Source organism: Grammomys surdaster, unplaced genomic scaffold (genome assembly GCF_004785775.1).
Source record: "Grammomys surdaster isolate TR1022 unplaced genomic scaffold, NIH_TR_1.0 166, whole genome shotgun sequence".
Classification (NCBI taxonomy): domain Eukaryota; kingdom Metazoa; phylum Chordata; class Mammalia; order Rodentia; family Muridae; genus Grammomys; species Grammomys surdaster.
The window spans coordinates 12,380,554-12,521,504 of record NW_021604614.1 but is presented as its reverse complement, the minus strand read 5'-3'; the positions used below and the strand labels follow the sequence as shown (position 1 = coordinate 12,521,504).

The 140,951-nt window shown below is 47.4% G+C and overlaps 4 protein-coding genes, 1 long non-coding RNA gene and 1 other non-coding gene across 8 annotated transcripts in view; 4 read left to right on the top strand and 2 right to left on the bottom strand.

Moving 5' to 3' along the window:
* Positions 1-17,888, top strand: part of Denr (density regulated re-initiation and release factor) — an 18,783-nt gene extending 895 nt beyond the window's left edge. Inside the window, exons 2-8 of the mRNA XM_028766258.1 lie at positions 1-29; positions 4,951-4,970; positions 6,433-6,517; positions 12,814-12,897; positions 15,101-15,217; positions 17,207-17,346; positions 17,458-17,888. The exon at positions 1-29 is cut by the window's left edge and continues 86 nt beyond it. Coding sequence (XP_028622091.1) covers positions 1-29; positions 4,951-4,970; positions 6,433-6,517; positions 12,814-12,897; positions 15,101-15,217; positions 17,207-17,346; positions 17,458-17,502 — 520 coding nt within the window. The 3' untranslated portion in view covers positions 17,503-17,888. The remainder of the gene's footprint in view (positions 30-4,950; positions 4,971-6,432; positions 6,518-12,813; positions 12,898-15,100; positions 15,218-17,206; positions 17,347-17,457) is intronic.
* A 2,713-nt stretch (positions 17,889-20,601) lies between these two features.
* On the top strand, positions 20,602-61,198 carry Ccdc62 (coiled-coil domain containing 62). 3 transcript variants are annotated; one of them, XM_028765984.1, is made up of 13 exons: positions 20,602-20,763; positions 24,166-24,358; positions 28,220-28,386; positions 30,028-30,129; positions 32,326-32,497; positions 34,603-34,704; positions 42,113-42,201; positions 42,688-42,803; positions 45,037-45,759; positions 48,979-49,087; positions 52,227-52,343; positions 58,859-58,951; positions 59,998-60,112. In XM_028765984.1, the coding sequence occupies exons 1-12, from the start codon at positions 20,602-20,604 to the stop codon at positions 58,910-58,912; spliced, it is 2,106 nt and encodes a 701-aa protein (XP_028621817.1). In that variant the 3' UTR covers positions 58,913-58,951; positions 59,998-60,112. The 3 variants fall into 3 exon arrangements, with proteins under 3 accessions (XP_028621817.1, XP_028621816.1, XP_028621819.1); XM_028765986.1 differs by having other exon boundaries at positions 20,631-20,763; positions 58,866-58,951; positions 59,998-61,198; XM_028765983.1 differs by having other exon boundaries at positions 58,859-60,098.
* LOC114620195 lies at positions 39,601-39,748 on the bottom strand. Its single transcript, XR_003711278.1, has one exon. It is a non-coding gene; the product is annotated as a U4 spliceosomal RNA (small nuclear RNA).
* A 3,825-nt stretch (positions 61,199-65,023) lies between the features above and the next one.
* Positions 65,024-93,689, top strand: Hip1r (huntingtin interacting protein 1 related). Its single transcript, XM_028765982.1, has 32 exons — positions 65,024-65,196; positions 79,833-79,896; positions 80,141-80,283; positions 80,474-80,530; positions 81,326-81,406; positions 81,858-81,934; positions 82,202-82,263; positions 85,496-85,636; positions 86,245-86,302; positions 86,388-86,463; positions 86,587-86,727; positions 86,879-86,940; positions 87,113-87,185; positions 87,258-87,441; positions 87,530-87,618; positions 87,690-87,806; positions 87,881-87,982; positions 88,236-88,430; positions 89,229-89,376; positions 89,497-89,583; positions 89,905-90,012; positions 90,190-90,326; positions 90,590-90,700; positions 90,800-90,858; positions 91,053-91,083; positions 91,161-91,223; positions 91,443-91,543; positions 91,656-91,761; positions 91,875-91,998; positions 92,083-92,144; positions 92,237-92,443; positions 92,547-93,689. Exons 1-32 carry the CDS (start codon positions 65,104-65,106, stop codon positions 92,592-92,594), a joined length of 3,207 nt encoding a protein of 1,068 aa, XP_028621815.1. The 5' UTR covers positions 65,024-65,103; the 3' UTR covers positions 92,595-93,689.
* A 1,365-nt stretch (positions 93,690-95,054) lies between these two features.
* Positions 95,055-122,659, bottom strand: Vps37b (VPS37B subunit of ESCRT-I). The gene is made up of 4 exons (XM_028766156.1): positions 122,511-122,659; positions 100,808-100,979; positions 98,067-98,149; positions 95,055-97,160 (listed from the first exon to the last, which is right to left on the bottom strand). The coding sequence occupies exons 1-4, from the start codon at positions 122,619-122,621 to the stop codon at positions 96,669-96,671; spliced, it is 858 nt and encodes a 285-aa protein (XP_028621989.1). The 5' UTR covers positions 122,622-122,659; the 3' UTR covers positions 95,055-96,668.
* A 17,637-nt stretch (positions 122,660-140,296) lies between these two features.
* Positions 140,297-140,951, top strand: part of LOC114620165 — a 16,495-nt gene continuing 15,840 nt past the window's right edge. Inside the window, exon 1 of the long non-coding RNA XR_003711275.1 lies at positions 140,297-140,404. This is a non-coding gene — a long non-coding RNA (uncharacterized LOC114620165). The remainder of the gene's footprint in view (positions 140,405-140,951) is intronic.

The window sequence follows — 140,951 nt, the reverse complement described above, 5'->3', positions numbered from 1 at the left end:
CTACCCTCTTCGAGTCCTCTATTGTGGAGGCAAGTGTCGGAACGACTTGCTCACTGATTTTTATACCGAATGTTGATAGTTTCACGTTTGGTCCTGTTATCTCCGCCAACCGTCTTTGTGGTTTGGTGGATTCTTAGTTGAAGAGGAGGGGGGTGCCTAGTGAGGACCCATGGGTTAATAGTTACTTCTTCTTTTCCTGTGTCATTTGGGTCTTGCTTCCTGGCCTGGAGGAGTTTACTATCCAGTTGGAATAGATATATACAAGTAGGTGATCCTATCCTGATGGGTGTTGCTTTGTTAAGAAGAGCTTCTTGGATGATACGGAGTATTAAGAGATGCTGAGGGGTGGAGGAAGGGAATCTTAAAGGAACTGAGATGTTAGGAGGAAGGGGCAGGGCCTGGAGATGATGCTTAGTGGCTCAGCGCTTGTCCAGAAAGTTCAGAGCCTCTAGGTTCAGTCCCAGTACTGGAATGAGGAAGGGTCTGAGGGGATCTTGACTGACTAGAATCTTGAGTGGGTTTTTCCCTCCAATTATATTTTAATTTCATTGGTGCTTGTGTTTGTACCTGTGCGTTAATCCATGTGTGGATGTCGAGGACCTCATGTGGGCATTAGTTCTGTCTACTGTGTGGATCCCGGGGATTGGACTGTGGTCCTCAGGCTTGGCATCAGATACCTTTTACTCCATGAGCCCCTTGAGCAGTGTTCAGTTCAGGGAGGTGGCTGGCTAAAGAGGAGATAGACAAGATGAGGTCAGAGTGACAGATAGTACGAAAGTCTGGTGTGAATAATATGATTGGGTTTTATGTGTATATACGTGCTGGTGTGTGCATGGGATGCCAGAGGTTAGTGTTGGCTCACTCTGTTGTGTCATTTCTTAGGAAAGCTCTCTCACTGCCTCTGGCACGCACTAAGGAGCTGGACTAGCTGGCTAGCAGGCCCTGTGGATTCTCGGCCTCCCCAGTGTTGAGACTGTGATCCTATACCTCTCTGCACAGGTTTTACGTGGATACTGAGGTTGCTGGGGGTCCTGACTCAGTCTTGATTTAGCCTTAAGTCCCAAGTACTTTATTGAATAAGACTAAAGCACCTCCAGATTTTTTTCCCCCCAAAGACAAAGCCTTTATATGCAGCCCTGGCTGTCCTGGAACTCACTCTGTAGACCAGGCTGGCCTCAAACTCAAAGCTGGCCTTGGTGAAGTTGATGGTGGCTGTGTACAGTGGTCATTATCAATGCTAGCCATTGGCACCAGGTTCCTGGACATAGGAGCCAAGATGGTGCCAGTGTCCTTCTTCGTGGAGATGAGATAAACCAGCACAGAGCTCCAGCAGCCTGCCTTACGTGAGGTGTGCAGCCCTTTAGTGACCTCTCTGTCAGCATGGTGGGAAGCTGAGCCAAGAGCGAGGCCAGCTTGGGCTACAGAGTCCAACCGTATCTTAAAAAAAAGCAGAGCACCCAAGAGGCAGAGGCAGGCAGATCTCCGAGTTTGAGGCCTTGCTCGCTCGCTGTTTCTTTATTTATGATTTTTTTAAATGTGTATAAATGGGTGTTTGCTTATGTATATGTCTGTGCACCACTTGAGAGTCTGGCAGACACAGAGCCAGAAGAAGGCATTGAATCCTTCAGAACTGAAGTTATAGATGGTTGTGAGCCATCATATCAGTTCTGGGAATCAAAACCCTGTCCTCTGGAAAAGGAGTTCTTAGCCACGAGTCGTGTCTCTAGCCCCCGGATTGACTGTATTTCTGTTTATGGTGTGTATTCCTCCTGTCTGCGTGAGTGGTGTCCACAGCCTGCTGTCTGTGCTCTTCTGCACTACACTGCTTTTCCAGCCCACTTGTGTCACCTGGAAAAAGGTATTCTTTTGTTTGTTTGTTTGCTTTTGTTTTTGAGCTAGGATTTACTATGGAACTTTGGCCAAGAACTCGGTGTACTCTAGGCTGTCCTCTGCGTCCCAGTTGTTGGTATTAAAGGTGAACCACCACCCTCTGCTAGATTTAAGGGGGGGAAAAAGGCATATAGCCCAGGCTATCCTTGAACTTCTGATCATCTTGTTCTGCCTACTGAGCACTGACTTTGTGCCGCTGTGTCCAGTTTATACAGTGTTAAGGGTCAAGCCTGAGGTTTCGTGGGTTAGAGAAACAATAAACTGATCTATGATCCTAGACCTTATGCTTGTCACCGCTAAGGTGACTTTTGATAGGGTGACACTATTGATTCTGTCCCGCTGATGAGCAGTTTCTAATCTTTTGTTGTTGCTTTTATTTTGTTATTTTGTGTCTGTGAGTGTAGAGCTCAGGACAGCCTTTGAGAGTTAATTCTCCCTCTGTTGAGGAGGTCAGTAATTGAACTCAGGTAATCAAGCTTAGACTGACTGCAAGTGTCTCTACCTGCCAAATCGTTCTGTTCCCAGTCCCTAGCCTTTTTGAGAAACGTTTGCTTTTTTCATTTCCCTCCCTAAGTTTTGTACTGGTATTAAAGATACTAAGGGAGGGGTGCTTCTGACTACCAGGGAGCGGGAGGTCTACACGTATAAGACACACTTGGGAGGAGTGGGCTCACTCGTAAAGGAGATTGCCACCAAGACTGGTGGCCTGCGTTCAGTCCTTGGAACCCACGTGGTGGAAGGAGAGCGTCACTTCGGGAATAGAACACAGTGAGTCAGTAATACTGATACAGCTGTAAATTAGGAGTCAAGGGTGGAGTGGAAACGTCTCCGTGAAGAGTGCATGAGGATGTGACGAGAGAATGGGGCTGCGTTCAGCCCTGGGTCATAGGTGTTACATGATAGTTCCCGGTGGAACAACAGTTCTTACTGATGGCCTGTGTGAGTCAATGGTAGGCTGTGTTTCCTGTGGCCCCAGGCTTAGTAACCCAGGCCTGTAGGGCAGAGGCGACCAAGAGGTACAGTTAGAGTTGCGCACTAGCGTGTTACCGTGATGGGCTTCAGCGGCCAGCTTGGTAGGAAAGCACAACAGCATTCCCAGTAGGATCCATAGCATAGTGAGCCAGTAATTGATATGGTGTATCTGGATATGGAGCCGTGCTAGATTCTGGGAAGGACTGGAAAACAGCCAGCCTCTGCCTGTCCTCTACGTGTAACGTACACTGAATGGCTGTTAGTATCGTGTGGGGTCGGGGTATACAGGTGTAATTGGTAGCAGAGGGAAACAAGAAGTACACATCTGGGACAGTCACAATGGTGGTGTGGAAGGGGAGAGGATCTCGCAGTTGTAGAGAGTTGGAGGAGACTGTAGGGGTGAGCGTAGTCGGTAGGAATTGGAGGGACGGTAGAAGTCAAGCAGGGACAGAAGAAAGCAGAGGGGCCACGCCAAAGAACAGGAAAAGATGGGGAATTTAGATTTGCGGGTATTGCAGTGTGCTTGATAATATGGATCTTCGAAGTAGGAGCAGGACATTGAGACAGTGGGGTCTGGGCCCAGAGTGTGGGGACTTGGTTCTGAGCTGCTGTAGGTCACTGAAGGTTTTTGAGCACAGAAGCTGTGTTCTCACATAGTTTCACATCTGGCAGAAGAGTAAAAATGGGAGGAGGCAAGCTTAGTGACCGAGCAGCCTGTGGTAGAAAGAGTTAGTCAGAGTTAAGTGGTGTTTAGGAGAATGGCATATGGTATTATGTACCTATAGTCCCAGCTGCTTGGGAGACTGAAGGAAGATCATTAGAGACCAGGAATTCCAGCCTAGCCTGAGCAGTAGTGTTATGTGGCCTTGTCTCTGTCTCGTCTGTCTCTCTGTCTCTCTGTCTCTGTCTCTCTTTTTTTTTTTTTTTTTTTTTTTGAGACAGGGTTTCTCTGTGTAGCTCTGGCTGTCTTGGAACTCACTCTGTAGACCAGGCTGGCCTTGAACTCAGAAATCTGCCTGCCTCTACAATTTCTCTATTTTTATTTATGAGTCTGTGTGTGTTCATGCCGAATTGTGGGTGCTCACAGATCCCAGAAGAGGGCATCAGGTCTCTTGGAGCTAGAGTTGCAGATGGTTGTGAGCCATTGATGTAGGTGCTGGGAACTAAACTCCCGTCTTTGCAAGAGCAGCAGGTGTGCTAAAGTGCTGTGCCACCTCTCCAGCCCCTGGAGAAAGATAGGAGTTAGGGGACACTGGTCTCATCTCTTAGCTAGAGTCTTAGCAGGGTTTAGCGAACAGCTTGTGCTTATTTAGGAAATGTGTTTATGCTTCTGCTCTGAGCCATGTGTTTCATTCAGAGAAATGAGTAATACGCAGTTGTTTTGAGGAAGCTCTCATCTTAACTAAAGACTGTACAGGGGGCTGGAGAGATGGCTCAGTGGTTAAGAGCACTGACTGCACTTCCAGAGGTCCTGAGTTCAAATCCCAGCAACCACATGGTGGCTCACAACCATCTGTAATGAGATCTGATGCCCTCTTCTGGTGTGTCTGAAGACAGCTACAGTGTATTCATATATAATAAAATAAATAAATCTTTAAAAAAAAAAAAAGACTGTACAGATGAGTTAGAACACTGTACAGATGAGTGAGAAAATACTAAGTTTGATATTGTCTTTAGATCAAAATGTCAGAATACTGTCATTTGAAATAATCGCGTACCTTTTACCTCGGAAACCTGCAGAGCAGTATTTGAAGAGTGGTCGAGGAAATCGTGAAGGCAGACAAGCTCGGGCATGCGTGTAAGCTCAGCACCCAAGAGCCGGAGGCAGCAAGGTCATGATGTTTGAAGCTAGCATGTGCTTCCGGCTGGTACTCGGTAGTCTTGGAGTGTTAAGAGAGGGAAAACCCTCGTGTAGAATATTTGATTGAGAAGTAGAAGAGGTGGTGACACACAGGTGACTTTAAATAAAAAAGGAGAAAGATGAAAAGCTCGAGGGGGAAGAAATGAAGCACTGTCGGCTAGAAGGTGGTTAGGAAGCCCATGCTCCCACGGTTCTAACCTCTCATATCTTTTTTTCTCCATCTCTAGTCTGCTCCTTACCAACAGAGGTAAGTCCTGCTCGGTGGGTTTGTTGTTACTGGTCTCTTTTTTCTGCATGAGGTCACTCTTGATGTTAGAGTTAATTCAACTTTTTATAGAGAACTTTGGATCAGAATACTTTGCGTGTATGTGTGCATGCGTGCGTGCAACATGTTTCACAGTGCACTTGTGCAGGTCAGAGGACAACGTGAAGGAGTCAGCTCTCCTTCCTATGGGTTCCTAGAATCAAAGTCAAACAAGCTTGGTGGCAAGCACATGAACTCACTGAGCCATCTTGCTGATCCTGGAAAAAAATTTTCTATCTTGTAAGTTAGACTTTTGAGTTGCACATGTACTCTGTTGCTTGCTTTTTTTTTTTTTTTTAAATTAGTTAGGGTTTTAGCCAGGTTTAATTGTGTGCACCTTTAAACCTTTAATCCCAGCACTCAGGAGGAAGAGGCAAGCGGATCTCTTGTTTGAGGCCAGCCTCAAGAACAGAGTGAGTTCAGGACAATCAGTACTACACAGAGAAACTATCTCAACCAAAAATGAGTGAATGTTGGAGGGTCTTACTGTGTCGCCCAGATTATCCTTGAACTCATGTGTTCAAACAATCCTCCTGCCTCAGCCTCGTGAGTAGCTGTGACTACAGATGTCCTTTTTTCTTAAAAGAGATTGAGTTACATATTTCTCTGTGTGTGTGTGTGTGCGCATGCGTGCGCACACGCTCACGCTCTTATATAGGTTATGTATATTGTGTGTGCCCAGTGCCCTTAGGTCAAGGAAGGCATTGGATTCACTGGAACTGGAGTTAGAGATGGCTGAGAGCTGACTTGTGTGTGCCAGGACCTACAAGTCTGCAAGAGCAGTAAACACCCTTAACTGCTGAGTATCTCTTGGCTAGGTTTTAGATTTCTGTGTGGAATTCATGAGTAGTCAGATGATGGAAGGAGAACGAGGAGTAGTGGCTGTGTAAGACTTTCCTTCAGTCGAGCTCTGTGGGCAAGTCAGGAAAAAAAATAATGAGGGCCAGTGCTTTTGTTTGTGACTCCCTGCCCTCCATCTTGTTCTCAGAGGAGGTGGCCTCACTGTGTGGTTTATGACTGACCTCGCAGTCCTTGGCCTGATCCTCCTGATATGCCTGTGCACCTGGCTGTCACTCTTTCCAGTGACCCTTCTGCTTGATGCAGAAGTGAACAGCTGCTCCTCCGAGCGGGCCTGGTCTGCGATTTTATTTCTTATGGGATATTTCCTACTTGAATTTTAGATTTTCTGAGGATGAGTCGGGTGAGGCTGAGTATGGTGACCTGTAATTCCAGCACTCCGCAAGCCAGAGGAGTTAGATTTATAGGCCTCCCTGGCTACATAGTGAGACAGAAAGAGTGTGTGTAGTTTTTCTTTGTGTAGGTAGTACATGGGATGGTGTGTGATGAAATTGTATTGATTGAAATGTGTGATTTCTCACCTAATTGTTCTTTCCTTCTCTTGTAGTACTGTGAATATATGCCTGATGTTGCCAAGTGTAGACAATGGCTAGAGAAGAACTTTCCAGATGAGTTTGCAAAGCTTACCGTAGGTATGGACTTGTTCTCTTTTTGAACATTGTTTTGTTTTTAAGTTAGAATTGTATTGAACAAATACACATGGGCATTTTAAACGTTAGAAAGTTTAGCTGAGGGGCTGAAGAGAGATGGCTCAGCAGTTAAGAGTACTGAGTTCAACTCCCAGCAACCACATGGTGGCTCACAACCTTCTGTAATGGGATACGATGCCCTCTTCTGGTGTGTCTGAAGACAGCTACAGTGTACTCACATACATAAAATAAATAAATCTTAAAAACAAAAACAAGGACTGGTGAGATGGCTCAGTGGTTAAGAGCACTGATTGCTCTTCCAGAGGTCATGAGTTCAAATCCCAACTGAAGACAGCTACAGTGTACTTACATATAATAAACAAATAAAAAAAATTAAAAAAACAAAAACAATAATAAAGTTTAGTTGGATCTAGTAGTGAAGGCCTCCTGCCCCCGTTGTATGGCAGGCTGTTGTTGGACGGTGATGTCAAGGCCAGCCAGGTAACAAGAGACCCTGTCCTTTAAAGGAAAAAGAGACTTGCAGATGTACCTTAGTGGTAGGATACCTACTTAGTATGTGCAGGGTCCTGGTTCAATTCTTAGTCCTAACAAGAATATAAGAAAGTCCTCTTACAGAATATTGTGAAATGTCACCAATCTCAGTTAACTTTAAAACTGTTTAAATTCTGAGATAAGGTAGATCTTCATATCAACTGATATAAGAGTGAATGATTTAGGGGCAAATAAATTCACATTTTTTGATTTTTTTTTTTTTTTTTTGAGACAGGGTTTCACTATGTAGCCTTAGCTGGCATTGAACTCAGAAATTCACCTGCCTCTTTCTGGAGTGCTAGGATTAAAGGCATATTCCATCAAAATTGGGTATATTTACATTTATTAAGTGTGTATATGTATGTGTATATGTGCATGCTGATATGCTGTATGCTATTTGAGGGTCTCAGGACAAATCAGTGGGAACGAGTTCTTGAAGGGGAAACAAGTCAGTAGTATACAGACAGTGGTAAGCAGGAATGGGGAAATGAGAATTGTTTCAGGCTGGCAAGATGGCCTGAGGGTAAAGGTGCTTGCTGCAGAAACCTGGGGAGTGGCGTTTTTCTGGAATCCACAGAGAGGTGAAAGGAGAGAACCAACTCTACAGTTGTTCTCTAATCTACACGCACACATGCATGTGCGCACACACATACATAAATAAGTCTAAAAGTATATTTGGGAAAGTTGGGCGTCGAGTACAGGCCTGTCATCTTAAGTGACTGAGGTAAGAAGATCACACCTGACATCCGTGCAGATTCATGGCCAGTCTCGATAACCAGAGTAGGGACCCAGGGTGATTTAGTGACACCTTGTTTCAGTGATGGTGACCACAGCTTGACTGAGAATGGCGTCAGTGGTGGAGGGCGTTAAGAACTGGTCAGAGAACTGTTTTGAACAGATGGTTGCTGTGAGGAAGGGGTCGTGTAGGGCTTAGTCAGGCATCTCAGAGTGGGATTGGTGCTGCTTGGGTGTCACAGACAGGACAGATCTCTTAGCTCCTTTGATGGCCTCTCATAAGATGGGTAAGATAAAGGTAGTAGCAGGAAGAAGAAAAAGTCTAGGCTGGAAACAGGCCTGTTGCATTCCAATTGGTCCCATGTTGCCCCTCTCTTTGCTGCTCAGTTTTCATATTATTTCCACGAAGCAAAAACCCTTTCCTTGGTAAGGCCTTTGGAATAATAGCCACTTATTTAGTCACTCTTCCTTGGAAAAGAACACTTGAGCCTGGTCTCGTAATTAGCCCTATCGCCTGCCTAGACCCTGATCGTGACTTGGAGAGGGATGCAGGAGAAGCGTGTCTCATCCAGGACCAGGTAGATGTTAACAAGAGCAGTGTGTTAGATTCTAAACTGACAATGAAACAGTTGGAATGGGCTCATTCTGTGAGTGCTCTCTTGTCTGGAGAGTAGATAAAACCAGTTTTACACGGAGTAGGAGAATGCTACCAGTGTGAGGGAGGATGACTGTCAACAGGCTGACAAAATAGAAGGGACTCCAGGGACTCCTTACCCCACAAGCAGAGGCGTCTCAGACTACAACTGCCTGTGAAGTTATGTCACCTTTACTCTGACCTTGCTGCAGAAGTGGCTACAAGATCTCTGTCCTGCACACCGTTTAGGAACAGACTTGGGCAGTGAGGAGGAGGAAGGAATAATTGAAGAGAATGAGGCAGAAGGAAAGAAGCAAGGTGAAGTGGGCTTAGCTGTTCCTTTACTAAAGTGCTTCTGCTCCAGCTGTGAAGGGGCGACGAGTGTGCATCTGCTGCACAGGAAGTTGAGATGCTCCATTACAGGATGAGTCCTGGGAAGCACTTGGTCTGAAATTAGGTGTCTGACTGGCAGATCTCTGAGGAAGATGAGGTCTCATGTAGCCCGTGAGTCACTGTATATCAAGGCTGGTCTCAAGCTCCTTAGCCTCCTGCTCCCACTTCCCAAATCGTGGGACACGTGGACATGCCGCCATGCTTCTGGCTAAATATGATTCCTTCCCAGTTGGCTGCAAGGCTGGTTTTCTTTCATGAACGTTAACATTTAGATTGAGTCCTTTCTGTTACATCCTTGCAGTTCTTAACTTCAGCTGTCTTGTTAATAACAAGTTGTTTATATTGTATTTTTGTTTCTATCTTAATGATACGGATTCTGTTTTTTGTTTTGGAGACAATCTCACCATAACCCTGGCTGGCCAGAACTTAATAAATGTTTAAAAAGAGAGAGAAAGAAAAGGAAAGGAAAGAAAGAAAGAAAAGAAAGTTTCCTTTTTTATTAATACTTTTAGATTTTATTTTGTGTGTATAGGTGTTTTGCTTGCATATATGTCTGTGTACAGCATGTACGCTTGGTGCCTGTGGTGGCCAGAAGAGGGCGTGGGAGCCCCTGTAGCTGGAGTTAGAGGTCACTGTGAGCGGGTAATCAAACTGAGCTCCTGCAAGAGCAGCAGATGCCCTTACTTGCTAAGCCACCTCTGTAGCCCTGTAAGAAATTGTCTTGATCTGACTGTTTTACTTCCCTTCCATGTGGCTAAAAAAGAATCATGATTTGTGAGCTAGGCATAGTGCTGCATCCTGTAATCCTACTACCTGAGTGGCTGAGGCAGAGGCTTGTGGAGTGTTTCGTGTTTTGTTTTTAGGTTTTTGAGACAAGGTTTCATTATGTAGCCCTGGCTGTCCTGAAACTTACAACAGAGACCAGGCTGTCCAGTAACTCAGATCTACCTGCCTCTGAGTGATGGGATTAAAGGCCTGAATCACCACGCTTTGGCTGTTTTTTTGTTTTGTTTTAAGCTATTATTTTTTTAAGTTAGGTGTGTGTACACTTATGTGCAGGAGTCTGAGGAGGCCAGAGATGTCAGGATCCCCTTGGAGCTGGAATTAACAGTTAGATGCCACCTGATGTGAGTGTTGGAAACTGAACTCTCTTCAAAAGCAGCAAATGCTCTTAACCTCTAAGCCATCTCTCTAACCCCTGTTTTATATTGAAACAGGTTTCACTAGGTAGTCCAGGCTAGCTTAATCTTCTGTACTATCTGGAAAAAAAAAATTCTAGCCCAGCTTGGTAGCACATGTCTTTAATCTCATCACTCCTGAGGCAGAGGCTGGCAGAGTTCTGAGTTTGAGGCCACCTGGTCTACAAAGTGAGTTTTGGGACAGCCAGGGCTACATAGAGAAATGCTGTCTAGAAAAACCAACAAACATCCTAAACCAAGTAAAGTGATACTCACCTTTAATTCCAGTACTCAGAGGCAAATAGATATGAGATTGGGGCCAGAATCAATTAATCAATAAATACATACGTATAATATCAAATTTTAATCATTTTGTTCTTTATTACCATTGTTATAGCAATACCTAAATTAACAAACTTATAAAGAGAAAAGGCTAATTTGGCCTGTGAAATCTTAAAAACCTCAGTCCTTTGCTGTGGCCCCGTTGCTCTGTGACTGTACTAAGGCAACGGGAGTCATTCTTGACTCGGAATTGAAGGAAGAGACTGGCTCCCATTGTCTCTTAGGTGAAGCCCCCATGATTGTCTCTTTCTAGACCCTGGTGCTTCTGACTTGATGAAACCCTTCTACTACTATGCCCCACCCCTTAAAGCAGGAGTACCTTCTTGAGGGCTAAGTCTTTAGCACCTGGGCCTTTGGAGGATAATTAACCAGACTACCGCTTACTGTAATACTTTAGAGTTCAGTTTCATGAGAGTGTAGTATAGCCCTCTGCATTGTAGATACTTTAATCAGCTAGTGGCTTTACTTATGAGGTTATTCAGAAGTGAATTTTAACAAACAGTGTTGTGTAGGAGTGTATTTGTGTGTCTGAATGTGTCTGTGTGTGTAGGTGAGAGGACAATTTGTGGAGGCTGTGCTGTCCACTATGCAGGTTTCAGGGTACAAATTCACCTTGTTAAGCTTTGAAGCAAGTCCCTTATCCATTGAGCCATCTCAACAGCCCTGTTTTGTTTTATTTCAAGACAGATTTCATGTAGACCAGGTTGGCCTCAAACTTGCTATGCAGCTGAGGGTGTCCTTGAACTTTGTATTTGTATGTGGTTTTTTTTTTTTTCCTTCTGACAGTTGAAAAAAAGGGGAGATGGGAGGAAACCCACAGATGCAATAGACACACACACACACACCCTCATACACCCTCAGCAATACAGAGCAGGGACTGCTCACTTGCCTAATTTTGGGTGGGTCAGTTTGAGGAAAGCACGGATGGTTGATTGGCCCAGAACTGTTGTGAGCTATGTCCTGAGCAGGCCTTGAACTTACTGAGCCAGTCCATCAGTAGCCGGCTGCTAGTGGGAGACAAAGCCTATAAAGCCTTTGTGTTAAGTTGCTGGGCTTTTGACTCAAGTCTGGAGGGTGAGGAGGAAGCTGGATGTCTTGGAGATATGCCACCTTTTATTACCCAGCCCATGGCATCTTTTCCCTTTCTGTCTTCCCACCACGGAGTCGGCCCAACTCCTAATTTCTCCTTCCCTTCCCTTCTCTCAGCGGTCACCCTAACTGCTCTTAGGGACTCATGGGGAGGATGTGGGTAGCAGTCCCAGTGCCTTAGAGGGGAGTCTAAGGTGCCACAATAAAGCTTCACCAGTGGCAACCCTGTCTTGAAAAACCAAAAAGAAAAAAAAACTTTCCAGTGGCAGTCATCTAGGGCATAAGACCCCCATTTGGTGATGGTGTGTATCTTTGGAGCTTGCCATGTGAGTGAGGTAGCATCGTAACATAAAACGTGAGGCTGTGAGTAGTGCTGTAATTCCTGCTGAGAGTGTAGTTGGGAAAATAGCTGGGGCGGTTTTCCCCTTATTAGAGGAAGAGAACCATCTAAGGAGTCCCTGGCAGGCTTTGTATCAATTTGAGACTGATGGTTTTTCTGCCACCATTGTCTACCATAAGACGTACACCATGGAGGCAGCCATTTGTCAGCTTTAAGAATTCAAGGAATAAACTCTGCACGGTGGTGCACACCTTTAATCCCATCTCTTGGGAGGCAGAAGGCAGTGGATCCCTGAGTTTGAGGCCAGCCATATCTGCAATGTGAGTTGAAAAAAAATCCAAGGCTACACAGAGAAACCTTGTCTCAAAAACTATAAAAAGCAAACAAGAAAAAAACCAATTTATGCTTATGTTGTTCATTGAGTTTTTTTTATTGTAATCTAATGCGGAACATTAAGATACAAGGTTAATGAGGAAAAGTTTTTGACAAATTTTTGACAAAAAGTTTATTTAATAAAATGAGGTATAACTTTGTAGCTGGCAGAACTGTGTAACAGAAACATTAGAATCCTGTAGAAGGCCTGTTGGCAGCATTTTACTAGTAAGAGATGCCTCTGTTAGTAGTCCTTAAAAAAAATATCCGAGACAAGCCCCCCCCCCCCCCAATGATATAGTCTAGAGGTTGTGATCTGTTTTCTTTTATCTGTCAGTTAAATAATTTAAAAAATAAGAAAAATCTGGTAGCGGTAGAGAAATCTCAAGCACTACAGACAGTCAGTTGTCGAATGGCATTTATTGGGGGTAAGGAAACACCAGCCAGCAGACACACTTGGAAAGCCAAAACACCCAAGCCTTGCACTTCTGATCTTCCTGCCTCTACCTCAGTGCTGGAATTAAAGTGCGTGCAGAACCCTGGGCTTTGTGCATTCAAGCCTGAGCCACGTCCTCAGCGAGTGATTGCTTTTTTTTTTTTTTTTTTTTTTAAAATATTAGTATAAAATGATGTTCATGCTCTTGCATTTCATTATTCTATCCAGAAAATTCACCCAAACAAGAAACTGGAATTAGTGAAGGCCAAGGACCAGTAGGGGAAGAGGAGGAGAAGAAAAAACAAAAAAGAGGTAAGGCCTAAACCCCGTTTTGATTTATGCAAACATCCCTTCCCTTTATAGAAGACAGGCGGAGTGCAGAGAGGAGGCCTGTGAGCTGAGGCCATCTGCTGCTGACGGGAGCCAGGCATGGCGGCTCACGCTGGTAATGCTAGTACTTGAGAGACTAAGGCCTGCCTCAGCTGCATAATGAGATTCTTGTCTATTTAAAATAATAATAAACTAGCTAGTCATGGTGGGACACCTCTAATCTCAACACTTGAGAGATGGAGGTGAATGGATCTCAGTGAGTTCTAGGACAGCCAGGGGTATGTAGAGAGTACCTGTCTCAAAAGGAGACAAAAAGCTTATTCAGAATACATGCGAGTTTGCCCTATGTGTATTTATAGTGCAACCAGCTTTCTGTTGAAATGAAATGTTACTTACACTAAGCTCTCTCCGCACTAATTCCGTCTTAATGCTGGAGTACCCATCACCTGTCCACCTCTTCCTCACTGTTTTATCACTAAAATCAGCTCATACTTTTTTTTCCCACGATTTATTTTTATAAAATATGTATGGGTGTTTTGTCTGTGTGTATATGCAAAGCATGCCCATGGCAGATAGACAGTAGGAGTCACATCTCTGGAGCTGGAGTCACAGGGGGTTGTTGGGAGTCATGTGGGCACTGGGAACCAAACTTGGGGTCATCTTAGAAGCATCAAGTGTGCTTAACCGCTGAGCCCTTTTTCCAGCCTCTTTTAAAGATTTTGCTCTTCCCTATTTTCCCCCAGTGCTAGGCATTGAATCTCAGGCCTTCTACATGCTACTTCAAGAGAGATCTCTGCCAAGAGTCTATTGTTCCTTTTCTTCACTGTTTTCATATGTTCTCAGTCAGATGTCTAAACTGACTCTCCTAAAGTGGACTCTACTCCCACCCTCACACCTGTCACTCACTCCTATTCCAGTCTGTCTTAACCTGACTTTAAAACCTTACTGAAACTGTTGTAAAAGTCAGCAGTGTCTTGGTATTTGCTAAGTAGGGAAAACACATGAACCTTTCTGAAATGTGAATTTCTCTGGTTTGTATGTTTGTGTAGACTTCTTTTCTTCCAGGTGTCCCTTACAAATGACTTCTCAGGCCCTGTCCTAGGTCCTCTTACCGTCTTATTCTGCTTATTCTCCCAGGATATATCTGTCATATATCTAACTTCTGCTACAGTATAAACCTGTCATTCATCTGTACCTTGCCCATATCAAGCTGGAGATGTGCATTGTCCCCCCCCACAGATACCACAAATGAAGCACTTCCAAAGTTAAACTAACTGAGTCTTGAATTGTTTGTTTGTTTCCCCCTTTTTGGCAATGGTAGCACAATTATCCTATCATCTAATCTAGAAACCCAAGAGCTGTGCTGTGTGCTCTGCTCTCTTTAATAGTCCTAAAACCTGCCCTTTCTCTTTCTCCTGCTCTTTACTCTGTGACTAGCAGCTGTTGTGGATGCCATAGTGGGTTTCTATCTTGATGAGTTTCTGCTGGAGTGAATGTAGGACCTGCATTTGCCTCTCTTTCCACCTTTACTCTCATAGAGGCACCCTTCACAGTACAGCTGACACGATCCCCACAACTGTGTGTGGTCACACCTGAGCTTGGCTCACACTTTTAATCCCAGCACTCAGGAGACAGAGGCAGGTAGATTTCTTGAGTTCCAGGACAGCTTGGGTTATACAGAAAAACTGTCTTTTTCAAAGCTGTATATATTTATTGTATCCATGTGTGGGGGTCAGAGGACGATTTGCAGGAGGCAGTTCTTTCCTTGTATCACACGGGTTCTAGGGTTTGAACTCAGGTCATCAGTCTTAGCAGTAAGCACCTTTACATGATAACAAATCCACAGGCCCATAAGACGTGGTCTTACTACTAAATAGGCCAGGCTAGACTTGAACTTAGTGCTGATACTATAGGCCTGCACCACCAGGTCTCGTTTAACACTTAACCCCACCACCTCTCATTTTAATAGACTGTGAGTCTGGGGGATGGTAACTGTGTCCTGTTTATCCTTGCACCCTGTGTCCTTAATGCAGTGCCCAGCACATCCTAGGGAGCAGTTGTTAAATGTTTACTGGATAAGTAGCCGGGGTAATTTTGTACTAGAAAAGAGCTTAAAGCAGAAGACTCGGTATTGTGTAGTGTTTTATAACTGAGGAAGGAAGCAATTAATTCTTTCTTAATGAAGGTGGACGAGGTCAAATAAAACAGAAGAAGAAGACAGTACCACAGAAGGTCACGATAGCCAAAATTCCCAGAGCAAAGAAGAAATACGTGACGAGAGTATGTGGCCTTGCAACTTTTGGTGAGTTGAGGTTTAGTTTGTTTCTTTGTTTTCAGCCTCAGAATAGAGCGGCTTAGATGTATAAACTGGAGTCTGTATCATGATACATCACAGCTCTGCTGTCTGCTTGTTTTTGTGGTTTTGGGGAAGCTGTATCCCCAGCTTCCGAATATCTGTATATGCCAAAAATTACTAAAGGAGGTTTTGCATTTCTTTCCATTTTTGTTTTATTTGTTTGTTTGTTTGTTTTTATATGTATGGGTGTTTCATCTCCATGCATGTCTGTGCACCGTATGTCTGCCTGGTGCAAGAGGGTGCTGGATTCTGTGGAACTGGAGTTACAAACAGTTGTGAGCTGCCATGTGGATGCTTTGAATTGGACCCAGTGCTTCTACAAGAGCAGCCAATGCTCTTAACCACTGAGCAATCTGTCTCTCTGGCCCTTGTTCTAAAAAATTTTTTTAGACAAGATCTTGCTCTGTAGCCCAGGCTAGCCTGAAACTTTCTGTCTAGTTCAGACAGTCCACCCACCTTATTTTCTAGGGGATTATACACACGTGCCATGTTCAGCATGTTTGATTTTGTTTTCTGTTTTTGTTGCTTTAAGATTCTGTTGTACCTTAAAGGTAGAGTTGCCAGGTATGGTAGTATACCCCTTTAATTCCAGTACTCAGGAGGCAGAAGCAGGCATATGCCAGTCTGGTCTATATAGGGAGTTCTAGAGCAGCCAGGGCTTCATAGAAAACTTTGCCTCAAAAACAAACAAACAAACAGAAAAAAAAAAAAAAAAGATAAAAAGACTGAGTGAAACTCTTAATGTCTCAGGCTGGCTCTGCTAGTAATGAAGGATGGCCTTGAACTTCTGGTCCTCCTGCTTCCAACCCCAAGTTCTGGTTTCTAGGAGTGTACCCCAGCCTAGCTTATGTAGTCCACTGTTGGAGATTGAAGTGAGGCCTCCTAAAGAGTGCTAGTCAGGGACTCTCTGTTTCATCTGATATCCAGCCCTGGGTCTTGCATTTCTAGCTAATTTTAGAATTAACATTAAAATCTTTTGTAGAGCACACTAGCACATCTCCCCTCCCCCCTTTTTGGTATTTTCACTTAGTTTTTGTTTTTGAGATGCTATCTTGCTATGTTGCCTTGGCTGACCTCAAACTACTTCTTAGTTTCTTGAGTATCTGGGGTTGCAGGTATGTACCAGTGCCCAGCTCTTAAGGGATTATTGCTTGGGTATTTGCATAGAGTGCGGAGGTGTAAATAGAATTTAATACTGCCCGGGACTGTTCCTATTTCTCTACCAGTCTTTTTTGAGAGGTTTGAAAAATAGCCCGTTTCTAGGAATTGACAGTAGAGGTGAGGGAAGGTGGGTAATGGGGCAAAGGTTTGTTAAAGCTCTTCAGTTGCTAGATTTAAACTGTTTACATGGCACACACCTGTAATCCTGCCGTGTGGGAAGCTTAAGACAGGATGGAGGGTGCAGGTTCAAGGCAGCTGGACTTAAATAAAAGGCTTGGGTCTCTGGTTTCAGTCTTTCTACTGTAAAGAGCTTAATTAAGTATGATGGATGTGATGCCTGGAAGTAATATGTTCCTGGATTTTTTTTATTTTTTACTTTTTGAGACATGGTCTTTCTGTGTGGCACTGGATATTCTGGAACTCACACTCACTGTGTAGACCAGGCTGTCCTGTAACCCAGAGATTCTTCTGCCTCTGCCTGCTAGGATTAAAGAGTTACCATACCCAGCCATTTTGGTTTTACTGTGTGGTAGAACAGAGTGGAGGATGCTGTTTTATGTACTGAGACTGTATGATCTTGAAAATACGTGTTACGAGCTCTACCTACGGCAGTTTTAGTTAATTCAGGGTGGGAGGTGGTATTAATATCATCGGTTAAATGGTCTTAAAATATAGATGAAATTTTAAAATGAAGAAATACCTTTGATGTTACAATTCCAATTATGCTCTCACGCTTTCTTTTTCTAAAACAAAAAACCAAACAAACCAAAACAGAAATTGATCTCAAAGAAGCACAAAGATTTTTTGCTCAAAAATTCTCCTGCGGTGCCTCAGTAACAGGGGAGGATGAGATCATCATTCAGGGAGACTTCACAGATGACATAATCGACGTCATTCAGGAGAAGTGGCCAGAGGTAAGTGCACAGGATACTTGTACCCAGAGATGCAAGTTTTTAAAGCAAGTTACCTCTTTCCTTCTTAATTTCTGCCACAATTCATGAAGTTCTTTTACCTGTGTCTTACAGGTAGATGATGACAGCATTGAAGACCTTGGAGAAGTGAAGAAGTGATTCTGAAGTCATGTTTCTGACTGTGACCTGAGAGTTGACACGGCCAAGCAGAGGAGAGGCCTTTCAGAAATATATACATATGTACATATGTGTGTATATATATATCCTACAGTAAAGCTGTAGACTCCTCGTCCTCGGCGTCCTCACTGTTCTGTACACGGCTGCGTGGTTGGTTGCTTGGTTTTGTTTTTTAATTGCCAAAGTCTGGGGGGAGAGAGAGAGAGAGAGAGAAAGAGAGAGAGAGAGAGAGAGAGAGAGAGAGAGAGAGAGAGAGAGAGACTGAGAGAGACTGAGAGAGACTGAGAGAGACTGAGAGAGACTGACTCTGACTGTCATGCTTATGCATGAATCTGAATTTAGTCAAATAAAACATTTTGGTCATTTGGTACTGATTTTTTTCTCTTTTTAACTTTTTATTTTAGAAAAGCACTATAGATTGTCCCTCAACTTGGTGCTGTCAGTGGGACCCAGGGCCTTGTGCATGCTGGGCAAGCCCTGCCACTTGTTTTTGTGGGAGGTGTTTCTGTTGGTCAGCTTACTGGCAGAAAGCTGAGCAAACTTCAAAAGAATTTGTATTTCATTTTCTTACTAGAAGTATGTCTCCTTGGTTGGTGAGAATCTAATGGACTTTGGTTGGATTAGTTCCTTCATTAACAAAAGTCCACTTGATTGATACAGCAACACAGGATGGGTAGGTTTGCTCAAATCATTCTGGAGATTACTTGAAGTGTGTTAAAAGCCTTAGAACCTTGTGTAGTCAGTGTTGCTCGTGATGTTGGAGTTTATACCTCATACAGAAGAGTTACAGAAACAGTGCAGCTTGTGGTAGGATACAAGAATTTTAGGAACCTGCCTGGTGATGTTGACTAGAGTCAGACTGCAAATTTGCTTTAGACACTCATTCTTACTGTTAGGAGTGCAAGATGCTCTGCAAAGCTAGGAATTCTTATTCTAGCTATAGACTGTGGGGCTAAAATTCTGACCAATTGAAAACGGCATGTATCTGTTTTCAGTCTATAGTTTGGGGAGTCTCGATCAAACTAACTTACAGAGAAACTAGGTTCCCCCCCCCACACACACACACCCCTCCAGACAGGATTTCTCTGTGTAGCCCTGGCTGTCCTGGAACTCACTCTGTAGACCAAGCTGGCCACCCGCCTCTGCCTCCCAAGTGCTGGGATTAAATCCACCCGCCTCTGCCTCCCAAGTGCTGGGATTAAAGGCGTGCACCACCACCGCCCGGCTGAGAAACTAGTTTTAATGAATGAATTGAGTGAACTTAAATATTGAAAACCAGATGTTACATGTGAAAGTCTTTTATCTATTAAATTGCCTTAGGTGTGGGAACATACAAATCCAGGCAGTAGAAGCAGTAGCGTCATGAACACTAGTCGTTAAAGAGTCCTTTAAGAATGTAGAGTCCATGAAGTCATTATCATGCAAAAACATCCTTCCTTGAATGAAAGGGTGCTTTTGTTTGTTCTAAAGTCTTAGAAAAAAAATGTGCAATAAAGATGTGAAGTTAAAAATGAAATTCTTCACTAACTGAATTTTGCTAAGTAAGAACATTTGGCAAAGCAAGTGCACCAGTCATGGATATTCTAGCATGTGTTCTGATGGTATTTTCTTGGTGCTGTAAGATTCCCCATGGAGGTACTACACCCTAGGTGTTCATGGAAAAGACACTTCAGTGTCCACAGACTATGCCTCCTTTGGGGGTATGATATCTACAGAAGCCAGAAGAACCTGTAGGGCCTCTGGAGCTGGAGTTAAAGGTGGCTGTGAATTGCCCCTTTGCATGCTGGGAGTGGCACTTGGGCCCTCTGCTAGAGGAGCATCATAACCCACTGAGTCTATTTCTCCAATCCCGAAACAGTTCTTGAAAAATGCACTTTCAACCCTTATTGTCAGCAGATGTTACTGCTAGAAAATGAAGGTTTAAAATTGCCCTTATTGATAATGTGGCTTTTTCCCTTTCACTTGAAATTTAAAAATACCCCATAGTTTAAAGATTGATTTTAATTCTAATTGTCTAATTGTCACAATCGAGTTTTGGTTTTGTATTTTGTTTTTTATTTTTTTGAAGCAGGATTTCTCAGTGTGTCCCTGGCTATCTTGGAACTTGCTCTGTAGACTAGGCTGGCCCTGAACTAGAAACTCTTGACTCCCAAGTGTTGGGATTAAAGGTGTAACCAACGCCTGGTTAGTTTTTGTTTATTTTTACTTTCTAATTTGTTACATTTTTACTAGGTGTGTACACATGTAGTAAAGCGTTTGCTTCATGATGCTGACAGGGATTTGATCCCTAGCTCATGTATAATTTGAAATTTATTCATTTATTGTTTTGGTGTGAATGTGTGTTCGTGTGCAGAAAGAGAAAACAATTTAGGATTCTCTCCTTCCACTGTGGATTCTCAGGTGGTCAGGCTCGGGTGGAAATCTCTCCCAGGGTCCAGGGCCATTCTGCTTGCTGTCCTCTGACCCCTAATAGCCATAAAAAACGTGCGCTGGGAACCAGGCAGGAGGATGGCTGAATGTACGTGGTGAAGGCCTTCCTGCGGAGACTCTAGAAGTTGCCCTCTCAACTGAGCACAGATGCAGGACTGCACAAACATATGGAAATAGTGAGACCCAGAGTCCCCCTGGGTGTCGGTCTTTCCACCTCAGCCGCGGGATCCAGCAGTAATATGGTAAATGTGTTAATAGGATGTCACGGTTGTCAGCACTATTAAGAGCAGATAGATGATTGACTGGTCGACCCTTCCGTCGTGAGCTAGCTTGGTTTAGACCAGGATTTCTGAGAGCCCAGCCCGGTTCTTCAGACTAAATATCCACAGGGAGGCAAACAGAAGACCTTCTAGTTGAGTTAAGGGAAGCCAGAAACCAAGAGAACCAGGGTCACTGGGTCCTCGAAGCGGCTTTCAATTCGCTCGGCTTTTCCCGCTGCGACGCTCCGGAGACATTTGACGCGCCGAAGCCTTCCAGCGTGGGAATGTAGATTCGGGTTCTCTAGCCGCGTGCACGGGGCGCAAGTCTCGCGAGACTCGGAGCGTTCCCTCCTGCGCGACGCCCTAGCGCGGCCGGGCGGTTTGGGTGCGCATGCGTGGCTTTGAGGTAGCGGCGTCCTGGGCTGTGGCCTTGCCCCCGCCGCTGCGGCCATGCACCTATGGCGTTTCTGAGGTGACCGGCTGCTGGCACCAACTCTCTCTGAGGGCGGGGGCATCATCCATGAACCCTTCGGCGACCTTATACCGGCGCCAGGTGAGCGCCGCTGCCCCGGGAGAGGGAGCGGAGAGACCGTTTCCTCAGCCCAACAAAACCCGGGACCTAGCTGGGACCCAGCGACGGGGCGCGAGCACCAGGGCATTGCTGGTGAACGTTGGCAGGGACATGGCCCTCCCTCGTTTATTTAACAGCTGTCTAGCGAGTGGACGGACTTCTTACTTCACTTTGACAGTCTTGAAAGTGAATTTGCCCAGGGTTTGCATTTCTGTATCAGTGTAGGGTGACGTGAACGCTTTTTGAACGCTTGGTTTAGTGCCTGGTTACGCTCCACTGAGCGCCATGCCCCCTGCTGCCGTTTCTATAGACTGGAATTCAGGTATTGTGACTTGGAATTCCAAGTTCTTTTGTGTGTGTGTGTGTTTAGGTACCAGTAAGTAACTGTAAGTCATTATTTGTAAATCTTTTTCAAGATGCTGTCATCATATACATGACTGTCCTGTACACTTGTACTACCCTCTACATGGTCCTGGGTAGACCATGCTGGCATGTCGCCTCCCCTTTCTGCCCCGCCTCCTGAGTTCTGAGAATATAGGTGTGAGCCGTCACATCCCAACTTTAAATATTGTCTTTAAGTTGGGGCTAGGCTTAGCTTAGTGGTAGAGTTGTCTAGCATCCATGAGGCAAAGTCAGTCCCTACCTTTCCTACACAAAACCAGAACATAATTCTGTACCATATGGATTATAGTAAAACTTAATAGTGAGATGGCTCAGCGGGTTCATGAAGCTGGCCTGATTTGCGTTCTACCCCTGGAATCCATATGGTAGAAGGAAAGAAACCAACTCCTGAAAGTTCTCTTACCTACACACAAACACATGAATTAAGCTAGTTGTGGTGGTGCACGCACGCCTTTAATCTCAGAAGGTGCTTGGGAAGTAAAGGCATATTGACTTCGGTGAGTTCAAGGCCAGCTTGCAGAACTGACAGGGATGCATAGCAAGACCCTGTCTAATTGTAATTAATAATAATAATAGCTAATGTTGAGTGATTATTATATGCCAGGCACTTACAATACTATTGGTCTGTAATCTCAGCTACTTTGGAGGCTGGAAATTTCAAGGCCTCAGAGCAAGGCCGGGGGCAAGGCAATTTAGTGAGACTAAGCCTCAAAAGGCATTTTTTTAAAAGGCTGTGGAGGTTAGGAAGATGGTTCAGTAGTTGGTTAAGAGAATTTGTTGCTCTTCCGAAAGACCTAGGTTTGATTCCCAGTGCCCATATAGTGACTCGTAAATGTCAGCAGCTCTGAGAGCACCTTCTGACCTCCACAGGCACCAAGCATGCAAGTGATACACAAATATACATACAGTAAAACACCCATACACAAAAGTAATAATAATTAAAAAACACTGTAGATATTCCTCAGTGATAGAACATTTGTCTAAGAGTATTGCTGTTGCCATTTTACAGGTAAAGAAACTGAGTAAGAGATGCTAAGTAACTTGATTAAGTTTATATAACCACTAAGTGGCCAACTCCAGCATCAGGTTGCTAGGATCTGACATACACCAGACTTTAAAATGGTCAGTCACAGCCAGGTGGCAGTGGTACATGCCTTTAATCTCAGTCCTTGGGAGACAAAGGCAGGCGGACCTCTTTGAGTTCAAGGCCAGCTTGGTCAACAGAAGAAGTTCTAGGACAGCTAGGGTTTCAAGAACAAAACAAAAACAAAGTGATAATAATAACCAAAAGATTATAGGTAATTTTTGTCTTGCTAAGCAACACCATGAAGTTATGTGTGTGCATATGACGTGTATATGTGGATGTAGCACGTGTACATGTGGAAACCAGAGGACAGCTTTGTGGAGTGGGTAAGTTCTTTCAGCTTTTAGTGGGTTCTGGGCATTGACCTCATGTTGCCAGGCTGTAGGGCAAGCACTTCTGTCTCCTGAACTATCCCACCCTTTTCAAGATTTAGTTTTTCTTTTATATGTGTAGGTGTTTTTGCCTGCATGTATATCTGTCTGTACACCATTTGTGTGCCTGGTGCTCAAAGAGGCTAAAAGAGGGTGTCTGATCCCCTGGAACTAGAAGTACACACAGTTTTGAGCTGCTATGTGGGTACTAAGAATCAAACCTGTGTTCTCTGGATTCTCTTTGCCCTTGTTTTTAATTATACATGTTGAGTATGACAAGCCACAATATTAAATATATGGGCTGGATGCCTCAGAGGTTAAGGGCACTGCTCTTCCAGAAGTCCTGAGTTCAATTCCTCAAACCACATGGTGGCTCACCACCATCTATAATGAGTTCTGGTACCTTTTCTGGCCTGTGGGCATACATGCAGTCGGAACACTATATGCATAATAAATAGATAGATAGATAGATAGATAGATAGATAGATCTTTAAAAAATTCTAAATTACCCTTGACAGATTGAATGTATTTCAGTAAGGCATATGTTAATATTTAGAATTTAATTTGTTTGTTTGTTTATATTTTTGTTGTTGTTGCTGCCACAGGGTCTAACTCTGTAGTTCTGGCTGGCTTGGAAGTTGATGTATAGACTAAACTGGCCTTGAACTCGTAAGGAAAGATCCACCTACCTCCACCTCTGGAGTGCTAGGACTAAAGAGTTGTGCCACCACATCTAGCTTCATTATTTTCTTACAGATTAAAATTCCCGTTCTTTGATAAGAATTGACTATAATATTGTTAAAAACAATTATTTCATGTTTATCTTTCCTTGATTTCTCCAAAATTTCTACGCCAAGGGTTGGGAATATAACTCAATAGTTAGATCACATGTTCATTAATGCTCCAGGTTTGAGCTCCAGCACCACACACACACAAAGGCCACAGGAGGTATGTGCACAGGAGTGCATGTGCACATGTCTCTGTGCACGCGTGGGTGTCCTGGAGCACACAGAAGGGCAGAGCGTTGTTGACCAGAACAGGAAGATTGACAGCAAAGGGCAGGGAAAGCTGAGTGTGTTGGGGTTAGCTAGAAACTTTGGAAATGGTCATACTCTTTAAAAACTGTGTATTGTATGATGGACGATGATAGAGACAGACTGTGTGATGATAGGCTTGAACTCGTTTTAAACAGATATAACTTGATACATTGTTTTCTTTTTCCTTTTGTGTGTGTGTGTGTGTGTGTGTTTGAGGCAGGATTTCTCTGTGTAGCCCTGGCTGTCCTGGAACTCACTCTGTAGACCAGGCTGGCCTCGAACTCAGAAATCTGCCTGCCTCTGCCTCCCAAGTGCTGGGATTAAAGGCGTGTGCCACCACTGCCCGGTGATACATTGTTCTTAAAAGAGGATAAAACTCAATTTAACAATTCAGAGATGGCCACAAAAGAGTGTAATTGTTTGCAAAGTATATTGTGGCTGATGTGTGGGGTTGGGTTTATCTTGATTCAAAACCACCCTCCATGTTTAGAACATCGGATCAGAAGTTGAGAATTCCACTATTGAGAAACAGCGGAAGGAGCTTCAGTTGCTCATTGGAGAATTGAAAGATCGAGATAAAGAGCTCAATGACATGGTTGCCGTGCATCAGAGACAGCTCCTTTCATGGGAAGAGGATCGGCAGAAAGTGTTGACTTTGGAGGAACGCTGCAGCAAATTAGAAGGTCAGAAACGTGTGGCTCCCGTGCTTATGCCTGTGTGCTGACACATTAAGAGGGCTCATAAGAAAGCACATAAGGAAGAGGTAAAGAATACAGGTCCTGATGTCCTGGAGTTCTGTCCTGTTGAAGATGGGAGGACTTTATAAGCAGTCACCTTGAGTGTACAGACACAAGAGAGGCAGAGTACTCAAATGTAGGAAAGTGCTGGCCAGAGCTATAGTTAAACACAGTGTTAACATGCAGTGACAGCTGTGGGTGTAGTTCAGTCGCAGGAAATGCTCAGAGCCCTGAGTCACCTTGATCATATTTTAAAACAGAGGAGGGTGGCACAATAATGCTTGCTGCTAAGCCTAACAGCCTGAGTCTAGTCCCTGGTACCTACAGAGTGGGGAGAGAGAGTTGACTCTCACATACAGCCTTATAAATATAAATAAATAACTAATTTTAAAAACTATTTCATGTGTATGAGCGTATGTATGTCTGTGCACCACATGCTTTCAGTGACAGAGGAGCCCAGAAAAGGGTGATGAATCTCCTGAGATGGAGTTACAAATGCTTAGGAACCATTATGTTGGGAATTGGGCCTCTAGAAGAGCAGCAATGGTCTTAACTCCTGAGCCATTCCTCCATCCCCTAAATACAATTTCAAAAAATGTAAAATAGTGCTTAGAATGTAGCTCTGTCGGTAAACTGCTTGCTTAGTGTGACTGAAGCACTGAGTACTATCCCAGCACCATATACAGCTAGTCTGTTCAGGAGAGGTCAGATGACCAGAAGTTCAAGACCATCCTTGGCTGTACCGTAAATTGAAGCCAGCCTGGGGCTCATAAAGCCTTGTCCCAGAATTCCAGATAAGATAAAACAAAATTCAAATATAAATGGAAAGATTGCTCATTGACAGTGATATAAATAGAGTCTATAAGATGGCTTAATGGTGAAGATACTTGCTGCGAGTCCTGAGGACCTTACTTCAGTCCCCAAGAGCCTCATGGTGGAAGGAGAGAACCAGGTCTTGCAAGTTGTCCCCTGACCTCCTCATGCACTGGGAGGTCACATGCACAAACACAATAAATGTAATTTAAATTTTTTAAAGTTGTATAAACAGCTAGATGTGGTGGCACACGCCTTAACTTCTAGCACTGGGGAGGTAGGGGCAGATGGATCTGTGTTGGATCTGTATGAGTTTGAGGCCAGGTCTACATAGTGAGTTCCAGGACAGCTAGGGGTACATAGTGAGACCCTGCCTTTTTTTTTTTTTTTTCCCTCTGGGTTTTTAGTTTTTGGTTTTTTGAGACAGGGTTTCTCTGTGTAAAAGACCTGAATGTCCTGGAACTTGTTTGTAGACCAGGCTGGCCTTGAACTCAGAGATCCACCTGCCTCTGCCTCCAGAGTGCTAGGATTAAAGTTATGCACCACTATATCTTGCTGAGACTCTGTCTTTTAAAAAAAAAAAAAAAGTAGTATAAAGATACTTAAATAACACAAATTGTATCTAACCACCAGTATCTAGTTTTTGAGGTAAGGAAGATTTGGCCTCAGGTGTGTATTATCAGTGGAGGAGCTTGCTTCAGAGGGCCTTGTTAATCTTTTCTACCATGTACAAGAGAATTAATAAAGTTTTCATGGAAAGAGGAACATTTAATGACCAGTAAATATATAAATCGGTTCTCATTTTCATTAGTCATTAGGCAAACAAAAATTAAACCATAAGGATAGATCATTTTATGTTTGCTAGACTGGCAAAAGATAGCAGGTGTTGATAAAGGGAGCCAGCTATATCATTCTGCCTTGGTATAGTTGGTATCTGACCTTGGAAGCCATGGAGGCTGGAGTAGGTTGCCGCAATTACTTTGGGAAATCATTTTACAGTACCTAGTGAAGTTGGAGACATACATATTCTATAAAGAAAGGGTCTAAAGGCTGGAAGATATTTTAATCTGGTCAAGCCATTCCACCTTCAGGAATTTTCACTTCAGTTGCCTAAAGAATTTACTAAATGCAAATTGTGGGCTGGAGGAACTATCTTACTGGGAAAGCGTCTTAATATTCTCGAGGTTCTGGGTTTCATCCCTAGGCTTCCCAGTGCTTCCCCAACTATAAGCTTACTTAGGTAACTTCTGATGTAATAGATTTAGGATTAAAAGTCTGCATTCTTTGTTTTTGTTTTTTCGAGACAGGGTTTCTCTGTTGTAGCCCAGGCTGTCCTGGAACTCACTCTGTAGACCAGGCTGGCCTCGAACTCAGAAATCCGCCTGCTTCTGTCTCCCAAGTGCTGGGATTAAAGGCGTGCGCCACCACTGCCCGGCTGTTTTTGTTTGTTACTTGGCTATTTTATTTGTTTGTTGGTTTAGTTTGTTTTTTTTCCAAACAGGGTTTTACGATGTAGCCCTGGCTGTCTTAGAACTCACTCTATAGACCAGACTGTCCTGGAACTTACAGAGATCTGCCTGCCTTTGCATCATGAGTGCTGGGATTAAAGGTGTACAACACCACTACCTTTTTAATTTAAAAACGAAATAGAACAAAACATTTTATAAAAAATTTTTATGCTGGGCGGTGGTGGCGCACACCTGTAATCCCTGCACTTGGGAAGCAGAGGCAGGCAGATTTCTGAGTTCGAGGACAACCTGGTCTACAGAGTGAGTTCCAGGACAGCCAGGGCTACACAGAGAAACCCTGTCTTGAAAAACCAAAAAAATGTGTATGGGGGGTTTTGCCTTCATTGTTTTGTCTATACACCACATACATGCAATGTATTCAGATGCCAGAAGAGGGCACTGGATTCCCTGGGACTGGAGTTAAGATTGAAAACAACCATGTAGCTAATGGAACTCAAATTTGGGTCTCAGGAAGAGCAGCCAGTGCTTTGAATCCCATATCCCTATCCTCTTTTTTTGGGGGAAGGGGTAGGCAGGAGACAAGAGTTCTCTGTGTAGCCCTGGCTGTCCTGGAACTCACTTTGTAGCGTGAGTGCTTTGCCTAGATTTATGTATGTGCACCATATATGTGCCTGGTGCCCTCAAAGACAAGGAGAACACTTTGTCTTTCATTTATTTTTAATTTTGAGATAGAGTATTCTGCCATTTAGGCCAGTTTTAGACTTTCTTTGTAGCAAAGGATGATCTTGAACCCCTAATCTTACTGTTTTCACCGACCTAGTGCTGGGAGATATGCGCGCTGCCATGCCTGGATCAGAGCTCTGCATTTCTAGCAGTATCCTTAATGATACTAGTGCTGCAGGTTTAAGGACCACATTTTGAGCAGCAAAGCAGAAATACCCCAAGTTACACGTAAGAGGATATTCAGAGCAGCACTATTTAAAAGCTGCAAAGTGGGCACAGCCTAGATAATCACCAAGAGGAGAGCAGATACATACATGCTGCTGTTATAATTTAATAGACTGTCATGTAGCAGTGTTAGTGATAAACACAAGTTACAACTTTGGTGGCTCTCAGGATCTTACAAGTGACAAGACCTACTCCTGAGTATAATTCCACTTGTATATGGGTCAGATTATACTTTAGGGGTAGACACAGAGATAAGTGGGAGAACAGTGATAGTAAAATGCAACGATGGTGGGCAGGTGCCTGGCCTACCATCCTTAGCATGGGGAGTGGGTGGGCAACAGGAAGTGATTATTCTAAGATCCAAGCAGTGGCTTGGAAAGTGGAAATTAACAGTTTATGTTTCGGAAGGTGACTTCTGGTTGGTGCCAGTGTTTATTTCTGGAATACATATGGTATTGTACATTTCACAGTAAAATGTTTTTAAAATATTCATCAGACCTTTGTTTCATAATCACTGATCTTGAAAATGCTGCTTATTGCGTCTCAGTACAGACACAGTGACTGAAATTTCCCTCAGGTGAGCTGCATAAAAGAACTGACATAATCAAGTCACTCATGAAGAAGGTCAAAACCCTTGAATCTAATCAAACAGAATGTCAGACAGCTCTTCAGAAGACTCAGCATCAGCTTCAGGAAATGGCTCAAAAGGCTACACATTCTGCCCTCCTCTCAGAAGACCTTGAGGTTGGTTTTAATTTTTGATGAACTTTATTAGTCCAAGTTCTGGGTTTCAGTTACAGAAAAATTAACTTCAAATGTCATCATTAAAAGCAGATGTGTGCGTATGGAGCCTGAAGTGTGGGTGTCTGCCCATCTTAGTTCTGAGTTCTCCCTGCTTCCTGCACAGCTGCACTGTGTTGTTCTGTGCTGTGATGAAGTGTCATCACAGTCCATGAACGTAAAGAGGTTTGCTGTTTGGTTTAGAAGCATTGCCCATTTTAACAACTTGGATTATTTCAGAAAACCTTTTTCTTTCTGAAATAAGAACCTTCATGTTTTGGTAGCTTCAAATATGGCTTTCCAGATTCTGAATCCCTCCAATTCCCTTTGCCTGTCTCATCCCTCCTCTGGTCCCATCGCCCCTCCCTTCCCCTCTTCTCCTGTAGTGGAGATTAAACCCAGGGCCTTGATGATACAAATGGTTTACATTCTCAGAACTTTTTTAAAAAATTTTTTATTTTGAAACATGCCTCCCTAAGTGTCCTCTAGCTAGTGCTGAAGCTGCAGTCCTCCAGTCTCAGCCTCTGAGGTACTGAGATTAACCTAAGGTCTTGTCTGATATGATCAACATACCCATACCAAAGCTAGGAACACATCTGCGATAAAATTGGCAAAGTTGGGTTTTCAGGTTTTTCCTTTCTTTTTTCTTTCTTTCTTCCTTCCTTTCTTTCTTTCTTTCTTTCTTTCTTTCTTTCTTTCTTTCTTTCTTTCTTTCTTCCTCCTTCCTTCCTTTCTCCTTCCTTCCTTCCATTCTTCCTTCCTTCTTATAGACTATGCAGCCTAGGCAGTTCTCAAAACTTTTAATCCTTCTGCCTTAGCCTTCTGAATGTGATAGTTACAGTGTGTGCCATTCTGCTCAGCTAAGAGCAGTTTTAGGAAAAATGAGTGGGAAGTACAGAGTTCCAGTGCCTGCTGTATCCACACACACGGCACCCCCACTTCTGAGGCACTGCATCATGGTGGTCTATTCATTGTAACTGGCGAATGCATGTGGGCTCATCCTTATCACCCCAAGTCCAGTTTTTGTAATGGCTCATGTTTTGTGTTTTACTTTCTATAAGATTTGGGCAAATGTATAGTGGCATATTGAGCCAAACCCAGTGTAAAGATTTTTAGCCTAGATGTTAAAAAAGATGTGCAGCCAGGTGTGGTGGTGCATGCTTCTAACATCAGTACCCGGGAGGCAGAGGCAGACGGAGCTCTGTGAATTAGAAGCCAGCCTAGTCTACAGTGTGAGTTCCAGGATAGACAGGACTGCCCAGACGAACTCTGTCTGGAAATGAGTAACTTCTTCTTTAAGAAGCTGTGTGATGTTTTATTTGTGTATTAATTAAAACAAAATGATTTTACTTAAAAAGAAATGTTTATAAATATAACCTATATAAATCAGTACAAGTTAGAACAACTGCTAAGTATTGAGAGGAAGCTAGAACTAATAGAGGAATAGGCATTTGCATTCCTTTTTGATGATTGTTATTTCACCTATATTGTTCCTGAAAAATGTTAAATTAAAAAAAACAAAACCAGAAAATGAGTGTTGACTGTGGTTGGTAGCCCAATGGAAGTGTTAACAGACTCAGTGTTTTCTGTGTTGTTCTCTTGTAGGCTAGAAATGAAAATCTCAGCAGCACGTTAGTGGACCTTTCTGCTCAGGTAGGACAATTGCAAGCTAGAGAACAGGCTCTCACTACCATGATAAAGCTAAAGGTAATTGAAATGGCATACATCCACCTCAGAGCACTCTGCAGCCTGCGGAGCTCACCCACACACGCCATCCTCCCCTGAGTCCTTAGCAGCCCAGAACACAGAGATGAAAGGAACAGCCTTACACAGTGTTCCCAGAGCCTCTGGACTGTTTCAGTGAACCGTTCCCGGGTATCTGTGGCAGTTCTCCTGAAGATACTGGCCATCAGGTGCTTGTTAGTCTGTTATTAAAACAGGAGGAAGCTGGGTAGTGGTAATGCACACCTTTAATGCCAGCACTCTGGAGGCAGAGGCAGGAGGATGTGTGTGAGTTTGAGGCCAGCCTGGTCTACAGATGGAGTTCCAGAATAGCCAGGACTACACAGAGAAAACTCTGTCTTGAAAAACCAAATGAAAAAAGAGGAAAACTGGAAGCTGTCAAACACTGGTAGAGTGTGAAGTGTGGACTCCTCAGAGAGAGAGAAAGAGAGAGAGAGAGAGAGAGAGAGAGAGAAAGAGAGAGAGAGAGAGAGAGAGAGAGAGAGAGAGAGAGAGAGAGAGAATGAATGAGAATGCTCCTCTGCCTCATGCGCCTTTGGTAGTTGCTAAGCAGGGGGAGATGTTGGTGAAGTTGCAGATGCGTGCCATTGACTTCCTGACATTAACATTGGGATATGATCATAAGTAAGGATTCTGAAAATTAAAGAGAAAATGCTAAAATGTGTAGAGTTAGCTTTAGTTAAAATAGTTGTCACCACAGCACTGGCAGAGCTTGCTCTGATGAAGATGCTTCCTCTATGTTAGGACAGTGCATTCATAGAGGCAGAATTCCCATCGTCAGAGTTCTGTTTTGAGGAAAATGGTCTTTGCTAAAAGCACATGCTTATTAGGATATACTTAGAAAGACAGAGTAAGGAACTCCTAAGCTCTTTGTTTAAGGCTGACATCAATTGAAGAAATTATCTCTTGTAATTGGCTTAACTGCTCATTATTTTTAAACTGGTCTAGTCACCAGTTTTTGCTGTTTGGCTTATTGTTTTCTTTAATAAAACAAATTTGCTTATTTGTGGTGCTGGGGGCTGAACCCAGGGCCTTTTGCATGCTAAGTAAACACTTTACCACTGAGATACATCCTTAGCCCTTCCCCAGGTTTTGCTTTTGTTTTATTTTGTCTGCTAGCCTGAAACTTGTAATGTAGTCCAGGCTAGCCTAGGACTCATTGATTCTCTCAGCCTCCAGAATGCTGAGATTCATTGCCCAGACTTCCAGTGGCTACTACGTGGTTTTCCCCAACCCTTTAACTCCCCATAAGCCCACTGAGTTCGTAAGGGGTTTTTGTTTGTTTGGTTTTTTTCCCCAAAATGCATGTTTGGTGCTGCTATAGTGATGGGGGTGCTCAGGAAGGTACACCTGTTTATCATGGTATGTCAGCTAGTGTCCCTGAGACTAAGGATTGAGCCTGGGACCACACACATGCTAGGCAAGTGCTCTTCCACTAAGCTTCTTCGCCAGCCACTTATTGTTGTGTCTAGTTATGGTTAGAATTGCTTTTCAGCAGATGCTGTTTTTATACTTTGAAACAGTTTCAACCACAGAAGCTTTTAACTCAGCATGTTGGTTGAACGAGGTCCTAAGAATCTGTTTATCCTTTTAACAAGTGAAAGTAGGTAGGAAGTATGGGCCCTGCAGACTTACCTGAGATCCAGGGAGTAATATCCCCATCTAAGAGCTGCTGACTTATTTGCTGAACAATGTAGCCTGGCCATCAAGTTATCTGATTCTTACTGGATGTGGTGGTGCATGCCTTTAATCTCAGCACTAGGAAGCAGAGGCAGGTGGATCTTTGAGTTTGAGGCTAGCCCAGTCTTTATATCGAGTTCCAGGATATCTAGGGCTATGTAAAGAGAGCTTGTCTAAAAAAAAAAAAAATTACCTGATTTTCAACTTTTTAAGAAAAAGTAAGGTGTTGACAAGCACATAGGTTCACAAGCCAGCCAACTAAACTGTGAAATGGCTGTTTGAGTGCCATGGTTAGAGAAGAATTCCTTCTGTGTCTGCTAACTCCTTTGTCACTTGGTGCTAGCATAAAGTTACAGCAACTGAGTTAACCTGAAAGGTGTTAAGAAATGAACTCACTGCACAGTGCACTCTAAGCATAACGACCTTACTGATTAGTTGGAATTTAAAATATGGCCTAACTGTTTTTCCCTTGGTTTTTAGGACAAAGATATTATTGAGGCAGTCAATCACATCTCAGACTGTTCGGGTAAATTTAAATTGTTAGAGCATGCTTTACGTGATGCTAAGATGACAGAGACTTGTGTTGTGAAAGAAAAGCAAGATTATAAGCAGAAATTGAAAGCACTTAGGATTGAAGTCAATAAACTGAAAGGTAAGGACATGACAATTGAAGATAGTAGTGCATTGTCTGCAATTGAGTTCTGTATCTGAGTTCCCTTAGTCTTAGACTGCCTGTAGGTCCTGACATCCGATGTCTGTCTCATTTATATAGAGTGAATGTCACACATGTTGTGATATAAGATAACAAAATTGTGGATAGAGCTGAGGACTGAACCTGGGGCCTTATACTTATAAAATCTCTAACCCTGGATCATATGTTTATTAGAATCCTGGCTTAGTTCACTTGTCTGTATCAGGTAGCTGCTGCTGATACATGCTGTGTAATGAACAGCAGCAGTGTAAGTCACTGGGGTTGGTCCAGATAAGTTGGTTGTTTTAGCCTAGGCCCAGCCAGGTTCTCGTCAGACCAGTTCTGCTTCAAGCATGAGCAGAATGTGGAGAGGATTGTCGTCTATTCCCAACTGCCTTAACTAAGAGGCTCTGAGATTGAGCCTGGCATAGTAGTACAGGTGCCAGCACATACAGGGTAGATAGAGGGTCATTAGTTCAAAGTCATCCTCCACTACACAAAGATTTTAAAGCCCAACCTCGGCTATATGTGACTCTGTCTCAACCATACCCCCTAGATCTGAAATTTTTATCTTGATCAATTTAATGTAAATGACGAAGCATTTTTACAACCTTGGGCTTACTATGCCTTCACTAATGGTCTCAAGTCCTGTCTCCATTTATGTCAGCTAAAGCCATCATTTCATAAGCCTCATGACAGTAGTGGGGCAAATTGTGTCTCTTTGTCTTTGGGTCAGCATGGCAACAACAGTAGGTCAGACACTGGTTCATTAGTGTTCATTGAGTGTGTGTGTGGGCCAAGTAAGATGTTCAAGTATAAGTCTGTTGTGTCAGTACTTAACCCAGTATTTATTTTTTTTTTAAAAAAAGATATATTTTATGTATTCCATCTTCAGACACACCAGAAGAGGGCATCACATCCAATTACAGATGGTTGTGCGCTACACTGTGGGTGCTGGGAATTGAAGTCAGGACCTCTGGAAGAGCAGTCAGTTCTCCTAACTGCGGGGCCACCCTTCCAGCCTTATTTAAGACATTTTAAAAGTAGAGTAATGGGAAATAGAACAGAGAACAAGGGAGAGAAACTTGTTTAGTTCAGGTTGACTGAGAAAGTAAATATGAAGAGTTAGCATTTGAGCTATGACTAGACTGTAGACAGAACTAGCCAGAACCTGACTGAGAACCTTCTAGGCAGAAAACAGGAAGAACAAATGCAGAAGGCCTAGACTGGACATTAAGTGGGGACATTCTGGGTTTGTTTGTTTCCTTCTTGGAAATTCTTCTATGAATTAGGTGCACAGACAATTCAGTTTGATGCTTTTGATACAATCTATGTACAATGAGTTAGTGACAGATCCTACAGGTTCATGTCCCATGAGACTATTCCCATTAAGACACCAGTCTGAAATCCAGGGGAGCCTCACAGACTTCTCACTAACCAACTGGACTGGCGCTAAGTTAGGGTTTTCACAACCTCCTGAACAGCCTCTGTCATTTGCTGGAAGATTCTGGAAGCTCAGGGAAGCACTTTGCTGTTTCTTCAGAAACTCAAGCTGCCGGTGGAAGTGCTCCATGTGTAGAGCTAGGTCCTCTCCAAAGTGAATGCCGGTGGAAGTGCTCCATGTGTAGAGCTAGGTCCTCTCCAAAGCGAAGCCTGAGTTCTAAGAGATGCAGAAGCTCGTCCCCAAGAATGGAAAACAAAACCCAAATCATGTCTTCTTTATCCCAGAGGCAGTCAAGGAACTAAGAGAAAAAGGGGGCAATGGAAGGGAGCAGGGAGGGTGATGTCACTGTGGGCCTTGCTGTTTGCAGTAAAGAATTTGGGGTTCATCCTGAGAAGAGCAAGGAGGGCTCCTTGCCAAGAGTTGACACAAGGCGTTTTTATTTTAAGGATTGCTCTGTGTCCCTTGGGTTATAGCAGAGATGGTGAATGGCCCAGCATGTATTGACTGTAGACCTGGCAGGGTCCTCAGAAGCTGCCGAGGACATGGATTGTTTTGTGTAGTGTCTGTGTTTCCTAGGAGGCTGGTATTTACTTGAGGATTTTTCTTCCTTCTGTCTGTGAAGAGGATCTAAATGAGAAGACAACAGAAAACAACGAACAACGAGAGGAGATCATTCGGCTCAAGCAAGAGAAAAGTTGTCTGCACGATGAATTAATTTTTACTGGTAAAAGAATTAGATTGAAGTATTTGAATAGTTGCATGTTTGTAACTTTATCTTTTTGTTATAGGCTAAAAGATGTACACCCCCTTCAAAATAGACTTTTGAGTATTTTGCCCCTGTCTTTTGAAGAATTGGTAAGGGACTGGGTCTGAGTTTTAATATTTTTATTCTCTTCCAAGTAGATACTTTTTCTTTTTCCTGTGAAGTGGAACTACATTCTTATACAGCTTGAATGGATCATTATCCTTCTCAATAAAAAAAACAAAATATTCCTGCTGGAAAGTTAATGTTAGGGTAGGAGTGTAGCTCAGCTGGTGAAGTGCCTACCCAACAAGCTAAGCCCTGGGTTCAATCCCCAGCAGCAGCCGTTGGACCTGGTGGTATATAATTTTTAATCCCAGAATTTGGGAGGCAGAGGCAGAAGGATCAGAAGTAATGTTATTTTAAAAGAATCTTATGGATTGATGAGGGGAGAGCATTTATAATTTCACAGATACTAAGTGAACAACTAGGAGTTCAAAGGGCCAGAGCATAACCTAAAGTGTATAATACTTACCTAGCACTAGACTTGGGCTCTGGCACTTAAAACTTTAGGAATTCAGCATCCAGTTTTGCAAATTAATTACCTATGGTCAGTAAGTTAGGAAAACACTTGTGTATGGTTGTACTGGTGTAACCAGAGTAAGAAGCTAGGTATGAATTTTCCTTATTAGTGTCATGTGCAGTCGTCCCAAGCCTTCCCATCTCACAGCACATTCCCCGGCACTGCCCCTGCCTCTCCCACCTCAGACGTTGACTGATGAAGCCCTCCCCTCCTCACTGTGGACACTCCTCCCCTCCTCACTGTGGACACTCCTCCCCTCCTCACTGTGGACACTCCTCCCCTCCTCACTGTGGACACTGTTTACCCTCCTCACTGTGGACACTGTTTACCCTCCTCACTGTGGACACTCCTCCCCTCCTCACTGTGGACACTGTTTACCCTCCTCACTGTGGACACTTCTCCTCCTCACTGTAGACACTATTTACCCCCCTGCTTGCCAAGACTTCCCTAGGCTCTCATGTCAGCCACGGTGTTAGGAAAATCATAGATTTAGAGGGAAATTTTCAAAGAGAAAATTAGCTGAACATTTTTTGGTTCAGTCCTTCATCTCTTCAATCCCCTTCATTTTAAGAAGAGAATAAATTCCTACAGAGTAAGAGTTAAGGAAAATACAGTGTTATCTTTAGAAGTTTTAAATACAGTAGAATCCTTCATTTTAGTCTCCCGTTTAAGGATTACCAGTTTCACCACGAGAGGTCACTGTGTTCGTTATTTCTAGGATTTCTGTCTTCCGTGTAACTACATGTACAGTGTGCTTGCAGCTTTACGGTTGCATATATGTGAGTCCACTAAAGCCTAGACACTTACAGGCCACAGAGAGTTAGGACTAAGCAAAGCTATGAAAACATTGATTGATTTTCCTCTAGTGTGTTCTGAGGTATATTGCCAAAGGTCAGTGTCATGTAAGTCTTCAACTACCTGCATAGTACAGTAAGATACATGCACACAACATGCATACACACGACACTGCATGGGAAGTCAGAAGACATGGTCTAGTGGACAGGCTACTTTATACCATCAGCTTCCAATTTGGTCTTGAACTGAGACTTAGAGATGTGGACCGTCACACCAGCCCACCCTTGATTCATAGATATAAAAGTCTCCTTGGTTTGTAAAATATGAGACTTGCTAAATAAAACTGTAACCCATTTTAGAAATAACTTTTAAAGACATTTCCTCAACTAATCGTCTTTCTGTTGAAGACAGTCATACATCATTGTTTCAAAAACAATTTTTTGGTTTGGTTTTTGTTGTTGTTTTTTGTTTATTTTTTGTTTTGTTTTGCTTTTTGAGACAGAGTTTTTCTGTGTAGCCTTAATTGGCCTGGAATTTACTTTGTAGACCAACCTGGCCTCAAACTCACAGCGATCCTCCTGCCTCTGCCTCCTGAGTGCTGGGGTTGAAGGCATGTGCTACCACTGCCTGGCCAGTTTTTATATGTTTTAATTATAAAAGTGAGTCAAAGGGGTGAGGATGTAGTTCATTTGGTAGAGGGTTTGCCTGTTGTACTTTGGGTTTATTCCTCAGCACCACAGAACCAAGGTGTAGCTGCTGTAGTGCATACACATTTAATCCTAGCAGGCAGAGGCAGGTGGAGCTATGTGAATTTGGGGCCAGCCTAGTCTAGATAATGAGTTCCAGGAAACCAGAGCTATATAATGAGACCCAGTCTCAAAAAACAACAATAAAACAATGAAAAACCAAGTTGTGTGTGTGGTGATATAGGTAGATACCTGCAATCCCAGAAGGATCAAGATGGCAAGGTCAGCCTCAGTTGTTAGAGTCAGTTCGAGGCCAGCCTGGATTATGTAAGACCCTAAATTAAAAAGAGAAGAAAAAAAGTGAGGGCCAGGGATGTAGTTCAGTGGGAAAGCCCTAGCCTAGCATGCTCAAGGCTCTGAGTACGTATAAAATAAATACAGAATTAAGTAAATGAATACGAATTGAAGGTATGTATGTGGCTCTGTGGCTGAGTGCCTGCTTGCCTAGAATACACTAGACCCTAGATTCAGTATTCAGTGAAACAAAAGTGAATGGAGTAAGAAAGTATTGGGAAAGGCTTAATGTGTAACAATGCTATCATGTTCTATTGAGGAACTATGGCAGAAACTTGACATGTTTTATTCCAAATTGGAAGTTGTTCTAAAGTTTTACTTTCAAGTTCAAAAATTTATTTTTTCTTGTTGAAGATAAAGTTCTTCACATAGGCTTAGAGACAGTGTTTCATTTCTGTGTACCATATGGTCATTAGGAGTTTGCAAAGATGATTTTAGTGTGCCTTGACTGCTGGGAATGGAGGCTAGTCCCATTAAATCCTACCTCAGCCTACAGTCCATAAAAGGCGGAGCCTCAGCCAGACTCAGACACCCCAGAGTACCTTCCTCCATGCTGTCTTGTGTTCAGGAAGAGCTAATAGCACAACTTTACAGAAACTCTTTGGATTCTGGAACCAACCTGTAGAAATAGACAGACCCACTCCACTCTGATCCCTCCTCTGTGCAGCTTTGCATACCACTGCTAAAGAAACATGGCTATTTATGTTAGAATTGCTTTTGATGCAACAGGAGGTTATCCTAAAATGCAGCATTAAGCTGGGTATAGTGGCATTTGCCTGTAATCTCAGCCATCGAGATATAGAGGTGGAAGGATCAGGAGCTCAAGGCCTACATAAGGCCCATGAGGTAGTCAAGGCCAGCCTGAATTATGCAGGAACCTGTTTCAAACAGTGGAGATGGGGAGGTAGCTCAGTGGTTAAGAATATTTGCTTTGTAATCCAGAGGACCAGATGGATCCCAGCACCTAGCACCAACCCAGGTATCCCTGAAATTACCCAGCTCTAAGGGTAACAGACAGGAAGATCCTTCAAGCTTACTGGGTTTTAGCCTGGCTAGACAGATTAAACGAGATTCAGGGAGAGACTTTGTCTTACAGAAGTAGATGAAGAGTAGGCTTTAGAGATGGTTCATCCAGGAAAAGCATGTGCTGCCAAGCCTGAGGCTCTGAGTTCAGTCCTTGAGACCTATGTGGTAGAAGGAGAGAACTGACTCTTGAAGTTGCTCTCTGACTTCCACATGCATAACACTGTGTGTAAAGAAAGAAATATAGGCTGGCAAGATGGTTCAGCGAGTGAAATGTTTGCTGTCAAGGCTGATGAACTGAGTTTAATTCCTTAGGCCCACATTGTGGAAGAAGAGACCTAAGTCTCAAATCTTCTGTCTTCTGTAAGTATACCATAGTACATGTGTGCCTGCAATTACATTAAAAATAAATAAACACAATAAGTCAGAAAATTATTTGCTACTTAAAAAAGTTCAGGTGGACCCCTGGGAAGAGACCCCAGTTGGCTATCCAACATCAAGTGGTCAGCCTTGAAATCATATATGGCCAAGTCACAGTCTATTGACTGAGCAGGTTGTACACACACACACACACACACACACACACATTGAAAGAGAGCAAGAGGGATATATGGGAGGGATTGGAGGGAGGAAAGGGAAAGGGGGAAAGGATGTAATTTTATTTTCCCTTGAAAAGAATCATTAGGAAGTAGGTGGGAAGTGCTGGAGGAGGACGGCCCTGCTGCCTGCTGTGCTGTCCAAGCATCGCGTGCACACTCACACACTGATAGACAAATAGGAGTAAGTCCCAACCACCAATGACACAAAGATCAAAACCAATGGTAAATTTGGGTCTTTGCTTGATAATTGTGTCTTTTTTGTTTGTTTTGAGTCAGGGTCTTATGTGGCCAGGGGAAGCTTTGAACTCCTGATCCTCTTACTTCTACCTCCCAAGTGTTGGGAATATAGGTATACACTAGCACACCAGCTTCTAAAGTTTGTAATTTTATCTTTTTAAAAAATGTGTGAGTGTTTGCCTACTTGTATATCTGTGCTCTGTGTGCCCAGTGACTAAGGAGACCAGAATCGGAATCAGATCCCTGGACCTGGAGTCACAGATGATTATAGTCTCTCATGTGGGTGCTACAAACGAACGAGGTCCTCTTTTAAGAGTAGCCAGGACCCTTAACCACTGAGCCATCTCGTCAGCCTCCAAAGATTTATTTTAATTGAGTTATAATTTAGCTTATTGCCTAGAAATGTAGCTCAGTATTAGACCACTTTGCTAGCATTCTGCAGGCCTAGATGTGATAGCTTAGCACCACTGATAACAGGAATAGGAAAGCTATATATTCATGAAGCACAATGTCTTAATTTAACACACACATACAATGTTCACTAGTATTGTAGTTTAAGTGAGAATATGCCCATAGGCCTGTATGTTCTTATACTTGGTGCCCAGTTGGTGGAACTGTTTAGAAAAGATTAGAATATACGGCCTTGTTGGAGGAAATGTGTCATTGGGGATAGGCTTTGAGGTTTCAATTAGCAATAATCACACCTAGGGTAAACCTCATTGGGTACGATACTGCCACTGCACAAAGCTGGCTTTGAGGTTTGAAAAGCTCATGTCATTCCTAGTGAACTCTCTGTGTGCTGCTTCTGCTGCTGCTGTTTCCTTCTTTCCTCCCTCCCTCCTTCCTTCCTTCCTTCTCTCCCTTCCTCCTTCCCTCTCTCCTTCCTTCTTTCTGCCTTCCTTCCTCCTTCCTTCTTCCTTCTTTCCTTTATTTATTTTGCTTTTTCAAAACAAGAATTTTCTTTCTTTTTTTTTAAAGATTTATTTATTTATTTCATGTGAGTACACTGTAGCTGTCTTAGACACACCAAAAGAAGGCATCGGATCCCATTACAGATGGTTGTGAACCACCATGTGGTTGCTGGGAATTGAACTCAGGACCTCCAGAAGAGCAGTCAGTGTTCTTAACTGCTGAGCCATCTCTCCAGCCTAAGACAAGAGTCTTTCTGTGTAGCCCTGGCTCTTCTGGGACTTGCTCTGTAGACCAGGCTGACCCTGAACTCAGCGATCTACCTGCATCTGCCTTCTGAGTGCCTGGACTAAAGATGTGTGCTACCACTGACCAGGTGCCTTTTAAGATTCTATTTTTAATTTTAAATTGTGTGTGTGTGTGTGTGTGTGTGTGTGTGTGTGTGTGTGTGTGTGTGATTGCAGTTCTCTGGAGTCCAGAAGATGAAGAACAGTAAGCACCCTTAACCACTGGCCCAGCCCTTTCTCTACCTCTTACTTGTGGATAAAAATATGTGTTCTCAGCTGCTGCCATGCTCCCCACCATGATAGACCCTAGCTCTCTGGAATTGTAAGACCCTAATAAACTTTCTTCTAAAAGTTGACTCTTCACAGCAACAGAAAATAACTGACTAACTACTAATTATTAAGTAACTAAGACAAATACCAAATAATAATTTCATTTCTTGGTATTGATTTTTTTAAGTGAAACATTTATTGCTGATGGAGCTGTGGTAATAAAATCAGTTCTTGTTTGTTTGTTTTTGAGAAACAGGGTTTCTCTGTATGTCCTGGCTGTCCTGCAACCCACTCAGTAGGCCTCAAACACACAGAGATCCCCTTGCCTCTGCCTACGAAGTGCTGGGATTAAAGGTGTGTGCCACCACTGTCCAGTTCAGATCAGTTCTTACGTACACTGCTAATGTGTGAGATAGTACCTTGCTTTATACCTGTATAGACCTTCTTTGTCTGTACTGCTTTTTCTTATAGTGCTGGTGCTAGGGATCACACCTAAGACCTTCCGTGTGCTGATTAAGCACGCTCTACCTCTGAGCCATGTCCCCATCTCCTAAAAATAACTTTTTTTTTTTTTTTGAGACAGGGTTTCTCTGTGCAGTCCTGGCTGTCCTGGAACTCACTCTGTAGACCAGGCTGGCCTCGAACTCAGAAATCTGCTTGCCTCTGCCTCCCAAGTGCTGGGATTAAAGGCGTGTGCCACCACTGCTTGGCCTAAAATTAACTTCTTTTTATATATTTGTAATGTATTAAGTAAGGTCCTTCTATGTTGCCAAGGCTGTTCTCTAACTCTTGACTTCAAATGATTTTCCAGTGTCAGACTCTAGAGTAGCTAGGATCACAAGTACATGTGACCAAACTCAACTTGTTTAAAACAAAATTCATAGGACTGGAGAGATGGCTCAGCAGTTAGGGGCACTGACTATACTTCCAGAGAATCTGGATTCAATTACAAGCACTCATGTGGTTGCTGACAGCTTGCAAATGTCCAAGGGGTCTGGTGATCTCTTTTGAGGGCAGGTGTGTAGTGCACGCGCGCGCGCACACACACACACACACACATATATATATATGCAGGCACTCACATATATATAATTGAAATGGTTAAATCTTTAAAAATAAAAATGAATCCTTAGCCAGGGGAGATAGTATACCACAATCCCAACATCTAGAGGCTTCAAGAGGATCATAAGTTCAAGGCTAACCTAATAGAGGGACCCTTCTCAGTGAGTTGCAACTATTTCTCAATACTTGCTTTCAGGCTTTGGTTTTGATTGTTGTTGTTGTTTTGAGTTAGGATCTCATGTAACCCAGGCTACCCTTGAACTCTTGAGTTTCTCACCTCCAACTCCCAAGTGATGGATTTACAGATGTGTGCCCCTGTGCCTGGCTTGCTTTTATGTTTATTGTATGCATTTTTTCTTATAAGCACATGCATATACTTTAAATCCTTTTGACTTAACATTAGTTTATATTGTGCATTTTCTTGTTTTATGAAGGATCCAGTCAGAGTCACAGATTAAAGCTTTTACCAGTCATTCTGCAGTTTTAAGAATGACAACAAAAGTATTAGTTGTTAAGTTGTTAGAACTTGAAAGACGTGTTGATATTGCGGATTAAAAAAAGCCAATCATTTTTTTTCTTATACAGTAGAGAGAGAAAAGAGGAAAGATGAATTACTTGATATTGCAAAGTCAAAGCAAGATCGTACAAATTCAGAGCTGCACAATCTGAGACAGGTATGTCCCAGCTGTACACTGTAACTGCAGGTAGAAAATATTTGGGAATTAGGAAGCCATCTGCTTGTGGATTTTGTGGGGGTTTCATGTTTGTGTTTGTGTGTGTGTGTTTGAGTCAGAGTTTCCCTGGAAACTGCTTTGTAGATGTGCTGGCCTGGACCTCAGAGAATCTCCTGCCTCTGCCCTGCCTCTGCCTCCCCAGTGCTGAGACTAAAGGTATGCACCACTACTGCCCAATACCTGTTGGTTTTGTTAATGGTGCCTTCTAGATGTTCACTACATCAACCAGATGTCGTATTTAAGCACAGCAGATAGTCTTGGCTGTGGGAATTAGTGGTTAGGAGATGAGATGTATGGAAATATCCTGTTGGAACCATAGGAAACAGCAAAGCAAACTGTCTGGTCTGTTTTAGGATTTCAAAGTGCCGACTATTGATTCAGTTTGGTTTGGTTTTTATTGTATTGATTTGTTGATATCTCTGGCAGATTTATGTAAAACAGCAGAGTGACCTGCAGTTTCTTAATTTCAATGTAGAAAATTCTCAGGAATTAATGCAGATACATGGCTTAAGGATGGAGGAACCAAAGGCCCTGGAGTGCAGGTAAACTTAGCCCATGCGGTTGGTGTTGATTTCTGCTCCTCATTGGGTCAGTTTTACTCTGTACTCTCGGTACCTACTGCTGCATCTTGAACAGTAGGCTATAAGTCTGGGCGCACTAATGATTACAATGATCTTAGTCCTATAGGAGACATGATGTAAGAATTTTAGATATGATCTATAGGTGACAACTAGTTACCTAACAAAAATAAAATCATGGACCAGGTTTGTGTGTCTGTGGGTAGAAGGCTCTGAGCTGGAGTAGACACTACAAAGATAGCCAGGCCTTCATTAAAGCTGCACTTTCAGTGTTTAGGTGCTAGGCTTACCACAGGGAATAAGGTCTATGGAACCTGATACCTGCCTTAGAAAAATAATGCAAAGACTAGTGTTAGTGGCTGCAGCAGGAGCTGAGGCCTTCTGGTTTGTTTGCCTGTTAATAGGAGGCATCCTTCCCTCACTGTGACAAGAATTGTGGGGATGATGGTAAAACTGAAACACTTAAAGAGTTGTTTGCTAGCGCAAAGAAACTACCACAACTGAAGACCATAGCCTTGCCCTTGCTTGCTTGCTTTCTCTCTTTATTTTCTCTTCTTTTTTTTTTCTTTGTTTTTGTTTTTTTGAGACAGAGTTTCTCTGTGTAATCCTGACTGTTTTGGAACTCACTCACTCTGCAAACCAGGCTGGCATCGACGTCACAGGGATCCGCCTACCTTTGCTTCCCAAGTGCTGGGATTAAAGGTGTGCACCCACATCCAGCCTCCCTCCCTCCCTCCCTTCCTTCCTTCCTTTCTTTCTTTTCTTCTTCCTTTTTAATGTTTTTGTGACATGTTCTCATAAGTCATCCTGGCTGGTCTTAAAATTAATGGCAATCTTCCCTTTTACTGGGATTACAGGCCTATGCTGGCATGCTCAACTAAAGCCAATGTACTTTTCCAGAAGAGAGAATGGGGAGTTCCCAATCTGCAGGGGACTATGAAGTCTGAACTAGATTGGCAATGACTGGTGTTGCCAGTTCCTTTCCCTGGGAAAACTGGAGTTAGTAGCTTTAGGGGCAGGGTGTTAAGAGGCTGTTGCAGGTGGCAGTAGGATTCCCTGTGCTATGCTGTACTTCTGTCTTGATGTCCTCTGCAGGGGGTTGCCAGTCACTTGCTCTTGGTCTAATCTGTTGTTGCCACCTGTAGACCCAAGACCCACTCAGTGTTCTCTTTCAAATGTTTGACAGATGTCTTTTTCCTCTTTGAATTTCATTGCTACTGGGAAGCACTGGATGAGTTAAGGTTGCTCCCTAGAAATGGTTCAAGCCAGCCGGGCGGTGGTGGCACACGCCTTTAATCCCAGCACTTGGGAGGCAGAGGCAGGCAGATTTCCGAGTTCGAGGCCAGCCTGTTCTACAGAGTGAGTTCCAGGACAGCCAGGACTACACAGAAAAACCCTGTCTCGAAAAACCAAAAAAAAAAAAAAAAGAAAGAAAAGAAATGGTTCAAGCCTACCTGGTGAGATGGCTCCAGAGTTAATGGCGCTTACCACAGGCCTGGAGACCTGAGTTCAATTCCTAGACCTCATAGGGTAGAAGGAGAGAAGCAACTGTCATAAATTGTCCTCTAACTTCTATATGTGCGCGCGCTCTCTCTCTCTCTCTCTCTCTCTCTCTCTCTCTCTCTCTCTCTCTCTCTCTCTCACACACACACACACACACACACAATATCAATAAATGTATAAATTAAAAAAAAAACAAAACAGAAAAGTGGTTCATGCCATCATAGAAAGAAAGAGCTGTTGAGCTGTGCTTTCTAAGGGATCAGAATTGGTGAATACAAACCAGGCATGGTGTGTACACCTGTATTCCTCGTACTCAGAAAGATCACAATTTCTAGACCAGGCTAGGCTACAATGTGAGAACCTATCTTAAATCAAATTGATGGACTCTCTGATAGGAACACCTTAGAGGAAGGCATAGCAAAAAGTCTAGTTGCATTTGTGTGGTAGTCTTGACTTTGTTGCTGTTGTTTTGATGGTAAACCCAATGAGTGAGGGATGGAAGGGGAGGGGCAAGTAGGCTTGGTGTTCAGAAAGGCTTCCAATAGGAGGCAGGGCTGGAATTGGGCTCCGAAAGTCAGACTAATGGGCTTTATTGGGATTTAGGTCTACTCATGAGGTTTCGGGGAGGTAATGCTAGTAGATGGTGGTGTCAAGTCTATCTTATAACTCCTATTTTTTTGTAATGCCACTGTAGCAGAGACATGTGTTTATCAGACCTTGACAATAACTACCCAAAAATCGATATTAAAAGAGAGAGAAATCAGAAGTCATTGGTTAAGGATCAAAAGTTTGAGGTCACGTTGGCTCAGCACAATAGGTCAGACAAGAGCTCTTGTGATGCATGCAGAGAGAAGAAGCTACAGGTTAATACTGCATTCGGGGAAAAAAGTGTAATTGGTCTCTCATCTCTATTTACCAAAGACTTACTGGAGAAACAAAAGTCTTGGTCTCTGGGTGGAAAAATCCAGACTGAACCGGAAAACAAAGTTACACTATGCAAGGTTCATGCAAAATCACCAAAATGCAATGGAGTGGACCTTCAGATGGAAGAGAAGCAGCTCTCAGAGACCTCCGCCTCCCTGTCTGATGAGAAGCAGTGGCATGACATCAACGTCTACCTGGGCCTCTCCAACTGCTCAAAACAGCCAGACAAGCTGGACGGGGACTGCCACGACCCCACAGAAACATCTGAAGTCTCATACTGCACCCAAAATGAAGTCTGTATAGGTGACAGTGACCCGTCTGAGTCCAAGTGCTGCCACCCAAGTAACATCATCATTGAAGCCCCAGGACATATGACCGATACAGAGTGGATGAATATTTTCAAGCCTTCCAAAGCGCAAAGGATTGTTCGCCACAAAACCTTGTGTACCTGTTCAAGAAGTGTCAGCGCAATGAAGTATAATTTCCCAGCAAGGTTAGTGATGTTCACATCTGTAAACAGAGGTACATACACGGCAGCAGGGACAGAAAGGCTGCAGTAGACATTCATGCTTATGGCTAGCAAGAAAGCACTGGCAACTACATCCTACTTCAGACAAACCTTTTGCTCTTTCCTCAGGGCATAGACACTGGGGTCTTTGTGCAAGGAGACATTATAGGCTCCAGTGGAGACTTCGCACTGAGGGCAGCTTCTAAGGCAAAGGTTTTGCTTAAAAGCAGAACCAGTTATGAGCTGGGCAAAGATGTTTTATTAGAAAACAAGCAAGTAGGTCACGCTACAGAGTGGAATGCTGTTCTGGAGCGTTCCTTCAGGATGCTTTCTGGTTGACAGGCTGACCCTTTGAGGCCCAGACTACAGTACCTTTCAAGTCATAGTTTTCAATTTTTTATTGCCCAGCATTTCTTAGTTTCTAAATATGATGTGAAAGACAGAAAATTTGTGTTTAACAAGCTGATAAGAGTAACTGGCTTCGGGCTGGTGAGATGGCTCAGTGGTTAAGAGCACTGACTGCTCTTCCAGAGGTCATGAGTTCAAATCCCAGCAACCACATGGTGGCTCACAACCATCTATAATGATATCTGATGCCCTCTTGTGGGGTGTCTGAAGACAACTACAGTGTACTTACATATAATAAATAAATTAAAAAAAAAAAAAAGAAACACCATCTTAAAAAAAAAAAAAAAAAAAAAAGAGTAACTGGCTTCTTTTTTCTTAAGACAATTAGTATATGCTAAATTATTCAAGCTTGTCTTATTGTTAGAGGTGGTGAGTCTTGTGGCTGAGTGGCTCTGTAATAATGCCTGCTATTTTTAAGTAAAGCATAGCTCGTCAGAGCACAGAAAGGATGACGTTTCTATATTGAGAGCCTTATTTTAGTCACTGCATTGACTTTCACAGGACTTTAAGATTAAAATTTCTAGTACTTACATTATGTAGGGTATTCTTTGAACCTTTTAAAAAGCTTGGGTCATTAAGAACCATATAGATATTCTGTTAAGTGCAAATTTAAAAATCGCTTGCCATACTAAATGTCATTAAGTTATTTGATTTTTAAAAATCTTTGGAAAGCTGAAAGTATCAGGAAATAACTATCTGTACCTAGATCTTCAAGATCTTCTGTGTGTTTGTGTGTTGCTGGGAATTGAAACATAGGCTGGTCCAGGGTTCAACCACTGAGAGCTTCATGTGTGCCCTCCCCAATATGTATGTATGTATGTATGTATGTATGTATGTATGTATGTATGTATATGAGCACACTGCTGTCTCTTCAGACAAACCAGAAGAGGGTAACGGGTCCCATTACAGATGGTTGTGAGCCACCATGTGGTTGTTGGGAATTGAACTCAGGACCTCTGGAAGAACAGTCAGTGCTCTTAACTGCTGAGCCATCTCTCCAGCTCTCAAATATTCTGTACTTATAAGGGGAAAGCCTGCATTGGGTACTTTTAAGAGGATTGCGTGTATGATGTACAAATGAATTCAAGCTTACCTTCTGTGTTTTTTTTCAAGGTTTCTAAGACCTCACTAACTTCTATAATTTAAATGTCAGCTTGTTCTGCCAAGTGAGCCTCAAACACAAGTTCATGATAAGTAGAAAAGATTGTGGTGTTTTTCTGTTTATCTCAAGTTACAAGAACCTGTGAACTCACTTTATTATCTGAGTAAATGTTCTGATTTGTGCCCCAGCCCACTTAACAAGCAAGGTCTGTTTGTGAGGGGGACCCACAGGTACCTGCTCTCCTGTGTGGTTCCTGAGACTCCGTGCCTGCAGGGAAGCGGTCAGCAGCTCAGGTGCTGCTCCAGTTTCACCAAGGCAGGGACACTTGTCAGGTTCATAAGCTGAAGCCTAGCTTTTCACAGCTAAACACTAGTACCTACCCTGCCTTCTATGGGATCCTGTCCCTAGAACCTTCTTTACTTTTTCACTAAAACTTAGTTTTTTTTATTTCAGGGTTTGAACCTAGAGCTGAGAATGCTAATCAAGTGCCTTACTAGTGAGCTTGCACCCCTAGCCTCTGTACTTAAAACCAAAACCGATTTAACTGCATGCATTTATGCATGTATGTATGTATGTATGTATATGTGCGTGCGTGCGTGCGTGCGTGCGTGCCGCAACATTTGTGTGGAGGTCAGAGGACAACTTGTGGAAGTTGATTCTCTCCTTCTACCCTGTGGGTCCTAGAGATTGAATTCTGGTCCCTCAGCTTGGTGGCAAGCAGCTTTACCCATTGAGCTATCTTGGTGGCCCTTCTTTACTTTTAAAGTTTCATTTATTGATTTCTTTGTTCATTTATTGATTTTTTTTTGAAACAGAGTCTCACATTATAGATATGGCTCACCTTGAATGCACAGAGATCCAGTTGTCTCTGCTGAGTTCTGGGATTAAAGGTGTGCTCAGTATGCTGGCTTTTTTAAAAAGGTTTTTGTTTCTTTTACTCCCCACAACCCCACATCCCACTTCCAGACAGGGTTTCTTTGTGTGGTCCTGGCTGTTCTGGAACTTGCTCTTTACGCCAGACTGGGCTCACACTCAGATAACCACTTGTCTCTGCCTCCTAAGTGCTGGGATTAAAAGCATGTGTCACTACTACCTAGCTAAAGGTTTAAGAATATTTTTTAGTTGGTTTATTTTTTGTTATTTATTTAACTTGTGCATGTGTGCACTCATCCACACACATATAGATGTATAACTGCCTGTAAGGTCAGAAGAAAGTGTCAGATCTCTGGAAGCTGGAGTTGAACAACCTTGTGGGTGCTAGGAATGAACTTGAGTCCTCTGTAGGAAAAATACATGCCCTCAATCAGTGTGCCGTTTATCCAGCCCTACCTCTGTACTTTTTTTGAAGGAGGGAAATTCCTTATTCTTATAGTTGCCTTAAACTACTAATTTTAATTCTTACTTGCAAAATATGTATTAATATATAATAACTATCCAGATCTACATTACTCCAGCCTTGGCCTTCCTTGTTTCAAAAACATATTTAAGCTAGCGATGGTAATGTATGCTGGTTAGCCAGCCCTGCAGAGGCTGTGGTGGAGGCATGTGAGTTCTAGTCCAGCATGGGAGCCATAACAAGTTTGAGGCCTGGACTACATTGCAAGACCTTGTCGATTCTTTGTCCTCTTAACATACTTTCTAAGTGTGTGAGTAGCATGTGTGTGACACTTTCTCTTTGGTCTTATTTTCTGCAGTGAGCTCATTGGCATCCAACCTTCCCAATGTTTGGGTTCCTTAAAGTCTGCTGAAAGAGAAGATGAGTTAGAGGCCCTTCCTGACAAAAGACCCTCATCCAATGAAAAGGTTTATGTTTTGCATGAAAGTTCTCAATTTATTTAAGCAAAGTTTCTCCTTAACATGCTTTTATTCTTTGTAGCATTCATCATTGCTAGATCTTTATAAAGTTGAGGGCCTCCATCTTACATACTGGAGAGATGGTTCAGCTGGTAGTGCTTGCTGCTCTTGGACAGGACCAAGTTTGGTGGCTTACAACCATCTCTAGTTTCCATATGGGTATCAGGCACACACGTGCACATTCATGCAGGCAAAATGCTCATACACATAAAATCATCTAAATGGGCTTTTTTGTTTTTTGCTTTTTTAAAATTTTGGTTTTTTTTTTGAGACAAGATCTCTGTACATAGCCCTGGTTGTCCTGGAACTTACCCTGTAGACCATGTTGACCTCAAACTCCACCTGCCTCTGCATCCTGAGTGTTAGGACTAAAGATGTATACCACTTTATCTGGGGCCAAATTTGTTTTAAATCATAGACCTTTAAGGTTACTTGAAAATGTTTATTCTTTCACAATTTTACACACACACAGACACACACACACTTGAAAAATGTTTATTCTTTCACAATTTTATACACACACACACTGTGTGCTCCCCCTGTACTTTGTTCCTGTTCTTTCCCCATTGTCTTCTTGTCCCCTTTTAGGTTATTTTCTCCTTCCTTCCTTCCTTCCTTCCTTCCTTCCTTCCTTCCTTCCTTCCTTCCTTCCTCTCCTCCTTCCTTTCTCCCCTCCTTCCCTCCTTCCCTCCTTCCCTCCTTCCCTCCCCCCGCCCTCTCTCTCTTATTCTTTTCCAGAGACAACAGTTCTCTGAGTAGCCTGGCTGTTCTGGAACTCACTATGTAGACTGACCTTATACTCAGATCCACCTGCTTCTGCCTCCCTCCCGAGTGCTGGGGTTAAAGGTGTACACCACCACTGGCTGGCTTATTTTTCTTTTCTTAAGTGTTTATTATTATTGTCTATATGTGTGTGATGTGCATGTGTGTGTGCAGGTGTGTACCATAGCATTCATGGGGAAGTCTGAGGCTAGCTTTCTGGTATTGGTTTTATCTCTCCACTGTGGGTCGCAGAGATTGAACTATGGCATCTTGCTAGCCTTTGAAATTCTTATTAAACAATATTGTTTTTCTCTCAAAAATTGTTGTATTGATCTTTTTTCAACTTGAAACCAACAGCAGTACAAAAAGAATTGGCAGCAAATCCTACTCAGTTGCTTGTCCTTGGCCATGCCTCCTTCACACATACCCTGGTAACAGCAGTCTCCAGAGAGCCAAAGGCCACCAACTGGTGACCTTAGATGTGGCTGCAGAAATGACAAATGCGGCACTGGGATTCTACTATAAAAGAGACCCGCTCACCTTGTGAGCCCTCAAGGAGCTATGTACAGATTGAAGGCTCCGTTCCTTCCGCTGACGATAATGGGCAAGATGAGGCCTGGTGGTCGATCATAGGACCTAGCTGTCCATCCACTCTCCTGTCATGTGCAAGTGTGTATGTACGTACGTGTGCATACACATTGTGCTCCCTTTCACCATCTTACTGATTCAGATCTCTAATTAAAGAATGTTTTATAAATTTTTTTACCTCCTTTTCTGTTTTGTGTGTGTGTGTTTAGGGTTTTTTGTTTGTTTGGTTTTATTTTAAGACAAGGTCTCATGGAGCCCAGGATGGCCAACCATGTAGCTAAGGACAGACTTGAATTCTTCGTTGCCCAAATGCTGGGATAGGTGTGCACCACTCCCAGGTCTTCAGCATCCATCTCTTCCTCCTCTTCCTCTTTTCCTTTTTCTAACAGAGTCTCCCTATTCAGTGCTTGAATTACAGATATGAGCCACCACACCTACATTTTCCTCCTTTTTCTAAAGATTAAAGGAAAAAAAAAACTAGGTAAACCTAGCACTGGGAAGACAGAGACAGAGCAGACAGATCTCTGTGAGTTTGAGGCCAGCTTGGTCTACACAATAGAAAAGAAAAAAGAAAAGAAAAGATGATTTTAATAATAGGTGAGAACAATAAGCTTTGATCAAACAGTTTTTCAAAATTTTTATTTCCTTTTTTCCCTTGCACATATCTGGTAAAAAGGAAAGGAAAGGACAACAAGACAAAAGTTGTAATACACACCTGTAGTCCTCACACTCTGGAGACAGAGGCAGAGTCATTGTGAGTTCTAGGCCAGCCTGGGCTACAGAGTAAAATGCCAGTCTCAAGAAACCAAAACTGAGCTGGTGAGGGACTGCCTCCTTTTATATTGATTTATTTGATTGCAGGGTGTTTTGGTTTGGGGTAAAGTCAGTAAACGCAAGCCTGACGACGAACCGAATCCAATCATCTCAATCCTCTGGGTACACATGGAAAACTGACTTTGCAACGTTTTCTCTGACCTCTTGCCATGGAGCCTTCTCTCCACACACAAAGTAAACAAGTGTTCTGTGTTTACATTAGAGGCCATCGAGACCGCTCAGAGAGAGGGTAAAGGTGCTCGTCACCACGCCCAACAGCCTGAGCTTGGCTCCTAGAACTCATATGTTGGAAAGCGTACAGACTCTTACAATTTTCTGCTTAAGGATTGACTCTTTTGCCGGTTGTGGTGGCACACAACAGTAGGATTTGCTCAAGAAGACAGATTCAGGAGGATCATGAGTTCAAGGCCAGCTTGGGCTACACATTTAAAAAAGCATCTCCACATATTCTAAAAGCCCACATACCTTTAGTGTCAAGGTTTTGTTTCACAGTTACTTTGACCCGCTAATTATGACTTGACTTTAAAAAAAAAAAAAAAAGATAAGGTGTCATTATGTATTCCTGGCTGGCCTAGAACTCATTAGGTAGACTAGGCTAATCTTGAACTCAGAGATCTGCCTGCTTCTGCCTACTTAGTGCTGGAATTAAAGGTGTGTACCACCATACCCATCTGGCTTGAAGTTTGTAGGAACACCAAACAATGTCTAAGAATCTTATAATTAGTCATAGTAGGTTCTGTCAATGTTGCATTATTTCATTGAGTAAGTTGTAAGAAATGAAAGGAATTGGGTATATTTAATAATACTGATGTCTCCATTGACAGAGTTAATGTCTGTGTAAGTTGTGATTGTGCAAAACACTTAGAAATGTCCCTTACACTTGTGACCTGCATTGTTGTTTCAGGATGACTTTTCTCCTACAAGTAAGCTCCAGCGCCTGCTGGCTGAGTCTCGGCAGATGGTCACGGATCTGGAGCTGAGCACACTGCTGCCCATCAGCTGTGATAGTCTCAACAGAAGTGTGCGTTCCCTTTTCTTTCTTAAAACAATTGTGTAGTTATAGGTGTATCTGCAGGGAGGCGTGTGTGTGTGTGTGCGCGCACGCGTGCGTGTGCATGTGTGTGTGTGTTTGTGCGTGTGTGTGTGTGTTTTCTAGGCTAGAAGGCAACCTCAGTGTTGCTCAGGAGTTGTCTGCCTTATTGTTTGAGACAAGATCTGCTATCCCTGTGGGTACTGGGTTCAAGCTCAGGCCCTCATGCTTGTGTGGTAGCACATGCTGGCTGTTCTATGTCCCCAGCCTGGAGCCCCTTCTCTTGAGCCCTACAGCAATAGGGTCTGAATATGGGAGGTGACGTTCCGACAGAATGAAGGTTTCAGGAAGAGAGGCACAGTGCTCTGGAGTCTGAAATGGGACGCCTGTGCTGTGGGTCTAGAGAGACCAAACCAAAAATGGTCACTGTTCCAAATTGCTTCTTTCTCATTTGTGGGATATCTAAGGGCAGACACTTAATTTGCTGTTTTCTGCTACTGTAAATGGAACCTAGGGCCTTAAGTAGCAAGTACCTTACCCTCCACCCACATTTTTGGAGATCTTTTAAAACACACAGAGTTTCAAATGTATTTATGTTTTGTTTTGTGTGTTTGTTTTGAGACAGGGTCTCTGTATATAACTCTGGCTGTCCTGAACTATATAGATCAGGCTGGCCTTAAACTTGAAAAGATCCTTGTGCCTTCTGAGTGCTGGGGTTAAAAGTGTGCACTACCATGTAGGGCTCCAAAGTTTCAAATTTAAAGTGTACATAAGAGTTTAAGAACACTCAAAAGTAGAAAAAAAAATGCAGTTGTTCAGCTCTGACAACCACCAAACACTTGCCATTTTAATTTTATCTTCCTCCTCTATACTTTAAATTTTACATTTGATTTTACATTTGTTTATTTTTGTGTGTTTGTTTGTGATAGGATTTTATCCTTAACCCTGGCTAGCCTGGAATTAGTATGGAGAGCAGGCTGTCCTGTGCTCCTAACTCATGGAGATCTGCCTGCCTCTGCCTCCTTAATGCTGAGAATAAAGGCATATGCCAATATGTCTGGCACTTCTCTTCCTCCCTCCCTCCCTCCCTCCCTCCCTCCCTCCCTCCCTCCCACCCTGACTACATCCCACCCCCACCCACCCCCCCCCCCCCCTCTCTCTCTCTCTCTCTCTCTCTCTCTCCTTCCTTTTTGATGTGTGTTTGTTAGCTTAAACTCACAGATCCACGTGCCTCTGCACTAGAGCCAAAGGTGTGTACTACTCCCAACTCCCGTTTCATTCTTTAACATTTTTTGTTGCTTTGAAGCTGGGATAGAACTGCCTTCTGGATAGAAAACTCTTCCCTTGCCATGTTTGCGGCACTTTCCTTTTTTCTCTATAATTCCTTTACACTGGTGTTTAGATGTAGGGGTTTGAGTAGATTCATCTACTAAGCTATCTCTCTAGGCTGAAAGCTGTCATTCTTTCAGAATTTTACATATCAATTTTGGCTATTTCTTTTGGCCATAGTAAGATTTCAACAGTAGTTGTATAAGCTGCTGTATGGATTTTATTGCCTATTATCTAAACATTGTACAGAACATGCGACTTGACAGATAGTCCCTCATTGTGAAGTAAGAGTTCATGGCTTACACTTCCCATTTCAGACTTAAGGTATAGTCTTTGGACATGCTGTCTGCGTAATTAAAGATATTTGAAAGCCATTTAAGTTAGACTGATTTTGTTGACCAAGACTCCAAATAATAATAATGAAAAGTCTACAAGAATATTGCCCAATAAAAAAAAATTGTATCGATTGTGTGGATGTGGATGTGGATGTGCACAGGTGTGGAGGCCACAGGACAACTGCAAGAGGTGGGTCCCCTCTGCCTACCGTGTGGGTTCTGGGGATTAACTTAAATCATCAGGCTTGGCAGAAGCTCTTTACCTCTTGAGCCATCTCACCACCCCTTTTATTTCTTCGCTATTGTAATTAATGTTTCTGGGGATGTAGCTCAATAGTATATTGTGTTTTGGACATAAGCAAGGCACTGGATTCCATCTCTGTGAGTGAGAAATCCCCCACCCCCCAAGAAATCTCCCAAACAAAAATACCAGATTTTAATGAAATATAATTGACATACAATAAAGTGAAAAATGTCATTAAGAGTTATTTTAATGTAGGGCTGGGTAGATGGCTCAGTGCAAAGAGTGCTTGTTGTATAAGTGTGAGGACCTGAGTTCAAATCCCTAGCACCCACATAACAAGCCAAGTGTGGATGTATGCTCTGAACTCTAGAGCTGTGGAGTCAGAGACAGGAGGATCCTGAGGCTCGTCGGCTGCCAGCCTAGCTCTAGATTCCGTGAGGGACTCGGTCTCAAAGGAGTATATGGCAGAGTGAGAGCCGGACACCCATGTCCTCTGGCCGTTACTCACATGTATGGGTGTTCATACCTGTACACATAAGTACACACACACACAGACAGACAGACAGACACACACACACACACACACACACACACACACGAGATGTCTTCAGTGTCTTCCCTGCTGTTTTAATGAAAAAGTCGTCAAACTCATGCTGCTTCAGTAAGTGTGGTCGTGCATGTGAACCCATGCAGTGTTCACTGAGGAGAGAACCTCCATCAGAGGGAGTTCCCTGGGCGCCCTGTGCAGTGAGTGCCTCTGTACTCATCCCACATGCTGTGATCTCATCACTGCAGGCTATCACTGCCTGCTGCGGAGCATTGTGGAAACACAGTCACGCAGTAGATATAGTTTATTTTTTCCATATTGGTCCTCAGAACCAACATGGGTCTCCTAGAGCCTGTGTGTACTCTTCACCTTTTTCCTTGATATTTTGAGACTGATTTGTGTTGTTGGGACATTGGTACTGTGTTCTTAGTTGCCAATTGATATCTCATTGTATGACTATGTGCCTGCGGGAGTGCAAAGGCTGTGTGTAGACATGCTGCTGGTGGGGGTCAGCGGACAGTGTTGGATGGTGTCACCCACCAGTTTTTGAAACGGGATCTCCTACTGGAACTCACCAAGTAGACCACTGTAGCTGGTTAGTAATCTGCCTCTCTATGCCTCCACAGTTCTGAGATTACAAGGCAATTCTAACACGCTCGTATTTTTGTTGTTGTTATTGTTTTATTGACAGGATTTCTCTGTGTAGCCCTGACTATCCTGGAACTCACTCTGTAGACCAGGCTAGCCTGGAACTCAGAGCTCTCTGCCTGCCTTTGCCTCCTGAATGCTGTGATTAGAAGTGTGTGCAACCACTGCCTGGCTCACACTTGTATTGTTTAAAGGAATATTTTTATGTGTTGTGCCAGCCTATGTTATGTCTGTACAGTGCTGAAAGAGGCCAGAAGAGGGCGTTGGGTTTATGTGAGATCCTATCTGCTATCTCAGATACAACCCAGAGCGCCCTCACTTTGTCTCCGTGGTGTGAGCTGCATGTCTGTGCATCTCCATCATTTTCCATCGTGGTTCACACTGGTTGATCACCTGCTACAGAGGCTCCTTGGTCACGACCTTGAGTGGAATTGAGAGGAAAGTGCAGGAGAGTGGATCTCACGTCTGTACTGAAGCTCTGTGAGGCTGGGAAAAACTTGGGTTGAGAGAATTTTTGAGTTGGAAAGAAGAAGAAGTCTATGATCCCACCCTTCCCTTTATCGATGAGGGAAGGGATTAAATCCTTTGATCAGCATTCCACAGAATCAGAAAACCAGTTAATTGGAAAAGAAACAAACAAACAAATAGCACTGGCTCCAGACAGAATGTATTTGCAGATGGATTAACTGATTCTGGAGATACTGGAAACAGAATTTAAACAGCAGAAATGTACGTGGCAACAAGCTTCATACACTCCTTCCCCTGTGTATGAACTTGTTAAAGCTAAAAACAGGAAAAGCAAATGATTTTATGAAAAGATTCTTGTTTTTGCAACAAGGAAGGAGGGTAAAGTTTTGAGTATCCTGTCTGCCTTTCTGAGGTGTCATCATTGGGAGCTAAAGGGCAGTAGTAGTTCAGAGCCCTCTGTGGAAGAGATCCTCTTCTGCCACACTGGGGAGCTCCAGAGATCCATCCTCCTGCAGGGAACAGCGGGGCTTCTGACCCTTGGACAAGCAGTGTCATTTTGTGATTCTCCCAGACACTTCTGCATGGGTAGGAGATGGCATAATTCCAGGTTTTCCTTGGAACTTTTAGTTTGCATTGGACAGAGACTGTAACTGTTCCTAGCATGATGCAAAGGAAAGGTACAGACCATACTCTTTGTTATATTATACAGGTTTTAACACTGTTCTATTGAGTATATGTGGTGAGTGGGTGTGCATGTGCTGTAGTTCATGGGTGGAGGTCTGAGGACAGTTTGTAGAAGGACCATTCTCCTTCCACCATGGGGATCTCTTGTATCCAACTCAGGCTGTCGGGCTTGGTGGTAGGAACTTTTAACTGCTAAAGGCATCTCACTGGCCCAGTCTGTTTTTCGTTGTTGTTTTAAATATTATTTGGTCTTTTGAACTAGTGTAAATGTATTAACTGTTCAACAATAACAACAACAGAACTCCAATAATTTAAAACTTGACCAGGAAAAAAGGTGAGGGAATAAATTGCAGTCCTGCTGGCCACACTCAGGGCAGCCCCTTATTGCCAATGAGAATGGGGACACCTCAGCCCTAAATGGAGCTTGGTGCTGTGACTAATGCACAGGACTAGACATTTTATGTATGAGTTTAAGATTTGTGCCTGTAATCCCAAAACTTGGGAGGCCAAGGGGAGAGGTTCATGAGTTCAAGACCAGCCTGGGCTACATGGTGAGAGACTGTCTCAAAAAAAGAAAGAAAGAAAGAGAGAAAGAGAGAAAGAAAGAAAGAAAGAAAGAAAGAAAGAAAGAAAGGAAGGAAGGAAGGAAGGAAGGAAGGAAGGAAGGAAGGAAGGAAGGAAGGAAGGAAGAAAAGAAAGGAAAAAAGTGGTCAGGCAAGGGGCACATACCTTTAATCCTAGACCTCACCGAGTAGGCTAGTCTGTCTGATCAGTGATCTACTCCTCCCTGCCTCTCCAACTTGGAGACTACAAGCCCATCCACACTTGTAATTTTCTTCCCTTTGAGACAGGGTTTCTCTGTGTAACCCTGGCTGTCCTGGAACTAGCTGTGTAGTCCAATCTGGCCTTGAACTTACAGAGATGTGCCTGCCTCTGCCTCCTGAGTTCTGGGATTAAAGTCATGCACCACCATTGCCTGGCCCTACTTGTATCTTTTTAAAGATATATTGTTATTTTTGTTATTTTATGTGTATGAGTGTTTTGTATGCATGTATTCTACACCATATCTGTACAGTCCTGTCTTCATAGCAAGTTCTAGGCCAGCAAAGGCTGTATATCAAGACCCTCCTCAAAACAGTCATCCAAGCAAATAATGAAATAAATATTAAAAGTGATGGTGCACACCTCTAGTCCAGTGCTCTGGAGGCAGAAGCAGGAGAATCTCTATGGATTTGAGTCCAGCTTCGCCTACATAGTGAGTTCTAGGACAGCAAGAACTACATAGAGAAATCCTATCTCAAAAAGACAATAAGAAAGAAGAAGTGGGAGGGAGAGGAAGAGAGGAAAAAAAGAGCTATTAAGCCGGGCGGTGGTGGTGCACACATTTAATCCCAGCACTTGGGAGGCAGAGGCAGGCAGATTTCTGAGTTCGAGGCCAGCCTGGTCTACAGAGTGAGTTCCAGGACAGCCAAGGCTACACAGAGAAACCCTGTCTCGAAAAACCAAAAAAAAAAAAAAGCTATTAAGCTGGCTGTGTGGGTCTAGGTAGAGACTCTTGCTGCCTAAACTAACATTCTGAATTGAGCCCCATGCCACTTACATACGCACAAATAAGTATCATTAAAAAAAAAAACTTCTAAAAAATTACAACAAAATGATGGGCTGGTGAGATGGCTCAGACAGTAAAGACTCTTACCAGCAAGAGTGACAACCTAAGTTTCGTCCCTATCCCTGGATCCCACTAGTGGGAGGAAAGAACCAGCTCCCAAGAGTTGTCCTCCGACCAACAAATACATGCCATGATGTGTGTTTACACACACACACTACCATACAAATAAGTTGAGAAAGAATGACAACAAAAAGACTTTGTAAACCAGGCACAGTGCTGAGTACCTACAGTCCAGATACATGGAGACTGAGGTAGGAGATTCTGAATTAGGCTAGCCCAGCTACAAACAGCACACAGTGAAATGTTCCCCAAAGACAAGTACATTGTATTGTAATAGGGTTTTTAGTAGTGTGTGTGTGTGTGTTTGCATTTGTGCTGTGGCATCTATGGCAGTTGGTTTTCTCCTTCCACTCTAAGTTCCAGGTATCAAATTCAGGTTGTCAGGCTTGCTCAGCAAGTGCTTCTATTCTAAACCATCTCTCCAGTCCCCCCAAGGTCTTTGAAAGATATTTGTGTTTAGTTGTCTAAAGTATTTTTTAATTTCTCTAACTTAGATACTAATTTTGGAGTTGTTTTTTCTAGAAATTAGAAGTCTCAGAAGAGCCAAATGAAAAAACCACCTTTGTCAGTCATTGAAAGAGACAAAGTCAACTTGGACATTGACTGTGGTCATGCGTAGGTCACCTTTGCTTGTCTCACCCTGTATCACAATTGATATTAATAAGTAACCAGGAATGTCAATAGTGTAGAGTCAAAGCCACACATCTATCCGACCCAGTAATTCTTTCCCTTTTCCTGATTTGCTTTTACTATAATTAACCTGAGTAGAATGCCAATTACTTGTAAGTGAATTATAAATTGAAAAAATTTTTGTTCTTCTTACTGATAATTTTAAATCTAAGGAAGTTGGTGTATCCATCCAGTTTTGAAAATTGGCATCTTAGCTGAGCAGTGGTGGCATAATCCCTTAATCCCCACACTCGGGAGGCAGAGGCAGGCAGATCTTTGAGTTTTAGGCCAGCCTGGTCTACAGAGTGAGTTCCCGAACAGTCAGAGCTACACAGAGAAACCCTGTCTTGACCCTCCTCCCCCCCAAAAAAAATCTTATTTGGGTCATCTGGCACAGTGTGTAATTCCTAAGGAAAGACTGATGCAGGAGAATCACATGTTTGATCACAAGTAAGATCCTGCCTCAAAAAGTAATTGTAGCACCTGGGAACTTGGGAGACTAAGGCAAAAAGATGAGGAGTTAGAGATGAGCCTGGGCTACGTAAGTGATACCCTGACCCAGAAAATAGAATTTTTCAAGTGGCATCTAAGTTTATATCTCAGCATTGCTTCTGTCTGTCTGTCTAGACAGAGTCTTGTGTGACCTTGAGTTTGATGAGTCTGTCCCCCAGGAAGCACTTTGTTGTGTTGTCTGATTCTGTCAGATCTTCCTTCCAAGTCCATGAGTTCCATGGCGTAGGTGCTACAGGATTCTCCTGTTAAGCACCAGAGCCTTTCCGGTTGGAGGGCAAGACATGTCAGCTGCCCCTGCCTGCCTCCCCTCCTGCCCCTGCCTGCCTCCCCTCCTGCCCCTGCTCTCATCCTGACAAAACATCATCAGACCTTAGTGATGAAGAAAACCAGATCTGTGGTCAGGGTCTCAGAGCAGGAGCTCCCAGCACATTCAGTGCTGACCCATTTCCATTTTGTTGACTGTTTTTGTTTTCTCCCAGAAACAAGATTCTCTTTGGAAGGCAGAAAGTGGATACCATACAGTCACCTGACGATAAAGAGGACTGTGATCCCCACATAACCAGCCGTTAATGCGAAGGCGGGGAGACACTCAAGTTTACTTCTTAAAGCATCTATGTTTTGTTTTTGATGAATCATTTTTTTTTGTGTAAAAAGTAATTTTCATGCCTAAAAAAACGAGGCCTTACTCTACACACACTTTTGGAAATACGCTAAAAGGAAAAGGCAAAAACCAAACTGTCAAGATGCAGGAATCTTTTAACAGCATCCTGGGAGTATCCAACACCCTGTGTGTAAAACTCACTTCAGCTGTCAGCCTCCTTAAAGTCTGTGTGTATCCACGTTATAACTGTAATTTCCCGAGAGTCAGCTTCCTGTGTGTGTTCTTCTTCTCTTCTGGTTTTAGTGTTGGACTTTGCTGTAGTGATGGACATGAGATAAGGTGGTGTAAAGTTTGTAACAGGACACTATTAGCTTGGGTGCTAGCAGTTAAGGCCCGCCTGTCCTCAGGCGACAGCTGTATCTTGCCTGGCTCTGTAGAAGACAGTTCACTTACACAGGACAGCGCTTGCTGGAAGATCAAGTTTTGTATGGATTTTAAAGAAAATATTGAAGACTAAAAATTCTATTTTACTTGTAATTTAATTTTTTAAAAAGATTATACCATTTGCCTTTGTCCTTTCTACCAGAATTGACCAGCTTCATTCAATAAAAATATTTTTAATAATAAAAAATATTTTATTTGGTTTCCTTTTACTATACAGGACTAAAACAAGGTATGTATGTATGTATGTATGTATGTATGTATGTACATACGTACGTATTTAATCAATCTTTTTGACTTTCCAGACAGGGTTTCTCTGTGTAGCCCTGGCTGTCCTGGAACTAGCTCTGTAGACCAGGCTGGCCTGAAACTCACAGAAATCTGCTTGCTTCTGTCTCCTGAGTGAGTGCTGGGATCAAAGGCGTGTACCACCACCGCCAGGCTAAGAGGAACTTTAAGTGCAGCCTAGCAAGTGGACGTCTCTTAAGCACTGCAGATGAAGGTTGTATTGTGCTGGGTCAATGCCCCTTTGTTAGAGGCATCAGGGTTTATTCCCGGATGATTTTCATGATGGGGGTGGGGAAGGCTTTTGAGCTCTGAGCTCACCTGTGTAGTAAGGGTGCTGAAAAGAAACTGGGTGAGGCTGGCACCCTCTATACATACTTGGTTTCTCTTTAGACTCGTTGTGCTGAGCCAGACTAAGAATGAAGAACTGATTCTGAACCAGCGCTCGCCAAACGGGAAGCCCTTGGAGAGGCCAGGTTCCAAACTGAGGATCCACATAGTAAGCTTTTCCTGATCTGTGCTGTAGGCTCATGGCTGTGTCTCCACTTGCCTGCTGACAGGGAACACCAGCTCGATGCTCCATAGGAAAATGTATGGTAGAACAGGATTTGAAATACACTATTTTATAGCTGAGTATAATTTTATTTCATAGGCTTGAAATATCTATAGCACCTGTATATTCCAGACTGGCTCAAACTTGTGGTCCCCCGCCTCAGCTTCTCTGGTGCTGGGATGACAGGAGTCCCACCTGTATGTTACCATATCCAGTGTTACAAACCTCTTCTGACCTAACAAGATTGTTATGAGTTAACATGAAATTCAGAATGGCAAATTTTAACATGATCATCTTCTTTGTCTCGACATGTTATTTTTATATTGGAGCCATTTCTCATATGCGTCGCAAAGAGTTGCAAGATAAGCCAGCCTTTAGGATTTGCATTTTGTCATTGTCATTCCCTAAGACCAACATATTAGGAGGCAACTGAATTATAATTCTCCTGCCAAAAATGATCTCAGCATTGGAAAAGACCCATACAGGGTATTTTGGGAACTTGTGAACAGACCTTTTAGACAGAAATAGAAACACCCCCTCCAAAAGAAATTCTGAATCAAGATTGTACATAAACATTTAAAACAGTTTTACCCAGAAAGTGCCAAGGGAGTGCTTAGAATTGAGACTGTGGTATGAGCCCAAGGGTGGTAGCCCTGTCATGGAAGACATGTCACACTCTGAACAGTGACCCATATGTCCCTGGTTTGTATGCAAGCCTCTTGCTACTCTAGCCTGTAGCTTTCTTTCCCTTAAGACAGTTGGTGTGATTTTGGTTTCTGCACAGTGCAGGAAGGCCAGCCACTTAAGCCTCCAGGAGAATGATTCTAATCAGTAACCTCCATATTCTAAAGAACAGATTGAATTAAATCAACCAAGATGCCTGACACATGCGTCAGGGTTAAAATGGGGTGGCCTTCCAGAAGAGTCTATCGAGTGACAGTGCATGTTAATCAGCTCTGTTAGGAGGGCCTGTGGGTTCTCAGCCAGGTAATGCTTAAAACACTGAAAGGATCTGTAACCCCATCTACTGGGGAGGCCAGGCACAAGGATGGCAAGCTGAAGGTACAGAGTGAGTTCAGTTCCAACTCAAGCGACACTAGTGAGACCTGATTTCAAAACAAAATAGAGAGGGAGCTGGAGATAGAGTTCATGGTTAGAGTGTTTCCCCAGCATGCACCAGGCCCTGGATTCAATCCCTGGTACCTCACACATACAAATTCACAGTGAGCACACCATGCAGCTTTGGAGGCCATGGGAGATATCTGGGTAAGTCCTGCTTGCATTCTAGTAGGAAACACAGACCTTAAGTAATCACGTGGAAGACTGGTGTTATGAAATAGAATGTTGAGATACTGAGACATAGGTCAGGGTGGAGGAGTCAGGGAAGCTTCCCTAGAGAAATAGCATCTAAACCAAGAGCTGCAAGGTAAGCAGACACTCAACCAGGCAAACAGGAAGGGAATTCCAGGTATACTAACAGCATGTGCAAGGTCCCTGAGGCTCTGGAAGGAGCATGATGCGTGTGCAGACTTGAAAATCCAGGATGGCGCAAGACAGAACTGCAGAGGGGCTGGGTGGATCGTGCCGTGTGTCAGTGAGGTGTTAGCTACTACAGCACACAGTATTGTTCCGTGAGCCCCTCCAAACTTGGCTGTTTTCCTCAGTTCTCCTGGATGGAGTCTAATTTGTATTCCCCTGGAGGAGAATTAAACAACGGTTACAATTTACCAAAAGGGCATCCTTACTGTGATGTTGAGGGGGATGACAGCCAGTTAGTGACAGCCAGTCAACGACCAGGTCCCTCTGTTGATGATGTCTGGAGATGAACCTTAATAATCAAGGCAGTGGGGTTTCCACCGTTGTTACCTCAGAAATGCCAATTTATAACATACGTTAACAGTAAAGTCTTCACTCTGTTCTCCACTCTGTGGGGATGGTTTATTCTTTCAAAGGCTTCATTTTATATGACAACCCTTTTTTAGTCACTCATTCACACAGAGGCCACCTGCCTTGAAAATGCTAGAATTAAAGGTCTCACGATTACCCTCGCACTCATTTTTTAAAATTAAATTTTATTTGTGTGTTTATATTGTGTATGTGTACATGTGTATGCCACAGCTTGAAATTAAAGGTCAGAGGACAACACGCAGGAATCATTTCACTCCTTCCACCATGTGGGGCTCAGGAACATCAAGCTTGGCAGCAAGTACCTTTACTTACTTGTAAGAGCCATAGGGACTCCAGTATCATCAACAAGTGTGCATCTCAGAGCCCAGTGGCATGAAACCTGGGAGATTGGTGACCACATCCTGAAGGCATCATTTTGCAATTGTGTAAACCTGGGCTCTAAGCCTTTTGTCTGGGTCTGCAAAAATACCACCAAAACTTTAAGATCAAATGGAATCCTGCTGACCGAATGCTGAGCAGCATGGCCAGCACAGGAATAGCCTCTATTGACTAAAAGAATGGGGACTTTTGATAAGGACAGGCCACTGTAGTAGAAGTTCTATACCCAGTGGGGGATGGCCTTTTGTATGAAAATCACAGGATAACTGGTTTTTGTCTCATGTGAGAAAAAGAGTCTGAGAAACAGCTGGCATAGAGCAAAACGGCCCCTTTTGTTTTGTTTTGACCATGGGTATTTAGTGAATTGCCGAGGATTAGGGCAAGATAATACCTATAAGGGGTTTAGACCTATACCTGGCAAATAGGTTTTCAGTATCAGCTGTTGTTACTCTACTGTTATTTTGGCAAAGAAGCTTTTCATTGATTGGTATTAGATAAAGCATGGCTAATCTCTTAACATCGAAGACAGCCTTGTCCAACTCTGAAATGTTGAGTCAACACAGTGAGGAACAAGCAATAGGAAAGGTCCTCAGAGAGTTTCACCTGACCTGGGAGACAGACGGTCAGGTGTCTAACTCAAGACAGCATTTCCTATCTCAAAAAAAGCAAAGACTTGGAGGGAAGGCTGGGTTCCCAACAAAAAGACTGAAGAAACCTGCTATGTGGCTACTGACCACACTCAAGGAGACTAGACTCAATTTGCTCCAGTTTCCCCGCTACAGGTGTAGAGAAAGATCCAACCTGAGGAAGGGGAAGGGACAGCTGATCTTTTCTTTGTTTGGGGAGAAGGGGAGTAGATATGAAGCCAAGCTAAGTGGGTATTTGTCCTTGCATCTGATCTGTCAGAATTGGGGGGGACGGGGCGGGTGTGTTGGGGAGTCTTGGTGACAGGGACAGGTGTGCAAGGGGCACTCCCAGGAAGTCCCGCGGGAACGAAGCGGATGCAGGGTCTTGGAGTTCAGAGTCCCGGGGGACCAGAAGGGTGCCGGGTAAGACGTCCTGGGGGACTGGAAGGATGCAGGGCAGAGCGTCCTGGGTGACAGAGGGTTGCATGGCCAGGTGTCCTGGGAGTCCTAAGGGACCACGGTGGGGACAGCGCAGGGGCTACTGTGCTAGGGGTTGATCAAGGGATGCAGTGGGCGGGGCACGCCAGGAGTCCTGGGGACCCGGCGGGGGCGGGGGGCGGAGCGTTCGGAGCCGGGGAGGGCGGGGCGTCGGTTGGACAGCCGGAGTGACTGGCGGGAGGGGCGGCGGCTCCTCCCCGTGCGGCGCGGCGCGCGGCCTCCGGGTGCCTAGGCTCGAGCCGGGCGGTGACGCCTCATTCGCGCGGAGCCGGGCCGGGACACGGTCGGCGGCAGCATGAACAGCATCAAGAATGTGCCGGCGCGGGTGCTGAACCGCAGGCCGGGCCACAGCCTTGAGGCCGAGCGCGAGCAGTTCGACAAGACGCAGGCGAGCGCGGGCACGGGCTGGGCGGGCGGTGGTGGCGGCAGCGGCGGCCCTCGGTGCGCTCGGCCCTGCGCGGACGGTTGCGGGCTCCGCGGCCCGGGCGGCGCAGGTGACCGGAAGCCGCGCAACAGCCGGGCTGGGCTCGGGGATGCGGACGCGGCCCAGGTGCGCACGGCCGCGCGCGGCCCCGGGCGCCCTCAGCTCGCTGTCCTCTTCCCAGGGAAGCTCCTGCCTCCTTTCGCTCCCGAGCTGTTTCTCCGGCTCGCACAGTATCTTATTATCTGCTGGGTGAAAAGTTTCACGTATGTCGCCAGACTTGTTTGCCCGCGCGGGGGCCCACTTATAAATAGGCTGCCACCCCCTCGTTAAACACCGGCGCCTGACAGACGGAAACTTCCCAGGCTCCTTCCTGCGCTCCCACGCGCCGCTCTCCCAGGAGAGGGCCCGACCTGAGAAGGTGGCGTGGAAAATTAAATAATGGCCCTGATGCGCATTCATTCATGCATGGGTTCTGGGGACCCACGGTGCAGGTGTTGCTTTGTTTTTTGTGGGTTTTTTTTTTTTAGACAGGGTCTCATGTAGCTAGCCTCGAAATCCTCATCTTCCTGCTTCCAGACGACCACCAACACGTCTGCTTCCCTCCTTTTTGTTTTACAAACTCTGCCCTGATCTTGCGTGGACTCATAGGGATGGGGAGCGGGGGTGTCACTAATTATTTGCTAGACTTAAGTCAGCCCAGACCGAAATGGCTGCTTTTTTTTTTTTTAAAGTTTAGCAATAAAGGAAGCCAAAGACTCCTCCCACCTGTGTCTGAAGCAGGTTGGTGACATTTGCATTTGTGGGTGCCACTGGCGAGTTCCTTCCCTCTTGGTCAGAGCAGAGAACAAGGACTCCTGTGGCTGCTTTCAAAACAAGTTAGCACAAGCAGTCTACACTAGCTTTCGTTTTGAAATAACAAAACGTGAGGTCTAACCTTTGTGCTTCTGATGGACAGTGATAGTGGTAAACTTCAGGACGGAAGGGCTCCGAGCATGCCAAGTGCCAGTACCAACCTGGCTGCAAGTGATTAATTTATCCGTGTGATCTCCATCAGGTCCAGCCTGGATCACCCACCATAAAAATAAACATGGCGTTTGATGTGAAGTCATTAACACATAATTAATTGTGCTACTAGACTCACAGAGCCTAGAGAGAAATACTGTTGGCACCGAGAATCTGGGTGTTGTCAAGAGCTTGATTTATTCAATGAGTTTTAGAATTTCCCCCCCTGCTTTTAAGCAGGTGCAGAGACAGCTCTGATTGCTGCAGGAAGAGACGGGAGAGGAGATGGGGTTTTAAAGGTCAAGCTCATTGATCTTCTGCTTAAATGATTATGTCAAGGGTAACCTTCCTGAATGTCAGGGACAATCTCTGATACAGGACCACATGTGTTTGGTGGTTGGTCTGTAAAAAAAAAAAAAAAAAAAAAAAAAAGGTAGTTCTCTTGACTTGCTTTGCCCACTTTTAAAACTCTATGATTATTTATTGTGTGTATGTGTGGAAGTCAGAAGACAACTTCTCTCCTTTCCCCATATTGGTTCCAGGAATCAAACTCAGGTTGTCAGGTAAGTCAGCAAGTGCCTTTGCCTGCTGAGCTATTTCCCCCTGCCCTCCCTGAGTTTTTGAGGGATTAAGAGGGTTATACATAAAGCATAACTTTGTACTGAGGAGTCTCACAGGACTTACCCACTCCAGAGCAACTTTGTCGTAGGAGAGTTTGAGGCCAGCCTGTCTTCGAAGGGACTTAGTGAGGGACGTAAGAACATAGTTTTGCAAGTAGTTAATATTTAATTAGATCATTCCCAGAAATATCTAGCGAGCTGCCAGGCAGGCTCCTTGCAAGAAAGACCTAGAGAGCCCTGGTTTACTGCTTCCGTGTCTCCTTTGAGACAGAAAATAGCACATCTAGTCCTGGGACCTGCCTCCCTTTGGAACACACCTCCTGTCTTGACATTGATGCTTGGCAGGGTGGTGGCTGTGGAGTAGCCAGCTTAGATGTGAAGTCCTCAGCAGCCTGCTAGCCTCTCCTCTTGGGCTCCCGGGGCCAGGAGGAAGAGGAATGCTTACATGTTTGCTCTGTGGACAGGACACACCCTGTTTTGCAGAGAGCTCTGTGGTTACCTCAGGAGTGTGTAGGGAGGCAGTCAGTCTTCCTTCTGGCAGCTGGCGCTTCAGTTATGAGCTTCTGACCCCAGTGGTGTGTCTCAGAGGCAGCCCGTTTTGCCGCATTACTTTAGTCCCTTCGTTGATAAGACCCTTTTTCAAATTGATTATAAAATGCTCCACAACTCATTGTACCTGTGTTCTGAATAGTATACCTTTGAAAAAAAGACATTGTGACTTCTCGGAGCACACTCGTAGACAGGGTAGACCTGATCTCTCGTGTCTCGGTTCACCTTGTGGTGGGCAAGTTGCTTGACTGTAGAGCCTGCTTCTTCTGCAGAAAACAGGGATAGTTCTGTGTTTCTGGAAGAGTGTACTTTGAGATACTGTGAGGTAGGTTGAGTCATGTCCCTGCAAAGATGACCACAGCCTAACTAACTGTGTTATTTGCATAATTCAGATTGTAGATGGAATCAAGTGGCTCATCTGACCTTGAGGTGGAAGGTTTTATGAGTCACCAGGTGGGCCCTCCATAACAGGGTCCCTAAATGTGGATGAGGGAAGCAGAGAGGCAAGTGGCTACAGCTAAGGAATAATGTCATCCTTTATAAACTGAGAAAGGCAAGGAAACAGATTTCTGCCCTAGAACCTACACAAAGAAACCCAGCCCTACTGGTGCCAACTTTTAGCGCTTCAGTTCCCATTCCAGGGGCTGGGGATATAGTTCAGTGGATTCCTGAACCCACCAGTTTGATCCCCAGCACTGCATAAATCCATCATGGTGGCACAAGCCAGTCATCCTTAGCTACAAGGCCAGCATGGGTAATAAAAACATTCCAGACTTGTGGCTGGCTGGAAGAACTGTAAGATGTATCATGCTGTTTTAGGGCACTAAAACTGTAGCAATTTGTTACAGTAGCAAGAAGGGGATAATAAATCCAACACAGTAAACATTAGTAGTGTCTAGCACATAGTAGGGTCTCAGCAAATAGTTGGCCTACTGTTCTCCACTCCCTCCACCCCCAGAGTTCAAAATCTTGGACCTCTAATGAAAGGTAAATCATCTTTGAAGTACGAGATGCAGCTAGAAGCTGATTGTATTTTCCTTTCTGTGGGAAAACACAGTTGCCCTTTTTGTTGCTTCTCTGAGCCTCCAATTTACCCACAACATGCAGAGACAGAGGGAGGGACCTTTTCTCAGGTCAGGCTGAGAGAAACCCTTTAATCATAGAGCACAGTTAAACCCAGGGCAACATCAGCTTCAGAGGTGAAAGGTGAGAGATGAGGGGTGAGGCTGTCCCACTGGGAGCCAGCTGCTGAGGCAGCAGCAGATGGAGATACTTCTCACCTTCCGGTTTCCAGATCAGTGACAGATCTCCTCAGCAGCCCCCCCCCCCCCGCCCCCCCAGGGACCAAACTCTTGTAAAGATTAACCTTTATTGACAAGTCCTGACTTCTGGCTGCAGCCGCTTGACACTGTAGAGCTGGTGAATAGATGCAGAAGAGGGGCCACGGGTGCAATATTCAGATCATCTACTGTCGTCTAAAGGCAAACAGGCAGGTGAAGTTAATTTGGATTGTAACTTTGACTTTACCCAGCAAGTCCTTGAATAATCCCTCCTCCCACTGGAGCACTGTTAAGTATGAGTGGGGTGGTGCTCCTTTTGTTCCTCCGAGGAGTCTCAGCCTGGGGGGCATTCAGCAGCTGCCTGTGGACAGTGCAGGTGTGAGTAGCAGTAGACCACAGGCAAACGGGGCAAAATGATTTGGTTGGGGGCAGAGCCCCAGGCGTTGGTATTGTGTGGAATTTCCTCAGCCAGGTGATTCTGGACCTGCTTACCAGAGGCCACAGGAGCTAGCAGGTGTCTGGAACCTGCCCTGGTCTCTGGCTCCAAAGCAGTTCTCAAGTTCTGGGAGTCTTTCAGACCCCATGCTCAGTCCTGGTCTGCTTATAGCTTAGGGTGTGTCTCAGTGAAGGTTGGCCACAGAGTGCTTGCCTACAAGTAAGAAACCCCAGCTTGATTCCAAGTACTGCAGAAGGGGGAAAGAGTGTAATTATAGCATGTTACTACATGCCTGCACGATCAAAATATTTACAATAATAGGGAAAAAATCCCCAGCCCCAGGGTTGGAGAAGAGCCCTAACCCACATGGTGGATAGCCCAAACCCCCCAGCTCTGTCTAGCTGTTATCTCAGGACTGGATGAATTCTTGAGGGCTGATGTGGTCTGTCCTGCCTCCACTGTGTCCCCAGGAGTAGGCATAGGCCTTTGTCACAACAGCTGGCTGGATGAGAGGAGACAAAGCCAAGGCCCCTGTCAGAAAGCGAAGAGTAGGTTGGGCTCACACACTTCAGACGCTATCCTTAAGGTGGGTTGGGGCCTGATTCCCAGGATGACAGAATTCTGAAGTCTCCTTTTCCAGACCACTTGTCCAGGCTGGGGTGGGACTGGGCTGCCCATACTTCACCTCCTTCCTACTTTTGCTTTTGTGCACCCCCGGGGAACACTGACGACATCTCTTGACCTAGTCCTGCAGAATTGGGGTACACAGTAAAAGGGAAAAAGTCACCTTTGTGCCCCTCTAGGGAAGAGAAGTACCAGCTGTGGCAAAAGTACTGAGTAGTTAGGAACCTGGGTCAGGCCTGCGTCTGTCATTGCTAGGGTTTCTGTGTATTCCTGTCCTAGAACTCACCCTGTAGACCAGGCTGGCCTCAAACTCAGAGATCTGCCTGCCTCTGCCTCCCGAGTGCTGGAATTAAAGGCATATGCCACCACCACCTGGTCTAGTTTCCCCATTTTTAAGACAGTAATAATGACATGGCCCTGGCTCAGTGGGGTAGCTGTAGGTATTTGCAGGGGTGTAGCAAATGTGCTAGTGATTAGATTGTGTGCAGAAAAGCAGACAGGACTGAAGGAGATAGAAGGTGGTCCCTGTGTGAGAGGGACAACTGAGCCAGGATGCTGGGCAAAGGAGCAGAGCTGGGTAGAACATCTGGAGGGTGGCACTTTGTGCACCATCCCTTTAAGAATGAGTGTTAGGTGTGCACCTTCCATACTACCCAGCTCATGTCTGATGATGTGGTCTGCCGTAGGGATTCCAGGGAGTATGGGACAGAGGCATCTTAAGATGCCCTGCAGACCTGTCCCCTTTCTGAATGGGGAAGAAGCTCTTCTCTGACCCAGCTCTGAGACTGTTGTCCAGCCCCTGCTGTACAGGATCCTGTGAATGAAACCTAGCCGGCCACTTGATCCCAGCAGCTGGGTCCTGTCCGTGAGTGGACACCCTGTGGGGCAGAGTGAAGGCCTGATTGGCAAGGGACAGGGAAACTCAGCTGGCTCACCCGATGCCTGGCAGGCCTGGCTGTACTGGTCAGCCTTGCCTGGTGCCCTCTCCAGCTGGGAACCGCTGTTTATTTCAGGGCTGACTGGATCATCACCTTATACATGCCTCTGTCTTCCTCGACCCAAACTTTTCTTCCCTGTATTCCCTGATTCTGGCGGCATAATGCATGGTGTCTCTTAAGTGGCCTGGCAGAAATTCTAGATCCGTGGTTCTCAGCCTTCCTAATGCTGTGACTGTTTAATACAGTTCCTCATGTTGTGTTGACCCCCAACCATAACGTTATTTTCCTTGTTACTTTATAACTGTAATTTTGCTACTGCTATGAATTGTAATATAAGTATCTGATATGCAGACTATCTGATAGATGACCCCTGTGAGAGGGTTGTTTGACCCCCAAAAGGGGTTGGGGCTCACAAGTTGAGAACCAGTGTTTTCAGAGAGACACACCTCTCAGCTTGGACTATTAAAACAATGGACCCCAAGAGATTGGGAATTTCCCCAGGAATCTCACACTGGAAGAAGGAAAGACTGGGAGCAGGAAGGGGAACTTGTCGCCTGAAGAGATTTCATAGTTCCAAGAACTTGTCAGACCACCTTGCAAGAGGAGACTGGAACCCAGTCAGTGGGAATCAGTGGTGGGCATCCTCACAGGGTCTGCTTAGGTGTTCCTGGCCCTGGCCCTCTGTTTAAACTTAATCTGACTGCAGGACCCTGGAGGTAAATTTAAGGAGGTCACTAGATCTTTTCCCTTCTTTTCACTGTGGCCACATTGTGTTCTTTCCTGATCATTTGGCTGTTTGAATTGGCTTCCAGAGGAAGGGTGGCAGAGTTAAGCTACTCTGATATATGACAGCCAACCTGTAGGGCAGGAAGACGTGGGCAGCTGTGAGGTTGGGCATGAGTTTCTATTTAGGGCCCACTGCCATTCTGATATGCCCACCTACTGTCCCTGATGTCCTTAAGTGGGCTACACTGAAAGGCCCATAGTGAGGACTGCCTTGGGAACTGGCAAGCCTCAACCCACTTTGCATTCTCTGGCTGCCTCTCTTCCTGGCCTGGATGGCCCACAGCATCATACGGGACTGAAGGAGCCTGTGGAAGACATTAGGACTGGCGGGACCTTTCCTTCTCCTTGCTAAACATAAGCCTTGAACTGCAATAGGTTCATCTGCCTGGGTGTGACTCACTTCTCTGGCTTGTGGGACAGACAGGTCTGTGATGACATCACTAATACCTCAGAAACAAAACCACCCAGCTAACTCCCTGTCCATCCAGATTCTGGCACAGCAGAGGTGTGACTCAGGACCACGTCTTTCTGCTGGTATTCCACCCACAAAGTCTGGAACTGGGGTGGCAGTGGGTTGGGCCATGGGTTTATCAATAGTGGCCATAGGACAGGTTTTCTGACCCAGGGTTTTCATGCTGTCCTTGAGGTATGGACTATCACAGACTAATTCTTGCATTTCCTCAGTGGCGGAATGATGGGGAGGTCAGGACCAAAGGGACAGGAGACTCAGATGCAGAGGGATGCAGTTGGATGGACCAGGGCCAGTCGATTGCTGACTTCCTGTCTGTGAAATGATTCCGCCTTGGGCCTCTGTGCTGCTTTGCATATGGCCCCATCTTAGCCTCCTCAGCTACAGAACTCCTGTGTTTGTGGTCATCAATGGCCTTTGAGGTAGCAAAAGTGTTTGAATGAGAGCACTCTGTCCTCCAAGCCAGTCTTTGGAATCACAGAGCAAAATAACTCACCGCCCTGCCAACAGCTCTGAGCCTGGGCTCTTGGAGGAATCTGTCTGTCGCTGCCAACTGCTGCTGTACAGCCTCGTGATAACCACACAAGGAGGCTTAAGTTGATTCACTTCAGGGATGATTTTAAAAATAGAAATTATTTTATAGCTACTTTAATAAATATCTCTAGTGGCTCAGTTATTAGCTGAAGAAAGACATCGCCTTAAAGTTACCAGTGCTTACGTCTGAAAGAGCTCTTGTGCCTCAAGTGGCCCCTCTCACATGTGTCCAGTAAAGATTTATTGACTGTCCTGGAAGTGCCGCAGGAGGGGAAGATGTATGACCATTCCTCAGTGTCTAGGGGATTGAGTCCAGGACCTTGGAAAATACTGTGATCTAAGGATGTGGTGACATACAGTCCCTTTTTTTTTTTTAAGATTTATTTATTTTTATGTATGTGAGTACACTGTAACTGTCTTCAGACACACCAGAAGAGTGCATCAGATCCCATTATAGATGATTGTGAGCCACTCTGTGGTTTCTGGGAATTGAACTCAGGACTTCTGGAAAAGCAGTCAGTGCTCTTAACCGTTGAGCCATCTCTCCAGCCCGTGATGTACATCTTTAATACTAACACACAGGAGGCAGATCTCTGTGAGTTCTTGGCTTGCCAGGGCTACCCAGTGAGAGCCTGTCTTAAAACAAACAAATCAGAACTCACGGATGTTCAAGGCCCTTGTATAAACGGTACAGTATTCACATGTGGTTTATACACAGCCACTCATGTAATTTAATCCGTGTTCCCAATACATTATCGATTACACATACATGAACTGTTATCCTCTGTTGCTCAGGGAATAACAAGGAGGACAAAGCCTACATGTGGGCAGTCCAAATGCAGACTTTTCTCCTTGAATATTTTAATTGGCATTTGGTCAAATCTATGAGTCTGAAACTCACGGATGGGTAATGGGGTACCTTTTGTGTTTGAGGAGTTGGAGACAGTGTAAGTGATAAACTAACACTTTCAGATGACAAATGCTATAAATGAACGTCACCAGGACACAGCCAGGCACAGGGGCACATACATTTAGCCCCAGCGCTGGGAGGTAGAAGCTGGTAGATCTCTGTGAGTTCCAAACCAGTCATAGTCAGAGTCTGTCTCAAAAAACAAAAAAATCCAAGATGTCTTGTATCTAGAGGTAGCTGCTCTAATCAAGGCAGCGTGGGCAGGCCACTCAGAAGCTCGGAGCTGTGAGCAGAGGGCTGCCTCTGTAAGGACCATGAGGCAGGTCCTGGTGAGGGAGGATCACAGAGATGCATTGGACAGGGCTGTGTGTTGTTTTGGTTTTCTTTCCTTTTGCTGGGGATCGTGTGTGCTAGACAGGGGCCTGTCCCATACATCACCCAAGCCTGAGTGGGCAAGTCTGCATTTTCTAGGGGGCCCAGAGTTTTCTGCTTCACACCTGGGGAGTTCAGGTCAGAGTATGGGCAGTGTCTAAAGCAATGTCTCCCAGTGTGTGAGGGGCGCCCAGCTGTAGAGGCACTGTGGGAAAAGAGTCTCTTGTCTTGGGTGTGTGGGCTCTTGGAAAAGAGTGTGCTGACCCAAATCCACATTTATTCTGTGTCCATTGGGCTGTGGGTTGCAGAACATGGTGCTGACACTGTGAACGTTGTCTGAGGCGCCCCAGAGCCATCTTGCCAACCCAACTGTGGCTCCTCCACACCTCCGTGTGCTGAATGTCCACACTGTCTTGAGCCCCTTTTGCTAGGCCGCAGGTGCTGCTGTGTTCTGCCTGAGGCCTCGGAGCTGCTGGGACATGGCTGGATGCACAGCCAGCCTCTCAGAGCACCTTTACTCCCCGTGCTCCTTCCTTACCCAGGCCCTTCTGCTGAAACAGGACTCTCCAGGACGGCTGCTAGGGACCCGTGTAGGTCATGGGCCCCTCATTCGACTTGGTCCTGGTGTCTTTCCTGAACCTTTACCCCTGTCTCTTCATAGCATCATTTTTCCGCTGAAGAGAGAACGCAGTTGTCGTGGATAAGCAGGGCAGGTACACTCTGAGGACATAGGTTCCCCTGGGCTGTCATGAGGCCTTCTCAGAACTCCAACCTAGACCCAGGATGGAGGCTTCGATGGGGTCCAAGATGGGGAGGTGAAGGCCAGGTCCAGCGTTAGAGTACAACACCAAGGCAGGAGGCTGAGATGGGGGCTGGGGGAGGGCTCTGTCCTGGCTCCATCTCTCTACCCGCCCTCCCAGCTTCTCCAGCCCTGCCTACATCACCTATGACTTAAACCATTCTACAGTCCAGAGTCCGTGTCCTGGCTTGCAGTCAGGACAGGTCCACTGTGTCTGGGGCCCTGGGAAGCTTGGTTTTGGCCTAGGCTAGAAGGCTGCCTACATGGAAACGTTTTCCTGAACTGTCCCTAGAGAGAACCACAGCACAGAGAGTGAAGGTGCTCTGAGAGGCTGGCTGTGCATCCAGCCATGTCCCAGCAGCTCTGAGGCCTCAGGCAGAACACAGCAGCACCTGGGGCTCAGGACGGTGTGGAATCCAGCACATGGAGGTGTGGAGGAGCCATGGTTGGGTTGGCAAGATGGCTCTTGGGCGCCTCAGACGATGCTCACTGGCTCTAGAATAGGGGCCTGGGAATGAGTCCTGCCAACCCCCTGTAACCCTGGGACTGTGGGTAGATATTCTGCTGCTCCCTGTGAGAGTCACAGTACTAGGCCACAGGAGGGTCCTTTTGTGACATTGGATGCTTAGGGTGGGCCTGTTTACGTGACACACTTAGCATGTTTTGTTTTTATGACACTGGCCAACTCCTGAAGCATCTGTGTCCTTATCTGGAGGAACTCTTGGGGTTCCTCCTGAAGACCTGGTGAGATTCCCTGGCCAAGCACTTGGCACAAGGATGAACTCAGTAAAACCAATGGAGTCATTGTTACTGGGACCTGGCTGCTGGCCCTGTGGCACAGCGCTACGGGCATTTCAAGCCTGGCAGGTGTGGGGGAGTCTATCTCCTGATTGTATGATGTTATCCTTCCATGGCCCTGTGTGGCAGTCCTGTGCTTCCTCTCAGCCTCAGCCGCTCTGCTGCCCCTCTAAGGGTCAACCCCTCTTGGTGCTGACACTGTCCTGTCATAGACTGGTGGTTCCTGGGGCGTGGGTGTGGACTTACTACATTTTCCAGTGGTCCATATCGTAGGCGGTCGCCTGCCCATGCTCTGTTGTGTCTGCTGACCACCAGCAGACCACCTCTTGCAGGTCCCTAGCAGTCCAGGCATCTCACGGTTGCCGTGGAACCTGTTACCGCACTTGGCCCTATTTCCTTCAGAAATGTCCCCTTGCAGACTGAGAGGGTTTCTTCTGATTTATGAAGAAGTAGGGAGCTGGGGCCAAGCATGGTGGTCATGCCTTTAATTTCAGCACTTGAGAGGCAGAGACAGGTGAATCTCTGTGAGTTTAAAGCTAGCCTGCTCTATACAGTGACCAGACAGGGCTACATGCGAGACCCTTTTTCAAAGAAAAAAAAAAGGGGGGGGGGGTAAAGAGTGATCCGTTGTGGGGCTCCCCAAGCACCGTTCTTCACCTCTCAGTTGTATGGAAATGGCTCTGCTTGGCTTCCTGAGGAGTCAGACAGGATATAGGGTGTGATAAGCACCCAGACACCCCCATCCTTTAGTGTTCTGGGGTTCCTCCAGCTCTGGGTGTGCATCCTGATCTTGGGATTGTCCTTCCCTGAAGTCTCTACAGAATGATTGACCCTGAGAGCCAGGAGAGAGCTCCTTCGCCTTTGCCTGAGTAGAGCTGAGGCCCCTCCTGATGGACCAGGCTGATGAAAGGTTGTTTTCAGGGTTGGGGATTCCCTCTACCTCCCCCTTTACTGTGAGCGTGAGCGTGGTGGTGACATGGTTTCAGAACCCCAAATGTCACTGAGGTCAGACCATGTCACACTCTAGCCTCAGAACAGAGCTGTGTCGCAGGGTCTGTCAGACATCCACACACAGGGAGGTTCTGAAGTGCTCCTAACTCCACTCTCTGCTCAGATGTGACCTATAGCCACCTCCTCGAGGAAAATTCACATAGAAGCCCAGGGGAGATAGGCGGGTGTCACCCCTGCCTGCTGCTGCCGCCTGGGAGGATGAACAAGGGCCAGGAGTACCCACAGACGCCTACTGTGTGAGCACTGGGCCTCCTTGTGTGGTGCTGGCCACCCCACACATCTGCCCGCCCTGCATACAACGGGCCTGTGTTCCCCGGGAGCCAGCCTGCGCCTGCACAGGATGGCTAGCTGACAAGGTCCTATCCCTTGTGGCCAGCTCAGGGATGGGTGGCACCCAGGCCCTTCCCAGAAGACCCTGCCACATTCCCTCCCAGACCTCCTTACTGCTGCACTGTAAGGGCGGGGCAGCCACCACACACAGGCAAGACTCCGCACATACCAGTGACATGCCGTGAGGTGACATGAGAAAGTAACACTACCAGAAGGACATTTGGAAAGTCATAAAGCAGATTTGAAGAGGGCCAGGGATAACCCGTTGTGTGGCTCACACCTTTAATCCCAGCGCTTGGGAAGCAGAGGCAGGGAGATGTGTTTTCGAAGCTAACCTGGTTTATATAGTAAGTTCCAGAACAGACAGAACTAAGCCGAGAGACCCTGTCTACACTACAACAACAAAGGGGGTTGAGGAGCCTGGTGCTCTTATGGCTCAGGTCAGGATGGGAAGGACTAAGTGTGTTACACGTTGGGGGTTTGAGAAAGCAGGGGCTCTCTCAGGCATGGTAATGCACACTTGTAATTACCAGCTCTTGGATCACAAGTTCAAGTTCAGCCTCAGCTACATACACAGTGAGTTTGAACTAAGCCTCATGGAATGAATGTGTGTGTGTGTGTGTGTGTCTGTGTGTCTGTGTGTCTGTGTGTCTGTGTGTGTGTGTGTATTAAAGGGGTGGGTGGTGGGGGTTGAAGGTTACTGAAATAGCTCAGCTGGTAAGGGTAATGCCACCAAACCTGACAGCCTGACTTTGGGTCCTGGGACGCATGGTAGGAGGAGAGAACCGGGCACCCTCAGATTGTTCTCTGACTCTTACACACATGCACACGAATTAATGTGAAGAGATTTTCAGGGGTCAGACTCTCAAAGTTTGAACCGACACCAGCTACTGAGTCACGTTGAACCAAACTCCCTTCTTGCCTGCTTTGGATCATTACTCTGCTGGCAGAGGTGGCTGCACAGACCCCCTGCAGTTTTTAATTGTATGCATGTGTCTGTACATGTGATGGCGGGTGTCCGCAGAGACACTGGTCTGACCCTCCTGGAGCTGGAGTTACAGGTGGTTGTGAGCCTGACGTTGGTGCTGGGGATTGAATTGGGGATCTTTAAAAGTGCAGGCAGTGCTCTTAACCCATGAGCCATCTCTCCAGACTCGGGTTTTTTTGTTTGTTTCTGTTTTAAGTGAAGAAAAGCTGAGGCCCTGCTGCAGGCCAGGAGGCCTGGGTCTCAAAAGTTTCATCATGGCCTCTTGGTAACCTTTGTCCTTGGAGAAGGAGACTTCCTGCCTGCCCACTCCCAGACTCACTACTTCCAAGTGTCTCAGCCCCTCCCTGGTCTCTTCATCTGTGCCATGTGGGCAGCTCTGTCTCCTCCCTTCTTGCCAGGAATCTTTTAGGCCAGGTGGCATTCATCATCAGAGCAGCTCAGGTGTCAGGACAGCCCAGAGATGGGACGCTCCTTGCTGTGAGCGTGGCCCAGCCCACTTACCACTTGACCCTGCCAGGGAAAAGCTGTACCAGGAAGCTGCGTCACGGTCACTGTAAGAACACAGCATGGAGTCCAACAGACCCGGCTCTGCTCTTATTACCAGTGTACACAAGACACTGAATCTCTGAGCTTCAATTTCCTCCAAGAAATAAGAAAACAGCATAGTAATGGTCTCCCAGATGCCTCCCCACAGGAGAGGTGGAATGCCCTGGGTGTGCAGAGTGGCAGTCTCCCTACAGCTGCTGGTGGCTGCCCTGTGTTTGTGTGGAAGTGAGACCTGAGGAGGACTATGGGAAGCAGGCTCAGCACACATAAGAACAGGTGGTTGCCTGGCTGAGGCTTTGTGTACTTGGGAAGGCAGAGCTGGCCTGTGTTCTTTCAGGACCCTAGTCCAGTGAGGTGGGAGGGCTTAGCTATAGCCCCAGGTCCTCAAATTTCAGTGAGGCCCTGTGTGTGAACGGGGGTCAGTGTACTTCTCTGGGCTGTGGGAGGCAGGGTCCAGCTCAGGAGCAGCCCATGTCCAGCCCTGACAGTCCCCAGATCCATGCATCTGATCAGAAAGGGACTCTGCGCCCCACCAGGCCTGCTACTCTTTTAGGAAAATTGAGCCAGCGTTTTCAGTATGTGCTGAGGCCTCCACTGTTGAGAATCCACTGTCCTGACAAGCAGGGTATTACTGCTCAAATGCTGCAGCAGGAGTGCATGGCAGCCTTTGGGAGATGGAGCAAAAGAGAAGCTGCCACACTGTCTGGCACTGGCTAGTCTGTTGATTGTGTCCCTAGGTAGCATGCCCAGTGTAGCTCCTTGGCTCATCTCTGGGTGAGTATACTCAGGGTCAGTTTGCATGCCCCAGCCTATGGATCTGTGCCTGTCAGTCCGACATTCCACCCTCCTGTCTGGGGCCTGGGGAGCTCTTTCTAGTTCCTAAACACTAGCAACCTGTGAAGACTCATCTGAGCTCCCGCCCCTGTCCCTGCCAGTGGAGCCTCAGAGGAGTGGGTGCGGGATAGTATTTTGTGTCTGCCCTGGCTTCCTGCCTCTACGGAGCTGGACTGGAAGGCATTGAGCTGGGGAAATAAGATGTGTCCTTTGCCTTCCCCGTCCTCGGGGCCACAGTTGTTCCCAGTGGCATGAGCAGGTGGTTATGGAAGTGTAGCCAGTGGCAGGGCCTGGCTTTTGCGTGGTGCTGGCTGGAATGTCAACCAGCTCTTTGCTGTGGGCTCTGCTGGACAAGAAGAGGGGGTGACACTGAGGCTGAGGGGCTCAGTTGGGCCAAAGGGCAGATCTCTACTGTTCTCCCTGGTGGGAAACTTAGACAGAGGGTGCTATGTTGGGCCATGCCCTTAACCACTCTTCCTGGAGTCTGGGGACCTCTTCAAGGAGAACAGTGTGAGGTAGATCAGACATGCCTTTCTGAGTCACAGTGCAGTTTCCTCCCTGTCTCCTGGGTCTGGAGCTCTTGGTCACGTGTGACACTGGCACCAGCTACAGGTCGTGTAAGAGAAGTTTCTTCAGAGCGTGGATCAGGGAAAGTGTGTTCTTTTTTGCCCCTGCACTTGTCTTCCACCAGACTCGGTGGCCTGTTCTCCTTTGGGTTGTGTGTTCCAGACAGCCGCGGATGGCTGTCTAATCCTTCCTCTGTATTTCTCATAGGCCATCAGTATCAGCAAAGCCATCAACAGCCAGGAGGCCCCCGTGAAGGAGAAGCATGCCCGGCGTATCCTTGTGCCCCTTGGGTCTTAGGGAGCTGTCAGGAGACTGTGGGATGAGCATGGTCCTGACCCAGGGTGTGCTGAGTTGGGAGAGCATGACCTAAGGACTCCAATTGTTGTGACCTGGGGTGGATGGGAACTTGGGAAACCGCAGAAAGTGCCAGGGCCCACCCAGTGGGAGGGGCTGTCTGCAGAACACCTAACTGCCCACACTTCAATTTGTCCTCCACTTGGCCTTGACCGTCTCAGGTATCATTCTGGGCACTCACCATGAGAAAGGAGCCTTCACCTTCTGGTCCTATGCCATTGGTCTGCCGCTGTCCAGCAGCTCCATCCTCAGTTGGAAATTCTGCCACGTCCTTCACAAGGTCCTCCGAGACGGACACCCCAATGTGAGTAGTGACCACAGCCCTTGGTCTCACAGGCTCAGGAGAGCGAAGCCTCCATGCCAGCAGCTGACAGCATCCACAGTGTCCCCTGGAAATGACATGTATCTGTCCTGAGCTATGGACTGGACACCCTGCCCAGTGCTGGGAGGGACCTCTCAGGTTCTCTGTCCTCACCCCACTTCTCTGGCTGCAGGTGCTGCATGACTACCAGCGGTACCGGAGCAACATACGTGAGATTGGCGACTTGTGGGTAGGTGTGGGGACAGTGTCCAGGCAACGTGGCTGAGCTGAGGGCAGCATCTGGGGATTCTCTTTCCTCTTTGTCTTGGGGCTTTAGAAGCCATGTTATATACAGACTTGGATTTTCCATGCATTTGCCCGGCAGTTCTCAGAGTCAGTAGTCAGACCCCTGGGGAGCCTGTGTCTGGATTCGCTCTAACATCCTCAGAGGTCAGAAGCCTCAGTCCTCATTCTCTGAGCTCTCCTGGGGCGCTTAGCTGAGTGGATCTCCTAGAGCAGACCCAGAGGGAGAGCATTGCCTGTCCAGAGCCACTATGCTTTATTCATGCCCTTTGAAGTAAGGAAAACAGCATTTGTCACAGTGCCTGCTGCAGACACAGGCCCTGCTGGTGTGGCCACACACCATGGTGTTTTTTGCATGAGGGAGCTGAGAAGCTGTGTGTAGACCAGAATGCACTTCCCCTGTCTGCCACCAGCTCTGTAGTAACGTGCCCCTGCTCAGAATTGGCCTGTTGCCCTGGATAAAGGGCTCTCTTTGCTTCTCTAAAGACTCTTCTCTGGCAAGAGTGACAATGAATGAGATTAAGGAGGGAGAAAAGCAAGAGACAGAGTCATGAGATTGGTGAAGGCTAGCAGGAAATGTTTGTTGATTGAGAGAGTGAGTGACTGACTGATTTGTGGAAGAAAGGCGGCTTCTTCTCTTCTCGCCTCACCTCCTTTCTTCCTGTCTGGGCGCACACTCAGTCCCTGGGATTCCTAGGTGTGTTCTTGACAGTGACCTCACACAGGACTCCCGTCCCCACAGGGCCACCTTCGAGACCAGTATGGACACCTGGTGAATATCTATACCAAACTGTTGCTGACTAAAATCTCCTTTCACCTTAAGGTAGTCTCCCTGAGAAATCACGGGACTGAGGGGCTCTTCTTTCTGTGACATCCTGGGGCATAGAGGGTGTTGGGATGGCGGGCACCCATCTGTTCGTCCATGGTCTGTCCACTTGCCATGGAGACCAGAATGACTAACAGGAGATGGTTGACATGGAGACTAGGATGACTGACAGGAGATGGTTGGGTTATCTCAGTGTTTGCATAGATGCAGTGCAGATGTCAGCCCCGTCTGTGCTCCATGGCCTTGCCTGTCAGTCCTGCTCAGGGTGCCCCACCTCATCTCCAGGATTTCTGTCAGCTCCTTTGGCTTAACCAGAGAAGCTGGGGTCATGGAATGAAGGGCTTAGGAAACCTCCCTGGCGATTCCCCTTGTCATGGGAGCTGTCAGGAGAGGGGATGGGGCCAGTGTGTGTCTGCTCAGTGAGGCTGAGTTGAGGCTGTCTCTACAGCACCCCCAGTTTCCTGCAGGCCTGGAGGTAACAGATGAAGTGTTGGAGAAGGCAGCAGGAACTGATGTTAATAACATGTGAGTCTGTGTGGCCTCAGTTTCTCCCATGCCCCGGAGCTTTTCAGACCCAAGTGCCCACCAGGGACCATGTCAAATGAGACCACAGCCCGTTGGGTTGAAGGTCATGATCCCCAGTGGGTCCAGCTGTGGGTGAAGGGGTTTGTTGGGTGTGCCATGTTTCTGCCTGATGGAGTTCGCTTCCTGTTCCAAAGGGGTCTCAGGGATTATGTGGGTGTGCCCTGATGTCCTTTCCATCCCCCTCCCCACCCCCGTCTTTCCTCCTAGTTTTCAGCTCACCGTGGAGATGTTTGACTACATGGACTGTGAACTGAAGCTTTCCGAGTCAGGTGAGCAAGTCACACATGCTAGGCTGTGACGAGGTCCGTGAGCAGACTGGGTTTTTATTTGTCTTTCTACTTGTTGGGTGGAGCCTGGGCCCCACTCACGCTGGACACGTGATGCTCCGGACCCAGTGCCTTGGTCTTATGTGCACCCGTTCCTTGGGGTCCCTCTCCCCCCAGGTCAGAAAGGGCCCTCATGGCACCTCCAGAGCACAAGCAGAGACTTCCCTTCCTGGAGACCCTGCGCGTGTGTCCGGGACATGGCACGTGAACATTACTCTGTGGCCCTGGGTGTGGAGGGGTGGGGCTGCCCTGTGGAGGAGCTCTAGGCTCCTGCCTAGAGCCTCAGTGGCTGCACTACACTCCAGGAGAGCAAATATGGCTAACATTTCCTACTCCATGTTCTGAAATGCCTCTCAGTCCTGAAAATTGGCAGCCGTTGGACAGGAAATCTCTGAGGGCTCACCCTCCCAGCCTGGGAGGTGATTGTTCTGGGCTGTACCTTCAAAACAACTTGCTGGTGACTCAGTGTTGTCCATGGCGAAGCCCAAGGCAAATAAATGCCTTTTTAAGGAAAAACAGGGAATTGGGAAGAGGCAGGACAGCCACTCTGTACCCTGGGTCTGGGCCTGTGGCTCTGGTGGGTGAGAGGCCAGCGTGGAGCCTGACCAGGAGTAGGACAGTTCACCAGGGGTGTGGTCTGTAGTGCAGCTGGACCCAAGCCACTAGGAATTGTGTCCTGGCAGAACAGCTAAGCCCGAGCTCCTCAGAGCTCACAGGCCATGAGATTCAAGCCGTAGACCTATGTCCCTACCCTAGCTGCTCTTAGCCTAGGAGGAGGCCCAAGGGGGCAGACTGTGGTCCCTATAAGGCAAGCGGGAAGAACCTACAGGCCCCTAGCCTTGGTGACAGATGTTTTTGTGACTTACAAAGAGTAGGCACTGTTAACTGAGCTTCCAGAGACACGCGTAGGTGACAGGTGTAGGATCCCCTCACCTCAGCAACAGCACAGAAGACAGCAACCCCTGCACATTTCAGTGTAAAGCTGGCTGCAACATGCTGCCTTCAATGGGAGTGCAAGGCTGTGAGAGAGGTGCCTCAGAAGGCTGAGGCAGGAGAATCATTAATTTGAGGTTTGCCAGAGTGAGTTCAAGGTCAACCTGGGGAGCTTAATGAAACCCAGTCTCAAAAGTGAGAAGGAGCCGGGCAGTGGTGGCGCACACCTTTAATCCCAGCACGTGGGAGGCAGAGGCAGGCGGATTTCTGAGTTCGAGGCCAGCCTGGTTTACAGAGTGAGTTCCAGGACAGCCAGGACTACACAGAGAAACCCTGTCTCGAAAAACCAAAAAAAAAAAAAAAAAAAAAAAAAAGTGAGAAGGCCCTGTGGAGGACCCTGTAACTCCAGTTCTAGGGGATCCGATGCCCTCTTCTGGTGTCTGAGAGTACTGCAGGCATGTGGTACACAGGCAAAACACCTATACATATAAAATAAGGAAAGAAAAGTTTAAAAGAGGTCTGGGTGTGGTGGCACATGCCCTTGTCTTAGCGCTTAACAGACAAAAGCAATCATATCTGAGTTTGAGGCCAACCTGGTCTCCATTAGCCAGGGCTGTACCTAAATAATGAAGTGCTTGTCTAGCATGATTGGGGGGGGGGAGGAGACACTCTGGGAAGGAGGGAGGGGCAAAAGAAGGGAAAAACTAAGGACAGTCTACTCTGGCTGGAAAAATGTCCAGAGCATGAGAACGTTCTGCCTGAAATGAGACGTACAGCAAACCAGAGCTCACACTTGAAATCCAAAGCAGTCCTGTGTAGTGCACACACGTGCGCGCACACACACACATGCACACATGCACACACGCACAAAACCAAAACCAATCAAACAAAACCCTAGTGTGGCTTCCATCCCTGGCTCTTTCCTGTACTGCTAAGTCTTACAAACAGCTCCACCCCAGGCATGGCCAGACCAAGGGGCTGGAGGGTTTCTGGAACCGGCTCAGTCTGCCCAGCGTGGGGCCTGGCTGCTCTCCCAGTCGGGCTCACTGCCTGCTCTTTGTCATTCCTCTCTCTGCCCCAGAGAAGATGCTGGCCAGGGGAGGCAGCCTCGTGTTTGTCCTTTGTCCCTCTTTCTCTGGAGTTCTGATACAAGGCCTGATTGTCAGGGTCTCCAGGGCGAGCGAGGTATCAGGTCACTTGGGGCTTGCAGAGCTTGTGTTCAAGGCTGTGACCTGGAATAAACCCTAGCCAGTCTCCACAGCTATAGGCTGGGGTATTACAGTGGCAGTCTTTTTTTTTTTTTTAACTTGTATGGTGTTTTGCCTGCATGTATGTCTGTGTACCGTGTCTATGCCTGGTACCTGCAGAAGCCAGAAGAAGGCATCAGATCTTCTGGTACCAGAGTTACAGGTAGTTGTGAGGTTTCATGTGTGTGCTGGAAAATGGAACCTCATGAAGAGCAGCCAGCATGGCTTAACCCGAGTCACCTCTCCAGCCTCTATTGATGCTTTTGAGACAAAGTTGTGCATTGTAGTAGAAGATTGGCCTTGAACTCAGTCCTCCTGCCTCAGCTTCCTGAGCAGATTATAAATGTGCACTAATATGCTTGGCCAGAGCGATCATATTTTTTAAATAGATTTATTACATTTTAATTTAATTTATTGTATGTGTGTGTACATGCCTGTGGCATGGCTCATGTGTGGGGTCAGAGGTCAACTTGAAGGAGTCGGTCCCTCTCCATGTACCATATAGGTCATCGGATTTGGTGGTGAGCACTGAGCCATCTCTGTGGCCTTTGGTGACAATCCTAAGCCTGTATCTTCTCTGAGGTTCAGTGTGATTTTGCGGCCCTGGAGTATGGAGCCGCCATTTCTGTTCTTTAGTGCCTTGTCTCAGGCTTACCCTGGCCGAGGGTTCTGGAAAACCCTCCCTGAACTAGAGCTTATCAAGAGGATTGCCCAGCCTTGCTGTCCTGCTTGATGTCATTCCCGGGGGCTGTTGTCAGCATGGGACAGCCACCGGCCAAGGGGCACTAGTCGCAGCCTAGAACGTGCTGTTGAAGGCCCAGATTAGAGTCCCAGCCTTCGACGTGGTTTTGACGGCACAATAGAGGGTCACTCACTGACTCCAGAGCCCCAGGGCCTGAGCTGTCACTGAGGCAGACCTGGGGTGGGGCCGCTCACAAGCCCTGCTCCAGCCACCTCGCTCATGCTGCCGGCTTCTGCCTGCTCCCTTTCCTCAGTTTTCCGGCAGCTCAACACTGCCATTGCGGTGTCCCAGATGTCTTCTGGCCAGTGTCGCCTTGCCCCGCTCATCCAGGTCATCCAGGACTGCAGCCACCTGTACCACTACACGGTGAAGCTCATGTTCCAGCTGCACGCCTGTGAGTATGTGTGCAGCCCTGGCGGGGCCTGTGAGGCACTACATCCTGCAGTTACCGGAAGGAAGGCCTGAGAGAGTACTGGTTTAGAAAGAGAACCTGTAAACCCTTCCCTGTTAGCACCAATAATGTTTAATGGGGAAAAAAAATCACCATTTTCTAAAGCAGAGAGACTTCATGTGTAGAGCTGTCCGTTTTCATGACTTTCTGCACACCTGGTGTAGGAGAGGACAGTGGCCCCTCCCCGGGCTGCCTGTTTTCTGGGGAACAGTAGTGCAAAGGCTTTCACTAGTGTTTGGAAAAGGTACTTAGGTCCCGGGTGCAGGTTCAGGGCAACTTCCACAGTCCATGGGTCGTAAAGCCCCTCTCCACAGCCGGGTGCCAGTTCTGGCCATGCTAATAAATGTTTCTGTCTGCTCTGTTCCGCCTTCCCTGACGCTCATCAGAGCTAAAGTGACCCCATGGACTCTCATCTCCCTCCCCAATTAGAGTGGGCTGGCCAGGCCACAGTCACCCTTCTCCTCTCCAGTGGGTCCAGAATCTTGATGCTCAGAGAGGGAAAGCCTGCCTCCGAGCAGCATGCAGACAGGTTGACTTGTGCTGTCCCTCAGGTCTCCCAGCAGACACCTTGCAAGGACACAGGGATCGGTTCCATGAGCAGTTCCACAGGTACCCAGGGAGCGGTGCTAAAGCATGGCTGGAAGGAGGCCTGATGCTTCCCCATGACCGACGGGTCTCCCCTTTCCACCTGCAGCCTCAAAAACTTCTTCCGCCGAGCCTCGGACATGCTCTACTTCAAGAGACTCATCCAGATCCCGAGGCTGCCAGAGGTGCCCTCCCTGCCCCGCCCCTACCCCAGCCCCAGGCAACAGCTCCTGGCTCCTTGCAGGCTCTGGACGAGTTCCCGAAAGGCTTGTGGGGGGCTGAGCATCTCCCAAATGCTGCCCCCACAGGGACCTCCCAATTTCCTGCGGGCCTCAGCCCTGGCTGAGCACATCAAGCCGGTGGTGGTGATTCCAGAGGAGGCCCCAGAGGAGGAGGAGCCCGAGAACCTAATTGAGATCAGCAGTGGGCCCCTTGCTGTGGAGCCAGTGGTAAGACCCTCATCTGCTCGCTCCCCGTGTCTCACTGTCTGATCCAGAAGGGCTTCCAACACAAGGCAAAGTGTAGGGTGACTGGGCTGCCCTACCATGCCTGGAGGGCAAAGGCATCTGGATCAGAGGTCCATGTTGTCTGTTCTGACAGGTGGTGGCTGACCTCTTTGATCAGACCTTTGGACCCCCTAACGGTTCCATGAAGGATGACAGGTGAGTCCTCAGGGGCCAGCTGGGGTGGGGAGCCTAGAAAAGGCCTCTGTCTGGCAAGATCCTAGGTAGGAGCTACAGAGTAATGAAATACCCGGTCGTGACATCTGAGCTCCTGTGTTGGGCAGTCTGGAACCTTCTGGCTGGTGGACTTGACCAGGATCTCTGTCCCCAGGGATCTCCAGATCGAGAACTTGAAGAGAGAGGTGGAGACCCTCCGTGCTGAGCTGGAGAAGATTAAGATGGAGGTGAGGGGTATGGCCAAGGGTGGTCCCCATGTGGGTGGGCCAGGGATCCATACTCCCCTTCCTGCCCTGCAGGCCCAGCGGTACATCTCACAGCTTAAGGGCCAGGTGAACAGCCTGGAGGCAGAGCTGGAGGAGCAGCGGAAGCAGAAGCAGAAGGCCCTGGTGGACAATGAGCAGCTTCGTCACGAGCTGGCTCAACTCAAGGCCATGCAGCTGGAAGGCGCCCGCAACCAAGGCCTGCGAGAGGAGGCAGAGAGTGTGTACCTCTGGGGTGGCACCTAGCAACAGGGTGAGGAGTGGATTCTCCCTGCCTGCCCACTCCACTCAGCCACACCTCTCTGCAGGGAAGGCCAGCGCCACAGAGGCACGCTACAGCAGACTGAAGGAGAAACATAACGAACTCATTAACACGCATGCTGAGCTGCTCAGGAAGGTGGGTGCCCGGCCTCAGGAAGGGCAGTGTGGGCTGGGGTCCAGAGTCAGAACCTGTCCCCTGCCTTCTAGAATGCAGACACAGCCAAGCAGCTGACAGTGACACAGCAGAGTCAGGAGGAGGTGGCACGTGTAAAGGAGCAGCTGGCCTTCCAGATGGAGCAAGTGAAGCGTGAGTCTGAGATGAAGGTGTGTTCAGTGTGGGCCCCTCCTCTCACGTCCTCCCAGCCCTGCTGCCCTACTGACATGCTGTCCTGTCCTAGATGGAAGAGCAGAGTGACCAGTTGGAAAAGCTCAAGAGGGAGCTGGCGGCCAAGGCAGGAGAGCTGGCCCATGCACAGGAGGCCCTGAGCCGCACAGAACAGGTGCCTGCTAGCCAGGGCCACTCCAGTGTGCTGGCATCAGGCTGGGACTAGTCAGGTCCTCTTGCCTGTGAATTGGACCATACTCATGGTGGTGGGCCCTCGGGGAGGCCAGGGGTAGCCCTGACCCTTGCGGAGCTCTCAGGGTCTTGGGAGACAGTGTGGTAATAAGACACGGTCCTGAGTGGTAAGCTGCAGACCTGAGAGTAAGGCCAGGGAGGTTTGGCATGGCTGTTGACATGCTTCCTGTTCACAGAGTGGGTCAGAGCTGAGCTCACGGCTGGATACGCTGACCGCAGAGAAGGAAGCACTGAGCGGAGCCATTCGGCAGCGTGAAGTGGAGCTGCTGGCGGCTCAGAGCCTGGTGCGGGAGAAGGAAGAGGCTCTTAGCCAGGAGCAGCTGCGCAGCTCCCAGGAGAAGGGCGAGCTACAGGGGCAGCTGGCAGAAAAGGTACTTACAGCCTCCACAATGCCAGTGCCACTGTCTCCTTGTCAGGTAGCTCAACCCTTCGGTGTGGGCGAGTCAGTCTTCTGTCCGTGCTTTATTGCTGAGACAGACTCAGCTCTCCAAAAAGACGCCCCAGGCCACGACCAGGATTCCCAGTTCTCCACATCCTTGCCACCACGTTTTACCGTCTGCTCACTGTGGTCGGTTGCGTGGCCATGGCCAGCTCCAGGATGGCCTCAAACTCAGGGCAATCCTCCTGTCTCAGCCTTCTGAGTGCTGGGTGTGTTCTGTCACCCAGGGTTGTTTATGATTTTGGTTTGCATTTTCTAGTTGTCTGATGAGAGTGAATTCCCCCCCCCCCTTTAAGTTGTGTCTGTTGTGTTTGGGGGTGGGGGATATGTATGGAGGTCCGAGGACAACTTGCAGGAGTCAGTTCTTCCCTTCCACCTTCTGGGTCCCAGGGACTGAACTCAGGCTGTCAGGGTTGGCAGAAGACACCCTCACCCTCTGAGCCATCTTGACACCCCATTGAACATCTTGTGTGCTCAGTGGCCCTTTGAGATAAGTCTGTCGAAATCCTTGGTTGTTTCTCACTCTGTCTTGTTCTGTATCCCCACTGCCTGTCATTCGTCATCCAAGTCCTGGGAGGTAGACAGATGGTCTAGAAGTCTCTATCCTAGCTAGACTAGGGCATCCTTCCACAAAGGGAGTCAGCGAGACGGGGCCGATCCGCTGTCAACTGTTAGTCCTTGGAGCTAAGCCCTGGGCCTTGGGTCTGAAGGTCCCGCCCCCTCCCATCAGGAGTCTCAGGAGCAAGGGCTTCGGCAGAAGCTGCTGGATGAGCAGTTTGCGGTAGTGCGAAGTGCAGCCGCTGAGGCAGAGGCCATTCTGCAGGATGCAGTGAACAAGCTGGATGACCCCCTGCACCTCCGCTGCACCAGCTCCCCAGGTATGTCCTCAGGGCACCTCTACCCTTCCGTGTTCGGCCTCCAGCGATGTTTGTACCTCTCACCCAGTCCTGAGAAGCAGGTGGCAATGGGCTGAGGCCACACATTCTTTGTGCTTGCAGACTACTTGGTGAGCCGGGCTCAGGCAGCCCTGGACACTGTGAGTGGCCTGGAGAAGGGCCACACCCAGTACCTGGCTTCCTCGGAAGGTGAGTTTAGCTGGAGGTGGTGTGTGGGGTTCCTGCAGCTAGAGCTGCCTGGTGTGGGGCTCTCCTGGAGCCGTGTTGCTACTCAGAGCTGTGTGCCTATTAACTGGCTGACATTGGTTATCTGCAGGAAGTGGAGGAAGCAAGGGGCCTGGAGTCACCTGACTCTGCCTCCTGGCCATTCCAGCACCCTCTGTCTTCATATGCTGGGGTGCTGGAGCCCTAGCCCAGACTCACTGAGAAAATGTCCCCACACATTAAATAATGTCCCCACACAAATATCCCGGTGCTCCCACCCACAACCTCGGCCTTATCCACCTGCAGATGCTTCTGCCCTGGTGGCAGCGCTGACCCGATTCTCCCACCTGGCCGCAGACACCATTGTCAATGGTGGCGCCACCTCTCACCTGGCCCCCACTGACCCCGCCGACCGTAAGTAGATCCTGATGGCAGGGCCTGCCTGTTTCATCTTGACTCACACAAGAGTTTTCACAGTGAACGGGAAAGGAGGTCCTTCCTTTGGACAAGTCCTAGGCCAGAGTATGTGGCGACCTTATCCAGGACTCTTAAGCAAAGGTTCTCCCCATAGACCTTCCCTTCACCCCACAGGCCTGACTGACATGTGCAGGGAGTGCGGGGGCCGAGCGCTGGAGCTCATGGGACAGCTGCAGGACCAGACAGTGCTACCGAGGGCCCAGCCCAGCCTGATGCGGGCCCCCCTGCAGGGCATTCTTCAGTTGGGCCAGGTGAGGTGTGCAGCCAAGGCACCGAGCAGGGGCTTCGGGGGGGGGGGGCTGCGGGGGCTGCAGGGGCGCTAACTCCTCTGTACTCTGCATGAGGTAGGCTGAGCAGGTGTGCGTGCTCTCAGGCTGCAGCTTCAGTAAACAGCACTGGGCCTGCACACACAGCGCCCTTGCCACCCTTGCCGTCCCAGGCTGCCGCCTCCTATCCGTCTCTCTCTGGGCCTTGATGGGGTTGAATCTACACGTCTAACTCCTGATCGTTTCAGGACCTAAAGCCTAAGAGCCTGGATGTGCGGCAAGAGGAGCTCGGGGCCATGGTGGACAAGGAGATGGCGGCCACCTCTGCAGCCATTGAGGACGCTGTGCGGAGGATCGAGGTGCGGGCCGAGTGTCACTGAGGGGGAGAGGCTGTGTCTGAGCGGGGAAGGTAGTGTATTCTTAGAATCTGCTGGCTCATTGTCTGTCACTGGGTACAGGACATGATGGACCAGGCCCGCCACGAGAGCTCAGGGGTGAAACTGGAGGTGAATGAGAGGTAAGTACAACTTCCATCCCCAAAGCCCCAGCATGAAGCAGCTTCCGGATCCATGAGAGTCGACCGTCCTGACTGCTGAGCCGCCCAGAAAGGGGCTGGACATGAAATTGCATGTCCCTGCCCTGGTGTGGCCGAGCCTTGCGGGATGTCACAAGGCCACACTACAGAGCTGTGCTTTTTCTGCTTCTCCCCAGGATCCTCAACTCCTGCACAGAGCTGATGAAGGTGAGAGCGTGAGTGAGTGACCCCGGGCGGTTGTCTCAGGACCACTCAGAAAGTCATGCCTGTCTTGGTCTTGGCAGGCCATCCGGCTCCTGGTGATGACGTCCACCAGCCTGCAGAAGGAGATCGTGGAGAGCGGCAGGGTAAGCTGGAGAGGCTGTGGTCTGGCAGCCTTCCTGGGTGGCTCAGAAAGAGGAATAAACTCTGAGCCCCTGACCCCTTTGTGCATAACATCCCCCATACAGGGTCTGTTGCCACAGCTCAAAGTCCACACACCTCAGGGAGGTCTCAGGGATATACCTCTGCACTATCCAAAAAGTCCTTGATTGGACCGTCCTGTCTTGTCCTCCCATTGCCACTAGGGGGCAGCAACGCAGCAGGAATTTTATGCCAAGAATTCACGGTGGACTGAAGGCCTCATCTCAGCCTCTAAGGCAGTGGGCTGGGGAGCCACACAGCTGGTGTACGTGAACCCAGGTGTGGGTGGGGTGGGCAAGGTGCTGAGGTTGGGTGTGGGGGCTTGCCATACTGTTCATGACACAGAAACCCACTCTTGATTGGCCCCGGCCCCTCAGGGAGTCTGCTGACAAGGTTGTGCTTCACATGGGCAAATACGAGGAGCTCATCGTCTGCTCCCACGAGATTGCAGCCAGCACCGCCCAGCTGGTGGCAGCCTCGAAGGTGAGGCTGTGCTGACCTCTGCTGCCCCGGGTTTGACATGTGCCAGGCCTGGGCGTGGGGTCCTTACCTGCTGCCTGTGGCCAAACAACCCATGCCCGCCCTGCTCCCCGCAGGTAAAAGCCAACAAGAACAGCCCCCACTTGAGCCGCCTGCAGGAGTGTTCCCGCACTGTCAACGAGAGGGCTGCCAATGTGGTGGCCTCCACCAAATCTGGCCAGGAGCAGATCGAGGACAGAGGCAAGTTCTTGGGTATTCAAAGGGGCTTCCGAGAGCTGGTGGGAGGGGGTCACTCAGTTACTCACTTCTTCCCCCTGACCACAGACACCATGGATTTCTCTGGCCTGTCCCTCATCAAGCTGAAGAAGCAGGAGATGGAGACACAGGTTTGTACTCATGCCCACAGCTGCCAGGGTCTGATCTTGGAAAGACCCTGAGCCCCATGGGCAGTGCTGACTCATGGCTGTGTGGCCTGCAGGTGCGAGTCTTGGAGCTGGAGAAAACACTGGAGGCAGAGCGTGTACGGCTTGGGGAACTTCGGAAACAGCACTATGTGCTGGCTGGGGTGATGGGCACACCTGGCGAGGAAGAACCCAGCAGACCCAGCCCAGCTCCCCGAAGTGGGGCCACTAAGAAGCCACCCCTGGCTCAGAAACCCAGCATAGCCCCCAGGCCAGACAACCAGGTACCAGGCATTGATGCTGGGTTAGGGAGGAGAGCTTGCCAGGGGTGGAGTGGGGGGCTATACTTGAACTGTACACTGAGCCCCTCATCTTTGACCCCTGCAGCTCGACAAAAAGGATGGTGTCTACCCAGCTCACCTTGTGAACTACTAGGCCCCTAAGGTGTTCAGCAGGATGGCTGGTGATCATGCCTGGGCTTCCTCTGGCTGTCTGGCAATGGTCAAGGGGCCTCTGAGAGGCCTCCAACTCCTGCACCTGGAGCCCAAAGCAGTATCCCTAAGGCCCCAGCCTTCACCTGCCCAAGGGGCCTGCTCTCTGTGGAACAGTTCATCTGGATGAGAATCTATCTTCAGTAGGAACTGCCCAGAGCAGCTGGGACCCAGCAGGCCAGAGCCACAAATCTGCAGCGAACATCTGGGATAGTTTGAATGTTGGGAGTTATTTCTTTTTTGTGAGTTTAGTCAGCACACTGGGAAAAGGCCACATAAGCCAGGAGCCTCCTTGCCTCTGGACTCCAAAGACTGAGGCCATTAAGTGAAAGAGGGTCCCTGCTGGCTATCAGGGACAAGGGGATGACCTGTGACCCTTGAGCCAGGGAGAGCAGGTAGGCTGGGTGGTCATCATCTGGGGGCCTGGTGCTAGGGCATCCATCCTGGGAGCCCCAGGAGACCAGGCTTTGTGTGGGAGCCTGGCAACAGTGGCCGGGGCTGCTGCGGGCCCTGGCTGTGGGCGGCCCTGCTCAGGTGCTGTCTCTACCCTTGATCTCAGAGCCACCCCCCTCCTCGTAGTTTTCCATTCTCCTGGCTACTAGTACGGCTGCTCATTGCCCACCTTGAAGGGTAGATTTCAGCCCTCCAAAAAGCTGGGACCTTTCAGCCAGTCAGAAGCTAAAACAAGAAAAAAGCAGATACCATAGCCCATGTTTCTGGAGGTTCAGGAATTTCTGCTGAAGCAGCCCATACTTGGAGGCCTGGCCTTGCTTGCCCCTGACAGTTTGAATAAATTTGTGTTTCTTGAGCCTGAGAGGGAGTGGCTGGGGTGGGGACTATCCAGGCCACCAGTAAAGCCAGCAACTGGACTGGGACAGTGCCTAGCTTCCTCCAGCTGCCTGCCCCGTGCCCGGGGAAGATACCAACCACAGGCCAAGGTTCGGGGCTTTGGGAGGGAGCCAACTCCTTTGCCCTGTGTCTAGCATTCCCTGTGTTGAGTTCCATTGGCAATAAACCCTGACTGTTACCAGTGCCCTAGTGAGGGCCTCTGCCAGGCTTTTCATTTCTCCAGAGATGCACACACTTGTCTGGCCCTGTGTAGGTGTCTGCACTTGACACTGGAACCTGAGGATGCAGCTTGCTAGAGTGGCTGGCAGCTGTCATCAAGCACCAGTCTTTCTATAGATTGCTATAGCATGGGCCATCCTTAACTCCAGGCTGGACCGGCTATTACCCTCCTCTCCTCCCCCCAAGGCTTCTCTAATTGAGGCCCCTGCTGTTCCAGCCTGGAACTCCTGTGGTCTTAGGTGCACCACATCTGGGACCATGGGTTATCGTGGACAGTTTCCAGACTCATAGTGTCTGAGCTGGTGGGTTAGGACCTTGACCTGCCTGCCATACACACTCTATGCACGTTCTAGAGTTCTGCACTGCTCAACTTGCAGCCCCAACAGAGGTGACTGGCGGGTCCTCATCCCCACTCAACACTTACACGACACAGAAATGGTGCATACTGTTGGGACAGTCAAGTTCCCACTGTCAGGCCTTCCTCCTCCAGATGGAGCCAACTTACCAGGGAGGCTGGGCAAGTGCTTTGCAAATTGATCTCCAGCACATGAGGCTAATGGAGCCAGCTGCCAGGTCTGAATTGTGTTTTCACAGAACTTCAGAACACTTCTTAAGTGTTTTACTTACAGACCAGAGAATACTGGGCCAAGCTAAGTAGTAGTTTAAGGATCCATCTGACCTAGCATCCTGAGGGCTCAAACCTAGAGCTGGAGACTAGTCACCTCAAGGGTCCGATAGCGGAAGTAAGCCCCACCCCCATCATCCACCTGGCTCCACTCGTAAGTAAAAAGGGCCCAAGTGGGAGAAAATGACCCAGTAGACCTTGAGTTCATGAAGACTCATTCAGCCGAATGGGACTTCAGGGAAGTCCCAGGGAGTTGTCCTGATAAAGTCCATTTCTTGGTCAGAATTTAGTATTTAATTAGTTTGCTTTAAATAAACTACTAAAGTCCAATGTACTCACCAGGAGGGGCTGCAAGCTAGCAACTGCGGTGAAAGAGATGATCAGGTCCTTTTTCAAGGTGAATTATTTCTCAGGACAAGCTTCCCTCTTCCTAATCGGACCTAATGCATCTCCTGGGGTAGGCACAGGGCTGCACCAGAGGATGGGGGAGCTTGAATTGGGCTGCTCTTGGGTCAAGTCCATTGTAGGGGCCTTGTGGTTCAGAAACACAGCTCAGCCCAGAGTGCAGGTCACAGGATGCATGGCTCAATCGGGGACAGCGGGCACATGAGATCAGAAACATAGCTTAGGAGGGCAGTAGGCACAGTTACCTGAGATCAGGCATTCCCAGATAAAGCAGTGGCAGGATCAATGAAGAGAAACGCAACAAACTGAAATTAATAATTCTCAATTTATTAAAAGAGTTCTACAGCTTTACAGCCCCAGTGCCAACTACGGCCTGGCAAGGTTGGCCTGCCTGGTGGCCCCTGTGCTGCATCCCCCTGGAGCTCCCACGTGGCTGCAGCCCATGACTGGGCAGAGGGCATTCCTGGTGGCAGCTGGTGGCAGAGGTATTGAGGTGGCACATACAGCTTTGTCTCTTTACAGAATACTTCCAGTAGGGTATAGAGTCCAAATCCATGAAGAGGAATATAGGACGACTTGGGGACAAAGGCTGATGGCCCTGCCAGCTGGTGGCCCAGCTGGGACAGGCTCTCTAATCAGCACTGCCTTGACCCTGTTACCTTGGGCTGCAGCCAGCTGGCAGGGTGAAGGTGGGGTTCTGAGTACTACCAATAGGAACGCAGCCCTCTTCTGGGAACAGGTGTGGGGGCTACCCCTCCCCAGCGGGGCCCTGGGAACTCTGCACATGTGACACCTGCAGATGAGATCCCAGAGAGGAAGGAGCTGCCGCCACCAATCCTGTGGGGTGGGCTTTCCCCAAACCCCTTCCATGCCTTGGCCAACACTTGCAGCACTGCCAGCTGCCTAAGATTATCCTGGTTGAAGGAGGATGGACCTTTCCTGACCTATCACAAAGTAATGAGGCCGGCCAGGCCCTGCCAAACTGGGCTCAATGGGGCAGCCATGGCTGACACACTGCAGGCATCTGAGTCCTGGCACCAAGTGAAGCTAAGGCACAGCATGGGCACTGATGGATGTGACCATGCACTGCTTGCCTGATAGGAAGCGGCACTCAATAAATCTGCATTTTTAACCAGCTCAAAACAGTATCTGTATTTTAAAAAAAGTTTCCCTGAATGGCCTTAAGAGTGTCAAAAAAAGTTTTCTTTCGAAATATAAAACAGGAAAATTACAAGTGTAGTAAAAACACTGAGTTTTTTTTTTTTTCTTCACAGAAACCGTCATGCGGTTTGAGGTGTGCGGGGAGGGTCGAGGCCTGAGCTGTGCAAAGTCCAGCTCACACCGGCCTCTGCACACAACAGCCAAGTGCAAACTCTGCCTGTGGCTTTGAACCATGAGAGCATCCAGCTTGGTGGGAGCGGGAGGTTACTGCGATGACCTGCCCTGCACAGACTCAATGAACAGCACAGCTGCCCAGCATGGCCTGGCTGTGGGCACACATTCCAGGCTGGCCAGTGTAGACCAGCCTTTACTAGCGCCACAGCAGCTGGTGGGCCAAGATTTGAGAACAGAACATATAATTAATCATGCTTATTAAATAAAGCTGCAACAGGAGGGCCACGATTCTAAATGGGGGGGGAGGGTATCTTTCCAAATGCACGAGTCCATCAAAACTAGACACTCAGAAATCACACCCAGCACACAGACCGAGGTGATACAGACTGGCCTGGCACAAACAGAGCTCCCTTGGTGCACAAAACCTGCTATTACTTACCACGGACCTACAGTTCTAAAATCAGATGGACACAGCGGCCCAGGGCACCCTAGTCCTTGGGCCAGACGCTGAGCCTCACGGCCTCTGCAGAGCTTGCTCGGCACGGCAGGCAGAGGGAGTCTTGCTGGAAGAGCAGGAACCCGAGCTCACTGGAGGATGAAGCCTGGCTGGTGTGGAGCCATCCGTGGAGGGGGTCTCTGGGGCAGGGCTGGTGGGTATGGTGACACCAGCTGTGCTGAGAATCCTTGCTGAGAGGGGAGGCCCACTCTGGGAGGCAGAGGCGGACATTGTAATCCTGGGTACGCAGAAGCCTGTCCTGAGCCCATGGCGGCAGTGAACGGGGTGGGTACGTGTCCTGCAGGCACCGGGGGTGGGGGTGGGGGGATGCGCCGAGGCACCACAGAAGGGAGCCCAGTGGCCTCCAGAGGGGGATAGGGAAGGGCAGGGGCAGGTGATGGCTCGGGCACCCTGGGTGGTGGTGGGGCCCCGGCCTGTGGGAGTCTCTGTCCCTTCAGCACCAGCTCCTGGAGCTTCTCCACCTTGACACGTCGCATGTGTGCCAGCTTCCGCTTGCTCTGGTAGACATCAATAAAGGCATCTAGAGGAAGCTCTCCATCTAGAAACTTCTCTGCCATGTTCTACAAGAGGTAGGAGAAACCAGGTTATAAGACAGCCCAACTGTTAGGAAGAAGGCTCCCTTCACAGTCCGGGCAGAGGGAAAGAGGCTCTCAGCGCCCTGTAGTACCCCTCCTGGGAACACTCCTTGGTGCCCATCTTCTGCCACAGGCTCAGAGCTGCTGACCTGTGTGCCTGGGTGATGCTGGCAGGAGCCATCACCTAGCAGAGCACAGGGAGACGAGATAGGTGGTCCCATTCTTGGCTCTACTCTGCAGAACCACAGCAGACAGATGGCAGCCTGGGCAAGGCCTTGCCTTATTTATGGCAACGCAGTCCTGACCTGCCAGTTCTCTCACTCCTGAGAGAGGGCCACTGCGTGGGCCCTGCCCTCTGGTTTCCACCTGGCTGCAACCCGACCAGTGACTCACCCTGGACAGAGTATGCAGCCGAGAACCCTACTGTGCCTATCAGGGCCCGCCAAGGCCTAACAGGTTAGTCAGACAAGCACAGCCTGACCTGGCAATGTGTAGCCAGGCCTGACTTGCTAAGGCATACAGATGACCCTGACTCATTTCCTCCCCTCACAAGGCTCCAGCCATGTATTCAGCCAACCACGTGTGGAAGCAGCGACTAGCTGCCTTGGTGACCACAGCAGATGCCTCAGACTCCAGCACCTAAGAGACTGGCATTAGTTCAGAGCAGCACGTACATCCACACCCAGGCCTGCACTGAACCGCTTGATCCCTGCCCAGCACGTTCCCTAGCCAGAGGCCAAGATGCCCACTTGCATCCAGACCCGTTGTGTCTTGGAAGTGCCACTGGTTGGCTGTGGAGTTGTGTGGCTCCCATGTCCTAGGGGACAAGGACTGAACAGGATGACCTAAGAGTACAGACATATGGACACCACTAAGACTGTCTAGCCTTACCTCAGTGTCTTCCTCAATCTTGGCCCCTTCTGCTTGAAGAAGTGCTAACAGAGTCTCCAACGAGGCATTGTTAGACTGTTTATCTGGAAAAGGCAAAACATACGACAGAATGAGGCTGCGCGTCCTACCGAATGCCTGCTAGTTAGACAATGTCCTTTCCAATGAGAACGGCAACAGGAATGCACTTTCCAGGAAGCTGAGAGGAAAGCTCTGAACACACCAGAGCAGCCAAAAGGGGCACACTGTAGGAGGAGAGCATCACCTGTCCACAGAGCTGGCTGCTTCCCATGTGTGACCCCAACACTGTAATCATACAGGCTTTCCCCAGTACTAAGGGCTGAACAGGGGCTTCACATGTGACGGCAGGAAGTCTGCCACTGAGTTCTATCAACAACTGCCCCGTTCTTATATTGTATACAATCTGACTGAATGGTCGGGTGGCCTGAACCCTGCAATCCACCTGCGGCTGGCTGCATGTGTAGGCTTGTCAACAGTCAATGGAGCATTTCCTACTTTGTCTCAACCACTTCCCCTTGTCACGTCCTACTTTTGAGTAATAACTTAATCTAGCACACACACCTGAAGCCTTAAGGTCGGTCTTAGATTCAAACAGCATGAGGGGCTAGAGGGAAGGCTCAGAAGACCGGGGTTCAGTTCCTAGCACCCACTCAAGGTAACAGACACTCACAGACGACCACGTAAGAACCAATCTTAAAGCAAATAAACAGACCACCATATGAATAAAACTCCGGTAATATCTCACAGGACAGGCCAGATAAGACACTCCTAGAGGCTCCATCCTGCCCACTCCCCCTTCATGGCTGGCCTTTACAGCATGGACGACACTGCCCTGCCTCTGCCTGCCAGCCTTTCACTCAGCATCTCCCTGCCGTGGTACAGATGGACCTGAGACTTCCTTCTTTTCAAAGCTGCCATTCCACCCCAGCCTGCACTCTGCGGATAAACACATAGATTATTCTTCAACTTAGCCATTGTTTAGAAAAAAAAAAAAAAAAAAAGCAATGTTTGTACTTATCTTCTCATAGACACAGTGTCTCCTTCCACTGGGTACATGCCCAGGTGTTCCTGAGTCACAGGACGTGCCCTGGGCATTAGATTAGAAGACCTGGCCAAGAAGCTCTTCCAAGGTGGTGGCCAGCACCAGCACTTGGTATTCAAATCTGTAATGTTTTTTCTTATGGTCTGGGTGGGTATCGACAACTGTACTGCCATTACAGGGACCAGGGGGACTGAGCAAATAAAATAGTAGCTATAAACCTCACAGAAGAAGGTGATTTGGGGGTTTTTGGGGTTTTTAATTTTTGAGGCAGGGCCTCTCTATAACTATGGCTGGCCTGGAATTCATTCCGTAGACCAGGCTAGACTAGAGTGAGTGCTGGGATTAAAGGTGTGTGCCACCTTTAATATGTGTGTGTTTCTGCACGTATGTGCTGGTGCCAGCAGGAGACACTAGATCTGGCCAGCTGTGGGCTGCTTATGTGGGGCTGAAAACAAACCTTGGGGTCTCCAGAGGAGCAGCAAGTACTCTTAACCCAAGCTGCCTCTCCAGGCCAGACAATGTGTCCTTTTTGGTCATTTCTTGAGATGGGGTCATTCTTGTAGCCCTGGTTGTCCTGCTTCTCTCTATGTAGATCAGGTTGGCCTCGAACTCACAAAGATCTACTTGCCTGTGCCTCCGGAGCGCTGAGCGCCACACAGCCAACTCCCACAAGGTTTCTTTTTCTTTTTAAAATAGGTTTTACTCTTATTTTATGTACACTGGTATTTTGGTTGCATTTATGTCTGCACAAGGGTGTCCAATCCTCTGAAACTGGAGTCACGGGCAATTGTGAGCTGCCAAGTGGGGGGCTGGGAACTGAATCTTGGTTCTCCAAAAGAACAGATGGTACCCTTAACCACTGAGCCATCTCTCTAGACCTGCATGTCTGTCTGTCTCTGTCTCTCTCTGCCCCAAGGCTTCTTAATTTAAATGTTCCATGAAAACCCTCAGCCATGAGGCGAGCCGCTTACACCTGAAATCCCAGTACTCAGAAGGCAGAGGCAGGAAGGTCATCTGCAGCTACAAAGTTCAAGCCCAACCAGTGCTGACATACACAGGACACCCCCACACACTCCACACACACTCCCACACACACTCCACACACTCACAGATATACCACACACACCATACACACACTCACACCCTCCACACATATACTACACAGCCACACAGACTACACATACCACACACATTCACCGCGTGCATGCACACACAGTCCTTCTGATGAAATGAGATGGTGACATTTCCAAAAGACGTTCTAGTGATAAGGCTCTTCCACCCTTCACTGAAGTGTCCGCTGACTACCCTGGTTCAAAGATTTCTTCTGTGCTACTGTGCAAGCAGGTGGAGTCCTGGATTTAGAAAGTGGTTTCTTCCCTAAACCAGCAGTGTGACTCATACACAAACTACTGCTTGTCACGGCAGTCACTATTGTGACCTGAAACCTTTTCATGTCATTTTCCTGGTAGGGCATCCCTTGAAGTATGTATGCTCACTTCCCCTCTTTTCAGTTAAGACACAGTTTCTCTGGATCCCCCTGGCTGCCCTGGACTCTGCAGCCCAGGCCGGCCTCGTCTTGAGAGATCCTCTGCATCCTGAGTGCGGGACTGAAGGCTTTCGACATCACTACTCAGCCTTCCTTCAACTCTCTCATCTCAAAGATCACTTGAAAAAAAGTTACCTAGTTTGGTCTTCTTTATCTGATAGGCCTCAAAGAGAACCTGCAGTTCCTGGTATTTTTGGGTCAGGCGAGCTTTCTGAGCATCCAGTTGAGGCTGGTACAAAAGGTTTCCCTCTGCCAGGCTCCGGTTGCTAGCCAGTGTCATCTCTTTGTTAAGCTGAACAGTCTGCGCCTGTAAGAAACACACAGGCTGGTGAGACCACAGTTGGTGTGTTAGTTCCCAGGCAAGTTCTGTGTGGGGGCGCCCAGAAGGCCACACCCTCCCTAGTCTCCCAGATGGCCTACATGCTGGGCAGACAAGCTAAGCAGAGACTCCTGCCCCTCCGCCTTCTTGTGAGAACTCTACCCATTCACAAAGGATGAGGCCTGATTCCCTCCCAGTGGTCACACACAGGGCTTGGGCTTCAGTGGATGCACTGTGACTTGAAGTCTGCACAGCTGCGGCTGTGCGGGCAAAGGTAAACATCTGTAAAGGCCCAGGGCTGGACTGCTCAGAGCAAGTTCTGCCGCTGCGGAGGAAATCACAGGCACTTTTGTCAGAGGGTGCTCAGTCGGCAGGATGCCAATGTGCTCTCCACAGTCAGCCACAGATCAAAAGAGCACAGCCGGCCCGAGAGTGAGTTATGTTTACAGTGACCCCAGCTCCATCTTTCTCACGCCCACTAGCAGTTCTCCTGCATCCTCCCCATCAGCAAAGCTGACCCAAAGGGAGAGAGGGGTTGACTGTACCAAACAACAGTTCCCCTCATCAACTCCAGGCTATCTGACAGGTATTGAAGACTGGCTGTGTGGACTTCTGAGAGGGAGGTCTGAGAAAGGGACAAAGCTCGGCCACGTGTGTTCAAAGAGAAAAACAAGAACATCTGCCTTCTAGTTCCTGATTTCCTCACTTGTGACAACTTTCTCTGCATGGCCTGCCCACCAGTACCTCGCTTTCTGTGGTTTAAGTCAACCCTCGCCCCAGGCGACAGACAGCACCTCTTCCAGAGGCTCTTCAGCCCTGCCCAGCCATTCATTTTCCCTTTAATATGTTTCTGCCTCCCCACCCAGGCTATTTTTGCTGTGACTTCCTTCCTCTCCATATTCTGTATATAGTCCTCTGCTACCCCGCCTCCCGCCATACCCTAGCCAGAAGTCCAGCATCCTCACACATGGGACACACGCAGCAGAGACCCAGAGTAAAAGAAACGCCCTTGAATATTGGGTACCTGATCGCACGGAGGCATTGGTTTAGCAGATGGAGGACCTCAGTCACAAAGACACTTAAACCCCAGCTCAACACTGTAAAACATGCACCAGACACATGCCCACATGGCTGGTGGCACAGAGACACTTTCATTTCTCACTGCTGCTGAAGCAAGCAGGGAGGACGGTTGAACTCTAAGGAGGGTTCCTGGGAGGCAGGTAGGGCCTGAGGCCCATCTGCTCCAGAGCTGCCCTGAGCTATTTGTGGGCTTTGTGGACCGACAGCCACGTGAGTCTTTCCTTCCATTGTTAAGCTGTTGAGAGGAAGACACAAAGCAACCTGTGCATATCCACTCTGGCAGGCCTAACGAAACTAAGCCTGGAAATACCATTTGCCCCTGAAGCTGTACCCGTGGGCATTCCTCCAGAGACACAAAATCTCCTGTACATACGTGCACATGCACCCCTGCACTTAAATTTCCCAGTAGATTGTTCAAAATAATCTAAATCTTGCAGCACCCCGCATGTACTTTCACCACGAGAACAGGCAGCCGTGACGAATCCACACCATAGAATACTGCTCAGCAACCAGAAGGGACAGCGTGACTCAGACACCAAACGACTCCACTAAAACCGCAGGGAATCACAGCGTGTGGAGAAAGCCAACCCTGAAGGGCCATACAACCGTATCCATGCCGTACAGTGATCTCAAGTATCAAGATGGAGAGAGAGGTTTGTGTGGGGCAGGGAGGGCCGTGAATAGACAAGCTCTAACTGGACGGACTCTGTTCTATACCCTGTTGGGATCAGGGTCCGCACCTTGGCTGCGAGTGTAATGTGGTAGAACTGTACCAGGTCCTATCACTGGGGCAGGAGAGGAGAGGACACAGGAGCTGGGTCTCATGTCTAACATCTGTTCTAATGCTTACGCCTAAACCAAACTTAGAAGCAAACTAACTGCTGAGGCCCTTTCCTCTCCTGATAGGCAGGGCCCGCAGGACGTGGCTCCTGCTCCGGGCCTGCTGCTCTGCACCCTTCTTCTGTTTGTTTCCAGACAGGTTCTCACTGTGTAGGCCAGGCTGGCCACAAACTCACAACCGTCCCGTCTCAACTTCCCAAGTACTGAGATGGACACACCGTGAAGCACCACATTCACGGCTGTAAACATCAGGGCTGGAACTGTAACTCTCTGTTCCTTCCGTCCCGTTGATGGACCGTTCCAGGTCTTCCAGGCCTGAGGTGGGCAGAGGGAACTCACAAGTACAGGCTCCAGGTGGAGCCGTGTCCTCTGCCCTCTCTGTAGGGCCGCTCTTGCCCTGTTCCCACTAGCTGACCTGGAGCTGGACCTGTTCTTCACACCCTTACTCTGAGGCCTCCTGACTGCCCTAGCTAAGCTCACAGCCACCTAACGCCATTGCTCTCCACTCTCAACAGTAAGAAATGTCTCTTCTTCCTCACCGTCTGTCGAGTCCCATCAAAATCCAAGCTATTAATCTGCCCCACCAATGCACACCTTCCCCCTTAGAAAACAAACCAAAAACCATCCAAGGCCGATTCTCAAGCAAAGAACAGGGCTGGGGCTCCAGGGCGCTTGTCAATCACGTGCAAGGCTCTGGGTTTCATCTCCACCATCAAACAACAATGCAAAGGGTAACAAAATATGTACCAAGAAAAAGGGAGCTGTTGTCAAGGAACAGAGCATTATGCTGCCAAGCTTTGTGCTCTCCCTGGGCTCTCGAAGAATGTCACTTGAGTCTAAGCCTATCTGAGGGCATGTGGGGTCACACTCTGTGGGTAGTTTCCAAAGCAGAGTGTCCCCAGATGTTCTTAGCAGAAGCAACACAGTAGCCTCGTGGTCCTGAGGTGGCGTGGGAAAGGTGACATTCGAGCACTGCCTCAGCATTGTTAAAGGCAGCTTCACAATAGTGGTTACCCATGAGCTACCCGTCAGAATACAGCGGCTACCCATGAGCTACCATCAGAATACAGCCGCTACCCATCAGAATGCTCCTTAAAGGGGGGTGCTGAAAAGCTCAGTGCCTGTGGGCTGGGGCACAGCTCAGTAGCAGAGCACCTCTCTAGCATGCATGAGGCTCTGGGTGGCCCCTCACCCAATCCAGACCAACTACATACTAGCCAACTGTCTGTAGGGGGCCCCAGGCAAGGACTTGTTTCCCAAACTCTCGGGGGATTCCAGCATGCAGCTAAACTGAGACACTCCACTTTGGTGTCTTTATAAAATGTAAATACAAAAATATCTTGTTCCCACAGGGCACAGTCAGGACCACTTGCCCAGCATAGCACAAAGTCCTGGAGGAAAACACAGGAAGCCTGTGCTAAGAACCAGGCAGTCATCTGATGGGATTCATAAAGCCAAAGCCACCCACCAATAAAAGAAACCAAACAAACTCCCAACGATGACAGCCGGGCTGTTAAACTGGTTATATTTTTTTATATACCCTTTGGGCCAGCAGATGGGTTTTTTTAAAGGAACAAATGACAAGAAGTCCTAAATGGCCACCCAGAGGACATCCTCAACCTCCAGGGGGTCAGTGGCAGCAAAGGCAAAGGTTGGGAATGCTGCGGGGTGACAGTTCTTAGCTTTTGTAACTTTGGCAGGGACAGGGGAAGCTCTGCAGGGCCACTGGCCCAGCAAAGGATCTGAGAACGCAGAGGGAAGTCCACTTTAGCAAACGTCAGGCTTGAAAGGAATCCAGGTTGTTCACATTCTCATCCCCAAGACAGGCGAGGAGGGCACATGTGAGAACTGAGGCCGCTGGGGGGCCAGACTCCTGGATCTTTTCCCACACTTTTTTTTTAAACCATAGAGCAATCTTTTCAGGAAATTATTTCTCTGTGGTGAAGAGCCATTTCTGTAAATGTTCTGGGTTTCACTTTAGCTTCCTTTTCCTCCTACGAAAGCTGAGTGGTGCATGACACTCTATCAGGCCCCATTTGCATGGCTATTTCTGCCCATAAGTCTAATGAAGGCTGACTAGGACATGTGCCCAGAGTCAGTTAGCACGGCCACCTGAACTGGTGAGATAGCTCACTTTCAAACTTTCTTCTTTGACCTAACACTTGATTTTTTTTTTTAATCACTTGATTCATTTCTGATGTTAGTATGAACAGAAAGCAAACACCCTGGGAAAAAGAAAATACTTCTCATTAAAGATGGGGGTCGGAGTAGGGACTGGAGAGGACCTGAGTTCAGATCCCCGGTGCCCATGTAAAAGGCAGGTGTAGTCACACAGGTGTAACCCCAGTACTGGGGGGTGAGAGGCAGGCAGACCCTGGAGCTCACTAGACTGCCAGGCCAGCTGAATTCAGAGAGACCTTGTCTCAAGGATAAGGCCGAGATGAAAAATGGAGGATACCCAGTGTTGACCTTCACCAGTGTGCACCCCACGCCCACCCCATCTGAAATGGGGCAGAAATGAGGAGACTTGTTCGACAATAAACCCAGCAAGGAAGAAAACAGATGTAAGCTTCCTCTGGCCATGTAACACTCACATGGGAGACTCCCGAGCCCTGCTGGCCAGGGCCAGGTCAAAGGCTTGGGTTTCCAGTGGACACCATCCAAACCAGCTACTTCTGCAACGTGAAATTCTGACCCAAGCTGGCCAGAGTCTGGCTCCCTTGTCTGTAATTATAAGCGTGTCTTCCTAAATGCAGGCAGGTCTGTCTTTTTCGTGGAAGACTACTACTCCTGGCAGTCCCCGACTCCTCTCCTCTTTACACAAGAGATGTTCCTGAACTATAGGAGCAAATTCGTTCTCCCCTATCCCCCCCCCCCCGTGTGTGTGTGTGTGTGTGTGTGTGTCTGTCTGTCTGTCTGTCTCTCACTCTCTCCTGTCTTTCCAGACAAGGTTTCTCTCTGTGTAGTCCTGGACCCCACGCTATAGACCAGGCTGGCCTTGAACTCAGAGATCCACCTGCCTCTGTCTCCCGAGTCCTGGGGTTAAAGGCCTGTGTCACCATGGCCCAGCTGGAAAGTCTTAACATTACTGGGAGCCTGTCACATGATGCAAATCCAGGGAGCACTTGGGATCCAGCTGAGTCACCTGAAGGTTACAACCTGGTTACCTCACCCTTCTCTGCAGGCCTAGCATATGCACAAGGTGAACAACCTTGCTATATTTAACAAGTAAATATGTTACTAGGCAATGAGCAGAAGCCCTATAGCTGGCGTTTGTGACACTTGCCACCAGATTTGTTCCCCACTGACCCGTCCACACCTCTACCTAGCTTGGCAATGGCTCTGAGCTGCCTTTATCTGAACAGCCACACCCCAAACTAGACCCTCCCTGCTCAGTGTTCTCTGCCACTTCTTGTACTGACATAAGCCCCAGTGTGGAGGAGTGTGGCCACAAGTAGAAGTGAAAGAGGGGCCACAGGCACGGCATGCCAGACTCCCAGCTCCTGGAATGTGATACATACATCCTGAGGCCACAGTACTGCCGTGAGCCGCCGCAGCAGCCACAGGGCACTCCCACAGCACTGGCATCTTCTGCCTTGAGTCCACCCTCGCTCCTGTTCTGTTCCTCGAAGCCAACCGACTGAACAATGCCCATGACTTCTCTTCCTCTTCTCATCCTGTGACTTAACAATGTGGACCAAAGATGGAAGAAGGTAAAGTGGGGTGCGCTTCCTCACAGGGGGTCTGAGCAAGTCAACTAGGCCCTGTCCCCCATGCTGTGCTCCCTCCCAAATCTGTCACCAGAAGGGAATCTCAGTGCCCCCTTCCCATCAGGGATCCCTCCATCCAGTGTGCATGTTTGCCCAGAAGTCTGCAGATAGCCTCCGCGGCTTTCCTAAGCAGTGAGACCATCTCTCACCCTGATGAGGACACTCGGTCCCTTCAGGGCAGGTGTGGTGCACCTTGTATGATCCCACCACTCCAGATACAGGCAGACAGCTTCGAGTTCAAGGCCAGCCAGAGCTACAGAGCTAGGCCCTGCCTCAGCGCAACAAAACTAAACAAAAGCACAGAACTGCAGTCTCTGCAGCACAGCACCACCGCGCCACTGTCTGTCTAGCGTCCCGGAGGGCAGAGTCTTTAACATAGTTTTGGCCAAATCACAGACTAATGCTTGTTACCACCCAGCAGGTGGTAACCGCCTGTCATCCTGGTTTGCGAGGCACTGAGCACAGCACTAAATAAAGGGAAAAGGAGAAGATCGTGAGTGACAACGGCTGGCAGGAGGAGACATGAGGTGACTCGGGGAACCCTCTGCAGCTACATTCAACCCTCCCCTCTGACAAAGCTCAATGCGCACGAGAAAGCTGAGTTTCAGACAGCCCTGAGGCCACTGTAATTAACCCATTCATTAAAAAAAGAAGACGGAGAAGCTTTATGAGGTCCCAGTCCTAGACAAGGAACTAAGCATGTAATGACTGTGGGGAGAGAAGCTGCCTCCCACGGATGGGTACCCTTACTGGTTGTCAGCCTTGAAACCTACACACATGAAACAGACATGTGCACATAGATATGTGTATGCAACAACCACCAAAGAACAAGAGCTATCGATTGGAGGAGGGGAGCACAGAAAGGACTGGAGGGAGGAGGGGAGCACAGAAAGGACTGGAGGGAGGAGGGGGAGCACAGAAAGGACTGGAAGGAGGAGGAGGAGCACAGAAAGGACTGGAGGGAGGAGGGGGAGCACAGAAAGGACTGGAGGGAGGAAGGGGAGGGGAAATGTGTAATTCTACCTTAATTAAAAGTGTTAAAAACCACAAGCAATTGTTCATCCTGGTCAGTCACAACTTGCTCTAACATAGTGACCGGTCACTCATTCATTAGTTCATTCCTTCGTTCATTCAAGAAACACACAGGAACCACACCCAAGAGCCCGACAATGACCTGGAAGCAGCCCAGACCTCAGTGTCTCATGGTCGAGATCATCTCTGTACATAAGGCTCTGCAGGTTGGGCGCTGCCCTAGTCCGGACAGTGCCATGCGGGGTCACTAGCAGTGTGGCCCACACACATACAGCACAGTGCCTGAGAGAATGTCTTAGAAGAGGAAAATCAAGCTCATATGATCATAAAGGTTTAGGAGTTACGGGGGCGATGGAACACTTCACTGTGGTCCCCATCTTCCCATCCCAGTATGTGCCAGCATCTGTTTGCCTGCTCTGCCCTGCTGCAGCAATGCTGAGGTTTTTCCTGAGTGTTCTTTCCGTGGCTCTGCTGAGGAACAAACGGACAACAGTTCACTACCTTCCACTTCCAACCGCCACCTAGAATTCATTCCCACTGTGTCTGGTTGTTGTTGTTTCCACAACGGAGCCGCACTAACCCTATCCCAGGATCTTGTCAACATTTTAAAACACCTTTTTCTTCACGTAAAGGGCTGGATATTGAACCAGAGCCTTGCTGTTGCTAGAGGCCATCTACAGAGTCACCTGGCAACCTTTACTTTTAAAGTATTTAAAGCAGCAGCATCCTATCATTCACTCTTACAAACTCGGTGGGCGGACTCTGTATCCTGACTACAGGGCCAGGGTCACTTTGAATTCAACGTTGTCTCTTCATCGACCATGTCTCCGAGTGTTGACTGAATCGCTAGAGCTTTCTGCCTTATTTGATCACAAGAAACACAAGTCGCACAGGAAGAGCATGGTATTGGCTTCACTCCCTTTCTTTAAAGACAACTTTTGAAACCAGGCATGGTGGCTCATACCTATGATCCCAGTACTCAGAGGCTGAGACAGGAGGATTGCTGTAAGTCTGAGGTCAGCCTGGGCTACAGTGAAGCTCCTTTTGTCTCAAAAGACAAGAAAACAAACAAACCAAATAGCCAAACAAAAACAACTCCTGGAAGAGGGAGTTAGCGTCTGCAGAGTATGACGCTCTCAAACTGTCCAATCAGTGAGGTCATCGTCCACTGACCACATCTTCATTTGACCTTTGCCACTTCAGATAAATTTAAAGCTCTCTGAAACACAACAATGAGGAGACAGACCTTAAGCTTTTGTTGCACTCTGCCATTCACAGCAAAGGGCTGAGACTGCGCTGGGACCCTGGGTACTGTCGGCTTGTAGACCATGCTATAAGGAAAGCGCTGGCCTGTGGTCCGCAGGGCACGGGCTCGGCAGGTTAGCTGCAACTTTTTACCCATTCATCTGAATGCAAGTCACCGCAGTCACAGGCTTTACACTGTGGGCTTCTTTTTAACAATGTATATTCTTGTGTCTACATGTGGGAATCTGTGTGAGTGCTAGCGTTGGAGCGAGAGTCACACACAGCTGAGCCAACCAAACTCGGGTCTTCTGTGCGAGTTGTATATGCCTTTAACTGCTGAGTCACCTCTCCAGCCTTGGCATATTATCATTTTAATATCGCATAGAGTGTGCCTCTGTGTGTGTGTGTGTGTGTGTGTGTGTGTGTGTACACGTACATGCTCATGAGTGAAGTCATAAGACAACTTATGGGAGGTGCGTCTCTCTTTCCATCATCAAACTCAGTGATTATAGGCTAGGAGACAGTCGCCTTTGCCCTCTGAGCCATCTTGCCGGCCCTGTGGTTATTAGAAAGCTCAAACACATCTCCCATTCAGAAAGAGTTAACCAATGGCAAAAGTCAGTTTCCAACTGACTTGGCGTTTTTTCAGGAGGCCTGTGGTCCAGACCAACAGTCCCCTCACTCCCCCAGAGGTCTGCTGCAGCAGTCTGAGGCTGTCCCCTTCAGTTCAGATCTCCCTTCCCTTTCCTGAGAAGAAGCACTGCAGTCAGACCGCTCAGCACCGTGACAGAGGGAAGGAAGACAGGATTGTCCAGAAATACCATGGAGGAGTTGCGGAACGTTATGAAACTGGCCTAAAATACAACTGTCCCGGGGGCTGTGTGAAACCATCTCCAAGACTACAGCCCACTCAGGAAGGAACTCACCAGCTGCTTATCAAAAGCTCCACCCACTTGGCTGAGAAACAAAGGTTTCCCGGGTGTGGTGGCGCATGCCTTTAGTCCCAGCACTAAGGAGGCAGAGGCAGTCCGATCTCTGTGAGTTCAAGGCTGGCCTGGCCTATAGAGTGAGTTTTGGTACAGTCAGACTATACAGGGAAATCCTGTCTCAACAAACAAATACACAAAAGGACCAGCAGTTTCCAGTCTTTTTTTTTTTTTTTTTTTTTAAAGAGTAAAGATACCTTCTTGCTGAGATGGAAGATAGCAGCTTTCTCAGAAAGGACCCGCAGTGGCCTCTAAACTCAGTTCCATGTATGGAGCTGGCCACGAGGCTAAGGACTGGGATGCCACTCATATGAAGATCAAGAGCTCACAGAAACACAAGTGGGGAGGCTTGAAGACAAGCCAACCAGTCCCAGAGAAGAAATGAAGTCAATTCTGGAACACAGTTTGCCACTTTCTTCGTGTTGGTAGGGATGACACACCAGGGCTTGTCATTTCCTAGAAGACTTACTTCCTAATATTCAGATAAAAATAATCAAGCTCTTGAAACTTGGAATTACTTACATGTGGTGTGAGGAGAAAGGAAGTGTGACCGGTCTGAGTGGCTCTGATAACTGATATCTGCTTTGAGAAGGGACCTGACTAGAGCCACTGGCCTTATGCTAACTGGGGACCCTGGGTGAGATAGGAAGGTAGGAGGATGGGAGGGCAGGATAGACCACCCACACAGCTCATGATGCTAATTGCCCTTGTCCCTCATCTCCTAAAAGTGGTGTGTGTGTGTGTGTGTGTGTGTGTATGTGTGTGTTCCCAATTTCCATTGCTAAGCCTGGGAATTCTGCACCACACATAATTGGAATCAGTTAACTGGGCAGACTGGTTAAAGCACCATCACACTCTACATGTTGGTTGTTTTGTTTTCTAGATAGCTCTCACTATGTAGTCCAGGCTGGCCACATACTCATAATCCTACCTCCAGCATGCACGGGCTAGCCATTTCAAAGGCTGGAATGTGCCCATTTTTTTCCCACTTAAGACAAAGGTCTTTCTTGCGTGTGTGCAGGTGCATGTGTGTATGTACAAGGGTGTGGAAGCCAAAGGACACAGTGAATTCTTCCGGTGCCATCCGCTTTACAGCCTTACTTTCAGGCCAGGTCTTTCACTGGCTGGCGTTTCTTCCTCCCTAGCACTGGGATTCAAGCGCACACGGCCCACTACATGGCAATCCTGTGGGAGTCTGGCTTTGTACACAAGTTTCTAGGGATGGAACTTTAAGCACCTTGCCCGGAGCTATCTCCTTAGCCGCTAGGGTCTTTTCATTAAAAAAAAGGTTCCATTTTCTTCATTTTAAAAAGACTTATTTATGTTGTATATGGGTATTTTATCTGCATGTGTACCACGTGCATCCCTAGTGCTCACAGAGACCATAAAAGGGCACTGGGTCCCCTGGGACTGGAGCTAGAGATGGTTGAAGTGTCACGTGGGTGCTGAAAACTGAACCCAGGTCCTCTGTGAGAGAAAGGAGTGCTGTTACCCGCAGCCACGCCCTATCTCTCCAGCCCCTCCACTTCATTTTTACGTGGTCCTATCCTTCCACTGAGTGAAGACTCAGCCACTGGGCAAGCACTGGGTGAGCACACCGCTCTGACTGGTTCTCAGGCTAGTCCACACCTTGCTCACCAGCGAGGATCTGGGTCTTTGCTAGTGAAATACTTTGTATTAGCACTTTCTAAAAGGACATAGTTTGGCCTTCACAGAAGCAGCCCTCTTCCTTCCACTCACAGTTCACCAGCTGGAGAGTATTGCATAATTTCTAAGCAAATAAACCCGGAGCGAAGATGTCTGAAAGCAAACACACTCAGAAAGGCCGGGCTCACTGTGGGGGAGGGGGTATGGGGGGGAATCACACTCTGGTCATTTTGTTTATTTTGAGACAGGATTTCTCTGTGTAGCCCTGGCTGTCCTGGAATTCACTCGAATCAGGCTGGCCTTGAGCTCACGGAGATCTGCCTAAGCCTGCCTCTTAAAGCCCAGAATTAATTAATTAATTAATTAATGAGGTGTCACTGCACTCACTGCTGGTCTCAAACTTCTGAGCTCAACTGATGTCCCTGCGACAGCCTCCTAGGTCACTGGGATGCTAGGCACATGTTACCATGTCTACCTTAGTCCCTTTGAAAACCTTTTAATGTTTGCCAGTATGTGAGTGCATGTGTACATGCATGTGAGTGCATATGTGTCAGTGTGTGCATGTGTGTACATGCATGCATGTGAGTGCATGTGTGTGAGTGCATGTGAGTGCATGTGAGTGCATGTATGTGAGTACATGCGTGTGACTGCTTATGTGAGTGGTGTACACGAGTGCATGTGTGTGCACGTGTGTGAGTGCATGCATGTGAGTGCATGTGTGTATGTGCTCGCACAAACAGAAATGCAAATGGATGAGGCTATCACATTGGCACAAGACATGCCATAATGGACATGCAGCGCTAGGACACACACGTGGTCCGAGGAAAACATGGGATTCCGTTCTCTTTTTCTACCATGTGGGTTCTGGGGCTCAAATTCAGGTTGTCAACTGCCGTTACCCACTGAGCAATCTCACTGCCTCTCAGTCACCTCTGCCGACGGCAAAGGCAGAGAGATGTAGAATCACGGGAACACTTAGTCCAATGGGAAGAGCTCAGTCTTCTGCAGTAATTTAAGACTGAAGACCCTCTACCTTTGTCCACACGCCCCCCAAAATTCAGCTCACTAAAGAAAATTTCTAAACCCCAACTTTTAAGTTTATTCTTCTCTTTTGTGGGGGACAGATCTCCCATGTTGCCAAGTGGTCTTAAACTCGTGGGCTCCAGTGACCCTCCTATCTCAGCCTCTCAGCAGTGAGACTGTGAGGGAAGGCCACCATATGCCCCTGGATCTGGGTTTTCTTAGTGCTTTCTGTTTGAGGCCAAACACCAAAGCAGCCGAGGTTTCTAGGGTTTTTCCTCTTACCCACAACTTCAAGAGGTTCATGTGGGGGCGTCTTTCAGATTGGTCTCTATAAAGTACAAATGGAAACCGGCCCATTCTGGTGGCCCTGGGTCGTGTGTCTTCTGATGCCTCCCTCTTATCTTCATTAGGCATCTTGACATGACCTTTCTAACCCTGACTCTGGCTTCAGTTTAACAGACTTTCATGACTTTCATTACTTACTCTCACTTCGGTATAGAGGAGAAAAGTCCTAGTCTAATTGGAGAATTTTTTTTTCTTCTTGTAGGTAGTTAGAAAAAAAGGAGCAAATGAGAAACTATTACTCTCTAGAGTATTTTACTGAAGTTTCTTAACCAAAACCTAGCCATCTCATGTGGGAACCAGATGCCTAAGCCATCCTGATTCCTGATTCTCCATCACAAAATACCAGAGTTAATCAGCTTATAAAGAGGCACTTTGTTTTGGCTCACAGTTGCCTGTTTCTAGTCCCTAACAGGGCTCACCCATCACCTCGGGCCTCTGGTGGGAGGACCAGACAGCAGAGGCAGGGAGCAAGGTAGTGGGGAGGTAGAGGACACACACACAAAAACAGTATTAGCAAGACCAGGGTTCCACAAGTGCTTTTGGTTCCCACCCTCAATGACTGAAAGACAGGTCTCTCTGCATAAGTCCATCCCTAACCCACCTGGAGGGGAAAAAGGCACTAAACGTCATTTAACAGAATTTATGATGGGGAGGGGATTACCTGAGTACTCAGAATACATAAATTAGGACAAAGACCCAGATAAGATGTCAAGCAGCCACTGAAAATCATGCTGTGGGAACCAGTGGCGTGGCCAGCAAACCCTGCCAATCGGAACTCTAATCCTGGGACCCACAGGTTGAAAAGAGAGACCGACTCCTGGGGTGCTTTCTGATCTGTTTGTTTGTTTGTTTGTTTAAGAGTTTGAGATGCTGGATCAGAAACAACAAATACAGGCTACCCACTTCCTGAAACCGAGTCCATAAAACTCACAAGGCCTTCCACCATGCCCCAGAACTCATTCCGGATACCCAATAACTACAGTGCTCCCACTGATAACCCCAGGACTCCTGGGCAGTAGCAGCAGATGGCATCTATCCCACAGGAGCCCCAGGGCCCCAGGCATCTACTATGATCTAGAAAATCAGAATGCTGCACCCAGGTGCACAGCCTTCAGAACTTCACCTCCACCCTCCCAACCCCTCAATCCTCCCTTCCCCCACCCCACCTCCCAACCTGCCGAGACTGCCCCTCAGTCTCCCCACCCTGCCAGGAAGAAAACAGCCCCTCCCCACACCATTAACCATCATTTCCCCAACTCTATTTGCTGGGAGCTGTGTAATGATCATCGAATTAAAATTCCAGGAATTAATGCCTGAAGGAGATGCCTGTCAGCTCAAATGGCCTCACATTGCTGTGTTAGGACGGAGAGGCCCTTTCTGTTCACCATCTTATTACTACCGGATACCACATTGGCTTATACAGGCTATCTTAGTTAATCCTTGGGATAACTGCATAAGATGCTTTTTTCTCTTTTTCCCTTCCCCGGCTGGCAGCAATCTCCCTGTCCAGCTGAGGATGGCCCTGAATGCCTGATCCTCCTGCTAGGACCACAGCGAGCCTCCATACATTGGGTATCCCGTGCTGGGGATTAAATGAACGCCATCTGAACTACAGCTGCTTTTCTTTTATTAAATAAAAAGTCTCAACTATGTCACCCTGTCTAGCCTTGACTCATGCGCCGACCTGAGCTTCCACAGCTAAGCTAACATGTAAACAGCACAGCATCTGTTTTAGGATGCTACTGTTGATAATACCGTGTTGACAGCGAGCAAGCTAGTATTTGGGAAGCTTGCTCCAAAGTTCCCTTGCATCCCAAATTTTGTCTCAGTCTCCCCACTTCTTCCCACATGATACCATGTAATCTTAGTACTTCAGAGGCTGAGGCAGGACAGCACCAGTTTGAGGCTAGCCTGAGCTACACAGCAAGATGCTATCATTCTCCTGCCATCACCAAAAATCAAATACATACATATACACATGATTGACTTCTCATTTTTTTGTAGTTTTAAAACTCACACTGCCTTTTTTTCTCCTCCAGTCATTTTCTTGCTGAACACACACACACACACACTAATTAGCTTTCCACTATATCCCTCTATAACGTGCAACTGACAGACACACACGACCAGTTCACTATTATTCCATCTGGGCAGAGCAAATCCCACTGGCTCTGCTGGAGCCCAGCCTCCAGCCCCGAAGCCCACTACAGTGGCTGTTCAAGGTTCAATCTCATTTTTCAGCCTCCTAACTGATCTTCACATTTCCTCATCTTACCCCCCCTCTAACTCAGCCCCCACACTTCCACACGCACGGCAGAATCATGTACATAATGTCAAGGGCAGCCAGCCGCAATACTCCCTGGCTTAAATCCTGTAGTGACTCTCCAGAGGCTCAGGCCAAGCTCCTTACTCTGGCGGCCTGTAAGGCCATCTGGTGCCGCCTGCCCCTCTAGCATCAGCCTAGCACTGGCCCCTTAAGCCATGGAAGTGTAACACTGCACCTGCCCTGGGGAAGTCTTTGTCCCTGCTGTCCATCCTAGGCCCTAGAGCCCACTCCCTCATTACCTGAATTAATTCTGCCTCTGCATCCCAGCTGAGTCACTGGCTCCTCCAGAAAACACTCTGTGACCTTCCCCCATGCCCCAAAGGCTTCCTGGGTCTCCCCTGACTAAGTTCCAGTACTTAGAACCTGTCTTGTGGACTTAGCTGTGTATACCAGGATGATCCTAAAAGAGAAAAACCTGGGGCTGAGGGTCCAGTTTGGTGGTGGAAAGGCCATCTCACAATCGGAAGGCGCTGGGTTCTCTGCCCAGCCCCACAAAAAAGAAAAGGGAAGAAAGAAAAAGAAAACTGTGGCTTTTCTAGTTTCACATCTCCAGACAGAACAGGTTCTCCACAAGGGTTGAGTAATGAATAAACCTTCTCGAACTCAGTTATGTGCACATGAAAAAACCAGCTGTCTGTAGGCAAACATTAATTAGCAGCCACTGTGTCCCTCCACCATGCTGGGCACTGGGCTACAGACACGAACAAAACTTCAAGAGGCCATTCACTAACCCTTGGAGATAACAAAAGCGTTGACTTAAAAGATGTGGCCAGCCAGATGGCTTAGCATGTAAACATGATGTCAATCTGACTTTAATTGCTGGGGACTGCATGGTGGACAGACCCAACCCTCACTAGCTGTCCTGACTTCCACATAGGCACACACATAAATGAAATGTACAATTAGAGGGGGGGGTGGAATATCAGGGGTTGTGGTATACGGCTTTGGTGTCAGCACTTAGGAGGCAGGGGCATGAATGTGAGTTTGAGGCCAGCCTGGTCTATATTGCAAGCTCCGGGTCAACTGAGTTTGCTAAGTAAGAGTTAGTCATGTATCTTAACACGTCACACCTCAAATTCCATTCTTCCTGAAGAAATCCTACAAGGAGCTTTGCTTCTGCCCCTGTCCTGCTGCTAAGGAGAGTTCTTCCAAGTGACGGCCAGGAAGGAAACAGCCAAATACAACTCTAGTCTCAGCACGCTCTTGGCGCCAGTGGCTGCCTGGTCAACTGTCACCGAGTCTTTGCCGATAACCTTGTACTATGTGCCCGGCATAAATCCCCATGGCAACATCCACCCCAAATACTGCAGTAAGGGCCTCATGAACAACACAGCTGGCCTTCCTTAGCTCAGGGTCACAGCCACTGCAGATCAGGTGCAAACAGTCACTCCAGGTTCCGCTTCAGGCTGGTTCTGACAGAAGCAAAGTGAGGGGACATCAAAATGGGGTCATTCAATTCCCAGAATTTCTTCCAGTTATTTGATGGCACCTCCTTGCTTCTGAGGACACATGAATTACCTTGTGATCATGCAAACCTTATATAGTCCCTTTGATTTCTAAGCACTGGGGAAAGTTGGCTGAAGTCACAGTCTCATGCAGATAGTTCTGGAGGTGCTCCAGAGCCGCACACACTCGCTCCTGTCCTGAATGTTCCCTGCTGAAGCCCCATATTCCAACAGGGTCTCATTTCTCCCTTCCCACCTACAGGCACTCCTCTTCTGCGCTCAATCCTGGTCACTCTCCACCCACCGAGGCCAGGCCACCGTTCACAGCAGCACAGATGGAGATGGCCTTTTTGTCAGGCACATGCTGGTCCCATGTGACAAAATGAAGCCATGGGGCCACAGGGAAGTGAACAGATTATAAAATGGCTATCAAATGCCACAGATGACACAAATGGAGAGGCTAAGGGACACGGAACAGGTCTGTGACTGAGGGAGCTAGAGAAGTCCAGCTTATGCTTTGGTGATGGAAGGGGCAGCGAGACTGGCCAGGCCCACACCCTAGTCTCTTACATTTTTTAAAGACTGTCTCTTACAACTGAGCCCAGTCTGGTCTCAAATTTGTGACAATCCAGCTGCTTCAATCTATCAGCCCAGAAAAGCTGGGGGGGGGGGGTAGCCTTTAGGGATCACTCCCCCCCCTCCGGGTTGCATAAAACCCTAAAAAGGCAGGCACCACCACTCTCCCTAAAGGCTGAGAAAACTGAAGGGCACAGTAAAAGGCAGTCACCCAGTCATGTGACTCTTACCTATCATCTTCCCATAAAACTGTAATGTTTACTATTTAAAAAAGGAAAACCCAAGTGTGACAGCTCGCACCTTTAATCCTAGCACTCAGGAGGCAGAGGCAGGAGGAGCTCTGAGTTTAAGGCCAGCCTGGTTTATATATAGTCAGTTCCAGGACAGCCAGGGTTACGGAGTGAGATCCCACTGCCTGAACTCAGCAAGTTCAAATTCTTGCCTTCTAAAAACCCAAGTCCCACCAGCACTGATTCAGCCTGTGTGTTCCGAAGGAGTCCCGGGTTAGCGTTCCATTTCAATGAGCCCTTATGACTGGGGCAGTGGCTGCTGTCACACACAAGTCACAGCCCAACAGGCCTCAAGAAAGCAGCTCCTCCCAGGCCAGAGTTCTTTACTTTCCACAAAACACTCTGTCTCTTCAGAAAGTGCTGGCACTTTCATTCCCACAGAAACAAAGCTGTGGAATCTGAGTCCTCTGAGACCGTTAGGCGAAGACCAGGCAGCATTTCCATAGAAGACACACAAGGGGAAATGAACCAAGAGGCCCGGTGGACTTGCCTAATCCCCCAAGCAACCGTTCCTTTTATAGGAGTGCCTTGCCAGTCAGTGGGGTTCATGTGGACAGATAAAGGCGCATTCCACTGCCGTGTAAAAATAAAGTAAGAAAGAAGGCCAGTAAGTTGGTTTAAGTCAGTGGTTCTCAACCCTCCTAATGCTGCAACCATTTTACACAGAATTCCCCATGCTGTAGTGACCTCCGACTATGAAGTTATTCTCACTGCTACTTCCTAAGTGTAGTTTTGCTACTGGTTATGGATTTGATGTAAATAACTATGTTTCCAATGGTCTGACATGAATGAAGCCTGTGGAAGGGTTGTTCCACCTCCAAAGGAGTGGAGAGCCACGGTTTGAAAACTGCTGGTTTAGGTGGTAAAGGCCCTTTGTTGCACAAGCCCTGAGTTCAATCCCTCCGACCCACAGAGGAAGGAAAGAACCTTCTGTCCCACAGCGGAAGGAAAGAACCTCCTCCTCAAACTTGTTCTCGGATCCCCACTCGAGCATCAACACCCATGTGTACACAAAACAAAATCAGCCAGCCGTGATGGCACAGGCAGGCCTTTAATCCTAGCACATGGGAGGCAGAGGCAGAGGCAGGTAGATCTACCTAGGCCTGCCTGGTCTACAGAATGAGTTCCAGGGCAGCCAGAGCTATGCAGGGAGACCCTGTCTCAACCCCCCTGTCATCTTCCCATCCCTGTCCCTACCTCCCCACCCACACACACAATTCCCCCACCCACCCACCCCCCAAAAAAGAGGCCCACTAATGCTGTCTGTGTTTAAGGAGCAGAAAATCGGACAGGAGACAGGAAAAGAGAAAACACACAGGGCCGAGAGCACCTTCATCACATTAAAGCCTGGAGCTGTGCTAAACCTTACACTCTGCAATTAAAATAGCGAAAACAATGGCCACGGCAGTTAAGCCTAACTGTGAATGTCTTCAACAAACCACACTAGACAGCAGCCACAAAATATCCCCTTGGGCTCACCCTACAATTTAAAACACTTCCTCCTGCCAGTTTTGAGAGAGAGAGAGAGAGAGAGAGAGAGAGAGAGAGAGAGAGAGAGAGACAGAAGAGGGAAGAGCCTTAGCCCCATTCCACTCCCCAATGCTTCCTCCACTGAACCACTGAGTCACATGACCCCTCTGACTGTAGGAAGAGAAAATGTTTGAAGCTGGTGGCAAGTCAACATTTACTTTAAAATTTTAAAAAATGAGACCCTATTCATCTGTTAGGGTGACACCAGATAGTCTTTCTTTTTCCTTAAAGATTTCTTTACTTATGAATACGAGTGGTCTATTTGCACGTACGCCTGTGTGACAGAAGAGGGCATAGGCCCACTGTAGATGGTTGTGGGCCACCATGTGGTTGCTGGGAATTAGACTCAGGACCTCTGGAAAAGCAGCCAGGGCTCTTAACCATTGAGCCATCTCTCCAGCCCATCAGTTATACACATGGGTGCACACAAGGCAACGTGCATACCAGAGCATGCAGGCCAGAGGAAAACCTCATGCCTTCCACCTCAGGCGTGCCTTGCCTCCCCAGGTCCAGTCCACCTTGTTTTCTGAGACAGGATCTCTCTGCAGCTCCAGCACTAGGCTAGATTGGCAGGTCTTAGGGTGGGAGCCTCCTGTCTCCCGGTCCTGGAGGAGACAAATGAATGACAATTGTGTGTCACCATTCCTGGCTTTTTCTGTGGGCTCTGGGGATTGAACTCGGGTCTTCCCACTTCCACAGGAGGCACCTTGCCCGCAGAGCCACCGATCCAGCCCACCTCCGACACTGACTCTTTATTGAACACTGAGCGCTAACCATGAGCTGTGTTTGGCGTTTAAAAGTCACCATCTCACCTGACCCTTATCAACCCTATGAAACGTCATATACCGCCCTTCCCAAGAGCTGTTTAGAGAGGTGCAGTCATCTACCTACAGTCAGCCAAGTCCACTCCACAGTCTACCATTCCAAAGCCCAAAAGCTCCTTGACACTTTCACATAATACTCCATTTGGTCAGGAGTGGATGGTTCAGGATGGTTCAAAGAATCTTCTCTTCTCTCTGGAAACCATCCCAAAATAAACAAATGTGTGACACGGCCAGGGGAGGGAAACTTTCACAACCAAAAAAATAAAATTAAAACCGCTGTCGGAGTTCCACCCATTCCTTTGGAAAACACCGCCCATAACTAGGGCAACGGGTGTGCAAACCAGGTGCTTTGGTTTTCCAGTTGCTTCCCTGTTTTAAGAGCTCGATGTAGCCAGGCAGTGGTGGCTCATGCCTTTAATCCCAGCACTTGGGAGGGAGAGGCAGGCGGATTTCTGAGTTCGAGACCAGCCTGGTCTACAGAATGAGTTCCAGGACAGCCAGGACTACACAGAGAAACTCTGTCTCGAAAAACCGAAAGAAAAAAAAAAAGAGCTCGATGCACTCAAACTGCTGCTGAGTAACTTCAGTAACACTATGTGGTCTCCTCAGGTGCGGTCAGTCCTCAATATTTCCATCCCACACTGTGGTAGAAAGGATACTTTGACTCAAAAATACTCAATTGAATCAAAAGTCCCTTCTCTTCCTCTCACAATCTCCAGTTATACGCCAGGCAAGGAAGCACGCCCTGTAATCTCAGCACTCGGGAGGCAGAACCAGGTGGATCTCTGTGAGTTTGAAGCCAGCCTGGTCTACAAACTGAGTTCCAGGTCAGCCAGGGCTACGCAGAGAAATCCTGTCTCATAAACAAAACAACAAACCGATCTCTAGGTTTCTAGGGGGAGGACAGTGAGGTTGGAGTCATAGACTATTTGACTCACTCCCCACCGATCCCTCCGCTAAGTATGACTTTATGTTATTAAATGTTCCGCTTACAGAATCCCAGTAGCTGTTCTCACTGAAACAGAATAGTCACATACAGCAAAGTGGCAGCTTGCAGGCAGGGTCACATGCTGAGAAGCATACCCATCATTTTATTACTAAGCTAAAAAGACACTCTGCACACAGCCAACAAAACGTCTCTCAGAAACTGCAGCGAAGCCAAGCAAGGATTGTCGTTTGTTGTACAGGCACGGAATTCTCATTCAGTCAAGAAAGATGGATTTTTTTTTTTTTTTGGTCTCTTATTATTCTCTGAAAACGGACAGTGCCACATGGAGACCACAAACTGGGTAAGCTGCATCGCAGGGCAATGTTCTATGTGCCAAGCGGCAAAGCCTGTGGATACAAGGGGTGTATTAATGGAAACACTGATACCATCTTACTACAGTGGCCTCTCTGTAACGGCAGACAATGATCTGTTGAGGGTTTTCCAGGGATTCTGAATGTACAACCTTCTTACAAGCCCCCTTGGAAGGGGGCTGGCTGGGTGCTGAACAATTTCCCTTCGGAAAGCAAGCCAAAAAAAGGTCCACTATACCAGCTTCTGGCAGGAGGCAAAACTAAGCCCTGCGGGGCTTTAGGGGAGCGGAGACTTCCCAGACAAAGGAGGTAGTGGGCCACAGAGAGCTGGATCAGACACCTCCAGACCCATAGCATCAGCTTCTGGACCAGGTGGGAGAGAAGCAAAAGAGGAAGTCCTCAGGGTAGATCCGCGCAAGGGTGAACTCAGTCACTCCTCAAAGCAAACCACAGGCGAGGTGTGGAGGAAGATAACCAGAAACATGGGCGGGCACATGCCTTCCAGAGGCTGGGCCGGCTTTGAGAAGGGGGGTCAGCAGTCAGCTCCCAGCGCCTTTTTACTCTGTTGCCAGAAGCAATTTCAGGAGCCCAAAGAGGTGGGCAGACAGCCGTGGGGCAGAGCCAGGCATGCTAGAATGCCCTCAATCCTTTCTTTACATGAAGGCCGGAATGCCTGGGGAAAGGGATCCTCTTGCTACTCACAACCGTTCACAGAACAACCAAAGGAAGGAACTCTTGAGCTAACTCTCCTAAAGCCGCCAGCCACTGGGCCCCTTCCCACCTTACCCTGGTTGTCTGTGGCCTGGAGCCTCTGAACTTCGAGGACCCCTCTCAGAATCCCATCCTAGACTCACCTTACAGATCTCTGCTCCCCACAAGCCCATCTTTGAACGGTCCGTCAACTCGAACTAGTTCCCAGATCCGATCCGCTTTTACTGGCTTCAGTGCTCCTACGACTTTCCAACCTCTCCTTTCAAGACCTCCTCAAATCCATGCCTAATCTACCTGCTTTGGTCCCCTAGAGTCCTTGGGAGACTCAACGGCAGTCACCGCCAACCCTACCAAGGCAATCTCAGCGCCTTCACTCTCTCTCCCGGCCCCAGCCCCGGCCCCAGCGAACCCAAGTCTCGGTTCTAGGCTCTGATCCCCGACTCAAACCGGCCTGGGGCCCTCAATGCCCCCGATTCTCGCGTCAGGGCACCACTCTGGCTGCCAGCGCGCCGACCCAGCACCCCCTTTCCCCCGGTCCCAAGACGCTCACCTCCTCCATCCCCCGCACCATGTCGCCGAGCTGCGCGTCGTCCTCCAGCAGCTCGTGCAGCTGCATCAGCGACAGCCCCGCGAAGCGCGCCTCGCTCACCGCGCCCGCCATCCCGCCACTCGGCCGCCGCCGCCGCGACTCGGGCCGCCAAGCTCCGCCGACCGGAAGCGCCGCCCTCAGGCCCCACCCCTCGCGGGGGGGCACGTGACGCCAGCGCTGGGTGTGACGTCATCGGCGCGCAAAAGCGCCGCCCAGAGCGCGTCGCGCCTCTGACTGGGTCAGAGGTTTCTGAGGAGGCGTGGGAAGGGACGACGAGAGCATTGTGACGCTATCACGCGGTCATGATGTCACTGCAGTGGAGGTGAGTGTCGTGAGATCATAAGAGCCTTTTTTTCCCCTCAAGATAAAAAAAAGCAGAGTCTGTCAAGAAGCAAACAGTGTGGGCTTGGTGGCTTACGCTTCTGAGTCTACGTTGAGAGACTCTGCCTCAAAAACTATCAACAAAGAGAAAGGAAACAATGAGAAAAAATGTCTGAAGCCTCTGAACCTAAACTGAATCCCAGAGTCTTGAAGAAGGAGACTCTGGAAACAAGTCCAGAGTCCATCAGCTCCTTCGGAATTTAGTACACTATCAATCAGGCATTGAGAATAGAATTAAAACTCTTTTGTATGTGTGTGAGTGTGTGTCATGTCAGTACAGTGCACCCTGAGGCCAGAAGGTAGTGCCCGAGCCCCTGGAGCTGGAGTTGGGTGGCAGTGAACTCCTGACGTAGGTGCTGGAAACTGAAGTGGTTTCTCTTCAAGTGCTCTTAACTGCTGACCCATCTCTCCAGTCCCACACCTTTATCTTTTTTAATTTTTTGAAGCAGGATTTCACTCTAGCTCAGGCTAACAGAGAACTCAGTCTGTAGCCCAGGCTGGCCCCAAACTCACAGTGATCCTACTATGGCACCCTCTGAAAACCAGGATTACAGACATGAACCACCATTCCTGGCTGAGTGTAGAGTCCTGAATAAGACAAGACACCCTACCTACATATAGCTGACAGGGGTCGGGGAGCCAAACAGACAAAATGATTATTATCCCAGCAACTCAAAGAACAAATACCCAAACAAACAAAACCGAAATCAAAATATCAAAATAACATAATAGGAGAGAACTTAGAGACTTGTAAGAGGTGACCTTCTAGGAAGTAGCAACTCAGGTGATCTGAAGGAAGGACAAACCCATAAACTTTCATGTAGGAAGCCCAAGCAGCAAGTTCAGCATGTGTGAAGGCCCTGAGGCAGGATGAGCTTGGGACACTTTATGAGTGAGAGAGAAAGTAATGACCAATGACCAGAGTGCTATAAACACAGACACACGTGGGTGGCCCCTTTGACCAGGGGGAAGGTGTCTACACATCCAGATGGACCACACTGGGCCCTTGAAAGCATCAAGATTTACAATCATCCGCAGGCTCTCCAGCTGTCTGGAGGTATCTGGAGATGGAGGAAGGAGAGAATTCATTACCCTGCTTACACTTCATCATGGTTCTAGTTGGAAGAAACCCATTGCCCAGACCAATCTCCACCTGTATGTATGGAAACTGAGGCCCTGGAACAAGGAAGTTGGAGTCTCCAACCCCCAAGTCAAATAATTGGTAGATGTCCTGACTCACAGTCTTACATCCATCATTCTGGCATCACACCAGGCTGATCTTGTCTTGGAACTGTCCTGAGCAGTAGATGCTTGATGACTGACTGGTGTGGCCTTTATATATGGAAATGACACTTATGTGTCTCTATAGTAGAACATTTGACTAGGCTCCACTGACTCCAGTCTCCTAGCCCTGTGTGCTCTGGGCAGGCACACAAAGTTAGAAGAGGTGGCTGGGCGGTGGTGGCACATGCCTTTAATCCCAGCACTTGGGAGGCAGAGGCAGGAGGATTTCTGAGTTCAAGGCCAGCCTGGTCTACAGAGTGAGTTCCAGGACAGCCAGGGGTACACAGAGAAACCCTGTCTTGAAAAACCAAAAAAAAAAAAAAATTAGAAGAGGTGTTTCATTTTAACTACAAGAAGAAGGTTTTACTGACTTTAGAAAGGAAACTTTTGAGTTTTCTGCCCTTTAAAATGTTATAATTGCCAGCACTTGGGAGGCAGAGGCAGGTGGATTTCTGAGTTCGAGAGTTCGAGGCTAGCCTGGTCTACAGAGTGAGTTCCAGGACAGGCAGGGCTACACAGAGAAACCCTGTCTCGAAAAACCAAACCAAAAAAAAAAATGTCATAATTGGTCAAGAAAAAATGATACTGAGGAGAAAAAGAACACAATAAAGACAAAAAAAGAATGTAGGAAGCTGAGTGTATGGTATTTAATATTCTTCCCTCTCCTGGAAAAGATCAGACCTGCCTAAGAGGTAGAGCTACGCTCTCAGGAAGTATCCACCTGAGGTTTAAGGTAGCACTTCTTCTTAACAGTGCCCATAGAAGATGAGAGTCAGACTAAAGGTCAGAGGATGCACAGGAAAGAGCCCATTTCACTAAGCATAGATCAAGAGCAAGCCAGGAAGCCTGAGGTGACAACATGCGTGTATAATCTCAGCACTTGGGAAGATCAGGCTGGGTCATATGAGACCCTGTCTCAAAAAAAAAAAAAAAAAAGCAAGGCAATTTCTGAATGGCTCACTGGCACACAGTAACAACCCAAGAGCTTGATTTCAGTGAGGCTTACATGCTGGCATTCCAGCCTTGTCCGTCCTCAGAGCCCACACCTGCTTCTTTGCCACCGATCTATTCAAGTCATATACCACTTCCTTTGTCAGAGCAAACCACAAAATCATCTTGTTTCTGCTACTCTTAAAAATGTCGCACTGCTCTTCAAAGGACCGAGAGAAGTAGAGAAAACCATGTCAAGGTTGTGGGTGCTGATGTGCGACCTGCCTGTGGAATGCACTGGCGGAATTTCGTGATCTTTTCCTGTTTTGGTTGTGTGGTGTTTGTGTTTCTCTTCGCACCTACATCTTCTGTAATACTCATGATTGACAGGACTGTGCTCTAAGGGGTCAAGAGCCACATACATACATACATACGTACATATGTACATGCCTGTCAGGGCCCTTCTTTAAGGTAACAATGGTGCTGGGTAAGGCAGACATCTGTTACACAATATCAGGAATTATTAGACAAGGACACAGTACTTTTATTTTTTTAAAGATTTATTTATTTATTATATATGAATACACTGTAGTTGTCTTCAGACACAGCAGAAGAGGGCATCAGATCTCATTACAGATGGTTGTGAGCCACCATGTGGTTGCTGGGATTTGAACTCAGGACCTCTGGAAGTGCAGTCAGTGCTCTTATCCACTGAGCCATCTCTCCAGCCCCCACAGTACTTTTAAAATAGAGAGGGGCCGGGCAGTGGTGGCGCACGCCTTTAATCCCAACACTTGGGAGGCAGAGGCAGGCGGATTTCTGAGTTTGCCAGCCTGGTCTACAGAGTGAGTTCCAGGACAGCCAGGACTACACAGAAAAACCCTGTCTTGAAAAACCAAAATAATAATAATAATAACAATAAAATTAAAATAGAGAAGGAAAAATCCTTCCTATTTGAATGGTAAGATCTTCTAATCTTAGGTAGAATTCCTTCTCTTCAGTGGTCACTTATACGATTATGACTTATTCATAAATGATGTCCAATTTAAAGCCAGGTATGGTAGCTTGTTCCTGTCATCTCAGCATTTGCAGAGCTGAAACAGGAGAATTGCTTTTAGTTTGAGACCTGAGATACATAATAAGTTCCAGACCAGCCTTTGCTGTTGTGTAAGATTTTTTTCTCTGAGATAAGGGGAAAGGTTTCTGGTCGGAGAAGTTGGGAGAGCATGTGTGAATGTGCTGAGGTGTGCCTGGCCCAGGCTGTGCAGCTGTGTGTAGGTGCTGGAGGAATTATTCCCCGAGGCATCAGGTGTGGGAGCCGCACCCTTTGAAGACTCACAGCCTGACCTGCTGTCATGCACTCACACCTAAATACCCAGAGTTACCTTCACGCTAGTCATCCACAAGGATAAAAGTATAGATACTGGCTTTGGAGAGTAAGAAGATACACAGAAGATTTTAATGACTGATGTTATTTGGGTGTGCCATGAAAGTAGAGGATGTCAGGTTATTGAGAGGGTTGGTTTTAAGGTTTTGGTTTTGGGGTGGGGGGGGTGTTTTGTTTTTGAGACAAGATCTCACTGTGTAACCCAGACTGGCGTCAAACTCAGGGTGATTCTCCTGCATTGGCATCACAAGTGCCGGGATTACCAAAGTGCATGCCACCACATTTACCTCATAGTTGGTTATTTTGTTAAAGGTTTTATTTTTAATTATGTGTTTATGTGTGTGGTTCTGTGTGAGTGTACAAGAACATAGTCAAGAAGAGGGTGTCAGATTCTTAGAGCTGAAATTACAGGTAGTCGTAAGCTGCCCAATGAAGGTGCTGGGAACCGACCTTAGGTCCTCTGTGAGAATAGTATATTCTCTTAATTGCTGAGCCATCTCTCTAACCCTAAAGTTCATTATTTTGATTTGAAGGTTGAGTCTTGGTTTTTTAATTTATATACCAGTATACTTACCAGGTTAAGGAAGGTACATCACAGAGTGAGTTGAAGGCGTATATCCTTCCTCCTCCAGCCATTTCCTTTCTCCCTGTTCAGAGAATAATTAATATCTCATCTCCTTACTTTACACTGATTTGTATATATCCATACATGTGTGAGTATGGGTATATGCATTTTGAGAATTCTTTCCTTCTGTGTTGTTTTGGGACAGTCACTCTTTTTGCTGCAGCGTTTCATTCTCCTGACTTGCTGACCTCCAGGGGAAGTTCTAATCTCCACCACCGAGCTTGCCTCAGGAGTGCTGGGGTTGCCCGTGTGTGCACTGCATCCAGGTATCCGGTTTGTTTGTTAATGTGCTTTCTAGTATGTCATGGCTTGTCAGGCTTGCTGGGGAAGTATTTTACCCACTGAGCCATCTGGCCATTTCACTGGTCCCCTCTTTCCTCCCTCTCCCTTCCCCTTCTTCCCTCCCTCCCTACCTCCCTTCCTTCTTTCCTTCCTTCTTTTGAGAGATTTCCCTTTGTATTCCTGGCTAACCTGGACTTTGTTTTGTAGACTAGGTTGGCCTTAAACTTGAGTGTATTCTGTCTCCACTCCCAAGTGCTGGTATTAAAGGCCTGTGCGTCACGGTGCTGTATTAGCCATTCTCAGCATTACTGGATGCTTAGCTGTGTGGCATTTTGGACCTGTATGCTGCATGCCATGTCACTGCTGTAGAGCTGCCTTGTCTCACAGGGCTTACTGACGTGTCCCTTGATCTCCACTCACCTCCTCCCAGCCTGGTGACACATTCTGCTTTCTGTATGTGTGCTGGGCAGGTTCAGAGCAAACTTATTGAGACTTGACTCCAGGATCTGAGTTTGCCAGCACTCTATGGAGAAGCTTGAAACCAACACTGTCTGTCTCCAGAGCAGGTTTTTTTTTTTTTTTTTAAAAGAACCTGTAGGAGCTAGAGATGTGGCTCGGTGGTTAGAGCACTTGTTGCTTTTGCAGAAGACCCAAGTTTGACTCCCAGCATCTACCTGGTGGCTCACAGCCATCTATAACTCCAGTTCCAGGGGACATGACTCCACTTCTGACCTCTATGGGCCACATGCACACTGAGCACATACATACAGCAGAACACTCAAACACGTAAATAAAATTAAAAAAAAAAACTAGCTGGGTGGTAGTGGCATATGCATTTAATTCCAGCTCGCAGGATGAGTTCGAGGCCACCCTGATCTACAGATCAAGTCCCAGGAGAGCTAAGGCTACATAAAGAAACCCTGTCTCGACCTCCCCCACAAACACCCTTAAAACAAAAACGACAACAACCAAACAAGGAAAACCAGCAACTAGAAAGAAGGAAGCTAATATCCAATGATGGTTACCAATGTGGGGTGGGTGGGAAGAGAGGAGTAGTTCTGTAGTACGTGTGGGAATTAAATGACTGCTCCATTATAGAAATCGGTATAATAGCAAGAACTACTATGTAAACAAGCCATACCACTTCTGGTACTGCACAGCTACATTAATTGTAGCAATATTCATGAAAGCCAAGATAACAGAATTAATTAAGGGCCCATGAGCAGCTGAGTGGACAGAGAAACTGCCACGTGTAAGCTAGGGGACGTGACTCAGTGAATATGATGATTGTTTAGCATGCATGAAGTCCTGGGTTCGATTCCCAATACTGCATAAGTTGTGATACACATCTGTGTTCTAGGACTCAGGAGGTAGAGGTGGGAAGATCAGAAGTTCAAGGCCATCCTCAGCTACCTGTCAAATTTGAAGCCAAAGTAGGCTACATGAGGAAGAGGAGAAATGAAAAATGAAAGAAAATGGGATATATACACATAATAGAGGTTTTAATTTTTGTTTTTGGCCATTAAACACTAACAAAGCCAGTTGTGGTGATTCATATTTATAATAATCCCAGCACTTGGAAAGCTGAGACAAGAGGCTTGCCCTGAGTTCAAGGCCAGCCTGGGCTACAGAGAAAGCTACAAAGTAAGACTTTGTCTCAAAACAAAACTCAATATATGGAAGCAGAGGCAGGGTGAGGGCTGGTAGGGAAAAAGTATGGGCAGAGAACATCAAACAGACATGGAATTGTCGTGACAAAGCCCAGCGTTTTGTGTGATAATTTTTAAAAAAGTAGAAATTTTGGAAATGTCTGTTGTCCTGCATCCCAGAGGTAACCTTAATGAACAAATGGTTTCTTGTTCCAGATTTTTGTTTGTTCGTTTGAGACAAGGCGTCACGTTGTACACCAGGCTGGCTTTGATCTTGCAGGGATCCTTCTGCCCCAGGTTGTCCATAGCTGGGATTTCAGGTGTGTGCCACCGCTCCCAGCTGTAGACCTTCTCCGATTCTAAACATGTGCTTCCCATGTAGTTTCTCTTTTAGCAGTTGGCCTTGCAGTGCTATTAACTATACCGAATGCTTTTTAAAGTTTATTATTATTATTAATTATGTGTAAATATGAGCACAAGACTGCAGGTGCCCTCAGAGGCTCGGGCCTAGATAGAGTTACAGACACCTGATATGGTTGCTGGGAATTGAACTCTGACCCTCGGGAGAAACAGCTCATGCTCTTAACCACCTCTTCACCCCCACATTCTCTTTTAATGTTGCACAGTGTGCCTTTGTTCCAACGGCGACAGTGTGGTTTCCTTGTTCATTCCAAATGTTGCCATGAACACTAAACATCCATGAAATTCCTAGAAATTGAACCAAATCACATCTTAATTTTAAAGGTTTTTTGTTTTTGTTTTGGTTTTGGTTTTGGTTTTTGATTACGTTGACTTATTTATGTTGTGGAGGTGGGAATCCGTACATGTATGCAGAGATGTCAAAGGAGTGGATTTTCTTCCTTCTACCATGGGGGGCCCAAGGACAGAACCCAGGGCATCAGGCTTGTCCCACTTTACCCACTGAGCCATCTCACACGCCCCTGTTGGTTTTTTGTTTTTGTTTTTGTTTTTTTGAGACACTGTCTTGCTATGTAGATCAGGCTGGCTTTGAACTTTCAGTCGCCTGCCTTAGCCTCCCTTGAGCTGGAATTGCAGACATGAGATATCATACCTGGCAAATAGAATATATTGTATTGTATTTATTGAAAAGGAGCCTTGCTGTATAAACCATGCAGACTTCAAATTTGAAGTGATTCCCCTGCCTCAGCCTGCTGAGCACTGGGATTATAGCCATGAGCTACCACACTCAGCCTTACTTTTTTTACAACAGTTTTAGATGGACAGAAACATCTAGAAGATAACTCAGGACATTCTATCTGCTCCCTCACCTTTCGACTTGTTAATATCTTATAATGTATACATTTGCATGGATAAACAACCAGAATCAAGATGGTGTTAACTCTAGAGTCTACTCTATTTAAATTTCTTCAGGTTTTTTTTTTTCCTAGTGGCATGTAAAGGATATCCCCCCCCCCCTTTCTTTCTTTTTTCCTGACAAGAAAGTCAAATGCAGGACCTTGAGCATTCCAGGCAAGCTCTTTACCAAAATGAGAACACAACTATAAACAAGGCATGGTGTCATGGCAACTGGAAGGCTGAGGCAGGAGGATTGGCACAATGCTGAGGCCATCCTGGCCTTCAGTTTGATGCCTTATCGCAAAAGAATCTCAATAGGCCCTCGACTATTGAGCCTCCCTCCCAGACTTTGGTGGTGTTTTTGGTTTTCAGTGTTTAAGACAGGGTCTTCATATATTGCAGGCTGTCCTCCCACTTAAACAAGGAGGACTCAGACCTCTGCTGAGATTAGGCATGGGCCACTACACTTCCTTTTTTTTTTTTTTTTTTTTTTTCAAAGCTACTTTTAATACTTTGGGTGCGCCCCACAGGAATAAAAAACACTGGCAAGGGGTTACCCTCTCACCCTCAGGAGTGGCCCAGAGGGAGAGAGGATACCTGAAGGGAAGGAAACACAAAAGGAACCTACTGCAGACTCAGGGCAAAGCAAAGGGAATGCCATTGGTGCTGGGACCTGTGAGCACTGCAGGAAGAAACTCGAGCATGATGGGACAGACTCCAGGCATACAGGTATAGGGCAAGAGGGTTGGACCTGAAGCTACAAAACTACTTGAGTTCCTCTTCCTTGTTTGCCTTGTTTTTCTGCTTCTGCTGCATGGTCTCCGAGGCCCTGGGGGTAGAGTTGATGGGGCACTCTGCTTTCAGGCGGCCACAGAAAGCCCATCATCTTTGCACTTTCTCAGAAAGCCCATCGTCTTTGTGATTTACCTTAGCTGAGTTGCTCTGCTTCTTCATGTTCTTCTGGTGGGTGAGCTCCCTCAGGTTACCGCGGGTTGGCTCCAACCTGCCTCCTACACTTCCTTTTTATGTGGTGCTGAGGATCGAACCCATGGCTTCATTCATCTTAGGCAAGCATGCTAGCAAATGAACTACTACATCCCCAGCCACTCAATTTTTAAAATGTTTATGTGTGTGTGCCCATGAGTGGAGCTGCCCTTGGAAGCCAGAGGAGGGCCTCAGATGCCCTGGAACTGGAGTTAGAGGTGGTTGTGAGCTGCCCATCATCCGGAAGAGCAGTTCTTCCACTGAGCCCTCTCTCCGGACTTTTTGTGTTTGCGACAGTTTCACTAAGTTGCCTAAGGCTGACCTTGAACTTGTCATCCTCCTACCGAGGCCTCCTGAGTGACTGGAATTGTAAACCTGAAACACTGGATCCAGCTTCTATTCTCCTTAGCAATACAGCGAATAGTATGGGTCTTCTTTCATTGTTATTGTTTTAATTCTATGCCAATTATTTTTCTTAAGTGAAGATTCTTTTCAACAGAAGGTGTTAATTCAGGCACCAAATCTGGAACATTCTAATCACTGTGAAGTTTTGCATGTCTCGGGAAGAAAAGGTGTGAGGGTGTGAGTTAATTTCATGACACCTCACAGCTGTTCCAGAGGTGGCTCTGCCAGTGTTGATCCTCTTAGGCCATCTCACACGTCAGCCACCTGTACCCCTCACCCTTCCATCCTTCCTCAGGGTTCCAGAAGCCTGACCACTAGGATGTGATGGGCATTTTGCCACATTGTTTGTCACACCCTTCCCCTACAGTCTGGCATTATGAAACCATATATGGAAAGTACTAGAAGCCCAAAGCAACAGCAAAGGCCAGCAATCGCACCTCAGGGCTGAGGCAAAAAGACTAGGAATTTGAAGGTAGCTTGGGCTACATGATGGGGTCACTGACTCAGAAACAAAACGAAGGCGGCAAGATGGCTCAGCAAGGAAAACTGCACACTATACATACTTTATAACCTGGGTTTGCTCTCCAGATCCAGTAGTGGATGAAGAGAGCAGACTCCTGAAAGTCGCCCTCTCACCTCCAATGCCTGCTGTGGTATGGGCACACACAGCACACACGGCACACATTACATTAAAACAAAAACAGCGAACTCTGTAGTTTGAAGGAAAGAGCAGATTCGAGGTAGACAGGATATGGCAGTCCCTCTTTTAAAAAGAGAGAGAAAAATGGATTAATAATGCATTATGTTGTTTCAGAAGCTCCCACAAATCATCTAGCATTTTCACTATTGGAGGAGGTGTATAGCTGAGAGATATCTGAGCCCTGCCCCATTCTTCCTTCCACATCCCATGTGCGTGTGTGCTGTCACGCATCCGTCGTCTCCTGTGTCTTTCGTGAGCAGCAGCTTCTACAACGGGGAACTGTAGGGACAGAACCAGGCAGTGAACAAAACAGGCCCCCCTTCTGAAGTTTACATCCACTGGTGAGGAAATGTGTGGAAGGAACTAGAGATGCCTCAGAAGTGCAGAGCAGTGGCTGCTCCCCTAGACCATGGCTTCAGTCCCCAGCACCCATGTTAGGCAGTTCACAACCATCTGTAAGTCCAGCTACCGGGAATCCGACACATCTGGCACCCAAAGTCACCTGTGCTTGTGCACATACACCTATGCATAATTAAATAATAAAGTCTCAAAGAAAGAAAGAATGTGTGATAATCAAGGGGACAAGAAGTAGAAATAGAAGGTCAGAGGTCAGTGAGAATAACATGGTCTGCACACATACACAGACTTTTAATCCCAGCACTTGGGAGGCAGAGGCAGGTGAATTCCTGTAAGTTTGAGGCTGGTCTGGTCTACATAGCAAGTTCTAGAACAGCCAGGGCTATGTAGAGAATATGTAACATGTAACTCTGGTTGGCCTGGAACTCACTGTGTAGTCTTGAATTCCTATAGACCCACCTATCTCTACTCCTGAGTGCTTGGATTAAAGGCATGCACCACCATACCCAGCCTCATTTGTGTGTGTGTGCGTGTGTGTGTTATTTGCTTTGTCATTTTCGGTTTTTTGCCTTGAGACAGGGTCTCATACTGTGTCTCAGGCTTGTCTGGAACTTGTCTTGAAACCAGGTTGGCCTCAAACTCATGGCAATTTTCCTGATGCAAGTTCCCGAGTGCTGAGATTACATGCATAAACCTTTGCTTTGCTTCTTAGACTCAGAGCTCCTGGCTGGAAAGTGAGATTGTGTCTTGGCTCTTTTATGTAAAAATAAAACATTCAGCTGGGTAGTAGTGGCTCATGCCTTTAATCCCAGCACTTGGGAGGCAGAGGCAGGCAGATTTCTGAGTTCGAGGCCAGCCTGGTCTACAGAGTGAGTTCCAGGACAGCCAAGGCTATACAGAGAAACCCTGTCTCGAAAAAACTAAAATAAGAAAAAAAGAAAGAAAACAAAAACAAAAAACAAGCAAATAAAACATTCTCCTTACAAAAGAACGATTGGTTCTTTTGACAAGTAACGATCGGTTGGATTCTATTGGCCTGGTCCTGATGTGCGTCCCTTGACCCTTAGTAGGACCACAACAGCCTTAGACTAGAATCGTCATGAGCTATGTTCCAATGTGTTCTTTCAGAGCCTCTCAGTTGCAGTAGTGTTCTGGCTGGTTTCTTGAATTCAAAGTGTTCCTTTTCACTCAGTAGAGAAAGCTCTGACACAGGTGGAGCGAGCGGTTTCTCTCGCTGCAGGGGAAGGATTTGGAAGCTCTGAGGCTGCAAGCAGGGCTGGTAGCAGCTGAGTAGCTGGGCACAATTCCTCCCTTGCTGTCTATTTTAAATCCACAGATAACCAGGGAGGCGGAGGCAGGACAACAAAGACTGAACAGTGGGTGAAGGACATCTGGCAGGGAGAGCTGGCAGCTGGCTGACAGGCTTCCATGATGGGAACTGGTTCCCACTGTGTGGGGCCTCAGGGAGAGAAGGGGCTTTGTGCCCCTGGATGCCCACATTGGAGGGGGAGGGCAGAGGCAGGGCCCACATTCAAAGACCTTCCAGCACTGGTGCAATCATTCAGCAAGACTCTGGCCTCATGGGATCTGGAGGCGGCTTTTCATTGGCTCTAAGTTGGGCTCTGAGTCATCAGCTTTCTTCTGCCCCATACTGTCTGTCTGTCTGCCTTCTCCATCTGTCTGTCTGGAACTTGCAATAAATATAGAACAAAATCTCTCATGCAGTCTTCAGCCTCTATTCCCTTATTCTGGTATTTTTCTTTACTTCATTTGTTTATGTGTATGAATGCTGTTTGTGTGTATATATGTCTGTGTGAGAGCAGATGCCCACAGGGACCAGAAGAGTGCATCGGATCTCCTGGAAAGGAATCCCAGTTATGAGCCACCATGTGGGCACTGGGAACCAAAGGAGGATCCTTTGAAGAGCAGCTCTCATGTCTGTGTCTGGAGCCATGTCTCTAGGCCCAGTTTAGGTTTCTAGTTCCTAAATATCTCTCCCCCTTCCTCCCTTTCAACAGCCTGGCTGTCCCGGAACTCCCTTTGTAGACCAGGCTGGCTTTAAATTCACAGAGATCCACGTGCCTGGAGTGCTAGAATTAAAGGTGTGCACCCCCACAGCCCAGCTCCTGTACACACGCTTAAGGGCCCAGGATGTAGCTCAGTTGGTAGAGTACTTGCCTAGCTCTGAGTGCCACCCTCAGCAACACAGAAAGCCAGCCGTGACACCTATGTTCCCAGCACTCGGTGGAAGCAGGAGGGACTGATTCCTGGGGAGTTTGAGGTCAGGGTGGGCTTTATAAAACTCTGTCTCAACAAAACAAAACAACAACAATAACAACAAAACCAAGAACAAAGCCAGCTGGGTACTTACTGCTTTAAACATTTAATCATAATGGTCTTAGAGTCTGTGCTGGAAATGTTCAGTCCTGGGCTTTGTGTGGCCTGGCTCTGCTCATGTTTCTGTTCATACTGTCTTATTCCCCTATGTGGGGGCCAATATTATACAGTTTCCATCAGAATAACAAAGTACTGATCCAGAGTCCTGAGGAAGCACAGGACATGTGGCAAGAGACGTTCTGTCCCACTGTTTATAAAGCCATCAGGATTCAGTAGTGTGGACTCCTCTTTCATGGCCCTTCCTAAACTAACTACTTCTTAGACGCTGGATGCCTGACACCTTAGCTGATTGATTTTACATGTTTGTGGCTCACAATTCACAGATAAAGCCCTGGGCTGCACTCAAGCCACATATAAACCAGAGCTGCCGGATTTTCTTCAGCTGCTTATGAACCTTCAGCAAGTCTTTCCAGGATCCCCCCCAGACCTAAAATGATGGGCTGGCCTCTGGGGGAATGTGTACATTTGTTTCTGCCAAACTGGGGGAGGGGCTGATATTGTCCCAGCCACCACACATGAAGCTCTAGGCCCAGGTCGTAGACAACCTTCTGAAGTGTATGGTAGGCAAGGCTGTAGCAAGAGCTCCTCTGTTTTCTTTTCCAGGGTTGGTCTCCATCAGACATCTCACTTATCCCCTGATGCTGGAGCCGCTGTGTCTCTCAGGGGTACTCAGGAAACTTCAGTAAGTGCTCTCCCGTTCTGGGTATGGCTGCGGCCTGTGGTGGGAATCCTCCTGGACTGGTGACTGGTAAATTTCCCCCTATTTTATTGTTATGTGTACTTATGCTTTTTAAATTATCATTTTATTTTGTTTTGTTTAATATAGAATCTCTCTGTATATGCCTGGCTGTCTTGAAATTCACTCTGTACAGCATGCTGGCCTTTAATTCACTCTGCAGCATGCTGGCCTTGAACCCACAGTTTTACATGCCTTTGCCTCCCAGTGCTGAGATACAAGGCATCTCCTGCCTCCTAATTTATTTTTATTTTGCTTTTTTGAGACAGGATCTCAGGTAATTCAGGCTGGCTTCATTGTTGCTATAAAGCAAAAGCCAGCTTGGATATCCTGATCCCCCTGCCTCCACCTTACAAGTGCTGGGATTACAGATGCATGCCACCCATCTTGTTGCTTTGGTTGGCTTGGTACTAGCTGTGGATTCCAGACAGCATCAAAGTCAAAGCAATCCTCCTGCCTCAAGTTGCAAATGTGTTTGCACCCACACTTGGCTCTTAGATATCCTCTCTCTCTCTTTCCCTTCTCTCCCTCTCTTTCACTCTACCTCTCTCTCTCTCTCTCTCTCTCTCTCTCTCTGTCTCTGTCTCTGTCTCTGTCTCTGTCTCTGTCTCTGTCTGTATCTGTGTGTGTGTGTGTTACTGAGAATCAAACCCAATGCTAGCAAGTACCATACCTATGACCTGCAGTTCCAGTCCCCATGGTGTGTGGGTGTTTCTATCTATCTTTGTGTTGAGACAGGGGTCTCCCTCTGTGGCCTTGGCTAGTTTAGAACTATGTAGACCAGGCTGCCCTGAAACTCACTGCTTCCAGAGTGCTGGGGTTAAAGGTGTGTGCTACCACACTCAGCCCTCCTTTCTAGGAGACACTCTCACACTCGGCCCTTTGTCAGGGTCCTCTACAGTGCACCCCAGCTGTGTTCAAGAGCACCATGCCTTCTACAAGGCTTAGCACTGGCAGCTGAGGGGGTGGAAGGGCAGAGCCTTATGGACAGACTGTCTGTGGTGAGGACTTCTGACCTCTCCAGCAGAGGAGATGCCCATGCTATAACCTGAATGATCGCACACAGAAACTGGCTGAAGCAGATTGAGCAGGAGGCGGAAGTGGCTCTAGGCAGAGGGAGAGGCTGGGTACAGGCCTAGAGGCGAGACCACATCCAGGGACAAGGAAGGCAGTGTGCCTGAGGGCAGTGACTAACAGGGAAGTCCAGCAGATGAGGCACACGGCCACTGTACCAGGGCATGTGAGGCCCAGGGGCTCAGCTAATCCAAGCTTGGAGAAGGGAGAAGCAGAGGGCGTGGGCCAGGACTGGGAGGACCTGATTTTCAGCTCTGAGAATCTCATGACTCACTCACCGGTCATAGGTGTGGGCAGTGCAGAGAGACTTTCTTCCAAGAGCATGGTATGAGAAAGCAAAGGAGTAACTTCACAAAGGGAAGGCTAAGAAATGATGTGTGTGTGTGTGTGTGTGTGTTTTAAGATTTATTTATTTTATGTATATGAGTACACTGTCACTGTCTTAGACACACCAAAAGAGGGCATTGGATTCCATTACAGATGGTTGTGAGCCACCATGTGGTTGCTGGGAATTGAACTCAGGACCTCTGGAAGAGAAGATGGTGCTCTTAACCGCTCAGCCAATCTCTCCAGGCCTTGTTTTGTTTTTTTGAGACTGAGTTTTGTTTACCCCCAGTGGCCTCAGACTCATTTTGTAGTTGAGGAGACTTTGACTGTATGACCCTCCTGCTGTGACTCTAGAGTGCTGGCATCTGTATGGACCTTTGATAAGGTAAGACAGCTCTTCCTTCTAAAGCCTGCCATCCCAGAGAGAACCAGGGAACAGAATGCAGGAAAGGACCCTCCCAAAGTCCTGATGGATGTACCTCAAAACTCAGGACCATTTGATGCTGGGTGTGGTGACACAAGACCACAAGGGGCCGGGCGGTGGTGGTACACGCCTTTAATCCCAGCACTTGGGAGGCAGAGGCAGGTGGATTTCTAAGTTCGAGGCCAGCCTGGTCTACGGAGTGACTTCCAGGACAGCCAGGGCTATACAGAGAAACCCTGTCTCGAAAAACAAAACAAAACAAAACAAGACCACAAGGAAGGAAAATTGCCAGGAGTTCAAGGCCAGCCAGGACTAGAATATGACCCTGTCTCAGTTCAAACAAATAAGCAAGCAAGTATTCAGGATGCAGCTCAATTGATATAATGCTTGCCTAGGATGCACAAAGTCCTGAGTTAGAGGCCAGAACTACATAAAACCAGGCATGGTTGTGCATGCCTGTGATTTTAGCACTTACTATGTGGAGACAGCAGGGTCAAGAGTTCAAGGTTATCTTTAGTTACACAGTAAGTTCAAGGCCAACCTGACAAAAAAAAAAAAAAGTCCCAGAAATAGCAAAAAGGAGTGTGAAGAGATACATGAACTAAATGTAGTATGTTTTCCTGGTGCTAGGACAACAGACAAAAATGGGGAAACTGAGGAAACCCATAATCCAAACAGACTCTACCCTTGATCTGATGACTCATTAATCCTAACAAAAGTGCCTTGTAAGATGTGAAGATGTAAAGTGCTTGTAAGACCTGAAGAGTGGGGTTGGATGGTGGCCCAGTGTGGAAAGTGCCTGCTGTACACCCATGAGGACCTAAGTTCTGATCCCAGCACCCATAAAAAGACTAGAGCAACATAGATCTGTAACCTTGGTGCTCAGGGTCTCACTGGCCAGCCAAGCCCAAACAGCAAGCTCCAGGTTCAGCTGGAGGGCCTGTTTCAAAACATTAAGTGACAGAGGGAGATGTCTAAGGTCAACTCTGGTCTTCACATGCACATAGATATGGGTACCTGCCCAAGCAAGTTCAAGCACACACACACACACACACATACACACACACACACACGTTGTGAAGAATAGGAAAGTGGAAAGCACAGCTGAGGGGTGGGATGCTGTGTCCATCCAGAGCTGTAATGGGGAAAGAGAGAGAGGAAGAGGAAAGCAGGGCATAGGGTGGATAGGAACTCCCTGAACAAGCTTTAGCATCTCTTTCATAAATCTGACTGTCCTGAGAAATCAGGTCTAGAGGGTGAGAAGATGGGGCGGTTGGTGAAGTTGACTGTGCAGATGTGAGAAACATCCCCAGTGCTCTTATGAAAGCCAGGCATGGCTCTTTTACTCCCAGGTCTAGGGAGGTGGGAACAGGAGGATCGTTGGGGCTTGCTGCCCCAGTCTACAGGAGTTGGTAACCCCCATGCTCAGTGAGAGATGCTGCCTCAGAGGATAAGGTGGAGTGCAAGTGAGAAGCTCATTGGTCAGAAGTGCTTGCTAGCACCTGAATTCAGTCCGCGCATTCCACTGTGGACAGAGAGATCTGATTCCACACACTTGTCCTCTGACCTGCATAGGTGTTTGTGCAAACACACATACACACACACATACATACACACACAAACACACACACACACATGAGTGAGGACACACACGCTAAATGTAAATGATAACAAAGTGGAGGGCAATCAAGAGAGACACCTTAAGTTAGTCTCTGGCTTGTATTATGCACACACACCCACACATACATGTGCACACATACAAACAAGTACATATATAACACACATATATACAACAAATAAATAATTAACTCTCAGGTGAAAAGACAATTTGAACGTCTGCTTGTGCAGAACAGGGCCCAAGGGTGAGATGTCCGATCCTCGGGTGAGAGTAATTCAGATCTAGGTGTCGGCCGTGAGGAAACAGGATCCTCGCAGGAAGCAGGAATGATTGGTGCAGTCAGCTCCTGCCTGGAGATGAATTCTGGGGCCTGAAGAAAGGGAGGAGTCCGATCAGGCGCCTAGATTATTTTCGGCTTGAGCAACTGCCACACGACTCCATTACCTCAGATGCCCTGGTGCAGGAGGAGAGCAGGGTTAAGGACAAAAACCTCAGGAGGCTTTCTTTGCTCTGCAGTGAGTGTGAGGAGGTGTGGAAACTCCCTGAAGGAGCTAACCAGGAGGGAAGAGCAGGGCTGATTCTCACAGAGGTCAGTGTGTGAACACCTGCTATGAGCAAGAGGACCTCGGAGAGGCCCAGCCTCTGTCTTATCTAGTGTGCTAAGAGAGCAAGCAGCATGCTATGGAAGCAGGAAAGGCTAAATAACGTGGAGACAGCTGGGAAAGAAAGTAAAGAAGCAGCCTGGGGGAGGAGGGGTGCCCAAGCATGCTTTCTGGGTGTGCCCCGTCAGCCACCTTCCTGTTCTGCAAAGACACAGGAAGCCAGGCTCCTGCTTAGAGAAAACTTTCCTTTTTTCTTTTTTCTGTAGGCCTTGTCTACAAAAACCCAGATAACTGAGAGTCACAGGTCAGGGAACCCAAGCAGGCCTTGTCAGCAAAGCCTCGAGCTGCTTGCCTAACAATTTCTCATCATTTTGAGGTATGTCCACTGCCTGACTGTTGCCAGAGTATGTAAGGGTCTCAGCCGTGTATCGTGGGGGACTGTGCTGCCCAGGGCGCTGGCTCCCTCCACACTGTCTGCACATAAGTCTTGGAAATGTTTCAAAGCCATTTCTACTCACAAGGCTCCCCTGGTTATGCAGAGCAGCAGGACTTCCTGAGTGCTCACTGCAGACCCTCTCCCCAGGCCACACTTCCTCATAGACAAAGGAGGGTGAGCCCAGGTCCTGCCCAGCAAGCAGAGGAGGCCGCTCTCAGTCCCTGTATAATGCATTTGCCTCACTGAACCAGAGTGTGTGATTGTGTCATAGCCTGACCAAACCCTCCAACACCCTCTGTCTTCCTACATTAAAAGCCACCTCCGGGAAGCCCACTGGTCCCTGCCTAACCACCTTCCTGTTCTTTCTACCTCACATCTGCCACGTTCTGTCTACTGTCCATTGCCTGCCCCACAGATGTACCAGCTTCTTCCTGCCTTATGACCTTTGACCTCGCTGTTCCTAGGCAAGATAGATATCTCCCCACAC

Coding starts and splice junctions, on each gene's coding strand:
- Ccdc62 (XM_028765984.1), top strand. CDS start 20,602: ATGCGTGGCTTTGAGGTAGCGGCGTCCTGGGCTGTGGCCTTGCCCCCG. Junction 30,130..32,325: donor CTACCATGATAAAGCTAAAG/GTAATTGAAATG, acceptor CTTGGTTTTTAG/GACAAAGATATTATTGAGGC. Junction 34,705..42,112: donor CGATGAATTAATTTTTACTG/GTAAAAGAATTA, acceptor TTTCTTATACAG/TAGAGAGAGAAAAGAGGAAA.
- Hip1r (XM_028765982.1), top strand. CDS start 65,104: ATGAACAGCATCAAGAATGTGCCGGCGCGGGTGCTGAACCGCAGGCCG. Junction 85,637..86,244: donor CATGTTCCAGCTGCACGCCT/GTGAGTATGTGT, acceptor GCTGTCCCTCAG/GTCTCCCAGCAGACACCTTG. Junction 90,327..90,589: donor GCATTCTTCAGTTGGGCCAG/GTGAGGTGTGCA, acceptor TGATCGTTTCAG/GACCTAAAGCCTAAGAGCCT.
- Vps37b (XM_028766156.1), bottom strand. CDS start 122,621: ATGGCGGGCGCGGTGAGCGAGGCGCGCTTCGCGGGGCTGTCGCTGATG. Junction 98,150..100,807: donor GATAAAGAAGACCAAACTAG/GTAACTTTTTTT, acceptor TGCCTTTTCCAG/ATAAACAGTCTAACAATGCC. Junction 97,161..98,066: donor AGATTGAGGAAGACACTGAG/GTAAGGCTAGAC, acceptor TACCTCTTGTAG/AACATGGCAGAGAAGTTTCT.